Source organism: Rousettus aegyptiacus, unplaced genomic scaffold, assembly GCF_014176215.1.
Source record: "Rousettus aegyptiacus isolate mRouAeg1 unplaced genomic scaffold, mRouAeg1.p scaffold_m13_p_5, whole genome shotgun sequence".
Classification (NCBI taxonomy): domain Eukaryota; kingdom Metazoa; phylum Chordata; class Mammalia; order Chiroptera; family Pteropodidae; genus Rousettus; species Rousettus aegyptiacus.
This window is the reverse complement of record NW_023416308.1, coordinates 52,961,817-53,067,891: the sequence shown is the minus strand read 5'-3', so window position 1 is coordinate 53,067,891 and position 106,075 is coordinate 52,961,817. Positions and strand designations below refer to the sequence as shown.

The 106,075-nt window shown below is 33.9% G+C and overlaps 2 protein-coding genes and 1 pseudogene across 2 annotated transcripts; 1 reads left to right on the top strand and 2 right to left on the bottom strand.

Moving 5' to 3' along the window:
* Positions 1-12,052: 12,052 nt before the first annotated feature.
* Positions 12,053-19,727, bottom strand: LOC107504290 (caspase recruitment domain-containing protein 18-like). Its single transcript, XM_036221563.1, is given in 3 exon segments — positions 12,053-12,193; positions 12,195-12,316; positions 19,718-19,727. Coding segments are annotated over 3 exon segments (273 nt in total).
* Positions 19,728-19,789: 62 nt separating this feature from the next.
* Positions 19,790-65,835, bottom strand: LOC107504289 (caspase-13-like). Its single transcript, XM_036221562.1, has 8 exons — positions 65,682-65,835; positions 35,106-35,372; positions 32,499-32,605; positions 31,641-31,814; positions 27,102-27,336; positions 25,864-26,004; positions 24,110-24,216; positions 19,790-19,888 (listed from the first exon to the last, which is right to left on the bottom strand). The coding sequence occupies exons 1-8, from the start codon at positions 65,833-65,835 to the stop codon at positions 19,790-19,792; spliced, it is 1,284 nt and encodes a 427-aa protein (XP_036077455.1).
* A 16,653-nt stretch (positions 65,836-82,488) lies between these two features.
* On the top strand, positions 82,489-82,607 carry LOC118603729 (annotated as a pseudogene).
* Positions 82,608-106,075: the final 23,468 nt, after the last annotated feature.

Sequence of the window (106,075 nt, the reverse complement as noted above, 5' to 3'; positions counted from 1 at the left end):
AATATGTAACTGGGATGTTCAGAATGTTAGAGTGTGATAAGTGCTAAGAAGAAGAAATTAATTAGGGAAGTAGGTTACAAAATATTGGGAAACATTAAAACTGAAGACAGAGGAACCCAGGAGGGCTAAAGGGCTCACTGCTTTTTATAGGTACATGTTCAATTGCTTGTCCCAGAAATAAATTCAATATAGTCAATTTATTTTATAGATACAGCTAATGGAAGATGGACTAATACAAAAATTCCTATTAGTCCTTCAAGTTATCAGTTTTTTTACTGAAACTATTCTTGGGCTTATTACTTTAGTTTCTTAAGAGAATAAGGACCTTGAGTTACTAAAACATTCTGAGTGTGTGTGTGTATATACATACATGAAATATCTAAATTACATATTGATAGCTGTGCTACTATTGTTTTGAAGCTCTATATAATTAAAAACAAACTTGTATTTTGACATGCAGGCCATTAGTTTGCTCTTTGTGCTCCAGGCTAAATGTTAAATTTATTTTTTAATTAGAATAAAATCATGTGTAGATTTTAATCTAAGAGTTTTCTCAGGGTGCTTTTACCTTTTCTTTGCTACTTACCCAATCCAATTTGCAGCACAATCTTGTGCTCCCTGCCATAGGGAGACTCGTTAAGGGAAGAAAGCAAAAATTGCATGTACATCACTTCCCTTATATGTTTACATTCATTTATTTCTGAAATGCTTTTATGATTTTATGTGAGGGTTTCTCCACCAGCTAGGGCTGCACACCACTGAGTAGAAGCATACTGAAGTGGCATTTTAGCCACAGAAAGGATGGCCAGGCAGTATGCCTGGGGATGTAGAATTATGAGTATGGGTTTTGGAAAGCTAAGCAGAGAGCCACTAAATAGTAAGGGCCTGTTGTCCTTAAATATAAAGATGCTACAAACTGGAAACATTCCAAATGTCCATTATAAACATGTGCATGAGTAAACAAATTGTGCTATATGCATACACTGGGGTACTACTAAGAGCAATTACTGATATATATATGTGTATATATATATATAGATAGATAGATAGATAGATATAGATAGATATAGATATAGATATAGATATAGATATAGATATAGATATAGATAACCTTGATGAAAATATACACTTGTATTATGAGAGAAAGAAGCCATATATAATAGAACACATACCCTATGATTCCAATTGTATGAAGTTCTAGAATAGGAAAAACTAATGTATTGTGATAGAAATCAGATTACTAATTGCTTGAGGAAGAGGTGGAGAGAAAAGGGCATGAAGGGACTTTCTGGGGTGATAGAAGTGTTTTGCATCTTGCTTGTGTTATTCTAAATTGTTCATTTGTCAAGAATAATCTAATTGAATCCTTAAAATGGATCCATTTTATGTTATTAAGTTATATCACAATAGCATCATATTTCAAAAACTAAAATCAGGGGTTGTAATGATAGACTAGAATGGAAAAGATTTTCTTCTTTTATTTTTCTAGACATACTCAAGCCTCAACAACTCAATTGAGAAAGAGCTTCCCATAGTGTTGAAATGGAATTACCTACAGTTGGATGGGGACTTGTAAATAGAATGGAAATAAATTATAGAAATAATCAGTTTATCAACTAAGATATATACCTAGAAAATAGTATTACATTAATAGACTATTACAAAGATAAAATCATCATAAAATAAATTAATAGAGCCATCCAAAGTAGTATTTCAAAGGAGGCATAATGATTTAAAAACCTTCACATCAGAACTAACTGTGATAGCCTGTCTGTGCAATAATATCATTTTAAATAACAGTAGGTAATATGAAAAGCTCTTACATAGAAGGCAGAAGATTCCTATGCTTGTGTTCTGGTTGTGCCATTTTCAACCATGAGAAAGCCATTTACTTTCTCAGTTGATCTATCTCTTATTATTCTTTATAATTTTAGAGCTGTTAGGACATGGTGATTAATACATCTTAATGACAGCAATAACTGACTATAGCATGTTATTTTATTTTTCCTTTGTCTAAAATCTTCTCTTTTGTACAGCTTATCGACATGGACTTTGAGGACCAATAGCCTTGAGATCAAATTCCATTCATTACCTGTAGGTCTTGGACAATTTATTTAACGTGTCTCTGCTTTTTTTTCTCAATCTGTATGTGTGTTTGCAGGGACAGGGGCCACTTATAATCTGTCTTACTTTCTAGAAATGAAGGATATGGGTAAAGACCATGCCACAGTGCTTTCCACCTTGAGCTATATTTCATAAGCAAGGAAATGCCAAAATATGCTTCTTCATAAAGTGCTTCTGAAATTTTCTTATGCTTTATTTTATGGCCTGTCATGACAGGTGTGCAAGTTAAACATGCTAAATAAACATCGATTCCATTTTATGAGTAAGAAGACAAGGTAAACAGTTGGTTCAGAGACTTGGCAAATACATGTTGCATATCTTGGGTGAGAAGCCAGCTTCCACCCTCATTCAGTATAGTCGTGTGCCACGTAATGACGTTTTGGTGAACGATAGATCACATAGATGGCAGTGGTTTCGTAAAATTATAATGGAGCTGAATTTCCTCTAAGAAATGGAAGTCTTTGTGATTCAGGGGAATTTTTTTTTCCTCTGATATTAGCCATATCTGAGGGGCTTGTCAATGGATTCCCTTTTACATACAACACCTGAATTTTGAGTATACAGATTACATCTCAATCAGTTAGTTACTGTTTCAACACAGAGGGACCTGTCCCCTCCAGCACTATATATTCAGAGAGTGTTACGGGGCTCTCAGATCTAACATTGGTTTTCCATGCACAATTGCCATAAATTAATTGTTGACGATCTTAGATCCTGCACACAGACACAGGTCTAAAAGAGCAACCTTAGCAAATATGAAGTGCCACTGCCACTTCAGTAAAATATTTCTGTGTTAGTGTGGAGCCAACCCATCCCTGAACTTTGGAAGTATTTTCAGGTTGTAAAGCAGTGTATGTTTTATTGACCCTATCTGGCACAAAGGACTCTCTCTAGCAGGTCAGTATCAGAGAGAGCCCTTTGTGTCAGATCGGGTCAATAAAAAAAAAAAAAAAAAAAAAACTAATTTATAAAGTCAAAATATTGAGTCCTCAATTTTACACCCTGACCATATTAAACATTCTCTCTCTCTCTCTCTGTTTTATGAAGACCGCAAAGTTTCTTAATCTGACCACTACTCCAACATGGAATAGCCAAAAGCACATTGCCATGAAAATCCCCCATATGTTTATCTCTTCATCTTGACTTCTTATTCCTACTGTTCCTCAAGCCAGCTTTCACTCCCTCCTGACAGTTACTATTATGGTGTTCTATGCCTCACTCAGTGAAGCATGACTATATCTGCTCCACGTGTTGTTCTACTCCCCAGCCTGGTACTGTTTTGGGAAATATGTAGTATAAAAGCAGAGAAGAGGACTATACACTTGTTTTAATAGAGCTGAAGGTAATTTAGGGAGATAAAATATAAACATTGAAGAGAATTATAGTGAGAATAAATGAGGGCATAGATAAAAGTGCTGTGTGATATCAGGAGACAGTCTATTAAATATAACCTGGAGCAATCATGGAAGTTTGTATAGGCTGGCAAGACACACTTCACTTTGTAGCTGCAAGAGAAATCTTTTTGAGGGTGGTACCAAAGGAGAGAAGGTAACTAACTTGTTGAGACAATTTTGTGTTCTAGGTACTGAGATAGGTCCTTTCACCCACTTAACAATCCTGGAAAATTATTACTAGTGGCCCAATTTTAAAGATCAGAAATTGAAGTTCAGAGTGGGTATCTTTCTTAGTAGCAGAGCCCATGAATACACAGTGTAATTAGAAAAAAAAATAACTAAAAAATTTTTTTGCTCATATTAAAGGGTGTTTGGTTGGGATCAGCAGAAAGTAAGTTTTGAATGTTAGATTGGGTTAAGCATGTGATAATTTACAACAGTCAGCCTCAGTAAGGAATTTAAACTGATGAGGCAGGCAACAGGATGCCAGCGTAGCTTCTTGAGTAGGAGAGTCATCTGAATATGCCCTTAAAGTAGCTATTTTGTATCGAGGGTTTAGTGATAACTAGATCCTGGAATAAGTACTTGATCTACATTGGTCCTATAAGTGAAAACTTTTGAAAATATTGATATTCAGGCTTACTCCGGATTATTGAATTAGAATGTCCAAGGGTGAGGCTCAGGGGAATACACACGTACAAATAACTCTAGGTATTTTTGATGTATGTCTTATATTGAACATCACTGTTGAATGTCTTAATCTATTATCAGAGGTAACTAGGAACTCTCTTAAACCTCCATGTACCATAATATTGTCAATTTATTAGGACATGCTCCTTGAAGCGTTGTTGGTCCCATATGAACCAGAACCTAGGCCCTGAGTGGCCAAGGTATTGAGACCAAGAGATAGGATAGGACCACCTAGGAGTTAAGTTTGGCTGAGAAAAGAAGCTGCAGAGGTTGTAAGCTGGAGAGGAGTAGCAAAGAGTTTGTCTAGACTAGCGGGCAGACAGGAGGGGTGTAGTCTTCATGGATCAGATTTATATACCAACAGAATTATGAAAATACTGACCTATGGAATCTTTACAAGGTGGAAAACTTACCATATTGGGAGCAAATCCTTGAGGAGAGATGCAAAGCTCTTGAATCCAGTGTGTCATCTACCAGCAGAAGTAGAAGGAATTCTCCAAGTGTTCTCCGTCTTCTACTCAAAATACGAACTATACCACAGAGGAAGTTTATAAACACACTAAAAACATAAGAATATATCTGCAGAAACAAGAAACTACAAATTGACGTTCTCAAAGATAAGCAAATGTTGGACTAAACAAATACAGAGTATAGAATGGCAGTGTGTGAAGAGTTCGAATAAAGGAAATGAAAGGCAATTATTTTATAATAAGGAATAATCAGAGCAAGTTAATAAAGGGAGTATGTCAGTTGTAATTAATAGTGGCTAGGTTAAAAGGGAGACATGTAAAGTATGTGATAGCATAAATGATCTGGAGAGTATTTTCAAACAATTTATCTAGAACGCAATAAACAGATGACTAGCTGATAAATTTGAAAGAGGGATTCAGAGATATGAAGAATGGAATGAGAAGTTATAAGATATACATGACTAAAATTCCAGAAAGACATAATTGAGAAAATGGAAGATAGAACAATATTACAGAAAAATATGAGTTCACTGAATTAGGAAACAGTGAAACGCAAAGAAGATAAATCCAAAGAATAACTGCTTTATAGCAGCCCTGTGAGTGAGGCATTGTTATGGATTGACTTGTGATCCACACACACACAAAAATACACGTTTAAGTCCTAACCCACAGTAACTCAGTATGTACCCTTATTTAGAAAAAAAAAAAAATCCCTTGCAAATGCTATTAGTTAAGATGAGATTATATTGGAGTAGAGTGATCTCTTTTCCCATTATAACCAATGTTATAAAAATAAAAGAGACTGTGAAACAGAGACAGAGAATAACATATGAAAACATTGGGACCAAATCCTTAAGAGATGAAAGTCTCACAGAAGGAAGGCAGCAATATGATGACGAAAGTGGAGAATGGAGTTACACAACTGTAAAGCCAAGAATGTCATAGATTGCCAGGAGCAGCCAGAAGCTGACAAAAGAGCATGGCTCTGCTGACATCTTGATTTCAAACTTCTAAACTCCAGAACTACAAAAGAATACATTTATGTTTTAAGCCTCCAAGTTTGTGATATTTTATTATAGCAGCCTTGGAAAAGGAATGTAGTAGGTGTCGTTGGTTTCATTTAAAGATTAGAGAACAGTCTCGGAGAAATGAACTACTTGGTTAAGTGAGTGAGGAGCAATCTCAACCTCACAGATTTATAATCTAATAGTAGGACAGAAACTGTACAGGTTAGAGCAGAAGTCAAAAGCTGGTGACCTGCAGTCTCCATCATGAGTAAAGATGTGTTTTCTTTGACCCTCGTTTATAATTTCCTTTTGGCATTGACTATTTATCAGAAGTAAAAATTATGAGATTTCAAATGAAATTATAGGTTATAATCTTCTTTTGCCTGAATTTCCATATAACAGTTATCTGAAACAATCCATAATGCTACATTCATGCATTTATATGCTCTCCCATTTTCCCTGTCCCCATATAACCTGATTAACTTATTTTTCTTGCCAAGTCTATAGAGTGTTTATATTGTCACCTTTGCTAGGAGATTAAAGGCCAGCCTTTGGACTCAACCATTCTTAATAATATCAATGCTTTACATTGGTGTAATTGATGCGATAGGTATCCAACTCAAGGGTCAATTTTCCTACCTTTAAACTACCTGCGTTGGAGAAGTTTTTAGATTTAATTTAATACTTGAAAACCAATATAACCTATTGAAAAGTGGACCTCCAGTAATTACCTTAATATAATTCATTAAGTATCTGTGACACTAGTAGAATATGAGAAGTGCCATGAAAGAAAATTTTTCATAAGAGAAAAGCAGCATATTTTTTCAAGAAGTTTAAAGGTAAAAATTATATCCATTTCAAGAGCAGAGGTAGAGTGGAGTGACATGCAGATTATATTGATTAAAAAATAAATGAAATTTAAGGCATAAATAAGTTTAATAAGCAATATAGTATGTGATGTTAATCTGTACTATGAATCTGAGGAATTGTTATTATCATATGCCATGGTCCTTTAGCCCACCTGATTTAAGTATACTATGGTAGGAGTTTCTTGCATGTGGTCAGTGTCCCACATTAAGCCACTGTCCCTTGGGTTCTTTCTGCTTTACTGCCTAGAGATGTTCACCAAATTATTGAGGGCTGCTCGGCTGTGAGCATGATATCCAGAAATTTGGGTGCAGATAGGGGCCCTCCCCTGGGGGCAAGCTTCAACCAATGGAAGGCAGTATTCAGTTGATAAATACTCTCCCTTCCCCACCAATTTGTTATCTTTTAGTAAGGTAGATTCTACGTGATTCCAGAGGATCTTCCAGGAAGATTGAAATTTGGTCACTAAGAATAGTAATGAATTCATTAATGCAATTTTAGGGTGTGATTTTCTCCCTTTCATCTTCCTTTCCCACTCCTTACTTCGGCTTCCTGGGAACTCCTTCCAAATAAGCTTCCTGCATCAAGTCTCCTAACTATCTCTGTTTTCAGGAGCGTCTAAATTGAGACAATTGGGTTCATCACCACCATCATTGTCAAAATCATCATCATCTTTATTGAGAACTTTCTTTGTGAAAAGCACTAATAATTTCCTACATATATCACCTCCTGTAATGCTTACTATGCTATAAGATAAGTAGTATTAACTCTCTTCACAGATAAAAATCTATAGCTAAGATTAATTACATATATAATTACACATGTAATTATGTAATAACAAGGATAAAGCAAAGGTAGGTCTGAAAACATATCTAGGTTAGTTTAATTTCCAAAGTCCAATTCTAAACAGAATACTAAATTCCTGTATTTTTAATAACATGCATTTTAGTACAACCTTCCTACCTTACTTTTTAAAGCCTAAACCTATGTTCCTAATATGTCTTTTCAGACTTATTCCCTCACTGTTCTTCACAATATTCATTAACTAACTTGAGACAAAACAAGCTGCTAAATAATTTCAAAAGTAGTTGTCTTGTCTGAATAGTCAGAATATAAGTTTTTTGGTTTTTCAAGTTTCATTTTTGTCTGAGGGATCTCTACATATTTCTCTGTGATTCTTATACTACTCCTGGAATCGATCATTAAATGACAGGCAAACTGCCTATGGCAGGGATACGTAGGCTTATTTTCTATGAATAATCAGAATCTAAAATAGCACAGGGAGGAATACATAAAATAATATGCAAAAATCACTGTAGAACCTATGATGCTCATTTCAGCTATTTAAACTTCTTAGAGGTCTGCATATTACATGACCCTTTGCTCCTTTCATTTTGGAATTTATTGAAGTCTTGATATTGGTGATATCAATTCATAAAACCTGTCTAGAAAACTACTTCACTGAGATTAAAGGAAAGAGAGCAACATCGATAACAATTTTCAGCTTGGGCTTTGCTAATTGAATCATCTGGGCCCCATAAAGAAATAATATCAGATATTTTAGTGAGTTCTTCATTCACACATGCTTTTTCACAGAGCAGATTGCTTTTATTGCTGCCTGGCCACTGAAAAGAACAGAGAAAATTATGATGTAATCAACTTCCTATTTTCTTTATTGCTCATCATCTTCTTTCTTCCTCGTTATTATCTTCCTACTGTTTCTACCACTTTCTCTCTCTCTCTCTCTCTCTCTCTCTCTCTCTCTCTCTCTCTCTCAGAATAATCAGCATCTGATAACAGAGCTGTATGATTTTGTCACATGAGCATGTATGAATAAACATTTGCATATTGCCCTTTTCATTACAGAATTACAGAAAATATCCTTGCTTTAGGGTTGTCGTTGTTGTTTTTTTTTTTTTTTTTAACTACTATCAAGAAAATATAAGAGAAAAAGCAGCATTAAATGTGCTCATCACCATATTGGCAGTCCATTAAGATCCAACTTACCATGAATTGCATCTTGTACTATAGTCATTTATGTAAGTTTTCAACAACATTTATTATGATACCATAAAGTCTTTACGATATCTCCAGAAACCAGTTAAGAAGCCATAATACCCCAGGGAAACACAAAACCAAGAATAGCTGCTCTGAAACGGTTAAGGAAGGTCATTGCATTTCATTTGTGATAGTCTTACTCTCAGCTTCCAAAGCTTGTAATGATTGAAAGAAAACACCTAACTTGCATGTTCTCTCTCTAGAGTTTAGAAAGGAGTGTAATGTATCTGTAACATGGCTGGGAGGAAAGGGGAGAGGAGGGGAGGGGAGAAGAGGGAAGGACTACCCGGCACCAGAGAACCTGCAGTACTGCAGACAGACACCAGAGGGAGGAAGATATTATGAACTCTTGAAAAAGAAACCAGTAAATTCCTCTCTTTGGGAAATTACATACATAAACCCAGAGAAAATGCATATCCAGAAAAGTTTAGAGAGACTCCTGGAAAATATAGTGGTGCTGGTTGTTGAAGGCCTTCCCTTATTCAAACCCACTTCATAAAAACTGGTATAGATAGTTGTTTTTATGAATTGCTCAAACCCAGGAAAAGATAATGAGGCATACAAAGAAACAAACATGGCCTAATCAAAGGAACAAAATAAATCTCCAGAAACTAACCTTAAAGAAATGGACATCTTGAGATTACCTGCCAAAGAATTAAAAATATTTATCTTAAAAAAAAAGCTCAGCGAGCTTAAAGAGAATACAGATGCAAAACGAGAAGATAAAATCAAGAAAATGATACATAAATATAAGAGTGACTACCAACACATAGAATTATAAAAAAAGAATGAAGCAGAAATTCTGGAGTTGAAGAACGTAATAACTGAATTGAAAATAAAATTACTGGAGGGGTTTGACATTAGTCTTGATGAAACAAGACAAAATCAGAAAACTCAAAGTTAAGTTTTTTGAAATTATCAAGTCACAGGAGCAAATAGAAAAAAAAATGAAGAAAAATAAAGAAAGCCTAAGAAACTGATGGGAAAACATCAAACATATCAATATGCACATTATGGGAGTCCCAAGAGGAGAAGAGAAAGAAAGGGCAGAGAGTTTATTTGAAGAAATAATGGCTGCTGCTGTCCAATAGGAATCGCAAAGCCCTACAGCCCCTAGTTGGCTCTAAAGTTTTCATGGAAGGAGGGATATTCAAGCTATGGTAATCTCATAAATTACATGACTGGAGAGGTTTTTACCATCTTGATTTGGTTATTTATAAGTTTATATTGTACATGGACTTAAGAAAAATTATTTGTGGTATCTACAATGCGGATTATAATTCTTATTCCCTGTACAATCTATTCTTTACTCAATATCATAATTCTGTGTCTCTGTGAACAAAAATAATAAAATTATTATGTTTACATGCAAAATTTATTATTTGTTCACTCAGTGGGAAGCATTGGTCTTAGTCTTTTCCAAGTTCATTGAGTTCTCTCAGGTTCTCCGTGTGGATGGTACTGTTAATCTCATTTTATAAATAAGGAAACTGAGCTGGAGAAAGGTTAAGGATCTTTCAAAACGACCCTAGAGCTTATGATAGACCTGTCTTGACCTCATACCTGTGCTCTTGATTACTGAGCACACTGCTAGATCATCCTCAAAATGTGATTTTCTAAGAAAATGTGTTTTTTCAAAGAAACTGTTTACATATAGAAATGGAGCCCTGATCCCAATCTCCTGTATCTTATAGATAAATGCAAACTCTGTCAGTGGCGTATACCTCTTCAATGGAGAAAAGCATTGAAAACCATTACCTACTATATTTGCTATCAATCCACAATGATTTTTTCCCAACGACTTATGATTGACAAATTCAATAAGAACAGAACCACATTAAATTTTATTTTAACTTTATGAAAAGCTCATCAAAAATGTCCAAACCTGAAAAATCCAGTAAATATTTTGGTTTTAGTTCCTGGCACCCAATCCCTTGCTACAACCTATGCTAAAAATTTTAGGAATTAGCATGAAATAGCAAATTAGAAAAACTTTCAAGACTTCTCAAAGATAATACTTCATTATTTATTACTATATACACAAGGAAAACACAGCCTAGGCAAAATGAATGGCTATCTCCCCGTTCTGAAGGTTGCAGAGCCGTGATGTACCATCATGTTATGGCTACTTCACAAACCATCATTCCTTAGACAGCAAGCCACATCTCGTCCCACCCTGCCCATTTGAAAGGCTATATTTACTAACAGGACTTTCATGAACATTTTTTGAGGAAGCTTGGTTTCTGGCAATGGAATATCTGACCATGGATTTTCTCTAGCGTTCTCCCAGCAAGGAATGTTTGTTTATTACCTTGGGTAATTATTATAGATCTGGCTCTCAAAAACTAGCAAAAAGAGGAGTGCATTACAAAGAGACAACACTATTTAAGACTCTGACTGAGAGCCTCATTTGTTTCCCAACACAACAGAACACAGGCATTAAAAGCACTAAAGTGGGCTGCTACAAGATTGCGAAGGAACTGATCAAAAAGCAAAGAGAGAGGGAGAGACATTTCTGATTAAATTACATTCATCTATGGCCTTTGATGTTATTGATGGATTATCATTGGTTGGGATGGGGAGGGGGAAATTAAGAAACAAGCATTATAACAACAGAGTGAGAGATTTATTAAAAATAGTTGACCACTGGAGACATTAATTGGCTTTGACAGAAGCAGTCTCTTTTTCTCCTGCAATAATTAACATCATATCTGGTATTCTAATACTGGTAGTCCACCAGAAAGCTATCTTCACTCTGTGGAGGGAGCAAAGGGTTATAAGAAAGGATGAGTTCAGATACTAGAACCTAGAACGTGTCCTTAGGAGGACTGGTGGTTGAGAGGATAGCCTTTAGAGAGCCGTCACAGACAAGCACATTCAAGTGAACAATGTTACACAAGATAAGAAGCAAAAGAGCTGATTATAAAAAAGAATCCAGAATGTGTAATTTGATGCAAATGTAATTATTTCACGCACACTTAATTTTTTACTCAGTTTGCTCTCTGACAATTCCACCATCACTGTATGTCCTGGAAAGAACATTCATAGAAAGATGAAGAAATAGCTAGGAGATGGGTAGAAAAAAAGCTTATGTCTTGTCTTTCAATACATACATGGGTTTCCAGGGCTTCAGGAGGAATGAGTTATACATGTCATCAAAGGATTAAGTTTGAAGACTTCTAGACTGTTTGAATGAACTACAACAAATGAACTGTTATCTACACAGGACTGGAGATGAGCTATAATCAGCAGAGGGAACTGAGAAAAAACACACAGGCATAGAAACAAGAGAACATGCACTAAGGCCTCACATATTAGAATGGGGGCTGAGGCTGAGTGATAGAAAGCTTATTCTAAATTGACTAGACAAATGAAGATAACAGATACTGGGCTCAAGATACGGGGACTACTTGAACTTTAGGTTGAATTATTGGACCTTACCTTAGAGCAACTTCAATTTCCATGCATGTTTGAGGTCTTTTTCATGGAGGTGCATAATAAATTTCTGGCAGGCCTGGCATCCTTTCCTAATAACAAGGTCAATCAAGATTCGAACCTTATCCATGACTGTGTCATTTTAATCAAGTCACTTTGTTCATCTACTGACTAATCACTCTGTTCTCTAATAGGTCATCCAGCAAGCCATTTATTGTACCCTCACTCACTGAATGGATAAACAGCCTTCTCTTCTGAATCAGGACTTTGCCTGTTGGAAGCACAATGATTTCTTAAGTAATGAACATAGTCCAATTTTCCTTTCAGTTCACCAACAAGAAAGCAATCATTTCGATCTTTCTCAACCAAACTTTTCTCTACATGGGGTTAAGTAGTTTGAGGAATGATCTCATACTTTTGAACCTTGAGACATCTACTCCATATAATTCTTTTGATTCTAATATTATCTGCATGTGGTCACTGAGTGAACTTGGAGACTTGATTTCATGATTTTTTTCTGAAAAGCAAAGGTCATTCTGCTCTGACACACTCCAATTTTCTTAAACTCTGAAGAGGTTTGACAAGTTGTTTCCTTTGGGAACAACAATTCTGAATCCAGAATTGTTGAACTAATATTTTAATTGCTGATCTCAGGCAAGGAATTTAACTATGCCTTGGTTTCTCCACCTGTCAAATGGGTTTCATGGTTCTCTTGCATTGTAGTTTTACTCTATCTCTTTAATGAATATTTACCAAGTTATTAAAATAGTATCTGGCATAGAGAAAGCACTCAATAAATATTATTGTGTGTGTCTGTACAACAAACCCTCTTCATCTTAATAATTAATTCAACACAAATATTCAACATAAATATTTACTGAGGACCAATTCTACATACCAAACACAATATAGATGCTAGGGATATAATAATGACCAAAATAGACAAAAATCCCTGCCCTAATAAAATTTACATTAAAATGAAAGAGACACAAATACTCATTAAATGCATACAAAATACTTTGTTTCAAGAGTAATATATGCAAAGAGAAGAAAATAAAAATGGATGACAAAAACTTTGGGGGCACTGAATTATAAGTTTAGGGTTTATAGAAGACTGCAATGAGAAATTTACTGTTCTTTTAACACATATTTGTATATTTCAGAAGTAAACTCCATGTGGTTAGGTTGTTCATCAAAATATTTGTTGAAAACTGGAGTAAAATCTAGACACAAAATGCAGATATTAGTCCTCAATACTTATCAAATGTTTCAGCGATTAAAAGAAAAAAATTCTCAGAAGGTTTGAGGAATCACGTTTTTTTGCTAATAACTTAAACTTTTGACATAATTTGAGTATATTAGAATCTGGGCTAGTTGTTACTGTTTAAGTGACCACGAGCCAAGAAATGTCCCAAATGAGTGAGGCAGGTTGGAGTGGAGAGATGTCTGCCCACCTAATTAAGCTAGTCTTCTTTGAAGGACCAGGGCTCTTCAGACCAAACTGATTTTACCCAAGAAGAAAAATGCAGTTTAGTTTACATTTGTGTGTACTATACATACCTCTCATTAAAATTGTTTATACTGCTGATTTACTATTGTTTTATAACACTGTGCAGATTAAAGAAAACTTACCTGTCATTCACATTTGATCTTCAGGCCACATACTTGTCTTCTGTGTTCTTGGTAAAGCATTGCATTTATTTTCTTGGAATAGGACGCTTAGTCTTTGCAATGTGTAGTACAAAATTATGTATATTTTAAGTTAGGGTTTTCTTAAAATATTTTTTTACTTTCTCTTCCTATTTCCTCAGCTAAGAATGTAGTAGACCCTATTTCCTGTTGCCATAGGAAATAACTTTGGCAAGGCAGAAATTAAAAATGACCAGAAAGACACTGAGATCTGGAGAAAGAGAAAGACAAGGCATAAAAAGAATGGGAATGTTGCCATGGAAAACATAGAGAACACTGTCCTCAAAATAAGGGAGTTTTCTTCTCATGGACTGGGAGAAGAGGTAGAGGTGTTTGAGTTTCCCAGCCAGCCAGAATAACATGCCACTTTGTAGTACCTCCCTGAGGTAGTGTCCTGACCGCAATCAACAGCCAAATCATACCTCATAAGAAACAAAACTCTAGATACCAAGATTCCCAAACTCATCCCTGATCCTAAGTATTCTGGGAGCCCAGTAGAGAGCTACTAAATATGAGCATCCATTGCTGGTTTTATAAATAAAAATATCAGTGATTATAATGTCTGAATGAAAAAGATAGAATATTTTTTTATCATTTTACTAAAGACCACTCAAGAATACATAAATCTGGAAAGACTCCAAAAAGAGGATGAGGCTCCTATAATGACTAAAATTGGATCTATTCACCACTCTATCTGGATAGAGACTTGGATTCAGAATATAATTTTGATTAAGAAATAATGGTTATAAAATGAATGAATGATTGACTGATAAGTAGTGTTTTAAATGGCAAGTAAGATCAAGCCCATGTTCAATTTCTGCAATTTTGTTTGCCACTGACAATTTAGATTTGTGTTGATGGTAATGGTGTGAGTGTAGAGAGTAGATGTAACATAGGAGGTAGAAGATCCCTAGAGGCAAACTTCACCTGTGTCCTTTATAACTCTTTGAGAGATCTAATTTTTCATCTATCATTCATTCCTCTATATATTCTTATATTAGAATAGATCTAATGAATATATCTTAATGAGAACACTAATCGAATATAAGATTTTTTCTTTTTCCAGAAACTTTCCCCTATCTCCATCTTTGGAGTCAAATAGTCCTTGATTCAAGTATACTTTTTCGTTGTATGATGGTGAATGAGTCAGTTAACCTAAACCTCAGTTTCTTATCTGTGCAATTATCTCATCTTTGTTATTTTCATTATCTAGATTTGTTTTGGAAATTTAGTATACTTTTTTGACCAGTCGTAAATGAAAGCAACAGTTATATTAGCAAGAATCTTGAAGGTATCCTCATACCTTACATTTCTTCATAAAGTACTTCTCAATTCTTCAGATCCTATTTTATTCTCTTTTAAAAATACCTCTCTGTGTTAACACAAAATATTGTCCTGTTTTATGAAGAAGATATTAAGTATCAGTGGTTCAGAGACCTGCCCAGAGTAAGGCCACCTAACTCAGTCCTGAGCTCTGTGCGATGTGTTGCTTGCTCCCTATCCTTACACTGTGGTAGGAAATGTGGAGAACAGGAGCAGGTAAGATAGGACTCAGACTAAACTTTTTATTCCATCATCTGATCTGGATTGTGATCATCTTCAATTTATCCTTAAAAAGTAGAGCTGTTCTAGGTTATCAGCGTTGGGAATGTGGTGTGGTTGTTAAATTAGGATTCCCAGTAGATGATTCTTGCTGTGATATCTCTTGAAGACACTATGAGATTAAAATGATAAGAAAGCAACCAATGGAAATTTAAAGTTTGGGGAAGGAAAGGAATGATTTCTATGCTAATATGTCTTAAAAGAACTCGAGAGACACTAACTTTGGACCATATGAAACACTACAGTGGTATTAGTGGAAATACAGTTTATTCAATTCAATTCATTCAGCAACTCCTCCTCTCCTTTATTCTTCAGACTATGCTATCTTGCTTCCTGCGGGAAACTGATTTTCACAATAAGGAACACAATAGGTACCCCATTATTTTTTCTGTTTTTGTTGAAATACAAAATGATTTTAAAAATTGTGTTGAACTGGTGAATTTCCATCAGGAAGCAGATTTACAAGGACTGGATTCCTGTGATTTCCTGTAGAAGAGAGAAATGAGAATGAATAGGTATGGCAGTAGCTGCTCAGGGATAATTCCTGTAGTAATGAGTAGTTTCAACATTATTATGTCTCAGATATGTCTTTATTAGTCCTAAATACATATGTATTAGTCCAAGAAAATAAAGACTGCAAAGAGGTGTTTGTGGTGGTTTCCAACCCCAAGCTTGCACTTACACGGCTCTGAACTCAGAAGGTCTACACATCTTGATAGGAAGAGTAAAGTTTCATGACGCTTGACTGATCAAATTTACATTAAGATAACTAATTGAATAAGTATAAGGGGAAATAATTTGGGTAGGTAATTAATAGAGGTAATAATCGAAACTTCTTTAGACTAAAAGTTTGAAGTGCCCTATTACATTTAAACAAACTAAAATATCTCTATTATTCAATATAACAAAATTACTTATTGATGTAAAAAAGTGAATTTCTCTAGTCTATACTTATGGCACATATTTGAAAGGGTTTTGACTAGAGAAAATTTAGCATATTAAGCTCACATACTTGAAAGAATGACTCATCCAAAATTCTGTGAATGAAATTTAATCGCCTATGAGCCGCATTCTGTGATAAATGCTTGAATGTGAAAACACTATCAACACAAGTAAATATTATATGCTATTGTGTCTCATGTTAGTAGCAGATCGATCCTACTTATTAATATCTTATCTGTATACTCAGTCAACTAAACAACTGGTTTCACTATGGCTAATTCTATCTTCTAAATTAGGGTCATCCCTGTGATGGATACCCTATGCATGTGTTTTCTTGAGTTAGTGTGCATGAATTAATAGTTATTTAAAGTTGGTATGCTTGCCTTTGTTTATTTTAATTGCTGTTATTGTAGTATCATTTGCACAGAATAACATTTACCCATTTTAGGAGTAAAGTTCAGTGTGATTTGTAAAGTCTACTTACAGAAATTTCCATTATCTTACCATGTCAAATTTCAGTCAGTTGCACCAGCTCCAAGCTCAAGAAAACCACTGATCTGATTTCTATCACCATGGATTAATTTGCCAGTTCATATATATATATATATATATATATATATATAGTATGTTTTGTTTATATAGGTGTTCTTTTGATCAGTAAAATCTTTTGAAGAGTTTTCTATTTTGATGTATGTAGAAGTAGTTCATATCTTTTTATTGCTGAAAAGCATTATACTGTACGAATACATAACAATTTATTTGTCCATTCACATGGTGGATATTTGGGTGACATGTAGGTTTTTGCTACCATGGTATTGTATTGCTTTGGCTTCAACTTACATTTTCCTGATGATTAAAGTGGTTGAACATTACTTCATGTACCTCTTGACCATTTGTGTATCTTTTTTCTTATAATGTTAAAATCTTTGTCGATTTTTTATTGAGCAGTTTTTCTTATTGAACTATATTTAAATGTTCAGATATAAGATTTTGTCAGATATATGTATGATGAATATTTTCTTCCAACCTATTGTTTGCTTTTTAATTTTCTGAATAGTATCTTGAGGAGTAAAAATTTTTAATTTTACAAAACCCAATTTATCTTTTTTTCTTTATGTGGTCTGTGATTTTTAGGTTCTTTACTAAAAATGGGTTTGAATTTTGTCTTTCTGTCTTTCGAATTTATCATATCTATACTTTACATCTAAATTACATTCATTTTAGACAGCATAAAATTGTGTTTTACTTTTTTTTATTTGTTCTAACAATCTGTGTCTTTTATTCAGAGTCGATAGATAAATTATAAGTGATTATATTTAAGTTACAAATTTAAGTAATATTTAATAGTACACCTCAGATTAAACCTGACATCTTGCTGGGTTTTTTTCTATGTCTCATCTATTCTTTTTTTCCTGTTTTCTTTTGGCTAGTTGAGTATTACTTTTTAGTATTTATTTTATCTGTTATTAGCTATACCACTATTTTTTAGATGTTGTTATAAATTTTACCATATGCACCTTTACTTTACTACATTCTACCTTCAAATAGTATTCTTACTTACATATACTGTGATTAGCTGTAATAATATACTTCTCCAAATCTTGTTATTGCTGTCATATATTTAAATTCTTAATAAATTATAAGTCTTGCAATACATTATATTTTTACTTTAAACAATTTTTTTCAAATACATTTTAAAATGAAACTAAAGAGCCTTTTAAAAGTATGAGACTTTTCATTGTTCAGATTTAAATCTCCTTCTGGTGCCATTTTTTTTTTTTTTTAACTTGAAGAACCTCCTTTGATTTTATTTTAATTTAATTTAATTATTTACTGTTGTCGTGATTTATTAGCTCTCCTCTTTTGCTTGGCTTTTTTATTTTTAAATGATATCTTAGCTAGAAGTAGTGGTCTAGGCTGTAATTTTGTTTTTCTTTCAGCATTTTAAAAATTTTCATTTCATTGCATTATACATTAATATTTCTGACAATAAGTTTGCAATCATTTTTATTTTTATTTCCCTATATGTAATTTATCCTTTTCCTGTGGCTTAAAAAATTTTCTTGGATATTTGTATTAGAACTCATTGAGTTTCTTGGTTCTGTGAGTTCATAATTTTCATCAATTTTGAAAATATGCTGGTCATTATTTATGAGAATATTTGCTGTGCCCCTTGCTTCTACTTCTAGGGACCCAATTACATGAATATTGAGACTTTCAAATGGGAAGTACGGAGCTGCTTACTGAGACTCTGTGTTTACTTATTTTTTTTCTTTATGCTGTGATTTGAATATTTTCAGTTGGTAAGACTTCAAGTTCAGTTTTTTTCCTATGGTTTTTTAACATGCTATTAACTACATTCAATGAATGTTTCACTTCATATATTATCCTTTTAAGCTCTTCAAATTCAATTTGGGATTTTTCACCATATTTCACTTTCTCTCTTTAAGGTCATGGTTTTCTTAATATTACTAAGCTGATTCTTAATATTCTTTTAAAATCTTTGTCTCCTAATTTCATTATATCTTTGGTCAATTTATATTTAAAAACTGTTTTTCTAGTGTCAAGTAACATTTTGACAATTCTTTAAACTTGAAGTAATTTTTGATATGTTGCCAGGTAGACATTGAAATATGTATTTGTTTCATTTTGAATAATTTTATTTAAAGAGTATTGACACTTGTTTTGGAGAGACCTTAAGTTTATTCATGGATCATTTTTATTATTTCAAAATTTGTTTTTAAAGTGTTGCAAAGGAAGGTGCAGAGTAGCTTTAGTCCAGGATTTTTTCTGGTCCAACTACAAAGCCATAACCCCTCTGAGGTCTCTACTTATGTTCACTTACTCTGCCCATCTGGCATGTTTAGAATTCAAACATCTATCAATGCTTTGTGAACTGTGTCAAGTATTGACGTCCCAAATTGTGGTCCTATTCCTGGGCTCCTAGTCATCCTATAAAAATGGATGTTGATATTCATTCACAGACTCAAGAGGACTACTCTGTAGCTATTTGGAGGTCTTTTTATACCTCTCTTCCTCACTTCTGGAATTTTTCACATTTCAGCTGCCTTGACATGAAATCTGATTGAGGCCTTCTCAGCTCATTGAGACTGTCATTTCACTTGTAATTCCTTCCTTTACTGTATAACTGAAATTTTATCCTAACCCAAAACTGTGCGTGGTATAGGCACAATTTTATGATTTACCTTATTTGTTTCCTTTCTCTTAGCAAAAGCAGTTCTGTACTTCCCATTGTCCAATATCTGAAAACAGCTATTTCAAATATTTTGCCTAGTTTTTAAATTATTTATGGCAGAAAGACAACTCTAATACCAGTTATTGGTCCATGATGAAAGGACAAAATTTTATTTTTTATATATATTAGAATGCAAGAATAAAACGATAATTACAAAATATTGTATAGCTTATTTTGCGTTACCTGTCACCATTCTGTTTCCTACTTTAGTCAGTTTCCTGATTGGTTAACATCAGCTATGGGTACTTACTAATTTTAATTGCCTGGAAAGAGGTAAAAATGTCTGGTCATAGTTTGTCTTTCAAGTGAGGGCATCTGGGCTTTAACACCTGGTTCTTCAAATGATCGTTGAACCTGAAAATTTAAAAAAAAGCAAGTTTTGGGTCCTGCATCTTGTGCAGAAACAGAGAATCCACTGTACCACGGGCCAACATGATGATGGTTAGCATTGAGGATATTTGTAGAGATGTCAGGGAAAAAAATCTATCACAATCCCAAAAAGGAATTAAGCCCTTAATTATGCTGACAATTCCTCTTTGACACCCCTGACTTGATACTCTAAGTCAGAGCTTAAACTTTACTTTTGAATTAATTCCCACTAAATCCAAGTTCCCTGTGTTATGGGGCTGCATTGTATTTCCCCAAAATCCATATGGTTAAGCCTTAATCCCTAGTAACTCAGGATGTGGTGAAGAGAAAACGTAGACACAAGAAAAGACATCAGGAATGTGGGTGCACAGAGAAAAAGTCATGTGAGGATACAGAAAGAAGGAGGCAATCTGCAAGCCAAGGAGAGAGGCTTCAGAAGAAATCAATCCTCTCAACACCTGATCTTGGACTTCCAGCCTCCAGAACTGTGAGAAATATATTTCTGTTGTTTAAGCCACCCAACCTGTGGTAGTTTGTTATGGCAGGCCTAGTAAATTAATATATTCATCAACCTCAATTATCCAATTAACTTTATTGCTGATTACAAGATTTGGAAAAAATAAAAATAAAGAGCATTATTGAAGGAGAATTGATATATAATAAACTGCACATATTAAACTGAACAATTTGTATACTGGTAAATCATCACACAGTTAACATAATAAACATATCTAAAACCTTTCAAAGATTTCTCATGACTTATTTATTTATTTATTTATTTATTTATTTATTTAAATTAGCTTCAAGTATACAGTACTTTGGTTAGACATCTATATAGTTCATAAAACGATCCCCTCAAGTGCACCTTCCCTCCCCTGGGCCTCCACTTATCCAACGTAGTAATGCTAACTGCATTCCTTCTGCTGTGCTCCCCATCCCTGTGACCAACAATCAACTATTAATTTGTACTTCTTTAACCCTTCATCCTATTCTCCCAGTCTCCAAAACCCCTCCCCTTTGTCCGTCACTAAATTTTCCACTATATTTGTGAGTCTGTTTTTGATTAGTTTGTTCTTTTTGTTCCTTAGATTCCACATATAAGAAAAATCTCATGACCTTTTGTAATACCTTCCTCTCCCAACTGCTCCCCCTCCATTTCCCAGCAAGTAATGATGTGCTTTCTGTCCATATAGGTTACCTTGTATTTTTTAGAATTTTACATAAATAAAATAATACAAGAAGCATAGTTTTTTATTTTACTTTTTTTACTCAGCATAATTATTGATGAATATTTATTTTCAGTTTTGAGCTATTGAAAATATAGCTGTTATGAATATTCATGTTCAAGTATTTGTATGACCATATACTTTCATTTCTCTTGGGTCAATATGTAGAACAGAAATGGTTGGGTCATGTGAAAGGTGTATGATTAGCCATTTAAAAGCCTTTTCAAATATTTTCCACAGTGAATGTGCCATTTTACATTGTCACCAGCAGCACATGCAAGTTTCAGCTCCCACACAGACACTGCAACATTCAGTGTATTCAGTCTTTTTAATTTTATCCATTTAAAAGGTATTCATCACTAATCGTTTTAGTTTTAATTTACTTTTTTCTCATGACTTATGAACACCTTTATGCATACTAATTTGCTATGATTTTTTTTTTTGCATGTAAAGAGTCCGTTCAATATTTTAGTTGTAAAAAAAATTTTTTTAGTTGTTTTAGTTTTACTTTTTTTATATTTGAGTATTGAGAGTTCTTTTTATCATATAAGAGCTTTATATGTCATAAAACTTTATATCTTATGGATAAAAGTTCTTTTATATTATGAAAAAATTAGATATTTTCTTCCAATCTATAACTGTCTCTTCGATCTCCTAAATATGTCTATAGAAAAGAACATAACTTTATTATTGTCAAATATATTATTTTAGTGGGTTGTGCTTTTGATGTCATGCCTAATAATTACATAAACAAGGTCACAAAAAATTCTCTCCTTATTTTTTTCTAGAGGATTTATAATTATAGGCTTTACATTTAGGTCTCAAATATATTTGGGGTTGATATTTTATATGGTTCTAGGGCGAATAGTTTACTGTTTTTACGTATGGACATCTTATTGTCCTTGTGCCAATTGTTGAAAATATTCCATTTCCTACTGAATTTCTTTAATAATTTTGCCAAAAATCAGTTTTCCATGTATTTTGAGTTTATTTCTGGACTCAAAATTTTTTTCCAAATTTTTTTCCAAAATTTTAATTTTTTTTTTTGTCAATGATATAGAAAAGTGGGGGAGGAGGGAATATTACTGTGAACAACAGTATGTTCACCTTTAATTGTTTACATTTTTCTATATTTTCTTTATTTCTTTCTCTAAGTTTTTCTGTATGCCTTACCCCCTATTCCCCACCCCCAATAGTTGTATAGCCTTCATTTCTTGAAGATTTTCTATATGATAGGACCTATGCCAGGGGATTTGTGTGGAACATCTCATTAAATCCATACTTAAACCCTCCCAGACAGGTGCTACTATAATTCCCATTTTTACTGAAGAGACAGGCATAGAGCTGTGTCATTCCTGATCTTAAGGGATAAACATTCAGTCTATTGCCATTAAATATGATATTTGTTGCAGAGTTTTCCTAGATATTCTTCATTACTGTAAGAATGTTCTCCTCCTAAGTTGCCAATAATCTTTTATAGAAAAAGGATGTTGGATTTTGTCAAATGATTGTTCTGTGTCTATTGAAATGGTCATTCTATTTTAATTTCTCCTTTGATCTATGTGTTGTTTTGAAGTGAATTGTTTAATTTTAAATATTTGGGGATTTTCTAGAGACCTTCCTAGTATTACAGTTGTTGTACTTTATATCCCCGTGACTAATTTTATAACTAGCAGTTTGTACTTCCTTATCCCCTTCACCTTTTTTGCTCATACTTCACCTCCCTCCCATCTAGCAACCATTTTTTCTTTGTTTGTTCTCTGTATCTATGAGTTTGTTTGTTTTGTTTTGTTTGTTTATTTTGATTTTTAGAATCCACATATAAATGAAATTATATAATATTTGTCTTTCTCTGCCTGACTTATTTCACTTATTTTGCTCAGTATAATACCATCAACACAGGATCATCTGTGTTGTCTCAAATGAAAAGATTTCATTATTTTTTATGGCTGAGTAATATTACATTATATACATGTACCACATCTCTTTATTTATTTTTCAATGGAAACCTAGCATTATTTATGACAGCCAAGATATGTAAGCAATCATCCTAAATTCTTGTCCCTTATGATCTTAACTCAGATTCTTGTTTACTTATATTTCCCTCCCTGCCATCTTTCTTCCATTGACCAGTAAATACTTTTTATGCCAGTCAAAAACACCACAAATTGCCCTATGACTCCAAACTTTCACTTTACAGATAAGATGACTATATCTAAGAGAACCCTGTTTCCCTTTTCCCTAGAAATTTGAAATGATATATTTTGAATAATATGTTATTTTACTATTATATCTCCTATTAAAACAGTGGTCTGCAACCTTTTGGGTACCAAGAATAGATTTACCAATGAGAATCTAATGTCCGATGATCTGAGGTAGAGCTGAGGTGGTGATGCTAGCGCTGCGGAGCAGCTGCAAATACAGCTCATTCACCCTCCACTCACCTCCTGCTGTACGGCCTAGTTTCTAACAGGCCACAAACCTGTACCAGTGTGTGTCCGAGGCTTTGGGTGCTATGAAAACAGAGACCGTGTCTTTGTTTGTTTGTTGGTTGGTTTGTTTGTTTTTATTGTTTTATCATTATCAGTCTGTCCTAGGTCCTATTTATAAAGAAAACCAATAAATATTTATCAAAAGTACATTTTATAGCAAAATTTTTCCATAATCTGAATATTTAAGTAAATATTATTCCATATGCTTTATCTTTATAGGCCATAATTTTCTCTATAATATTTTGTATTTAATATTTTTTCTCTCCCTTCTCTCTCAAATTCTTAATCTTTTGAATACAGAAGTTTATCATGTATTAACTCTCTTTGCCTACTAAATCTTAGTACTTTGGAAATAATCAAAATGCAAGATGTACTACAGTTTGAATGATATCTTATAATTTATGTAAAATATGCAGATGAGTTATCATATACATTGATTTTGGCTTAGATGAATAAATAAATAGTGTAACAGGTAACATGGTACTTACCATCACAAATATTTCTGTCAGGTGAAAACACCAAGAATATTTTTGAACATGACTTATGAGTCGTGTGATGAAGAGAGAACCACTTGCACTTCTCCAAGAAACATTATCTGTGCATAAAGGACATAATAAATTTTAAGTTGCAGTTTTCAGCCTTTAAAGAAAAGTTATAGATTTCAAAATACCTCTAGACAGATTTAAGCATGTAGGAAAAATAAAGACTGATTTCTGTACTTGACTCTATATATCAACATGGCAGACTTATGTTGAACCATGAAAGATAAAGGTTATAGCATCTCAAATGAGGAAATAGAGTTCTAGAACCATTGTTTTAGAGTTCAAAATGTAAGTAACAGGTTTAAATTGATACTGTAGGTCATATTTTCTAGTAAATATTTTCTCACTTAATTTTGAAAAATTTTTCAATGACAAACAACTACAAATCGATGGAGCAGTTATCGAGCCTACATGTGGCTCAGAATATGCTTCAATACTACATCATTGATGCCCTCTTCAGAAAAGAGGCTGGCCATCAGGTAACCCTGGGGCTGTTCCCTCCTAGTTAACAATAGTTGGTCCAATTCCTAGATCAGTCACAAACAGAGACTGCTTTTGCTAAGACCACTGTGTTCTGGTTTTTCAGTAGCCCACTCCTGAGCACAAAAGTGTACATGTTTCTAACTTTGGAATCTTCTGAGGACCTCAATAGTATAACTTCTCTATTACTTTGTTAGTTTAGCTAAAATAGCCAGAACTTCATAGTCAAACTGAGTTGGTTTTATATCTGAATACTACCAGTGTTTAACCAGTTAATTTATATGATTTTTGTAAGCTTTAGTTTCCTTATCTGTGAAATGAGACTATATATTTTTTTCTCATATATATTATATAGTATATGTATATGTTATATGATATATTATATCTAATGCTTATCTGTGGAAAGAGATTATATATTTCATATATATTCATTATATAGTAATATATTATTTAATTTGTTATATATAATAAATTATTATATTATACATAATTACATAATTATATTTTATATTTATATTATAATTATATGTAATAAATATAATTAAAATTGTATATAATATAGTGATTTATTGCATATAACAAATTAAATAACATATATTAATAATATATATTAAGTAAGAATAAACTTTTGCTTGAGCATTTTAGAAATTCTGTCTGCCTCTGTCAAGTGCTGGGAATTCTCTTCTCTACTATACTATCTTCTTCAATTTATATCACCTTAAATATGATAGTTTTTGGAATTGAATCTCTAAAACTCTTTACTTGCTTTAGGTTGTAATCTCACTTTACCAGATGCTACTAGTTATTCAATGATCTTTTAACAATATTTTATACTTAAATTTCTCATTTTAAAAACTGGAAAGTATACTTTCTGCAAGAGAGCTCACATTCTCTTTTTCTTTGAAAAATTTTCTCAGCAGTGGAAACGATGCTATTACACATAATAGACTCACTAAACTGATACTCCTGTGTGCCTCCTGACTAATCTCTTAGAGGATATATAAGACTGGAATCTGGGTGGTCATAGAACCAGAGGGAGAATGGATTATCATAAAGGAAGCTATAAAAGAAGGCTGCAGAAATTTGGACCAGCTCTTCATTTATTTATAAATGCCTGTGAAGACTTTTAGCCTATTTCTTTTCTGGGATATTGGGCCAAATCATGTAGGCAGGCAGGCTTTATCCCCACAAATCCTTGCATGCAAATGAAAGACACATACGTGGGGTTGAGGAGCAGAAAGCAACAAAATCCTTCTCTACGTGGGTCTTGTGAACACCACCATTCTTCAGGTCCTCTGGTCCTTCAGGGCTGTCTGCTGAGTGCACTGGAGAGTCACTGACCCAGGCCTCTCCACTGTTTCCTGAGGGGACACCATCCAGTTTTGTTACTCACTGCTAAATCCATTTTAGTAATCTTTGAATGACTAAATAAATAGGAGGCCCTCAGTTAAGGTGTTCTAATTAATTGCGCGCGCACACACACACACACACTCATACACGTAATATAAGCCTAACACAACATTATCTCTATTCACATCTAACAGGATGTCAATGAATGGTGACCACCATCTAGACCTCAACGTGCCTGTTCAGGGATAGTAATCATGCTAAAAACCAATATTAACTATTCTTAAGTAAAGTAACCAGTTTTTGATCTAATAATAGTAAATAACAGTGAAAAGCCAAGAAAAGGAATATCTGCTTTATTCAACAACAGATATAAGATTCTAAAACAATTTTTTTCTTTCCTTCCCCATTGCTGCTTTTTTCTTCTAAGCCATTCCTCAAGTGATATAATTATATTAAAAAGCTTGAAATAAAATATTTATGATAGAAAGCAATGTCATAATTATTTGGTTGGGTTTATCAAGATATAAATTATAGTAAAATTCACTCTAAGTGTACATTTAACTATTTTTGATAAACATATACAGTCATGTAACTACCATGGCAATTGAGATATAGAATAACCCTTTCAAACTCTGCCTGACAGTCACTGACCTGATATTGTTTTTTTGCCTTTTTCTTATGTCCTATAAATAGAATTATATACTATATAGACTTTAGAGCCTGGCTTCTTTCACTTATTTAGCACTGTATTAAATTTTGATCTCTTATTAGTATCATGTGAAATACTTCTGAGGTCAGGGATTATAAAATTTTGATTAGCAAATGCTGAAATTAAAACCATTTCAAGCCAGATATTAATAATTTTACATAAAGATAATTTAGAGTTAACATCAATATCATCATCACTTGCTATGGTTCACAAAGAGTGGATGGCATTTATATTTATTTGTACACCAATTTCTTTATTGTTGCCACTAAGTAGTCTTACCAAAGAAATATATTTGTTATAATTGCACTAAAGTGAGGCACAGAGTTTTCACTAGATATAAAACATCATGACCCTGCATGACACTCACCTCCCTGACCTCTGGACCCCATCAGAACTCACCACCTCTGCAGGCCTGGATGATGATGACCTTGGGTTTATCCCTAAGATGGCAGCAGTTTCGATTGTTGAAAATCTGGAATATGGTGTCATAAAATAGCACATCTGACTTTCTATCATTATGCATAGTTCCACAGATTCCATCCAGGATGCCATGAGACATGAACACCAAGAATGTGCTATCTGAAGACCTGTGCTCTGGGCGGGCAGCAAATGTCTTTAGCACTAACTCCATGGCCTAAAAGAGAGTAAACTTTTAAACATCAGATCATTAATACTTGCCCTTTCTACTGATGCTTTGAGAAATAAAAAGAATAAATGATAACTGCCTAGCACTTTCCAGGACTGATATATAGAAGGTATTCAGAAGTGGCCATTGTTATGTTATTTTGTTGTTACCGTTAATGTCACAGTTTCTAGAATAATTCTGGCAAATATTTCAAAATATGCATATTATAATATTTATAATTTTAACCATTCATAAGTGTACAATTCAGTGGTATTAAATATATTTACAGTATTCTATAAACATCACCACTATCTATACCCAAAACTCTTTCATCATTTGCAACAATATCTCTGCACTCCTTAAACAATAACTCCCCTTTATACCCATCTCCCAACTGCTGGTAACCTCTCTTCTATTTTCTTTCTCTATGAATTTGGATATTCTAAATATATTGGATAAGTGGAATTATATAATAGTTGTCCTTATGTGTTTGACTTATTTCAGTAAATGTGTTTAAGGCCAATTCGTGTTGTAGAATGTATCAAAATTTCATTCCTTTCTACTGCTGAATAATATTCCACTTTATGTATATGCTATATTTTGTTTATCTATTCATTTGTTAATGGACACTTGGATTGTTTCCACCTTTTATGTATTGTGATTAATGCTGCTGTGAACAATGGTGTACAAACATCTGTTCATTTTTTTATATGTATACCTAGAAGTATACATTAATAGGTTGTATAGTAGTATAACATTTTGAGAAACTGCCAATCTGTTTTCCACAATGGTTGCACCATTTTACATTCCTACTAGCAATGCACAGGGTTCTAATTTCACCATATTCTTGCCAATGACTGTTATTTTTCTTGTGCGTGTGTTTCTAATAGACTACATAGTAGGCGCACAGTATTGTCTCATTTATTGTTGTTTTGACTTGAACTTCCCTGATGATAATGATAGTAAGTATCTTTCATGTCCTTATTGGTGATTTGTATATCTTCTTTGGAGAAATGACTATTCAAGTCCTTTCTTGCTTTTTAATTGAGTTGTTTGTATTTTTATTGTTGTCGAGTTTTAGATCTTTATCTAGTCTGAATATTAATCTCATCATATATAAGGTATACAATTATTTTGTCTCATTCTGCAGATTATCTTTTCACTATTGATCATATTCTTCAAGTCAAAAAAAGTTCATAATTTTGACGAAGTCTAGTTTATCATTTTTTTTTTCTTTTATTACCTGTCCTTTTGGTGACATTCCATGAAGTTGTTTCTAGAAAATCTGATGTCATGAAGATATTTTCCAATGTTTTCTGCTAAGAGTTTTATAAGTTGAGCTCTTGAGTTTAGATTTTTTATCTATTTTGAGTTAATGTTATATATGGTTTAAGGTTAGGGTATAACTTATTCTTTTGCTTGTGTATATCCAGTTTTCCCAGTGCCATTTGTTGAAAGACTGCCCTTTCCCCTTCCAATACTTGTGGCACCTTTGTTAAAAATCAATTTCTGGCTGCTCTATTATATTCCATTGGTCTACACGTCTGTCCTTATATCAGTACTATATTAATTCCTATAGCTCTGTAGTACATTTTAAAGTCGAGAGGTATGAGTCCTCCAAATTTATTCTTTTTCAAGATTTCTTTGCATATTTGGGGTCCCTCACAATTCTATATGAATATGAGAATTGACTTTTCTATTTCTGTGGAAAAAAATGGCCGTTGGAATTCTAATAAGGATTATGGTGCATCTATAGATCACTTTGGGTAGTATTGGCATCTTACGATATTAAGTTATGAAAATGGGTTCTATTTCCACTTATTTAGATCTTCTTTAATTTCTTTTATCAATGTTTTATGGTTTTCAGTGTATAAGTCTTTCACCTCGTTCGTTAGATTTACTCCTAAGTATATAATTATTTTAAGTGCTATTACAAATGATATTGCTTTTCTAATTTTCCTTTCAGATTTTTATTGCTAATGTATAGAAACAACACTAACTTTTGTATGTATGTCGATCTTATATCCTGCAACTTGCTGAATTTATTTATTAGTTCTAATAGATTTCTTGAATACAGAATATGTCATCTGTGAATGAGATAATTTGACCTCTTCACTTACAATTTGAATGTCTTTTACTTATTTGTCTTGCTTAATAACTGGCTAGAACTTCTATTACAATGTTGAATAGCAGCAGTGAAAGCAATTATGCTTACTTTTTTCTGATCTCAATGGGGAAGATTTTAGCCTTTCACCATTGACTATGATGATAGCTGTGGGTTTTTCATAATTACCTTTTGTTATGCTGAATTTTTTTTTAATTCCTAGTTTCCTAAGAATTTTTATGATGAAAAGATTTTAGATTTTATTTTATGCCATTTTAGGTATTGGCTGAGTTTATCATGTATTCCCCCCCCCCTTCATTCTATTAATCTGATGTATTGTACTCATTGATTTTCTTATATTGAAACATTTTACATTCTTGGGGAAAATCTTTCTTGGCCAGGGTGAATATCCTTTTAATATGCTGTTGGGTTCCATTTAATAACATTTTATTGAGGATGTTTACATCTATATTCACAAGGGATATTCCTCTAATTTTTTCCTTGTTATATCTTTATCTATCTTTAGTCTCAGAGTGATTCTGGCCTTTTAAAATATGTTAGAAGCTGTTCCTCTTCAGTTTTTTCAAAGAGTTTGAAAAAAACTGATATTAATTTTTCTTTAAATGTTTGCCAAAACTCACCAATAGAAAGTTCTGGTTCAGAACTTTTTTTGTTGTGAGGTTTTCGATTAGTAATTTAATTTCCTTACTAGTGTAGGTTATTTCTGAATATCTTCATGATTTAGTCTTAAATCATGAATTTCTTTGTGATTTAGTCTTAAATCATGAATTTCTATATCTTCATGATTTAGTGTCTCTGAGAACTTATCTATATCATCTACGTTATCCAATATGTTAGTATTATAATTATTAATAGCACTCTCATAATTATTTTATGTTCCTAAAGATGGAAGTAATGACCCCAGTTTCATTTCTGATTTTATTTGATTCTTTTTTTCTTCTTTTCTTTGTTAGTTTAGCTAATGGTTTGTCAATTTTGTTGATTTTTTTCATTATTATTATTATTATTTTAGTGTATCTTTTTGCCTGAGATTAGTCTGAGGTTAAAGCTTGGTCTTCGCAGGTATCTTTTGAACCTGGGCACAAATGGTAGCTTTCTAAATTTCCCCATACTCGTAGTTGTTTTTTTAATGTAAAAAACAAACAAACAAACAAACAAAAACAAGTGCAGCTCCATTAAATCCCCTGGAAGCTGTTTTAATCTGTGGGGATTGAAACAATACCACCCAGCTTCTGTGTCCACTCTTCAGCAATCGAAAGCAACAATACAGTCAGAATACAGAACCCTGATATGTGAAGTACAAGGTCCTTCTTTATTATGGGCAAGGGTCTATTGAATGGCACCATAAACACATGTTGTTATCCTATAGCTGCCTGCCACAAGACTCTGGTGTTAGGGATGAGTAGTCATCACTGTCCTCACAGCTAAAATTGACCAAAATTAATGGCAATTTATCAGCCAAGATGTTCCCTGGAGCTGCAAGTGTTCAAATACAATCCAGAATTCTAAAATAGTTGCTTCAGATCGTTTGTCAGAACAATTTTTCTCCAGGTGAAGAGATGGATTTCTGGCACATCCTACACCTCTGTCTTTCCTGATGTCACTCTTATATGCTGGTTATTTTTCACTTGAAATCTCTAGATCCATTTCCTGCTCTTATCTTCCCTGTTTTGTGGCTTTCTGGATCATACTGGTTGAGCTCTCTTGTCAACAAGTTTCAATATTTGTTTGACCTTTAGGAGGCACTAGCAAGAGATTTGAGGAAATCGAGAGCAGTAAAAGAGATAGGACATTCTACCCCTCCACATACCTACATATCCCAGTATTACCACGGTTCTATCAGTGGCTGTGACTACAGTGCCTTCCAGGTAATCCCTTTCTCCAGCTGTCACTTTATCATCACATTCCAGAACAAGTGTGTGTGTGTGTGTGTGTGTGTGTGTGTGTGTGTAATTCCTATACAAAGTGAGCAGTGTTTGGTTTAATAATAAATTAACTACAATAATAATGACAACATTGTGGCTGAAATACACACACACACACACACACACATATACACACTACTCAAAGGAGGTATAGATAATTATAGATGCCACCTTAACTTTTTTATTTTAAAGTTTAAGAAAGCAAGTTCCAGAGGTATATTGGCCTGTAGTTTATATGTACTGCACAGTGAAGAGCCTCTTACCCTGGCTGTGAGATTCTCTTCCACTTGCACACAGTAGTCCAGGTCCTCAAGCAGCACCTTCATTTCATTGATGTCATAGTTGGAACCATTACGCTTTGGGAGGTAGCTAAACTCTGTGTTACAGATGATGAGGGCCAGGCGAGTGCGGTCCCCCTTCTCTCTTATTGGGTAAATCTGCAGAACAAATGCACTTTAGATGCATCACATTTTTTCTTACACATCCACAACAGTGTCAGATTTACACTCTCAAGATGTGACAGCTCTTTGTTTGTCTTCAAACTTTTGCCAGAATTTTTTCTTTACTCTCTGTTTCTAGTAGATGGAAGATAAAGTTTCTGATAGAAAGCAGAGGGAATAAACAATGGACTCTAACCCAGGGTATAATTAAAAGAGCGAAACTCCAGAGTGGTGAACAAGAACAAATGTGGGCTTTTTAGTCAATGGTTTTGTGGAGTACACTAGAATATTATCTCCTTTCTTCCCCCTTCTCTTCCATTTAATTTCCATTTAACTAAAACTTATCTAATGTGTAAGATCCATCTCAAAATTTTTTAATATTAAAGACATTCTCCACGTACTTCAGTCTACATTGGTCATAATTAAATGTTTATGCCCCTTATACAGGCATTGTTTTTACAACATCTATGTATAAATATACGTTTTAGCATCTATATGTAATGCACTGCCACATTATTATTTCATTATTGCATATCCAATTTTATTGATAGAAGAAATTACATACCCATATTTATTTATTAATTTTTACAGTGTCTTAAGACATCACTAAAAAGATTATCTGAGGAAATTTTCCACTTCATTTTACCCACCCACCCCCAATTCATTCATTGATTATCTCACCCTTCCAGCCTCCTTTTTGCATAGTTCCAGGAATTTTTCATAAGGACATAGCTTGAGTTTGCTTTTGGGTCCTGGGGATGCTGACTCTGTTTCTCTAACAAGAGTTTCTGTAAGAGTTTTAAAATACATGGTATAATCAGAATTGTGGTATCTGGTATACTGGCTCTCTCGTTGGGCCTCATATCCTATAACACCCTAGAAACCGATATAGAAACTTATTCTCTTAAATGATAGAAGGAAACTTTGTAAGAAGACAGCTTGTAAGAGTTATAGTTTTGTTCAACATATTGTTAATAGAGATGAATGGTGGTCAGGCAAGAGAGACAACTCCTTTGTGGGAGAAGTTATTTGATTACAAGATCTACCCAAGATGCAGAAATGTATGCATGTGACTTTCTGGGGAAGACTAGAAAGACAGACATCTAATAAGATTCTCTAATTGTTTTCCTCTCATGGTTCTGCTTCTTAACAAATGACACTGCTTTTCTCATTTGCCCAAGCAGAAAGCCAAAAGGTCTTCCTTGATTCTACTATTTCTTTTACCCTCTACCCATTTTATCCCCCAGATCCATTTTTTTAGTATGTCCTGTTAACTTTATCACCAAGATATATCCTATGTACTGGTTCTCACTGATACCCTCTCATTCTCAGCACCAATATTCTCCCATACGGATAACTAAAACAGCCTGAACATTACATCTTATCTCTCTACATCTACTCTTATCCTACTACATTTCATTGCCCTAATAGTGACTATGATGTTTTTTATTTTTTAAAGTACATAAGACTTTCTCTTTCTTTAGTCCTGAAGTTCATTCAATATACTTCATGCCCTTAGTTCAACATCTTTCAAGAGCAAAAATTCTGCAAAAAGACCAGTGTAAATATTCTCAAGAATAAGACTTAAATCATAATCACAGATATCCATCAGACAAATTTTGCAAACTTTCCTCTGAGGAAACGCTTGAGCTGCCAGAGTTCTCTGTCCTTACAATTAATTTTGTTTTCTGGGAAATTACACTGGCATTGAATGAAACATTCCGATGGCTTCTCATCTCAGTTAAAATAATATCCATGTGGCTTTAATATGCCATTTCAGGACCTGCATGATCAAATCCCTGCCTAAACTTTACTTCTGTTTTATTCTTGCTCAGCAACACATGCAATTTTTCTGTTTCTTGAATCCTCTTTGCCTATTGCTACCTTGAGACCTTTGCACTTATTGTCCTCTCTGTTTGTGGTTTTCTTTCCCTAGACCTAGCAAGACTGGCTTTTGTCATTCATATCATTAGCATTATTAAACGACCACCAAATCCAGTTAATGTTCTAATTACTTTCTGTCCTAACCAATCCCATTGTCGTCTTTTATTTTTCTTTATAACTCTTATCGATATCTGCAAACATGTTTATTTTTTTACTTCTAATTGCTACCTCCTCCCCACTGGAGTGTTAAATCCATGTGAGTTCTATTTTAAAGTTATATGTGCCCAAGGTGAAATAGAATGATTGGCAGTAGTCAAAGTTTTTGTTGAGAAATAGGAATGAAGGATGAATGAATGAATAAACTAGTGAGTTAAAGAAATTCAGGTTAAAGTTTACCTAAATTGTTTTACAAACTGAGGCTCCCACCATTGAGATAATTTGTAGGCCATCTGAGTCCTAGAATAAATTTAGTATAAGACTTTTAAAATGAGAGTGATTGTGTTCTATTTTGAGAAGTCCAATGTAACATGAAGAGCTGTGCAAAGTGCTATAGAAGCTGGACTGGAGAGGCAGAACATGTGCCAGGTTAAGAATTGTGGTCTTTGGCCTCAGTAAAATGTGGTGTCAAAGTTTTTCAAGTTATGGAAAGACATTTTATTGAGTACTCCATTTTGCATTCTGTTACCCTGACTTTATAATGTTATCAAAGTATCTTGAGACACTTGAGATGTCAGAAATTTCTTTAGTTTCTTTCCTGAGGAAAAACATTTGGATTTGGCACAGTGAAGACTACGAGGAACATTTCTAATATTTCTAATTGTGAAAAAAAAAATAGTTGGGGAAACAATGACACTTTCCTTATGCAAAGGAGATGGCATGCTGTTTCTCTCATTATTGAAAAACTTGAGTTTTGTATATTAGGTGGCAAAGGGGAGCATATGTCCAGAGAAATGGCTTAACATGTCCAAGTCAGGTAGAGAGAAGGTGAGGGAAAAAGGGCTTTTAATTTATATTCGAGAGCCTTTATGAACCACAGGGCCTACTGTCAATGACCAAAGTAAAGGTTTTTGTCTTTTATTTACTTGAGAGATTAGAATAAAGTTTTCCAAATTATTTCTGTAGGACTGAGTATTATCCTGATAGAAAGATACTTCAAAGAGTAAGATAGGGTCTAAACATGAAGCAGAGAACTGGGAGAATTTTGTAGAGATAAAGCAAAGGATAACAGAGAAAGCAGGTAAGGCTCATCTGTGGCACAAGAATGGGAGCTTAAGGGTGAGGAGTTATGAGATTAAGAGCTGACAAATCATCTATTATCTGGCAAGTGAATAAGAAAGTAAATATTGCATGCCAAAATGCAAGGACAAATTGAGATATTCCTTAAACAGAATTGAGGAATCTCACCTGAAGAAAATCCCAATTTGCAAGCAAGCGTGGAATTTCTCTTGCAGACATAGTCAATAAATAACTGGCTGGCATGGGACCCTTTGCAAATCACAAAGTCAATCAAGTCACGGGCCATGGCTTTAGTTGTAACATTTCCCTTTTTTACTTTTTCAATCTCCTCTTGATTGAGCACCTTTTCACTTAAGACATCATCCAGCAAGTTATTAAGTGTGTCTTCAGATACTGAGTTAACGAATATTTTCCTTTTGTCCCTTAGTCTCCTATCTGTTGGAAACACAGAAATGTTGAGACTTACAAGCAAGAAATATCACTCTGTCATCTCAATAAGTAGAATATTCTTTTTTTTCTATATTCTCTCTTTATTGGTTAAGTATCCTAAGGAATGAATTATTTATTATATCCAAGGTCTCTTTCATTCTTTCTAAACCCATGGATTTTCACTCCCAGAATTCTAACCCAGCTAAGTCAAAATAAGGTTGTACTTTTCCAGACTGTTCTCCTTGTTCTGCTTTGGTGGGTTACAGGCAGGGCGCAACAAGCATCACTTGTCCTATTGCTTTGTCGAATATGTCTGTGGAAATCAGAATCAATAATGGTCATATTAATGTTATTTTTTATTTAGGGACAATAGTCTATGGTGATCCTGTAATGCAGATTCTGTTTGGACATTTCCGCATTCAGGGAAGATCTATATAAAAACCTTGGAAAATGAGGTCACACACTTTACTGGCATTTACTTTTCCCTCTGAAACACCAGGAAAACCCAGATGACTACCAGCCTTGTGGATCCCCATACCTCAAAACCCGAAAGAATGTAAATCAAGAATGAAGGTTCCTTCCTTTCTTGTCTATCTAAATATTGCTCACACGAGCTATACAAAATACAAGGGAAAAATTTTGAGTCATTTTTATCTTCCAAATCTATCTTCTAAAGATATAACCTGATAAAACAGAACAAAACAAAATCTTACCAGCCGTAGGCTCCATGGCTTTCTTCTTATGAGGCAGGAAAAAAATCAAAGCAAAAAAAAAAAAATACTCAGAGCAATCAGGATCTTCCTGTTGGGGAAGGCATGTTCGTTCACATCTTGGAACATAACTATTGTATTGCACAAGTGGATGGCTTATATATGCATGCTTTTTTTTTCTTTTAAATTAGACTGTTTTCATCTCTCAGGATTTCTTTTTATGAAAAAAATGAAGCAGCATTATACAGGTTGCCTTTTTATTTTTGTGTTTTTTTTTTTTTCCTTTGTAGTCACATAAAACTATTTTTGCCTTTGTTCCTTGTGCTTTTGGTATTGTTGGGTCCCAGGGCAGGCTACTCCAAGACATCCACAATGTCATATTTATAATTTCGAATTAAGATCACTTGAGAAGCAGCACCGTGAGTGGGAGGAGCTCTCTAACTCACCTGTGTCTCTCTAAGTGCCGGAAATGACTATCTATGTGATAGGTGCATGCCCTGCTTCTGAGGGCTGAGAGACAATCTTACCATAAGAGTTATAAAATTCAGAGTTGAAAAGGCCTGTATAAGCAAACCTTCTAATGCCTTTACTAATTTACTACCTAAACTCAATCCTTGCTGAGATTTTTTTCTCATGAGCACTAACTTTCTTTGTCCTGTCATTTCTCACAAATTTTTTTTGTCTAAAAAGAATAAAAAGATACCAAGTTTGAGCATTTCTTTGAATCTCATTTTATGATCTGAAATCATATTGTGATTTCCTCATACACGCATATTAAATCTTTTTGCCTCCTGTTAATCTAGTCTTCTATCATTTTTATTAGTCTAGACAAAGAACTAAAGATGATAGAAGAAAGAATTCTCCTCCTCCCTCACTATGTCATAGCCAAAAAGTCATTGCCAAAATTAATGTCAAGGAGATAGTTCCCTATGCTTTCTTCTAGGAGTTTTATGGTTTCATATCTACATGTAAGTTTAATCCATTTCGAGCTAATTTTTGTGAGTGGTGTAAGCTAGGAATCCATATTTTATTCTTTTGTATGTGAATATCTAGTTTTTCCAACCCCATTTATTAAAGAGACTATCATATCCCATTGCATATTCCTCACTTGCTTTTCAAATATTAATTGACTGTACATATGTGGTTTTATTTCTGGACTCTTGTTTCTATTCCATCCATCTATGTCTATTTTTATGCCAGTGCCATATAGTTTTGATTACTCTAGCTTTCAAACACAATTTCAAATCACTAAATGTGATCTCCTCTACATTTGTTCTTATTTCTCAAGACTGCTTTGTTTCCTTGAGGTCTTATGTGGTTCCATATGAATTAAAGGGATTAATATCCAAAATACATAAGAAACTCATAAAACTCAACAGCAAAAATACAAAGAACATGATTTATAAATGGGAAAAGAATCTAAATAGACAGTTTTTCCAAAGATGACATATAAAGGGCCAATAGATACATGAAAAGGTGCTCAACAACACTAATTATCAGGGAGATGCAAATCAAAAACAATGAGATATAATCTCACATCTTCTAGAAAAGCTGTCATCAAAATGACAAGAGATAAAACGTGTTGGCCAGCATATGGAGTAAAGAAAATATTTGTACACTGTTAAGGGGAACATAATTTGGTATAGTAACTATGGAAAACAGTATGAAAGTTCCTTGAAAATTAAAAATAGAAATAGAACTACCGTGTGATTCAGAAATCACATTTCTGGGTGTATATCTGAAGGAAATGAAATCACTATCTCAAAAAGATGTCTACGCCCCTACATTTATTGCAGCATTATTCACAATAGCCAAGACATAGAAAAAACCTAAGTGTCCATCAATGATTAAATGGATAAAGAAAATGTGATATGTGTTATATATAACAAATATTATATATGTCATATATATCATATAACAATATCTGATATGCATCATATATATAATAGAATATTATTCAGCCAAGAAAAAAAGAAATTCTGCTATTTGTGACAACATGGATGAACTTTGAGGGCATTGTTCCAAGTAAAATAAATCAGACAGAAAAACAAATACTGTATGATTTTCACTTACATGTGGAATCTAAAAATGCTGAACTCATAGAAGCAGAGAGTAAGTTGTCAGTTACTAGGGCTTAAGGATTAGGGGAAATGAGATGTTGGTCAAAGGATACAAACTTCCAGTTATAAGATGAGTGAGATCTGGGGATTTAATGTACAGTATGGTGACTATAGTTAACAATACTGTATTGGATACTTGAAAGCTTCTAAGAGAATAGAAAACATTATTACTAAAAAAATTAAAAAGAAAAAAAGAAAGATAACTGTGTGAGGTGATAGATATGTTAACTAACCTTATTGCGGTAATCATTTTATAATATATACATTTATCAAGTCATTATCTTAAACTCGTACAATGTTATATGTCAATTATATCTCAATAAAGCTGGGGGAAAAAAAGATGAAGTAATAGAATTAAGCATTGACTTGGAATATCACTAAATTGAAAATGAAGTCAATCAAATTTATTGCAAGCTTCTAAGCCCATGGGCACCCTCTCTCAGCTTTGGTTGGCATGTATTTAAAAAGGTTGTATGGTGGCTCATGAAACAGTTTCTGTTACTCATTTCTTCCACATACAAACATGTTCTATTTAGTATAGGAAATAAATTCTATGGTGTTCTTTAACCCCATTTGCAATTTTAATGAAAAGGGGTATAAAATAATGCTTGTCATCATCCTCAGTCTTTATTTTAGCAGTAAAACACTTATGAAAACAACTATAAGTTCTTTAGATAGGCCTGGTACCCAGCACAACTGAGAATGTCTGCTGTAGTTTCCTCTATAGACACAAGTTGGTTTGATGGCTCCAAAGGCCACTTGTAACATGAGGTCAAGTTTAATAATTATCTGTCTGTTATTAATTCTCTTTAATCATAACCCATGTCATTATGCCAGATTTCTGAATCAATACATTAAGGGCTAGAAAGGTGTAATAAAAAGTCATTGGTCAATGAATTATGATATTCCTGTATCTTAACCTTAGTCTTTCCACTTTCCAGTTCTATGACAATGAACAAGTTAACCTTTCTGAATCTCATTTCATTCGCTACAAATAGGGGTATCTCATACACCACAAATTCATGGAGTTTTTGTGAAGAGCTGATGAGATACTTCATAGCTAGCAAGATTAAGCAAATAAATAGACATGACTCCCAGTTAAATTGTCCTAAATATTTCATGGGGCATAGTTATCTAACTATTTGGAATTATGTATACTGAAAGGACATGTTATTTAAGTGAAATTTAAATTTAACTGCTGTCTAGTGTTTTACCTGGCAACATTATTGACACTTTGTGCCAGATAATACTTACTTTGTAATAGAGGGCTGTCTCCTATGTGGTAAGATGTTCAGCAGCATTGCTCCCTTAGACACACCAGGGGCCAGTAGCGCTCTCCCAACTATCACATCCAAAAATGTCTCCAGACATTGCCAAATGCCAACCCCATCCTCATTCTACAATGAACCTCTCTGGATTTTGAGTTAGATATAGTGGGTAAAGTTCCTTCTTTCTCACAAGTGTGTCACCTTGGGCTTAGCCTCAGTTGCTCTAACTATACAATGAGGATAATAAATTGTTGTGTGGATTAAAAGATGTTTATTTAATATGCATTTATATAGCGCCATGTGCATGCACATCTCAATTATTTATTAATTTAATATACGGGATGATCAAATGAGATGGGTGACTTTATGTCTTTTTGATAGATGAGAAAACTGAGGTGCAGGGAGGTTAAACACTTTACCCTAGATTAAAATTAATTTCACCACATTATCAGATATTTTTCTAAATTATTTTTGATTCACAAATTTGCTATGTTTGACATTTACTTTTTTTACCCTAAAATATTTGTCTCTTGCAATATATACTGATGTGGCAGAGCCAGAATCAAACCCAAGTGGTCTGACAACAGAATCTCGTTCTTCATTGCACCAGGCTACCTCTCAGAAATAAGGATGTAGATTGCATGGTAGGTGTCTGGCACATTAAGAGTTTAATAGATTGTATTGATTGTCCAAGTTAGATTAGTGTTATTATTTTATACAGTCCTGAAAGCAGGTTCTATGCCATATGTTTCCTTTTGTACATTTTTTACACTGTGTCCTTACAACCTCCTTGTGAGCTAGACAGGTCAGACAAGTGACAGCAACTTCATCTCATGAATAATAATGAGCCTGCATACTTGCCAGAGAGATGAGATGAGCCTGAGTGAGAATCCAGTTTTTCTCATCCCTGGGCTAACTCTAATCAAAGCCAATTCCATCTTGAGCATTGTGCCAAGTCCCAGAAGAAGACAAGAAAAATGATCACTAACTGATATTTTCTGTTGTTTTTTAAATTTATTCTCTCTCTCTACTACAAAAAGTGAATTCAGAAAGGAATGACCTTGCTCATCTCTGTTTCTATGTCCACATCACCTAAAACAATGGAAGTTGTGTAGAGGGTAATTAGTACATATTATAAGAGACAAATATTTTAGGGTGAAAAAAGAGTAAATGTCAAACATAGCAAATGTGAATTGAAAATAGTTTAGAAAAATATCTGATAATGTGGGGAAATTAATTTAAAATTCAAACTTAAACCATGAAGATAAACATGAATTAGATAAATATGAATTGAATTTAATCAAAATACACCACTCATTTAATTTCATTCATTAAATACATATTTATAAAGTGTCTAACAAATGACAGGCACTGCATTAAGATCTAGAGATTCAAAACAAAATAAGGTATTGTCCTTGTCCTTAAATATTTAATGACTACCAGGTAAAACAGACGTGTGAGTCATCCAGTGGTGTTACAGAATTAAAATCTGGACAAGGTGGGAAGGGAATTCAAGCAATCAATTGCTCTTCTGCTAGACGAACAGGTTTGACAATAGCTTTCGTGTAGAAAAAAAGTCCTGGGCTATTTTGTTCTCATAAGTTCACTGGGCACTAGGACAACTCAATACAATCTTAGGTTGTATTAATCTTAATTCACAAAAAATATTTATTATGACACTTTATTCAGTGACTATAGTATAAGTTATAGCCTATTGGTTTCATAAAGCTTACATTTTAGTAGGAAAGAGAGAGTTAAGGAGTCTACAAACCAATACATATAAAAATCGCATGTTATGGTTCATACTACAAAGAAAACACATGTGTACATGTGAGGTGGGGTGAATTGATTTCCTGTGACTTCTGTAACAAATTCCCACAAATATAGTGGCTTAACAGCAAAAGTTTAATATTTTACACTTTTGAAGGTCAGAAGTCTGAAATGGGTTTGACTGTGCTGAAATCAGGGTGTTAGGAGGGCTGTGTTCCTTGTGGAGGTGCTAGGGAGAATTCTTTCTTTTGCCTTTTCCAACTTCTTTTGTCTGTCCACATCTTTTGGCTCATGGACCCTTGTCACTCTGACCACTGTTTCTGTTATCACATTTACTTCTGTGACTCTGACTTTCCTGACTTCCTCTTTCCCTCTTAAAGACCCTCACGATTACATTGGCCCCACCTAGATAATGCAGGGTATTCTCCCTGGCTCAAGATCCTTAATTACATCTGCAAAGTCCTTTTTGCCAAGGTAACATATTGAAAGGTGCCAGTAATTATGACATGGACCTGTTCGGGTGCCCATTATTCTGCCTACCACAGGGGAGATGTTGGAAAATATGGCAATAGAGGTAGCAGAATTTCAACAGGACGGTCAAGAAATTCTCACTGAGTAGATGAAGCTGTGTATTTAATTAAACAGTTTCAATTCAAGGGGAACGACTGTTCCATTAATTCCTGATCTAAATCACATACAGAATATTTTATTTATTTCTGAATATTAATTTTAAAGAACTTTTTGCAAACTAAAGAATATACAATATTTTATTTTGTAAGATGAGGGCATAAGGAAACTGCAAAGAGTGATACGGTGTGGTTATTTTAAGCCCATGTTACAGTAGATTGTAAGTAAAAGAAAATATGTGATTATGTTATGATTGTTGCCACCATATTTTCAGTGCAAAAGGTTACAAATATAAAATTAAATTTATCAAATAAAAATTTTGGAATCTTAAATATATGATTTTTAAGCATCACTGTGAGTTCATGATATCTTCATTTTTAACAAAATATATATTTTCTAGCTCTTTGCAAAAGGCCTAGAAACCATGACAGTCTAGTATAAATGATCACCTCTAGTGTCCAGAAATAATTTCTAAATACTGTTTGCCACTAAAAGAAGTAAGGTCTCCTTGGAGAAATAGCTATTCCCAGGTAAGTAGCATGAAATGTACAAAATGAATGTGGAATGTCTTCTTGAAACAGAAAGCAAGTAAACTCTCATGGGATCATGCTAAAGAGACATAAAGAGCCAACTTGAGGAGCTCCCACTGGCTAATTATGGGGCAACTTTTGCCTCAAAAATGTTTCCAAATGATTAAAATATGTAGATATATTTTATAAACCAGTGTGCATCAATTTTTTAAGGAGTAGGAAAGCAAAACGAAACTCATAACCAGTTGAAGTTGCTAGAGTACTCATTAATTACTCTGAAATTTGTTAACTAAAGAGAAATAAATTAACCCTTTATCTTTTTTTCCATAAAAATCATATTTAAGGGTAACAAAATTAGATCTTGTACATGTTGGGAAAGTCTTATATTATGAATAAGCTGATTAATGAAATAAGAATGATGGAAAACCAACATTGCATAACTGGTAATGAAAAGTACGTCATGGCAATGGCAATCAATGAGTGACAAAATCATTTGTAAAAGATTGACAGTCATCTCTATAAAGAAAGAATCGAACTGTCATCACCTAAGCCCACAGGTCAGTTTTAGCATTATTAAATCTGAGACATCCAAGACTGTATGCATGTTCTGATATAATGCAATATGAAGTACTCCATGAAAACCAAGAAGAATTCTTACAAAATAAAATTAACCTGAATCAAAGCGAGATTCTAGTCTACAGGGAATCTGGGGCACAGATGAACTTGTTAAAAACCACCATAGACAAGCAGTCAAATCCAGAATATGTGATATTCCATGGAATAAGTTACCTAATTTTTAAAAAAGTTCATTTCACTTTGAAAGGAAAGGGGTTATTTTTGATCAAAGAATATTTATAAGAGATTTAGATATAACCAAATATGAAGAGTATACCTGATTTGGATTCTAAGTTAGATAAACCGAGTATAACAATAAATTTTTTAAATATAAATAATGATCTGTATTATAATCCAAACAATAAAATAAATATCTAAGAGCTAATAATGGTATAAATGAATGATTGGATAAATAAATGAGAAGGAAAGGACAAATCTTCCTCAAAGAAAACATCAAATAATGTATGTAGATACTCTTTCTTCAAGGAGGTGGAACATGTGAAAAATAGGAACTTCACAGTGGAGGAATCTAGCATGTGCCACTATACATACACAAATACACACATATACATATATATATACATATACATGTACATGCATGTTTATATGAATGTGTGTATATACACACATGTATACATCCATGTACATGCATATAATACACACACACAATATACACCCTAATCAAGTAATCAGGTTAATATTACCCATAGTAAGTCATGTTGATATCAAATGATCCTTGATATGATGCAATGAGAATTGCACTTAACCTTTGTCGTCTTTCTCCAAAGACATCTACTATTCTAGTCTAATCATGAAAAGATATTAGACAGACCTCAAAGAACGACATTCTGCAAAATAGCTCTTTTAACGTGCTAAATTTATAAAGCATCTATTTAATTTTTTGTTGTTTAATTTTTTGTTGTTATTCTCTATGTCTAATCCTCTCTTACAGGTTTATGCTAAAATATGTAACCTGTTCAGATAAAGGACTCAGTTATTAAATCATAATCTACCATAGTGTCTAGGTATCTTTTTTTCCCCATAATTAGATGGTTTAGGGGAGGTACTATAACCATTTATATTTACAATTTTAGATTAGTGTCTATCATGAGAAATTTAGGATTGGATTGATCTCAACTTTGAAGATAATGAAAAAGCTACAAAACATAGTGGGAAATGGCCCAGAATGAAGCTGGTTATAAAAAACATTGACTCTAGTCTGTTGCCTTAGAAAGACATAAGCTTAGTGTTAAGGGCCTTGGCTCTGGCTAAATAGAGTCTGAAAATGGGAAAATTTATGTTATGTATATTAATTTCCTAATAGTGAGGTGATAGTAATATGCTAATTTAATCCAGGGAAATATAGTAACTGATTGTTAATAATTTTCAAATTTCAGGCATTTTACTGTGGTAAGCACTATACCTTTTACATATGGTGCTATGCTTTTTATACATGGTGGGTACTATACCTTTTCTGTGAGCCTTTACGATAAAACAGTGGGAAATATGCATAGATCGACAGGGAAAATAGAGAAGGTGACTATGCACCTAGGAAGTACTTCACATTGACTTAATTAAACATTGACCTTATAAAATTCTGGGAACTTTTGAAAGCGACATTTCAATAGACATTTGAGATATCTAAATGGACATACAGAAAGACAGAATAGACCAGTAGAGTAACTTCACAGAAATGATAAACAACCTCTGAGCTCTGCTGATCTCTTTTTTCCAGGATACTTCCCTCTAACTACTAAGCCCAAGATCAACTGGAAGAAAAAAAAAAGGAGAACTGTGAGACTGTGAGGATGAGAGTGAGTGAGTGTGTGTGTGTGTGTGTGTGTTTACAAGTAATAGTGAGAGGGCAGAGGTTCTGTTTATTCCCAGCCCTGATAAATCTTCCCTAGTCACGACCTCTTTCTCCTTCCCCTTCCTCCTCCTCCTCATTCTCCTTCTCTCTCTTTCTCTCTTCTCTCTCTCTCTCTCTCTCTCTCTCTCTCTCACACACACACACACACACACACACACAGTTGCTCTCTCTCTCTCTTAGTTTTTCTTTTCTTTTTTTCCCCCCTTTTCTATTACTTCTCACAAATGAGAAGAATTACTAATCTGACATACGCTTCCTGGACATTGATTTGGCCACATGTACTAATGATTTTAGAAAGTGATTCCATCATGATGTCAGAGCTCCCTTCTGCATTGTTCTTCTGTGAGCCTAGAGGAATAAGGAAGGGGCCGAGGTTAGGAGGCATAGCTGACTTATTTTCCTGGGCATAAATGTTCCTCTTTGTCTCATTCCCTGTCTTTGCAGTTGTGAGTGAACCAAGTGTCCACCACCTCTTGGAAGGCGGTTTGACTAACTCATTGATGCTCTTATTTGGACACATTCTAATGCTTTTAGTCTCTGTAGACTGGTAGAAAGAGAGAAATATCCCTCTGTTAAGTCTTAATATTATATTTTAGCTCACTGTGTGAAAACACTGACTTGCAGATGGACTAATATATAAATGAAAACACAAAACACCCACACAAACTTACACCTCCATTCATTATAAGTTTCTAATTTATCTGGCCAAGGATACAGAATTTTATGTATATTGGTAACTATTCAACTAGGTGCATTTGTGAGCATCTATGGAGATTCTACCTTGGCCCTCAAAGTAGGGTCCTACCAAGTCAAAAGAAGCCAGTTTCTTTCTAGACACTGTTTTAAAATATGGATTTGGATGAACATTGGAAGAATTTACACTAAACATCTATGCACTGCCATTTAAAGATGCGTGTTTTACAAATGTTAGGATTTTCTATTTCATAAATCAGACTTAGATTCTGAACATAATATACCAGAGGAAGACCTTTGTCTCAGATTCCACCCCCTGATTCTATTTTCATCTTTCTTTTTATTTATTTATTTTTTTCGGTAGGGAAGAAACTCTTATTGAATGTTGGGAGCAATGAAGATTTATATTACCACCAACTGGCTTGCTTCAACTATCTCCTCTCTCTGAGCATCTTTGATTTTATACCCTTTTACCTGAGAGATTTCATCCTGAGTTCGATTTGAGAACTACAGTTTACCACTGATATTTCCCCTTTTTACCCACCCCCTAATGGTGAGTGCAGAAATAGTGATCAAGTTACAAACATTAGCAGATAGAAATGTTTTTCAGCATTTTTACATCTTTCTGCTTTGAAAACCTTTTTCGGACTTTCAGACATTTGTATACCTTTAGGATTTAAATTCGAATAATTGTAATCATTGTTTTTGAGTATTTATGTCTGCATGCATGTGTGAGTGCTAGTGTGTTTTAATAACACTTTCTGGTAATTAGCAACCTAACTGTTTTTTCTTTTCTTTTTATTTTTAAGTTTCCAGAAATATCTCTGAAAAATCGATTTTAGATTCAGGGACAATTTTTTTTTAAATTTCTGTGTTATATTGATTTCTCCTGCCCCCACAAAAGAGGTAGTCACATTGCTAGGAGACTTTGGAGCAACAGATGTGTTGTTGAGATGCCTGCACAGACACATTTTTAATGTTTTGCATGAGTATTCATGTGAAGCAGGATGTGTTAGCCATTTTCAAGATGGAATTTCCTTTTTCTTCAAAGGGCCAGAAAGAGCAGTTCTAACAAAACTTCTAATTTATGTTTTCAATTTAATTCTATTTCTTTTGGTCTTGTTTTAATATGAGAACTAATTTCTCTCTGTCTCTCTCTCTCTCTCTCTCTCTCTCTCTCTCTCTCTCTCTCTTTTCGGTCTCTGATATATCAAGTTACAAATTGTCATATGAAGCCACATGTTTGTTCTGGTGCCGCTCCTCAACTTAGGAATATTTACTATTTATTTATTAATTTATTTCCTTTTTTTGTTGTTGTTTTACATCTGACTCAAGCATCTCAGTAAATGTCCCAAATTGTACTGGTCCAGGTGATCTTTTCCCTTTATGATTACTTAAATACTAAAAGCTTAAAAATAAATATAAATCTAGGGAAATAAAATAAATAATTAAAAATAAAAATAAATCTTATTGCCCTTCGAGCTTAAAAAAAAAATCATCCCACAAACAGAAACCACTTAAAATATCACTGCAATACCACACGGTTAGGCAAAAACAGTGAATACGATGAAGCAATCAAATACGTGCCTTTGATATTTTATTGAAAACAGTCCTTTGAATATTTTCACTCTTTGACTTTCTAGCTAATCAGACTGAATACCTCACTCCACTATAGTCAATTGAGTAAATGTAGATACTGCTGTATGGTAAGAGCTCAGCATTTTTAAATCTAATTAAGAGTGGCATAATGTATAATCATAATAATAAGAATAAAAAGAAAAATCATCCAAGTCTTTTCAAACTTTACTAAAAAATATTAAGTAGGGCTATTTTGTGGTCTCAATATTCTACAAGTTCCAGCTCATAGTACTGCACATGGATTATGACATATTTTTATAAAGAAGCCTGTGCGCCTTGCTCTCTGCCTGAGTCTAAGACGACGATCAGCTCCCCTCCTCAAATAGGGACACGGCATTTGGAAATACCTCTCATCTGGTCCTACATTTTGTCAACTCTTCTGAGACTCAGGTTTCTCGTTCTTTCTAGAGCTCTGTTTCTATGGGTTGTGACTGATACGTTATCCACATCCCAGATGCCTTCCTTTAGCTTGATTGTGTCTGGCTGTCTCTGTGCAGAATTTGGCCTAAGAGCTTAAACACCTTGACTCTACTACCTGTTCTCTTTTTTTCCTATGTCAAAAGCCTTTGTATTACATTATATAATTTTGATGCGTTAGAAATATGGAGAGATGATATAGATAAGATAGATAGATAATTGATATTGATATAGACATATAGATATAGATAGATATCCATTGCCTCATTTAAGAAATTTAAGCCTTGGCCAAACCTTAGGCCTTCCCTTTTAAAGTCTCTTTAGAGGTCATCAGATTCCCCATTCATTACTGGGCTAATAAAATTAGAAGCCAAGGAATCATGCTTGGAATCCCTTCTCTTGGCTTGACCTTCTTTATTTATCAAGTGGGAGAGACAGATGAGCAGTGGTCACATTTTGCAAATAGACTTAAATTCCTTCAGAAACAGCTCTCAGGTTCTCAGATTCCCTTCTGAACAGCTCACTCTTTCACTGACTTCTAACACCTCTTCTAAAATGAAGCTGTGCTAGTGGGAGTGTCTTCCTTTTTAATCTATTGCTGAGGAAATCTGCAACATCATAGACTGAAAGAGCAGATTAATAGAGAGACACCGAACATGGACACTAGATTTGAGGTCCATGAACTGGATTAGAACTTACTGGCGGTGAAGCAGCATCACAGAGCAGCAGGTCTGATACAGTATATCTGTGTGAAGCTTTGTGGCCTTTTGTATTTTATGTCTCCTCCAGGTGTCCTGTCAAGAGGTGAAAGGGCAGCTTAATGCTTGTTACCACTGCCTTTTTCTACTCAAGCTTACATTACTGTGTGGGAAGACTTTAAACTGACAAATAGATGCTTTGGTTGAGGGAATAATACAAGCCTGTGTAGGGAGACAGGCTTTACTGGAGAGCTGGAAACAGAGCTATTGTTAGGGGCCACCTGGCCTTGGTTCTGCTTTTTCCTCTTGAAGCAAGTTTGATTTGAGAACCAGCCAAGTGCTTTTCTTGCCTTTGCCATTGATTCCTCCATGTATATCTCCTTTGACAACCTCATAAGAGGGAGGCATATCTTTGACTCCATTCAGGAGCTTCTGTTTCTTGTCTATTCATTATTGGCTTAAAATTGCAAGGAATAGTCCAATACATACTGAAAGCTAGGTATTCACTATAAGCCCATTTAAATAAATTTTCTAAGTCTTTTTATTGTTAATCTTTTTATTATTTTATTTTTTCATTTTAATTAGTTTCAAGTGTATAGTACATTGGTTAGACATCTATATATTTCATAAAACAATCTCCCCAATTGCTCCCTCCCCTGACCCTCCACCTAGCTCACATATTAATGCTAACTGCATTCCCTATGTCATGCTCCCCATCCCCATGACCATTCTTCAGCCACTAATCTGTACTTCTTTAACCCTTTGCCCCATTTTCCCAGCCCCCCTATTGCCTCCTCCCCTCTGTTCGTCACCAAATTGTCCACTATAATCATGAGTCTGTTTTTGATTAGTTTGTTCTTTTTATTCCTTAGGTTCTGCATATAAGTGAAATCATATAGTGCTTATCTTTCTGTGTTTGACTTAAAAACCTTCTGGGTCCATCAAAGCAATATCTTTTTCCATCCCCTTCCTTTTAGTCTGTGTGTGTATTTTAATCTGAAGTGAGTCTCTTGTATGCGACATATGTAAGGGTTTTGTTTTCTTATTCTTTAGCTACTCTATCTTTTGGTTGGAGCACTTAATTCTTTTCCATTTAAGGTACTTATTGATAGGAATGTAGTTGTTACCATTCTTTATTCCTGTTTTTGATACATGTTTTTTCTTCTTAAAGAAGTCCCTCCAACATTTCCTATAGTACTGGCTTGGTGGTGATAAATTCCTTTAGCTTATTTTTGTCTGGGAAGCTCTTTATCTGTCCTTTGCTGGATAAAGTATTCTTGATTGTAGATCCTAAGTGTTCATTATGTCAAATATTTTTTGCCAAGCCCTTCTATTTTGTATAGTTTCTTTTGAGAAATCAGCTGCCCGTCTTATAGGTACTCCCTTAAAGATAATTATCTGCTTTTCTCTTGCTGCTTTTAAGATTGTCTTTTTGTATTTAATCTTTGGCATTTTAATTATGATGTGTCTTGGTGCGGGCCACTTTGGATCCCTGGTTTTGGGAATTCTCTGAGCTTCCTGGGGTTTTATGTCCATTTCATTCACCAGGTTAGGGAAGTTTTTCATCATTATTTCTTTAAAGAGCTGTTCGACATCTTGATTTTCTTCAGGTATGCTGATCAGACAGATATTTGGACCTTTAATAGTGTCCCATATGCTCCTTAAATTATTTTTATAGTCTTGGCATCTTATCTCTTGCTATTCTGATTGCAAATACTTGACTTTCCCATCCTCTAGATTGGGCATTTGATCATTTTGTTTATTCCATTTAATATACTTCTCATCTCAGATAATGTGTTCTTCATTTCAGACTGGTTCCCTTTTGTAATTGCCATTTCCATTTTTATGTTTTTTTTTAATCTTTTTGTTGAAGCTCTCACTGAATGTACCTACACTTCCCAAAAGTTGATTGAGCATCTTTATAACCAGTGTTTTGAACTCTGCATCTGTTAGATTGCCTGACTTCATTATATCTGGATCTCTGTTCTCTTCTCTCATATGGTTTCTGCTTCTTTGTCTTCTCATTTGGGTTGCCTTTCTGTGTCTGCTTCTATGTACTAAACAAAGCTCTAAGTCTCCCAGTCTTATTAGTGTGGATTTGTAGATGTCCAGTGGCACATCCTAGAGAGGTTCAGCTGCAGGCCAAATTCAGCCCCAGCCTCTACTCCTATAGGGCCTGTTAAGATTCATCAAGCAATTCACAGATGCTGTGCTTACCGTTGCCTCAAAAGACCATACTAGAAACTGAGGCCAGCTGCCTCCAGTGGGAGTCTAGGCGCTGCTCAGCAAGGAGCACCTGACTCACTGAGGATGTATCTGGATGTGGCTTGGGTGGGGCCCGAGTTCGGGGAGGCAGAGTTTTAGGGAATCCTCTGAGTGGAGCAACCTCTGTTATCCAGTTTGATGATGTCACAGCTATGGTGGTACTGTGTCCACACACTGGGAGCAGGGAGGGCTCAACAGAAAAAGATGGATACTGCTGGTACTTCTACACAGAGCAAGTCTTGCCTTGGCCCTCACTCCAACCATGTCTCCCTGTAAATCCCTGGTGGCTCCTGCACACAGCTGAATGGGCACTTATGCTCAGAGCAAGTAGGTCCATCACCGCAAAAATCCACTTGCCGCTGCAGCAGCCTCTGTCTCACTCAGCTGCTCGAGACTGAGCAGCCCCACTTCCTCGCCCCATCCTTCTGCCATTGCAGAGTGATTTCTTGGATTTCTCCCTAGTCGTATGGCTCATTTATCTAGATCCCAGGTGCTTTTTCCTTGCTGCTCCTCCTTGTTTTCATCATAACTTTAATTTGATCACCAGAGGGATGAACAAAGCATCTATCATCTATGCCATTTTTTCCCATTCTCTTATTAATCTTTTTAGATAAGTACACTCTGAGATGAATATCAGGGTGGTCCTGGCATAGCCCTTTCTTCTGGACACTTCTTAAGTCAAGAAACTTAAAACTTCTGAAGTAGAACAATTTATTGCTAAACAAGTTTAATTGTAATAAAAGTGCTTTACTGTACATATAGTTGACCTGCTTTCCAACTCACCCAATAGTGTGTATGTGTTATCTTAAGAGTACTTCAGATATTTCCGGTAACTAGCTTCTCAAGTATTCTCTGTGTTAAGCAATCCCACATGTGCAGAGTTACATGGTGAGTAAGATGTCAAGGTGAAAGTAGGAACAATGGTTATCTGACTTCTGTTCCAAGTTTTGTTTTTGTTTCTGTTTTTTTTTCGTGATCCCATGGCTTTTCTGCATTAACTCCCAGCATCCTGACTCTATTTTACCTTCTAGATTCTTTGTCTAGCCTAATCATTAAATTGTCATTAAACAGATTAACAAGAGAAAAACACAAAATCTTAATGTGTATACGTGGAAGAGACCCAGGAAAACTGAGTTACTCCCCAAAAAGGCTGAAGCCACCACCATAAATACCATCTCCTCCTAAAGACAAAAGATTTTGGGAGTGGAGATCCAGTTAGGGCATGTTACTAGGAAAAGCTCAGGAAACAAGAATAAGATTGTTATGCAGATTTAAGTTAATGCCTTCTGTATTGATAAGAGTTTCTAGAGATAAGGCCAACCTTCTCTTCCTGGTACATCTAGGGAAACACTCATTGGAAAGGAGATTGCCCTTATACATGTAGGAGTCTCTAACAAAAGGATAACTTTTACTCAGTTTTAAAGCTTTTCTATGCCTGCAATTTCATATAAATAATCAGCCTAAAATAATTCTTATGCTAAAGAGACTATTTGAGGGGTGGCAAATTCTGTTTTCTGACACTAGCCATTTATAAGAGGTAAACCTGGGGCATAATTTTCAATTCTACCAGAGGTGCATGACCTTCCTAATATGAAACTTTCTTTACAGGGACAGAAATTAACAGAAGTCCCTGCACGTGGCAGTAGGCCTCATACTATGCCATAATTAATTTTTTTCTCGGGTTATAAATATTGCTGAATTTTAAGGCAAGGCTTGATTAATTGTGCATTGTGCCCCTTGTTTTAAGTCATATAGCTAGTGTGATTTATTTTTTTCTGTCATTCACACTAAATGTTGAACTAGTGAATTGTCAACCATTTTATGTGATATTATTTTAGTTATACCTGAACCAAGAGATTCTAAATACCATTTACTGTTGACAGTTTGTTTTTGAATCTTGCCATTAGTGCAGTATCACCAAATGCATTCTGTTAACGTTACCATTACTGGAAGGCTCTTTTCGTATACTCTTGAGTGTTGTAGTGGTTCTGAGCAGGCCTCACCAAAATGTGCCACTTTGGCCTGTGAATTATTTTTAAGCTAAAGGCAATTGATACCCTGCAGGCTCTCCCTTAAAGAATTTAAATTAGGGACCTTGCTCATAATAAAAATTATCACCAGAAATAACTTTATGACCTATGCACAGAGAAGGACAAACTACTAACTATTAAACCTATGTTCTTATTGTCCTGTAATGAACTTCCTCCTCTCTGAAGCCCAAAGACACTTACCCCATCCTTAGCTAAGAATGCCATGTCCCTTTCTGACTCTGAACCTCTCATGTATATGGAGTCTCTGACTTTCATGTATGTGGGGTTCCCATGTATACATATATAATTAAATTTGGTAATATTCTCTTGTTAATGTGTCTCATATAGATTTAATTGTTAGACCAGCTGAAAGAACTTTGAAGGGAAGAGGGATGTTTCTTCTTCTCCCACAGTGTCAACATTTTTTTTTTTTAAAAAGCAAGGTATATAACTTGAAAATTAAAAAAGCCAATCAGTCTTCCTCTCACTCGCCTCTAGCTATGAAGTGACCCAGAAGAAGTTGTCATTTTTTTTCTTTCACCCCAGGGCTATTGAAGATCAAAGATTAAGCCTTTGAAAAAGGGAGATGTGGCAGACAGAAAATAGATGTTGCACTGTAAATCGGAGAAAGGGCTTGTAGAGCATGTCGCAGGGGCAAGAAGGATATGGGACAGTTTTCCCCAGGGTCTAAGATGCAGGAATTAGGGTCTGGCAATAAGGGATACTGGGTTAAACTGGGCTACTGAATGGCCTGTGAGTTAACAAATAGAATATGGAAACCAGATATTGAGCTTCATGATACAGTGGCTACTGCATCCTACCTTTAGAAGAATATATTGAAACTTACTTGGAGAGAATTTTACATTGCTGGAATGATGTGAGTCTTTGGCACATTGGCCTGGTGCTCTTTCTGAATGATAATGTCAATCCAGATCCATTGCTGTATCATTTTCATTTCTCTCTTTTTTCATCTCTTCTTGATCTAGCACTTTGTCCTCTAACAAGCCACTATGTCCTTGCTAATTGAGGCAGTAAAAAACAAACACAAACAAACAAACACCTCATCAGCTAAAAGCAATAAATTGCCAAAAGTTGTAAGTATGATAAGAGATGTCATTTATTCCCTTCCCTCTGTGGTTTGGGAGTCCCATAGGAATGACCTGTTAGCAGTTGAATTTCCCTCTTTTCATTTATTTTCTTCTAAAGGACTCCTATCCCTTGTGCTCGAATGCTGTCAGAACTGTGCAGCTGTGTTTATACATGTGTGTGGAATCCTCTCCTTGGTCTCCCTCAGTGAGTCATTTGATTAGTCCTTAAAAATGCAGCACCCAATTTTCACGTCTGCGAGCCCTCAGTTCCAAAAAACAGTCCTGATTCTCCTCTAGGGGCTGAGTAAATTCCCCAAGACCTTTCTGATGAGGCCAATAGTCCATGATGCTTTCTCCATGCAAATGAGGTGATCTCAGTCAAATTTGGCCCATCCAGGAAATCAGAAAAGAATTACAAAAGAAGCACAATGCATTAATAAAGACCCAGCCAGATCCTTCCGGATTTTGTCATCCTCCTCCAAAAGCCCAGAAGGATACTTGGCTCATCATCCTAACCTTTTTCACTAGCCAAACAAAAAAAGAGCCTCTGGCTCAAGAAACAGAGCTAGTCAGGCAATATTCTGCTGATGAGGCTACTTTCCTTCTTCCCTATCTTTGTTCCTCTCCATTTCCCTTCTTTCCAGCTTTAAACAACTTGACAAGAATAAAGAAGATTTGATACTATTTTTCTCAAGGATGTCCTCAAATATCAGCCTTTTTATATGACAAAGACTCATTGTTCACAGCTCTGTCCATAAACTTTTGGAAAAATAAAAGAGAAAATAAAGAAAAGCATACTGTCCCTTTCTTTTTCATCAGGGCATATACTTTTACTAGTTTACCCTAGACTTCCTGTGGAATAGAAAATTAAACAAATTCATACCAACTTCCTACTTACATTCAGCATATTCCTTGTCTTTTCCCAGGCACAATCTTATGTAGGTTAAAATTGTTGTTAGAAAAAGACAAATCACACTTGCATATCAAAAATTTCCTTAGATGTACAGTTTTTCAGAGTCATATTCCCTGATATTTGTATAAGAAATGTAGAGAAGACCACTTTCTGGATTCCAGTGATTGAGAAGAGGGAACGAGGAATACATAGACTTCAAGAGACTATCATTTTAAGCTAATTAATAAACCTGATGCATGAGAGATAATTGAGTTGGGAAGTTGCAGAGGTGGAAAAATAATACTGTCTTTGTTTTTCATGCATACAAGAAAGATTTGATAAAAGAAGACATGTCAGTACATCTTAGCAGACATTTGGGCCAAATTCAGTTCAGGAGGACAAAGCTAGAAGGAGAATCTAAGTGATAAATCTGAAAAATCATTTTCATTATCATGTGAGTAACATGAAGGATTAAGGAGAAAAGTCTAGGAAATTAGACATCGGAATTTCCTCTTTGCTTTGGTGTGTGAGATATGTTAACCCTGAAGATTAATGAGAAAATGAAGACGTTAATGTTGCCCATGATTTTTAATGACCACAACTATCTCGCAGATACCTAAAAGTGAAACTCAGAGTCCTTATGACTTTGATTAAATTGAGTCAAGTCCTAGCTCTAGAAATCATATCTGTCTCTCTCTATATGCCCCTCAGAGACCTTGCCTTTCTCCAATAATCTGCAACCCCTGAGGCAGGAGAAGACAGTAGTACGGACCTGACCAATAGTCACAGGGTCTGGACCTCTAGAAGGCTAAAGATCACACCTTGACATAAGTTATGTTTCAGTTCCTGAGCCCTAAGGTGGAATGACCCACTGGCTACTTTTCCATGAGACCAGATTGAAGAACTCAGGAAAAGACCTCAGAACTGTCCTTAAAACCTGAAGAAATGATTGATTGCCCTTACCGCACCTCCGACCAACCAGCTCCCAGCACAACCTTGAACCTCCTAACCCACAGTGTCTTGTGAATTTGTCCCATATAATCTGTAACCATTGTTGAGTTTGAGCTTTTGAGTGTTAGCTTCCTGTACTGTTGGATGGAGCCATTCATCAATAAAATCGCCAATATTTCTGCACTGCAATTCTCAGTGTTCAGTGCTTGGCTATGCTAGCGCCAGGTGGACAAACTCTTTTTGTTCTATAACAAGTACACCTTTAATCAATTGAGAAGATAGGTATCCATGCTGTGGATGTGGGAGCAGAATCAGTCCGAAAGGCTATTAATACTTCCTTGAGGAAAAATTAGTTAACCTGTTTGATGGAAACTCTGCTGCAACTCCTTTGCATTACAAATGTGATTTTTTTTTTCCATCTTAGTTTGACATAAATTGAAATGTTGATAGGTTTTTCAAAAAAATAAATAAATGAGTCATGATAAACCTTTTTCTGTATGAGGATGAATGTGGCATACATAATCATTACTTGAACAGGATGTTCCTTTAAAAAGCAACTGAGATTGCACATCTCAAGGAGATTTGGATGGTAACTTAGCAGCATGTCTGGCAACAGGATTTTATTCCTCTCTGTCTCTAGAAACACTTTCAGAAGTCAGGAGTTAAATCCTTTGGGTGACAAATAACTGTCCTTACTTTCTCTACTTAGATGTTATGACCACTCTTAATCTTTCACTCCCGCCTTAGTTAGCTGGTAGAAAACCTTTTATTGTGTGATTTGATAAAATTAAAAAATGACATCCTAAAGAATAATACAGAGAGATTAGGATAAAAACAAACAAACAAACAAACAAACCACACAAAAAAAAACCTACACTAAAACTTAGAATAAATATAGAATACTTTTAAATTTCTTTATGATAATGTATGTGTGTGTTTATTCATAGTCATAGTGATTAAAGTGTATTAGCTCTAGTGAAAATTATAAATGAAGAAAAGATAGTATGATTAAGTGATTTTTGTTACCTTAAAACAACAAAATTTCATGATAAAAAATTAGGAAATTATGGATTCCTAAGGGACAATATGCTTTTCTTTCATTTTAAATAAAAGAGAAATACCATCCGCATTGCCATTACAAGCACTTATTGTAGTTTCTGTGTTTTTACCTGCTCTTCAAAAAGCACATCATAATAAAATTGTATTTATTTATTTTGTTATATAAAGACATTGTACAGTCTATGCATTAGTCCGAAGTGGATTTTGACAGCAGTTCCAAAATTAGAAACTTTACCAGAACAGTAGAAACTTACCAAAACATGCTCACACCATTGTTCTACACATAATGATTAGATGTGCTATGACTCTAACTTTATGAAAATTTTTATAAAGAAATACAAAAAGGTTAGAATCACATTTGTTATTTTTTTAGTGGTTCTTTAAGTGGTTCATATTGAACTTTTAACTTTTCTATGTTTTCTTTCCTCACAAGTTAAATTAGCATCTGTCACAAAAGGTGAAGTTGGGTATAGTTCAAAGCTCATGAAAATGATAGCACCAAGTTCATCCTCCAATGACTTCTTGTATTATAATAATATCTGTGTATAGTTATGCAAGCAGCAGAAAAAGAACTGAATTGTACAAAAAATACATTAGTGAGAGTGGAGATAACATTAGAAATTAAAAATATGGATCTTGTTTACAAAAATCAGCATTTTAAGCCAATTCGGCTACTTAGGGCTGCTTTTGAGACACCATGATTTTTGCAAGAATTTATGTAAGAATCACTTAAAAATTGTAAAGTTTTTTTGAGCTGCTAAAAAGCATTAAAAAGCATTGTAATGCTTCTAAGCCATGTTAATTTAATTTTTTAATTAAATTTATTGTGTGATGTTTGTTAATAAAATTATATAGGCTTCAAATGTGCAATTCAATAAGACGTTATCTATATATGTCATGTGTGTTTACCACTCAAAGTCGAATCTCCTTCTGTTGCTATGTATTTGACCTTTTTAACCCTTATCTACCTTCCCCCTGCCCACTTTCTCTGTAGTAAACACTACATTTTTATCTGTGTCTATGAGTTTTTGTTTGTTTGTCTTATTCATTTGTTGCTTTCAATTTTATATCCCACATATGAGTAAAATCATATGGTCTCAAGTTTTTTGGTCTTTTTTCATTTAGCATGATTATCTCAAGATCCATCCATGTTATCCCAAATGGCGGCATTTCATCTTTCTTATGGCTGAATAATATAGCTCTTCCTTGTTAGTGTAGTGGTAAGCATCCCTACCTGTATGAACTAAAATTAGTGACCTAAATTTTCTTTTCTTACTTATGTTGCTTCTAATCCATTTAGGGCATTGTATTTATTTTACAAAAATACTATGATGCATTTAAATTTTTCTAGTTGTGGGAAATAATAAATGAAACAAGCAGAAGGAACTCTGATAAGTTTAATAAATACTTGGCAAAACTACCAAGAAGGGAAAAAGTTGATGGTTCTATAATCAAGACCCAGTAGGATATAGCTGTCAATATATCACTTTGTCATTTCCAGCTGTATCTCTATAACACATAAGAAAAACTTATTGGCTTAAATCATATAACTATAATGTCATAATAACACTTTGCATATGTATAGATTCTAGATTTGCAATGTGTCCATGCGAAAAATCTAAAAGATGTCCCGTAGATCAAAAAGGAAATATTAACAAAACTGGAAAAGATTTCAAGTAAATATGTGAACACCATATGCCACTAGGCAGAGAAATCAATAGGTGTATTGTAAAACTAATTCTAAGAAGGGTAAAGAAAAATGTATAACAGAAACTCAATGTTGGAGCAGGAAAAATATATCAAACACTAACAGGATAGACATGAGTTAGAAATAGCCATGTTTTAAGAAGTTAGAATGGAAAAAATAAAAATAACATTTTCAACACCTTTGCTTCTTCTCAATTCTTATTATTACATAAGTAAGTGATGGCATCTGATAGAACAAAACAATGACTTTGATGTCCTTATGCATTTTCCATTGTATATTCAACCAAAAATTGTATAAACAACTCACAGTATAATTCTAATGTAAATGAAAAAATATGTAGTCTAAATTAAGTAGTAATGGAAAACGCTAAGATGTCCTTTAAACTAATAATGGGTGCTTATCTCAGAAGGTTAAGAAATATGTGTAGAAAAAAGATTGGGATTAGATTTAGAATTGACATCTCACCTTTCCTTTTGAGAACCAAGATGTCAGCGTAATTCTAGCATCCTGAAAATCATCACAAATAAGATGAAAAGAAAGCTGTGAGGTAAGACCAAGGCCTTTGTTTGTTAAATAGCACTGTGTCCCTTTCAGAAATTTTCTCTGCATGGAAATGAAAATTATGCTGTCTCAAAAGCAGCCTTAAGTAGCTAAATTGGTTAAAAATGCTTTTTTAAAACAAGATATGTATTTTCAATTCCTAATATTATCTTCACTCTTTCCTAACATTTTTTGCTTTTTGTACAACTCAGTTCTTTTTCTACCAAGTGCATACTATGCACAAATAATATAATACAAGAAGTCAGTGGAGAATGACCTTGATGGTGCTCTAGTTTTCATGAACTTTGAACTCACACCCAGCTTCAAATTTTATTAGACCTTACATTCTCTGAGTCTTTTTTAAATTTCATATACAAACGTAATGAGAAGTTTTTTCATAGTTGCTGTGTTGAGTACGTTAGATCATATAATTGAACATACTTAACATACTGGACCACAGTAGGTATAAAAATCAGTTCCATCTTCTCCCTCTTTATTCCAATAGAGGCTTTCAATATTCTGATAACTTTCCCCCAAAATCTCAGTCTAACAGAGTTTTATGTGTTTAAGAGTCACATACTATAAGAATTCCTGATCTCCATTTATTTCTATTAACTATATTTGAAGTTGCTAGAATTCTAATCTTCAGGTAAGTGAAATGTTACTATACATACAGGTTATCTAGGTACATGTATTTTCCTTCCTTTACATCATGTTCTACCCTGTCGTACATTCTTTTTGGGGGTTAGAATATACAACACAGTCCTGTCTAATACTCACTGGATTACACTCTTGAGAGGAAGTTTGATGCTAGCACATAATTGGCACCCATATGTGTTTGTTGAATGGATGGCTACAAGAACCAATGAGCAGCATTGATTAATTACTTGGTTACTTGGTTAAAGAGGGAGAATAAATTCTCTATTGCTTTTCCAGCTCACTTTAAACAAATCCATTTTTTGTTCCTATGCGTAAATGTAAAATTTTCAAAGCTACCTTTCTCAGTACTGAAAAGTATCTGGATTTCTGTAGTAGACAATTACTCCTTTAGAGCTATTAATTTTAATAAATAGATCATGCTCATGAAAATATTAAAAACACAAATGATAGTTCTCACTTTGAAAGCCCTAAGTAGTACTTTAATTTTTGTCTTTATCTTTACCCACTGGGCCACTCCAAGAAGCAGTGTCACAGATTATAAGATGGATGAAATAAGTAGCCTTACTTTGCCAAAAAAAAAACAGTCTGGAATCTAGGCAGTTTTTAGCAGATCTTAATGCTTTTCCCATGTTAGTTCTATTTTATAAGAAAAAAAAACAGACAAGAAAGTAGGAGCTTCAGGAATGACTGAAAACTATTACTGAAAGCACATCTTTCATTGACAAAAAGGTGGCCAGATGATCAGCAACCTTCATTGCTTGAGCTCATCATGTGCCTGAAATCATCAGACACAAAGATTCACTACAAAACTACAACATGAAGTGTGGCAAAGATATAAAATTTAAAGAATTCTTTATAGTTATTTAAATACAGTTAGAAAAATTTTTTCTCTTCTTTTAAAAAAATAAATTATCACAAAAACCTACTTGACATATTTAAAGATAAATGTGATTTAAAATTTATTTCAATTTTAGTAAGGTAAATATTTGACATATTTATGATTGTAATATATCTTATAGTGTTGAAATATCTTTTCTTTTCATTTTTCTTCTTTATATAAAAGGTGTTCCAAGGATGAATTACATAAGTTAGGGATCCCATAGTTGTAATGAATATCAAAGTGAATTTACTTTTGTAATGAAAGAGCAGAAATGTTATTTTCTTTCTGACATCTCTATTTTTATGACATATTGAGAGAGAGAGAGAGAGAGAGAGAGAGAGAGAGAGAAATGGGGATGGATGGGAGAAGAAATAAAGTTATATATGGAGAGAGAATAAACATTTTCAGAAGTGGAGATCTTACTACTTGACCTTATAAACATGAATCCTTCACCCTGATAATTTATTTAATCTTTTTTTTAAATTACGTTTTTTGTGACAGGTGCTGAACTATCTTTTTCTCATTTTTGGCTTCCTTTGCTTTGTCTCTTTTTTTTATTTCTCTTCTACAGGAAGGTACTCAAATATATTATGATTTAGTTGACCAAATGTCCTTATTTGCTCCAAAAGGTTTTTTACTCCAGTTGCTCCAGTGTAATTATTAAAAACTTTATTTCATTTGCAAAAGCGTCCCTATTTGGGCAATATCTTATATGTCACTGCAGTGATGGAGGCTATAATGTTATACTAGGCTATACTAGGATCATATTCCCAGTTTCTTTAACCATTCCTCTAATGCAATAAAGATTAAAAAAAAAAAAAAAACAGAGGCCAATCTGTAGCCTATTTTTGCTCATAGATAGTGGAGCTGTCACTATCACACAGAGTCTCTCTGGAAAATGAAGATAATGCAGAGTTCGATGAGGAGAGCTAGGCCTTAGAGTGGCTCTTACTCATCCCAAGGGCTGGGCACCATTGTGTCAGCAACCTGCACACATAGTCCTACTACAAACTATGTATTAATCAGAAAGTGATTAATTGCCATAAATTACCATTATTCTAATTTTCAAGGTTTTTAACATCATGTCTTATCATGGGGTTACTGAGCAATTACCAGACTAAATAAGGAATTGTAAGCAGATAAGAAAGGAGGATGAGTTGTTTTCTATATAGAAAATTATAGTAGGGAGAGCTATGTAAGGAAGTAACTTATTCAACAATCTTAACGAAAACTAGGAGATGAAGAATCTAAGGAAATACGAATGCCTTATAAGTGAAAATTATTTAGTGGTCATTTGCTAAGGGATAAATGGCAAATTAAAAGTAAATAGTTGAAACCTCTGAATAATTTGTTGAACGAGTATTTTAAATAATCTCAGAATATGTTGATTTAAAACATAATCTCTATAGATTTCAAAATAAATGGAGCAACTTTTAATACAGTTTTAATAGAAGGTTATTTATTACATTAGTGAAAAATATTTATTTTGAAGTGGGATTCATTAGACAGTTAATTGGGAAAAACTAGAGACATTGAAAACGACAAAGAGTCTTTACTATAATTCTGAAATACAATGAGTCATATAATAGCAGTAAGGAGTATACGTATTGGAAAGAGAACATTGCATTCTGCTATTTTAGAAAACTCAAGAGAATCAAAGAAATACACTTAGATTTTATCATAATAAAGTCAAAAATGAATATTTTTAAAATAACATGTTGTAGAATATTTTTAAAATAACATGCTATAACCAGCTAAATAATGGTAGGAGAAATGATCCCATTCGCAATAGCGACAGCCTATATGCAATATCTAGAGAGAGTTTCTTCATGAATAGCATCTACAGCAGATTAGAACACTGCAAAAAACAGTAAAGACCTTAATAAAAATGGGTGAGAACTTGCCACATTACTTACTGGAAATTATAAATACCATGCGTCTGTAGTAGAAAATAAAAGAAAGAACCTACATGTCCAACAAGAGTTGAATGAATAAATAAATTATAGTTTCTTTAGATAATTGATAAAATTAATGAATTATAGCTTTATAGGTCAACATAGATAAATCGTGTGAATATAATATTAAGAAAACAAAAAGAAAATTCTAAACGTATATGTAATATAACATTTTTATAAAGTTTCAAAGAGGCAATAATACTTAGTACTATGTATAAGACATAAAAGGAAACAATAAATACCAAATTAAGAAAGCAATTATCTCTGCAGAGGTAATATGACTATGCAGAGATACATTAGGCCATCCTGTGGATATTTTAACAGCTTCATTGAGATATAATTCACATACCATACAATTTATTCATTTATAGTGTATATGTCATTCTTTTTATTATATTCATGAAATTGAGCAGCCATCATCATATCAATTGTAGAATATTTTCATTACATGAAAGAGAAATATTGAAGCTATTTGCAATCACTCTTCATTCCCCCTGCAACACTCAGAGGCTTGAACAATCAGTAAATTACTTTATTTCTCAAAAGATTTTCCTTTTCTGGACATTTAATATGAATATAATCATACAATATGTGGTCTTCGTGCATTGTTTACTCAGCATAACATTTTCAAGTTTCAAACTTGTTATAGCAGGATGTATCCATACTTAATTCATTTTTTTTAGCCAAATAATATACTACATCATAGGACTATATCACATTATACTTTTCCATTCATCAGTTGATGGATAGACATTTGAGTTCTTATTTTTTGGCTATGAAGAATAAAACAGCTATGAACAGGTTTGTATAAGTTTTTGTGTGGATGTATATTTCCATTCCTCTTGGGTTCCTGTGGACTTTCAAGCTGATATGTGGACATAAGTTTTATAGATATATTTTTAAATCGTATAGGTTTTTCATAATGGTTCAGAAATTAAGTACAATACAAATGTACTACCAAATTAATGTGTAAAATTGCTGTAAATCCAATATCCCAGGTGAATTGTAAGGTAATCAAATAAAGTAATTCTATAGTACACCCAGAAGAAAAGAAAATAATTAAAAAGAAAAAAATATATGAGAGAATTTAATTTAAACTATCAGAAGTATTAGGAAACTGAAATAATAAAATATTTTTATACTACTATAACAGTCAATGGTATTGAAACTTTAAAACAGACATATAACCATACTACTTGCCATAAGTAGAAATTTAGTGGCAAAAAAACCTAAATAAATGGCACTGACACTATCAGTTTAGTATTTCCAAAATTTAAAGTCCAGTTACCAAAACACATAAGAAGTAAAATTGAATTGAATATATGTTTGCGTGTCTGTGTGTGTGTGTGTTTGTGTGTGGGTATAGAGTCACATGACACTTAATAATAAGAATATGTTTTGAGAAATGTATCATTAGGCAGTATCATTGTGTGACACATTATACAGTGAATTGATGTTACCAAACCAGTTTAGTGGGCTGGTTGCCTATCACATGCAGGAAGTCAAAGTCAGAGGCAGCAGGTTTTCACAGAGAAAAGGTTTTATTTTTCAGGTAGCTGGACAAGGAAATCAGAGACAAAGCTCAGATCAGTCTCCTAGAACAAAGTCCCAAGATAAGTTTTAAAAGATAAGGTTACGAGGAGATTATATGTATTTATAAGGGCTAACTTGAATTGTATGACTTTGGAACTTAGCCACTTAGGATAAGATATGGGAAAGAATAAGAGTAAGTGTAAAGGAATTTAAATTTGGCAAGGCCTGACTGGTTGAACTCATGTATTCTTTGTGGTATTTGATTTTCTTTCCAAATGATCAATAGTTTCAGTCACCCTTTGCTTCCAAAATAAGTTTGCAGAAACTAGGTGTTTAAAGGTTAGTTTTGTGGCAACATGAACTTTGGTTCCATTGAGCTTTGGAGGTCACATCAAGGTCACCAAGTTGCTAACTGCACAGACTTGAGTTATCTAGACCAGTTTCAGCTGATGTTTGTAGGTTATGGAAGGGCTGTGGAAGAGCTGACGAATGGCCTCCTGTTGTTTTCTGCAAGATGCTCAAAAAAACTTGTCACCAAGGAAAAGAAACATGATTAATGTTTGGTTAGTGCTGGGTTTCACGTACACAAACCTAGGTAGTATAACCTGTTATACATCTAGGCTCTATGATATAGCCTTTTGCTCCTCGGTGACGAAAATGTATATACAGCATGTTACTGTACTGAATACTGTAGGCAGTTATAACACAATGGTAAGTATTTGTGTATCTAAACACAGAAAATGAACAGTAAAAATATAGTAAAAAAATTTAAAATGCTACATCTGTACGAGGCACTCACCATGAATGGAGCTTGAAGGACTGGAAGTTGTGCTGGTTGCATCACTGAGTGGGTGGTGAGTGAATGTGAAGGCCCAGGACATCACTGTATACTGCTGTAGGCTTTATAAACACTGTAGACCTCATTAGGCTACACTAAACCTATAAACAAATATTTTCTTTCTTCAATAATAAATAACCTTAGCTTACTATAACTTTTTTATTTTATAAACTTTTTAATGGTTTTAAACTTTTTGACTCTTGTAATAACACATAGCTTAAAACACAAACACATTGTACAGCTGTACAAAAATATTTTTTTATCTCTTTATTCCATAAAGAAAGAGAATGAGCTAGAGACGGAAAAAAAAAAAAAAAAAAAAAAAAACACTGTTTTTTTAAATGGTGCTTTTCATAGGAAACCCAGGTATGAAAAATGCTACATTGTGACATTTACACATTGTTCTGCAAGTATTTATAGACCTCGCAACTTAGGAAGACCTATCTTTTAAACACCAATCTCCTAAATTTATTTAAAAACCGAAAATATTTATTAAAATGCAGCAATGCTCCAGAAAGTGAGAACCAAGCCACAACTTGGCAGAAAATAATAAAAAAATATATTTTTGATAAAGGACTATTATTCAAACATACGAAAAACTCTTAAAACCCAACAATATGAAAATAAACAACCCAATTAAAAAACGAGCCAAAGACTTAACAGATATATCACTCAATAAAATATACAGATAGGGATCTGGGGAAAATATGGCATAGATGATAGAGGTTTTGTTCATCCTTCTGGCGACCAAATCAGAGTTGTGATGGAAACAAGGAGCAGTAGCAAGGAAAACTTGCCTGGGATCTAGAGGAACAAGCCATATAACTAGAGAGAAGTCCAAGAAAATACCCTGCAACGGCAGAGGGTAGGACGGGGCAAGGACACGGGGCTGCCCGACCCAAGTGGCTGAGTAAGACGGAGGCTGCGCAACGCAGCAGTAGCCTCTTAAAGGGGCCGCACCCATGAGTGGATTTTCGTGGTGACAGACCTGCTCATTCTGAGCACCAGTACCGATTCGACTGCACGCAGTGGGCACCAGGGACTTAAGGGAAACATTGTTGAAGTGAGGGCCTAGGCGAGACTCGTTCTGTACGGAAGTGCTGGCAGCAACCATTGTTCCCTGTTGAGCCCTCCCCTCTCTCAGTGCACAGACACGGCACCTCCATAGCCGTGACATCATCAAACTGGATAACAGAGGTCCAGAAGATTTCCTGAAAGCCTGCCTGCTCCAACTTGTGGCTCCACCCAAGCCACATCCAGGTGTATCCTCTGCGAGTCACGTGCTTCTTGCTGAGACTCACACTGAAGGCAGCCTCGGTTTCTGGTGTGGCCTTTTGAGGCAATTATAAGCACAGCATCTGTGGATTTCTTGCTGAATCTTAACAAGCCCTGTAGGGATAGAAGCTTGGGCTAAGTTTGGCCTGCAGCTGAACTCCTCTCAGACTGTGCCACTGGACACCTACCTCACAAATGTGCACTAATAAGACTGGGAGACTTAGAGCTTTGTTTAGTACATAGAAGCAGACACAGAAAGGCAGCCTAAATGAGAAGACAAAGAAGTGGAAACCATATGAGAGAAGAGAACAGAGATCCAGATATAATAGAGTCAAGCAATCTAACAGATGCGGAGTTCAAAACACTGGTTATAAAGATGCTCAATGAACTTATGGGAAATGCAGATACATTCAGTGAGAACTTCAACAAAGAGATTTAAAAAAACATAAAAATGGAAATGGCAATTATAAAAGGGAACCAGTCTGAAATGAAGAACACATTATCTGAGATGAGAAGTATATTAAATGAAATAAACTAGGGAATAAACAAAATAAATAAAGAAGAGGGTCCAATGTCCTATCTAAAGGACAGGAAAGCCAATTAAGATACTCAATCAGAGGATCTTTGGAAACATGGTGAAGTGAGAGACGACCCCAGATCTCTCCCCTTGAAACAACAATAAGCCAAACATCTAAAACTCAACAAAAAAACACCCAAACTGCATACCAGCACATCTGAGCGTAAGATCTTCACATAAGAGCTACAACCACAGGTCAGAACCCTGGGTGTCGGGTGGTGGAGTGGGAATAATAAAGAAGCTACCTCTAGCAGCCACTGGAGCTCCCTGCAGGTGGAGGGGAAAGGGAGAAGGAGCAGTGAGTTTGTGCAGTAAGTTCCCTGAACATTCCTGCATGGGATAGCTGTGAGCTCCCCGTGACCAGCTGGCTTAAGGGCCCAGTTATCAAGGCAGAAAGCAAAGAACCCAGACGGGACCTCAGAGGAACAACAGCTGATTTTTACTGGCCATGTTTGCAAAACCAAGGCTGAGCCACATCCCCCAACCCCCAACCCAGAGGATCCCTCCCCTATACCCTCCGAGACCCATCACTGCAGAGCTCCAGGGGAATCTGAGCAAATGCTGCCAAGACTGTTACTGACACTGACAGGGACCAAAACTGAGGGTAGTGAGTGTGATTAAATATCTACAAGAAAATTTTAAAAGGCGTTAGTAAGACTTTATGTAAAGCAGAAATCCAAGAGACTTAGACGCCACCTACTGGAAACCAAAAGAAAAGCACCTTCTTTGCAACAGACTAAAGGGAGACCTTTATATAATAAATTTTCTTCCTGGAAAAACAGCAGAATACATTTCTGTTAATGCTCAGGCAGAGAAATAGTCCATTAAACACCATGAACAACTAAGGTTACAAGGCATCTCAGAAAGAAAGATAAAAATTCCCAGAAAATGAGCTTACAACATGGAAATATGCGACTTAAATGACAGAGAATTCAGGATGGTACTTCTGAAAAAACTCAATGAGATCTAAAACAACTCAAATCAACAATTTAAGGAATTGGAAAATTGCAGAACAAGGAGATTGAAACCCTCAAAAAGAATCAAATAGAACTTCTAGAGATGAGAACACACTGCGAGAGTTGAAAAATAAAATAACAAGTTTGGGAAATAGAGTAGACCAAATAGAGGAAAGGATCTGTGATATCGAAGACAGAAATCTAGAAATAAATCAGAAGGAAGAAAAGAGAAACCGAAGATGAAACATAATAAAAGAAAAATACAAGAACTAGCTGATACCATCAGGAGAGGAAACATAAGAATAATGGACATTATCGAAGGCGAGCGAAAGGGATAGGGATTAGAAAGCATTTTCAAACAAAAACTTGACAGGAATTTCCCAGAGCAAAGGAATGAGCTGGAGCTTGGAATTCAAGAAGTCAACAGAATACCCAATTATCTCAACCCAAAAAGGCCTTCATCAAGACACATTGTATTAAAATTATCAAAAATCCATGACAAAGTCAGAATTCTCAAGGCAGCCAGGGAGAAAAAAAACGGTAACTTATAAAGGTAAACCAATTAGATTATTCTCAGACTTCTCAGCACAAACCTTATAAGCAAGGAAGGAATGGTATCAAATTTAAACTATTAAGTAAAAGAAACTACCAGCCAAGAGTAATGTATCTAGCTAAGCTCTCCTTTAGATATGGGGAGAAATTAAGACTTTTCCAGGCATACAAACATTGAAGGAATTCTTCCTTACGAGGCCTGCACTACAGGAAACACTGAAAGGGGTCAGTTCACCTAAAGCAAAATGACAAAAAAAAAAATTCATAATTAGAAGTGAAGTGACTATCAGGCAAGGAGAAGCAGAGGAGTACAATCCTTACTAAGAACAGGCCATTATAAGCTTAAATAATAATAAGAGAATTATTATAACAAGATAGTAATGAATGTTCAATATACATAGGAACAAACTTTGATAACAATGACTGAAAAGGGGGGTAGATTCAAAGATCACAAAGGGGAATGGAGATAAGGCACATGCAGAAGAAAATGGATAATGGTAACCACACGGCAAAGATTCAGAACCAAAGTTTATAACATAAAACAAGACAAACCAGAGGGAAAACTCACAAAAGCCAACCAAAATAAAGAAAACAGAAGCACAAGGACAAGGAAGCAGTGGAAACACCGAGCTACCAAAAAGCAAAAGTTAGTATGGCTATAAGAAGACCTCATATTTCAATAATCACCCTAAATGTAAATGGACTGAACTGACCAATAAAAAAGGAGAGTTGCAAAATGGATCAAAAAACAAAACCCAGCCTTCAGGGGACACATCTCAGCTCCGAAGACAAATATAGACTCAAAGTGAAAAAGTAGAAAATGATATTTCCAGCAAATGGCATTCAGAGAAAAGCGGGAATAGAGGTACTAATATCAGCCAAAATTGACTTCAAAATAAAAAAGGTAAAGAAAAATACTGAGGGACACTTCATAATGATAAAGGGAATCATGTACCAAGAAGGCAGAACACTTATTATTATCTATACTTTCAATCAGGGAGTGCTGAAATATGTAAAGCAATTACTAATAGAACTAAAGGGAGAAATAGACCAAAACACTATCATAGTAGGGGACCTAAACACCCACTGTTGGATATGAACAGATCATCCAAACAGAAATTCAATAAGGATATAATATCCTTAAATGACACTTTAGTCCAGCTGGACATAATTGACATTTATAGAGCCTTCCATACCCAAACAGCTGCTTATACATTCTTCTCTAATGTACATGGAACATTCTTAAGAATAAACCACATACTGGGACACAGAGATAGCCCCAACAAATATAAGAGGGTTGAAATCACACTAACCATATTCTCTGATTATAATGCTTTGAAACTAGAGATCAACTGCAGAAAGAAATCAGGAAGAACCACAAATACATGAATATTAAACAACATGCTACTGAAGAATAACAGGGTCAGGGAAGAAATAAAAAAGAGACATCAAGAGATACATAGGAACAAATGATAATGATAGTTCAACATATCAAAACTTTTGGGACACTGTAAAAGCGATCATAAGAGGAAAGTCATATCATTACAGGCCTATCTCCAAAAACAAGAATGAGTCCAAATAAACAACCTAATGCTTCATCTTAAAAAACTAGAAAAGTAAGAACAAATAAAGTCTAAAGTAGGGGGAAGGAAAGAAATAATCAAAATTAGAGCAGAAATAAATGAAATTGAAAACAATAACAACAAAAATGATAGAAAAAAATAAATGCAAGAAAGAGCTGGTTCTTTGAGATGGTTAATAAAATTGACAAACCCCTGGCTAGACTCACTAAAGAAAAAAGAAAAAGGATGCAAATACACAATATTAGGGATGAAAGAGGGGAAATTACGACTGACATTGCAGAAATACAAAGGATCATACAAGAATGCTATGAAAAAGTATATAACACCAAATTTAATAACCTAGGAGAAATGGACCAGTACTTTGAAAAAATACAAGCCTCCTAGACTGAATCAAAAAGAACTGGAAAATACAAATAGACTGATCAGCAGTATGGAAATCGAAATAATCATCAAAAACTTCCAAAAAGTTAAAGTCCAGGACCAGATGGTTTCACCAGAGAATTCTACCAAATATTCAAAGATTTAATACCTATTCTCCACAAACTCTTCCAAATAATCGAAGAGGAGGCAATACTTCCCAACTCATTTTATGAGGCCAATATTACTCTGATACCAAAACCTAGTAAAGATAACACGAAAAAAAGAAAACTAGAGACCAATATCTCTCAAGAACACAGATGCAAAAATCCTAAATAAGATACTAGTGAACCAAATACAACAAAATATTAAAAAGATTATACACCACAATCAAGCTGGCTTCATCCTAGGGGCCCAAGGATGGTTCAACATATGCAAATCCATTAATGTGATACATCATATAACCAAATTAAAAAACAAAAATAGTAGGATCATATCAATAGATGCAGAAAAAGCCTTAGACAAGATACAGCATCCATTTATGATCAAAACACTTAACAAAATTGGTATAGAAGGAAAATACCTTAACATAATAAAGGCTACATATGACAAACCCTCAGCTAACATTATACTTAATCGTGAAAAACTAAAAACCTTCCCTCTAAGATCGGGAACAAGGCAAGGCTGTCCACTATCACCACTGTTATTCGATATAACATTGGAGGTCCTAGCAAGTACAATTAGACAAAAGAAAGATATAAAAGGCATTTAAATAGGAGATGAAGAAGTCAAACTGTCACTATTTTTAGATGACATGATTCTCTATGTAGAACACCCTAAAGACTCCACAAGAACACTACTAAAAACAATAAGCAAATACAGTAAAGTCTCTGGATCCAAAATCAATGTTCAAAAATGCATAGCATTCCTATATACTAATACTAAAGTGTCAGAAAAAGGAGTGGAAAAAATAATTCCTTTTACAATTGCAACAAAAAGAATAAAATACCTAGGAATAAATTTAATGAAACAAGTGAAGGACCTATATAATAAAAACTACAAGACTCTATTAAAATAAATCGAAGAAGATACAAAGAAATGGAAAGATATTCCATGGTCTTGAATTGGAAGAATCAACATAGTTAAAATGACCATATTACCTAAAGCATTATACAGTTTTAATGCAACCCACATTAAAATCTCATCGGCATTTTTTTTTTTTTAAATAGGACAAAAAATCATCAGATTTATATGGAAGCATGAAAGACCCCAAATTTCCAAAGCCATCCTGAGGAAAAAGAATGAGGCTGGAGGCATCTTTCTACCCGACTTCAAATTATACTACAAAGCAACAGTAATCACAGCGGCATAGTATTGGCAGCAAAACAGACACTCGAACCAGTGGAACAGAATCAAGAGTCCAGAAGTAAACCTATATTTATATGGGCAAGTACTTATCGGCAAAAAAGCCAAAAACATTCAGTGGAGAAAGGAAGGCCTCTTCAATAAATGGTGCTGGGTAAACTGGGAAGCCAACTGCAAAAGCATGAAAGTAGACTGTTGTCTATCACCACACACCAAAATTAACTCAAAATGGATTCAGGACCTGAATATAATACCTGAAATAATAAAATGCATAGAAGAAAACATAGAAACTAAACTCAAGGACCTTGGACTTCAAGAGGATTTTATGAGTTTGACCTTAAAGACAAGGGAAGTAAAAGCAAAAATAAATGAATGAGCCTACATCAAACTAAAAACTTCTGCAAAGCAAAAGAAACTATCAACAAGGTAAAGAGACAACCATCTGAATGGGAAAATATATTTGCAAGCAACATCTCCGATAAGGGCCTAATATCCAAAATACACAAAGAACTCATAGGACTCAATAACAACAAAAAGGAAAATATCCAATCAAAAAATGGGCAGAGGACTTGAGAGACACTTCTCCATAAAGGACATACAAATGGGTAACAGATATTTGAAAAGATGCTCAACATTGCTAACTATTAGTGAAATGCAAATCAAAACCACAATGAGATATCATCTCACACCTGTTAGAATGCCTATAATCAACAGGTCAAGTAATAACAGATATTGAGAAAAAGGCATCTTTATACACATACACTGCTGGTGGGACTGCAAACTGGTATAGCCACTATGGAAAACAGTATAGATGTTCTTCAATAAACTAAGAATTGATCTACTATATGATGCAGCAATCCCTCTACTAGGTATTTACACCAAAGACTTGAAAACTCATATCCAAAAAGATATTTGCACACCAATGTTCATAGCAGCATTATTCATAGTGGCCAGGACATGGAAACAACCAAAGTGGCCTACGATAGATGATTGGCTAAGGAAGCTGTGGTACATATATCCAATGGAATATTACTCAACTATAAGAAGAGATGAAATACTGCCATTTGCAACAACACGGATGGATCTCGAGATAATCATGCTAAGCGAAATAAGCCAGACAGAAAAAATTGAAAATCACATGATAGCACTTATATGTGAGATATAAACCTAAAAGCAACAAATGAGCAGGACAAACAAACAGAGACTCACGGACATGGGCTATAGACTAGTGGTAACTAGTGGGGGTGGGGAGGAGAGGCAAGGTAGATGGGATAAAAAGAATCAAATATAGAGTTTAGGGGGAGAATGAAGTGGGTAAAGGGGATCAAATATATGGTAGCTGAAGGAAACTGGACTTTGAATGGTAAACACACAATAGAATATACAGATGTCAATTGATAATATACACCTGAAAATTATATAAGTGTATTAACCAATGTTACTCCAGTAAACAGTTAAAAATTAAAAAAGAAAAAGATGCTCAATCAGAATGGCAAGAAAAAAGATGCCAAGACTATAAAAATAATTTAAGGAGGATATGGGACACTGTTAAGACTCCACATATCTGTCTGATTGACATGACTGAAGAAAATCAAGATATTGAACAGCTCTTTGAAGAAATAATGATGAAAAACTTCCCTAACCTGCTGAAGGAAATGGACATAAAACCCCAGGAAGCTCAGAGAACCCCCAAAATCATTGATCCAAAGAGGTCCACATCAAGACACATCATAATTAAAATGCCAAAGGTTAAATATAAAGAAAGAATATTAAAAGTAGCAAGGAAAAACAAATAATTACTTACAAGGGAACACCTGTAAGAAGGGAAGCTGATTTCTCAAAAGAAACTAAGCAGGACAGAGGGCTTGGCAAAAAATATTTGACAATATAAAGACCCAGGATCTACAACCAAAAATAATATACCCAACAAAGCTATCATTTAGAGTTGAAGGATAGATAAAGAACTTCCCAGACAACAACACAATAATAATCTAAAGGAATTTATCACTACCAAGCCAGTATTATAGGAAACGTTGGAGGGACTTTTTAAGAAGAAAAAACATGTACCAAAAACAGGAATAAGAATGGTAACCCCTACATTCCTATCAGTAAGTATCTTAAATGGAAAAGAATTAAGTGTTCCCACCAAAAGATAGAATGGCTGAAAAGATAAGAAAACAAGACCTGTACATATGAAAAGGAAGAGGATGAAAAAGATATTGGTTTGATGGACCTAGAAGCTGTTTAAGTCAGGCAGAGAAAGATAAATGCCATATGATTTCACTTATATGCGAAATGTAAGGAATAAAAAGAACAAACTAATTAAAAACAGACTCACAAATATAGTGGAAAATTTAGTGTCAGACAGAGGAGAAGAGAGTTTGGTGGGGGGCTGTGAGAATGGGGTGAAGGCTAAAGAAGTACAAATTAGTAGCTGATGGACAAGGTCCTATGTAACTACACAGGTTACTCAGCCATGAAGCCAGAGCTTGTCTCTTACTCACTTTTCATGACTTTGTTCAAATATTAAAACCCTAAGAACTCTCAGAATTACTCTTTTTTTCCCCCTTTATTTCCATATTATACATACATACTACTACAAGGCATTAGCATCTTGCATACTGGCTAGTATTTGAATTATTTGCTGTTTCATCCTTGAACTGGATTGTTAGCTATTTTGTCTTTGCATTTTAGTGTGGCATTATAGAAATTATTTAGCATATTGTAGATACTTAAGAATATTGAGTGAATAGGTAACTATAGGAAGTTTTAAAGTAAATAAACCATGACCTTACTTAGAGTATATTATTTCTAATTGTAAAATAAAAGTTTTTAAGGTGACTTTAAGTCTTATGTAGGTGATATCAAATGCATTTATGTACTATGGAGTGCTTTTAATATGCAAAATATGAAAGTGGTGTTTTGTTAAATCATCAGAACATCTTTACAAGGTACTATAAGAGCTATCATTTACCAGTTGTGCACTAGGAACTGGTTGTGTGCTATGAAACCATGTTTTTTTCTAAGTACTTGAAAGCATTATCTTGATAAATTTCTATAGTAATCGCTTAAAATATGTGTAATGAACCCATTTTCCAGATGAAGCTAAGGGTGATCCATAGGAAAAGGACTTGTCCAAAATCACGCAAATTCTAAGAGATAATATTTGGACTAAAACTAATTCCAGAACTAATAGGCATTTCACAAACTCCAGTGGTTTCGCAATGTCTCATTATTATCTGAAAAAAAAAAAAAAAACCATTTAATATAAACTTATAGAATGTGCTCTACTTTTTCTTTTTTCCTTTTTCCCTCTTCTAGTTCTTTCTTAAATAATTAGAGATGTGAACCCTTTTGTTACATAACGTACTACTGAATTTTGACCCAACTGAACAAAGGCAGTCCAGGAGTTGCCCTAGCCTGGTCTTGAATGCCTTCTCTCCACATTTTCCTTAAATATTACTCCTTCTTTACAGCTCATCTCAAGTTCTCCTCTCCATAAGGATTCTCATAAGAATTACCCTAATGATCCATTTTTTTAACCCTCTGTTTCATGTTGTAGTTTAGCCTGAAATTCAGCAGGCACATGGTCCTTGATTAATTTATTAATTCCTATATATACTTTTTGTGTACCTATGAAATGTTTGATACTGTTCCTTGTGCTTGGAAGACATCAGGGAACAAATAGGTAAAAAATCTTTACCTTTATGGAGCTTATATTTCAGAGAACCTAAAGAGTTTTTCCTTTTATCTTTTTCTTATTCTCTAATTGCTTTGTGTGGTGTTTGACACAAAGAGGTTTACTTCTCTAGATTTCAAGTTTCTTTGAAGAACTAAAACTGCTTTTTAATAATGTTTTGAATTTTAACACAGTGCTAACCATTTAATAAATATTTCATTGAATAACTGGACTTTCGTTAACAGAAAGTTACCCAGATCTTAATAGGGAAGACTGATTTTAGATATTGCATTTATTCACATAATAATCATTAGTAGTAACTATTTTTTTAGTCAAATTAAGATTTTGAGACTCACACTGGATATGTTTTATGTAATTCTTACAACAGTACAATGAAATGAATTTTATTTCCCAATTTACAGATTAGTCTTTTGGCAGCTACTTTAGTTGTCTCAGGTTACACGTTTTTTAAATGGCAGAACTAGAATTAAACCTAAATCCAGGAGGAATGCTGTTTACTAAAATACTAGAAAGTAATCAATTTGACACGCAGGAGCTGAAGTCAATTATATACATTTCAAACATTTATGCATTAGATAGCTGGATACCACACAATGGCATGTGGAAGATACAAAGGCTTTAACAGCCCTCACTCTGGATGCTAGATAAATACTAAATCAATGAGAGAAATAGATACTCATGCATATAACCATAAAGACATTCAGTAAAAAGGCTCTTCATATAAGCTATTGCATGTCTATTTAAAATGCAGTCAACAGCCTAAACCTCCAGGCTCCCAGTGGGATGCAGTATAAATGAAGGGTTGCAATACAGAAAGAGTATAGTGTTCGACAATAATCGCAGTAATCCATTCCTGTGCATTGTCACTTTTGTGATGTTTCTGCATGTTGAAAATTTAAAGGGTTAGTCTTCAGCTGTAAGGAAACTTGACACTGAGTAGAGAGAGAGGCATTGGGTTTTTGGAAATATGTGTTAGGAGCCAGTCAGATGTACCTAGGTACAAATCTAATCTTACCTACTTTTAGTTATAAGACTTTGGCTGAGTGGCATGCTTTCTCTGAAATTCATAATAATGGTCAATAAAATGGAAATAATAATCATGATCATAATAAAATAAAAACCCATTTGTGAAAAGTGCTTGGTATGTAATAGGTATTTAACAAAACCAGCCACTATTTTATGTCCCAACGCACTCATTCTGTCTGGAAACTCACCCGCTTTTCTGAATGGTAACATGTTTTCATTTTTTACAACACAATGGCAATATCTTCTCCTCTTTGAATTCCCAATCTAGTCACTCAGAGAAAATTAGATGCTTGTTCTGCCTCTCTTTGCTAGTATCACTTTTCACCTGCCTTGTAATAGCATGTATCATGCCGTTATTTATGTGTGCCTACCTTTCCCAGCATCCTCACTAGACTGTCAGCTTTTGAAGACAAAAACTGTCTGATTCATATTTCTATCTACAACTCAGGAGGCCCTAATAAGATTTCTCTGGTATGTATGAATAAATGAGAAACCCAATACTTAAAGGCAGAGAATAAGTTTAGGAGTTACTCAGAGGTGGCAGTAGAAAATTCTCTTGGCTTTTAATCTTCCGCTATATTCACTATCAGGAAACATCACCTCTGGTAAATATCTAAAGAACAAATTATATTTAGGAAAGAAAATTCAAATAAATAAAATTGTGTGTGTGTGATGTTTTTGTGTTTGTGTGATTACTCATGAATTTTAGTTACATATTTTTGGAAGATAATATTTTTAAGCAGTTGGTGGCCAAATATCAGGTTATTGCTCCATGGCTGTCTCTAGTAGTCTTGAGTTCCCATTTTGTCACTTAATGCCATGTGCCATATACTATTGCCACACTATGACAGTGATGTTTTGTCCTAAATCAGAAAATAGCCTAAACCATGGAAACTGATGACTCTAGCTTATGTGGCAAAGGGGTTACTCTAAGTTGATTCCTGAGTTTTAACTGGAATAATAATAGGTTATTTTAATGAAATTCTGGGAAAAAGCTCTGGAAAGTCATAGGATCATGGAGCTAGAAGCAATTGTAAGATCATTTAGACAAATATTGTCATTTTATATCTGAGGACATTGAGATGAACAATGACTGAGATGTTCAATAACTTACTTAAGGGCAAATAATGTTAGATACTGTGTTAAATCTAGCTTCCACTGAGAGACATTTACTGTGCCAATTGTTCTCAATCATTATGCACTTCATTAGTTAAAACCATTATTTTCCCTAAAGCTAATTCTTATTACCCATAGAATTTGACTTGACCTTTATAATGACCCTTAAGTGTGGGATAGCATTTAGATTAAAAGATAGATAAAGAAAAGAATGCTAAGAGAGCCTGCATTTTAAACTCTGTATTAGAGAAAGTTACTGGTAGAGGACGTGCATTAAGCCCATGCTCAATTTTTTGAACAGTATTCTTTCTCTATATCTCACTTCCTTACTCAAGCTAACCAAAGCTAATAGGTTTTTCTCCTTCTTCTTCTTCTTCTTCTTCTTCTTCTTCTTCTTCTTCTTCTTCTTCTTCTTCTTCTTCTTCTTCTTCTTCTTCTTCTTCTTCTTCTTCTTCTTCTTCTTCTTCTTCTTCTTCTTCTTCTTCTTCTTCTTCTTCTTCTTCTTCTTCTTCTTCTTCTTCTTCTTCTTGTTTAGTTTCTTTATTAATAAACTTTGTTATTTTGGGAAAATTTTAGGTTCACAGAAAAATTAACTAGAGATTTTTATACAACCCCAGTCTGTGCACACATACAACCTCTCCCATATCAACATCCTGCACCAGCGTCATACATTTGTTATAATTGATGAGCCTGCTCATTATAACCACCCAAGTCCATAGTTTACATTAGGGTTCATTCTTATGTTTTATGTTCTGTGGGTTTTGACAAATATATAGTGACACATATCCACCACCACAGACAGTATTGTACAGAGTAGTTTCATTGCCAGTGTTGTACCTATTCATCCTTCCCTCCTCCTGAAACTCTGGCCATCCTTCATTGTTTTGTTGTCTCCATAGATTTGCCTTTGCCAGAATCTCATATAGTTGAAATTGTACAGGGTATAGCCTTTTCAGAGTGTCATCTTTCATTTATTAATATGCATTTAAGTTTCCTCCGTGTCTTTTTAATGACTTGAGAGTTCATTTCTTCGTAGTGCTAGGTAATATTCCATTGTCTAACTGTACCGCAGTTAATCTATTTTCTGACTGAAGAACATAATGGTGGTTTCCATGTTTTGGCAGCTATAAATAATGCTGCTCTAAACATCCATGTGCAGGTTTCTATGTAAACATCGTTTTCAGTTCATTTGGGTAAATACCTAAGAATGCTATTACTGGGTCGTATGGTAAAAGTATGCAGTTTTGTAAGAAACTGTCAAACTGTCTTACAATGTGGCTTCACCATTTTGCATTTCCACCAACAATGCATGAGAGTTCTTGTTACTCCATCATCATCACCAGCATTTGGTGTTGTCCATATTTTTGATTGGCCATTCTAACAGGTGTGTAGTTGTATGACATTTTAATTTGCAATTCCCTAATGACATATAATGTTGAACACCTTTCATATGCATACTTTCTATCTGTACATCTTCTTTGGTGAGATGTCTATTCAGGTCTTGGACCTGTATTTTAATTACCTTGTTTGTTTTCTTATTGTTGAATTTTAAGAGTTCTGTTTATATTTTAGATAGCAAGCTTTTATCAGATTTTTTAAATAAATACTTTCTCTCAGTTTATGACATTGTCTTTCACAAACCGGAAGTTTTTATTTTACTGAAATCCAGTTTATCGTATGTATCTTTCATGGAGCAAGTTCTTGATGTTATATTTAAAAAGTCATTGCTTTGGCCAAGGTCCTCTAGGTTTTCTCCTATGTTATTTCTAGGAGTTTTATAATTTTGCATTTTACATTTATGCCTTTTGATCTACTTCGAGTTAATTTTTATGAAAACTATAAAATCTGTGTCTAGATTCATTTTTTGTTTTTGAATCTGGATATCTTATTATTCTAAGACCATTTATTGTATAGATTATCTCTGCTCCATTGTAACACCTTGTTTTATTGCGCTTTGCCTTATTGAGCTTCACAGATCTTTTTTTTTTCTTTTTTACAAGGTGTAGGTAAGACCCTCCACCAGCATAACATTACGACTTGCCTTCTTGCAATATTTGCGTTATTGCAGTGGTCTGGAACTGAACCTACAATATCTCTGAGGTATGCCTGTATTGCCTTTGTTTCTTTGTCAAAGATCAGCTGGCTATATTTATGAGGTCTATTTCTTGGTTCTCTAGTCTGTTTCTTTGATCTATTTGTCTATTGTTTCACCAATACTGACTCTCTTGATTACTGTAGATTTATAGTTAGGTAGTCTTTCAATTTTGTTCTTCAATATCATATTGGCTATTTTGGGTCTTTTGGCCTCTCCATATAAACTTTAGAATCATTTTATTCATACTTACAAAATAACTTACTTCAGTTTTTGTTGGGATGTCATTGAATCTATAGATCAAGTTAGAATAATAAGGTTTTAAAAAGAAATTTCCATTGAAAAACTATCATTTTTTAAATGAGATACACTGATACAAGAACACCTTTAGCAATTAAATAAGAGAGATAAAATGCTCTTAAAAATGGGGTTCTCAAAAATGGGGTTCTCTTCAGTAAAAAATATTTGAGAATAAAATTGCATACTAGAAAGCTTCAAATTATAAATTGATTCTAGTTTAACAGGCTTGGGAAAAATTAAGGCTACAGGCATTCCATGTAAAAGAAATAAACTTATGAGGTTTTGTGCTGTTAATAATTGCCTGCTCGCCTGTGGCTTGATGGCTTCTGATAAGTCTCATTCGTAACACTAACTCACACTGCCTAGAGTTTGTGAAGACTAGATTAAAGATTAAAAAAAAAAAAGATGCTTTGGGTGAGAATTAGTAATGATGCTCATTTGGCTTAAAGACAAGTGCATTTGCTAGAAATTTAATTTCAAACTCTGGTGTCTATTTTACATTTATGTTGTTTTAGTTCAATTAAAGATGTTCACAAGATAAGTGATGAAATACTCTAAGAGATTCTGACACCAGTTTTCCAGGATCCTTTATACTATAAAGGCAAAAGGGAAATGTGGCTTTTTTATAGAGCATATCTTTAAAAAGTATGTTTTTTCTGCTCCTACCAGGTTCCTGGATGAACATACATCTGATAGTAGTAATTAGGCAAGATTCACGTTTCTAGTCTAGATCACAATTTTAGAAGTGCGTTCAATATGCATATATTTATAAATTGTATACACATGCCCTATCATATTATAATTTTATGTAAATTTTTACATGCACAAGCATAGAATTTAAAACGGTGAGCTACAAAGCAAATACAAACAGAAATATGGAATTGAACGCTGAGAAAATTAGCTAAAAATATAGAATAACTAAAAATATAGAATTCTTGCTTTGGGCAGCAGATTCTGATTATGGAAAGGAGGTGAGGATTACTGATATTTTCATTAAAAGTCTTTTGAACTATTTGACTTTTTAAATAATACATGATATTGTTTGAATAAAAAACATACCAAAACTTTTAATATATTTTTATGCACCATATTAGTATATCTTGACTGCTTCCTGATATACAAGCAACTGACTTTAGACATCACTGGTCTACTTTACTAATTCTCCTTTTACTGGAGGAATATTAAGTTACATTCTATGTCAGAAGTAAGCTTTGCAATATAAAAGCAAAATAAAACATAATTAAACAATTGACTATGGAATCTGAGATTTATTTTATTCATGTTTTATTCAGTAACACAATAAATACTTTATTGAACACCTATTTGCCAGACATTGAGCAAGTTGCTGGAGACTCAGAAATCACTCATCAGTGGGGCTAAAAGTGGAAAGGTCTGATACCTTATCTTGACGGTGCTGTTAAAATATTTTGTAACATTAGATAAATAGCTTAATCTCAAGCTTCTATTTCCAGATACATATAAAGAAAAGGCATGACTGAGCTGCCATATTCACAGAACTGCTTTGAAGATTATACAAGGTAATGTTTTGGTTAGGGGGGCACCTTTGGGGTTGTTACAGGATTTCCTTGACACAGAGGATGATTATAGATGAACAGATGAATAGAAAATACACATAAGAAACAGTGAGTTCTGTGAGAGTGGTAACATAGGCTAAAATTAGAATATTCCTTAAAAAGAAAAGTAGGGATGTGAAAATGAAACATAAAACTGAAGACAAGTGGTATAGGAGCCCTTGACTAAATGTTCTGGTGTAACACATTATGTCCAAGGCAAATAATTTTGGGCTAGTATGATTCAGGGATAGGAACAATGATCGTATTTTCACCAAAATGCCTCATACCTTATACTTATTTGATGATTTTACATGTTATTAGTTTTCAGCATCCAGTTAGCAGGTAATACTATCAGAGTTGATATTATAGATATTCATCTTTGTCTCTAGTCATAAGGAAGAATCCTGATTATATTGTTGCTATGGCTCGAGAGTTTTATACTTGTTTTGGGACTTGGTTTTCACAGAAGATAACCAAATACGTCAATAACCCCTCTACATATGCAACATCCTAAAGAAATACCTCTGTTTCGTGGAAAGTAGGTTGGAATGAGGCTGGAGAAGGACAGTTCAGAATAAGAAGAGCATGTGCTTAAAATTTCAAGATTCTGAAAATTTCTGAATATTCTTTGAAAAAATTGTTTTAAACCAATATAAATTAAATGTACTATTAGTATTTGACTCAAATAGTAATATTTTCATGATAGAATTGGGGTAGATAACCTCCTCTATTCTGAATCTTTCTTGCTGAGTCCTAAACATTCCATATTCCTGTGTTTATCCAATTGTACAACCAACCAATCGATAACACATGAAACTTTCCTCTGCTTTAATATTTCTTATATCAACCTTTATTGAACTTTGATAAAACGTCAAAATAAACAAATTTTGGACTTGTTTTATGTGGATATGAGATTCTAAGAAAGAATTGAAAGTTAACTAAAAACCTGTGAAGAGAAGAAAAATATAGCTCAGAATTGTTAATACAAGTCAGTTCAACAGATAATTTTGAGTACTTACTCTGTACTTGACATTGTCATTGTTACTTGAAGGAATGAAAATGCAGGGTCATTCAATTCAATGTAATTCCGCAAATATTTACTTAATAAGTACCTACTTTGTACCAGATACTCTTAGAAATGTGAGATGCAGAGATGAGTAAGAAATAATCCTTGTGTTCAAAAAACGTATAGTTTATTTGCAATGAATGCATGTATGTGGTGGCTATTATGATATAGTTTAAAATGCCTTTAACCAGATTAAATATGTTAAGTGTCATTAGAAAAGGAAAACCAGTTTATAGCCATGCTACCCTGAACAAGCCCGATCCCGTCTGATCTTGGAACCTAAGCAGGGTCGGGCCTGGTTAGTACTTGGATGGGAAACAACCTAGGGAGACCAGGTGCTGTGGGTGTAAAAAAATAAAAAAATAAGGGATTGTAAGATGATAAGATCCTTACAATCTATGAGGTCAACCAAGAGTTACCTCACCTAAAAAAAAAAAAAGTAAAAAAGAAAAGGAAAACCACATATTCATCATTTTTGAAGAAGGGCAATTAAATAGGCTATGAATATAGAGATTGGGGTGGGTGGAGTATAGAAATCTCACTTACAATGCATAGCGTAGAGGAAGAAACAGGAGAGAAATTAGAGGAAGGCAGGAGGAAGATTTTGCCTTCTCAAGCAGAGGCTATTGTGACCTGCCAATATCTCTCTGGCAATTACCTCTTTAAACCTAGACTGCATACTGACTATACTTGTGATTCTTCTATACCCGAGGAATTTTATACTGAATAACAGTGATGCTATGCCTACAGGCAAGATTAGCCAGAAATACCAGAGAATTATGGTCCCGGAAGCAAGTCTCAGACAGTTGTGGACAGCAAGAAGTCTTCAGCGGCAGAGCTTTGAGCAGTGAACCCAGTCATCGACATGATGAAGAGGGGCAAATAACCTGGATCAAGATATTGAAAACTCCTATCCACTGGCTTCACTCAGGGTTCCAGGAGGACCAAGATTAGAAGACTGAAGACAAAGAGGCTGGGGAAGGAAGCATGTGATCAAACTTACAGGAGTGGTCACAGAGCTAGGAAATCTTTATTTCTCATATAATGCCCATTCAAAATCATCTGGTACCGAGAAGGCATTGAACTACTTGAACAGGATGACTGGTCTGGTAGAGTTTGGCCAGTCTCTGCCTTTGGCCACTTCAGTACTTTCACTATGGGGCTCGTGAATATGGTAACCATGGTGATACAGATGGAAGCAAGGCATGGTTCAATATCATGGGCTCCCTCCACCCAAGGCTGAAGTAGCTAGTGATAACACTGAATGTCCAAACTATAAGTAACATATAAACTGACACCAAGCTCTTGATGTTGTACTATTCTATAGGAGATCCACCAGAGGCAAGTCGATTATTTTTACCATTTCTGCTTTGGAAGGTGCAATTCTTTCCAATGATTTTTGCCTCTTTGGAAAGAAAATCTAATAGGAGTGCATACATAGAGTCTGCCAGTGGTGCCTTAGCCTGAGTTCTTGCAGAACATCTGACTTACTGTTGTAGGATTTTACATAACATGTTTCAGACCCACTTTACAGCAAAGGAGGTGTGAAAATATTTAATAATCATGAAATCCCCTACTTACGCTATTACCACACTACCCAGAAGTTTCCAGCCTGATAAAATGTTGAAATGACTTTATAGGCATAATAAGAGTGACATCTTGGTGATTATGCCCTATGAAATTGGGACAAATGATGGTGATTTCTACCTTATAGTTGGAATACATGAGTGAAGGAACCCAGGGGAAAAACTGGGAGGGCTATCTTTCATTATCATTCTCAGTGACCCACTTGGAAATTTGGGCTTCTCATCCCCACAATTTTAGGCTCCTCCAAACTAGAATTTCTGGTTCCAATATGAGAGGCAGACACCAGTAAGATTCCATTAAACCTAAACTATGACTACTACATTGATAATTTGAAATTAGTTTTATGTGGAAAATAATAATGTATATATCCTAATTTATTTTCATTTTGTTTCTGTCAGTTATAATGGGAAAAAGTCATGGTTAATACAAAAAGTGAGACATTGTAGGTTAATGACTCAGAGTGGACAACCTTCAGGAGGAGTCTATACTTTAATTGTTTTTAATTGAGGAAAGGAAAAATATAAAAGTTTCAAGTGACTTAAAGTTTTGTTTTTTTATTTCTTCTCTCAAATTTTCTTATCTTTTATTGTTATGTAGGTGCTCAGAGTTGCATTCATCATACACTGTCATCATTCTTTCCAATTTTTCTTTATTTTATTCTGATTCATTTGTCCTTCATCTCTAATTGCTCTCCCCATAGACACTCATTTTAATGTATTGATATATTTTCTTATACAAACAGAAAAAGAATAATTTATTCTGAAATTCATGTGAAAATACAATTTATCTACATACGCATAGTTTACTTAATGTGGTATTTTGTGTTATAAATCTCACTTTGTTTTCTTTTCTAACCCACCCAATGTTTTAAAGATACCCCTGTATTGCCATATGAAAATCTAGTTCAATATTCTCAATATTGAAACATATTCCATTGTCCATTCTCTTATTGATGTTTCCAACAACTTACCACCAGAACAAATACCAGAAAACACAACCTTGCACATGTAGTCTTATGAACCTGAGAGTGTTTCTCATGTATAACCTGAAACATAATTGCTGAATTATAAATTATACGCATGTTTATTTCTCTTAAGTTCTATATAATTGACTTACAAAATGGCTCAACTACTTTCCATTCCTATCAGTAGTACTTAAAGGTTCCTGTGACTATATTCTGGTCAGCATTTGATATTACCTAATTTTCTAAATTTTATATTCTAGAGGATATTTGGACTTTTTTTGTTACAATTTGTATTTCTCCAATAGCTAGTAAAATTAAAAATTTTCGCATCTACTACTTAGTCATTTCTGAACCTCTTGTGAATTTCTTGAACATTGAATTTGATTATTTTTCTGTTAAGATTTTTTGTCTAACTCTAACTGAAGAGGTAGAGTTCTTTATATATTCTAGATCTTAAAGGTTTAGGCAAGTTTAAGTATTGCAAATACTTTCACTGACTATACCTGTGATGTCCTTTGTTGAAAAGAATTACTTAATTCTAACTTTAAAAATTTATCAATTTTATTCTTATTATTTGCACTTTTTAGGTCTTATTTAAGATGTTATTTCCTACCAAGGACACAAGAATGTCCTAGATTTTCTTCATTAACTTCATAGATTTATCTCGTACAATTAGGGCTTTACTCCATCTAGAGTTTAGTATTGGATATAGTGTAACTTGGTTCCTGCTTAAAGTTTGCCCAGCATCATCCAATAAATAAATATTCTTTTTCTCAGTGATCTGTGAAGCAAATACTATCATTAAAATTGGTCCAAGTATAAAATTTTGTTCTCATTTAAATTTCAGAATGATGTCTTAAAATTTCCCCCATAAAAGCCCACTGGAATTTTGTTGGCTATTACATTCATTTATGTCATTTACTTTGCAAAAATTGAAGGGGAGGAAACAAAACATTGTTTAAGAAGTACCTACTATAAGTTGGGGGTTATAATTTAACTGAAATGAGATAGAAATGGGTGATTAAAATTAAAAAATAATGTCCAAACTTACTAGAAATAAATGACATACAGTTTAAAGTGACAAATCATTTTCACTTTTTAAATTAAAAATTATAATAATGCTAATAATTAGTATGTGAGAAAGTGTGGCTAAACAATTTCATATACTGGCAGAAGTGTCATTTTTACAGGCTTCTTAGAGAAATCTGTCAATATATATTAAAATCTTAAATGTGGATAAACTTTGAGATATCTACTTCCAGAAATACATGTGTATTAGTTGTTCCTTGGTGACTTGTTTATAATTGTAAAAACAAAGTAAATGTTATTAACATCCAGGTGTAAGACATTTTAAAGTAAATTATGCTTTCTTCTTATAATGGATTATATTCATTCACTAAAAGTTATGTTATAGATTATCACGTAAGTGTCTGACATTAAGCTTTTAGTTTCTGAGACATCTATTTCAAATACATCCATCTGGAATAAGCATATTGCCAGCTATACAACATAGCTACTAGCAAAATAACTAGATAAGAAAACATTCCACTCCCACCCATGAAGACCCCTTTAAGAAAGTCCTGGTAACCTAGATAATTTATCGTGTGTATGAGTGTCCCTCCTCTTCTCTTCCTGCACCTAATTCCTGCTCTTATGCTTTAAATTAGCCAATTAAGAGTGAACTTGTAAATCTCTAAACACCCAACTGTGGACCCTAATAAAGGCAGAGCCCCAGGCTCCCTCCCTCTCTCTTTGTTAGCAGCCTGACCGTGTGGCCTTTGTGGTTGTTGCATGTTGTATATTTTGCTTTCCCGTTTAAATTATAAACACCAGGGAAAACCCTAATTCTTGAATATCATTCATGTTATTAGAAAGGAATACTAGAACTGTCCACTAGATCTTCTCAACATAACTGTAAATGAACAAATAAATATTCTGATTTATATATCAGCCTCTTGTGAAGTTGGTGCCAATGAGCATCCAAGGTCTGATGACCCTATTTATAAACTCATTTTCATGGACTGGCACACAGAGGACAAAGTCCCGTGTGCTACCAAGGTAATGCCATCTTTTGAGGCTCAATCTGATTATTATCATGTTTTATAACATTTTTCAGTTTGATGCTTAATAAATCATAATTTTAAAACCTGAATCTCTTTCTCATTATTGAACTGGGGCTGTGGAGGCAGCATATTCTAACAGTAATCAGTATATACACAGGCCATGCACAGAAGTAGAAAATATCCTGTGAACATTAGAGAAAATGATTATGATTTACCTGTATATTTTTTAATATTATAGTAGAATTGAAAACGGAAATAGATTCAAAGCAAAAATCACCTTCGTGATTATTGCTATGCAGGCTTATGTTCTTTATAGAGAAACTTATCTCACATAAACAGCAAACCAGAAAAAAAAATATAAATGGTTTAGGGAATAAGATTTTTCTTTTTTAAAGAAAAAAAACCCATTTTTTAATTAAAAATGTATTAGTTTGTATCATATTTTTATTGCTAAAATATTCTAATCAATTAAACTAAATCTAGAAGGATTTTTTCCAGTTACTAAGCAAGAAACCCAAATGAAATGACATCAAACCTTTATAAGCACTATATAGATTTTTTAATCATTTAATCATTTTTGTTTTATAAATACATCATTTGTATTGTTTATTGTATTAATTGAATGGCATTCCAAAATGAATAAGAGTAGTAGACTACTACACTAATGAAAAAGAATAGGTCTCTTTGACATATTTTTATATTTGAAATGCTTTAAAAATAGTCATAAACCTATCTTTGTAAAATTGTCTGAATGCTTCTGCATACTTTAAATCTTCAGTGTTATTATTTTCAATTTCTCATCTAAACAGATCTAAACAGGTACTCCAGAGAGAAAGTCGAGAACATTTTTGATTTATGTTCCTATTTTCCCAAGATGGTGTTAATGTAATCATCATAAACACAATATACCCAACACTATACAATAGATAAATCTCAGATATGGGTTTTATTAAAAACATATTTTTATCTATCACAAGTTTTGCACAAAGTGATTCTCTCTGGTGGTAAAATTTACCAGCTCTGCTTCTTGACTTGAAAAATAACATTAAATAAGTGACCTAACATTGAATTCAAAACTATTAAATATATTTTTCAGACTTAATGGTAATGTACTGTCAATAATCATCTGAGAGGTTGATCAATTTGATTATAAACTCCTAAGACAGAATACACAATAAATAGCATATCAAATATATTTAAAACTATGATATAAAGGAGATAAACTATTTGTCATTAAAATCAGGAATATAAATTATAACATCTTATTCAGCACTTGCACTTGCACACTTATTAATTAATCATAATATTACCAATCTTCACCATTCTCTTCTTAGAAATTCATAATGACACTTTCCCATTTAAGGGAGAAAAATTACAAACAACCTGAAGGCATATCAGAAATTGTTGGCAGATATTGATTTTGTATGTTTTAGAATGTAAGGCTAAAAAAAAAAAATGCTACTATCTAGGGATTTCTGATTTTCACTTAGCTATTCTCAATCATCACTTTATTATATAATCAAGATTTATCATGCTGTTCTATATTCAGTTCTCCTCTCCTACCAGGTATAAAAGAGTTACAGTTCCTAGTCCCCTTGCTGCTAGACAGACATATGCTGAACTGGCCCCATGGGTTGTGAGTGGAAGTGGAACGCGGCTGAAGCATTTAAAGGGTGGTACACAACCCTCCAACTATCTCTTCTGTTATAACAATGATAAATGGGATGTTACAATGATGATAGCAGGAGATCAAAGCCTCATGATTGTTGAGCTACTGAGCAGGGGACAGACCCCTTAGTCTCTCACAACCATGGCGTCTACAGCTTGAGCAATAAAAAAACTTTCACTGGGATAAGCAATAAAAAATTTACTTGTGCTTGTTCCGGCAACTTAGCCTCATAATTGCAGCTTATGAAATAATCTTGTCTTTTTTAACATTGAGAATGACTTGAGAACTTAGAGAATTATTCAATAAGAGAAAAGAGATCTCAAAGACACTGATGCTAAACACAAAAAGAAAAAGAGAGACAAGAAACTGGACACGAAGTTTGCATAGTTGAAAAAAAACAAGTACAGTTCTTTGGAAGGAAAAAAAATTCAAATTTGTTCTGTATTGACACATAAATTGCCTTTATCATTCTGGAATCATTCATAAAAGGTATAATCAGAGATTCTTTTTAAAAGTGGTTGGTGTTACTTATGACAACTAAAAATTTAAGGAATTTCTGTGAGATAAAGCATTATAACCCTGCTGGGAATTGTAACCTGTGTCTATGTTGGAGCAAATGCAGAATTGGATTTCCTTCATACATGAGATATACCTTTTATGAAATATTGGAATAGTTTCAGGATGTGTGTATAATGGAAGGCAGATATTGGTTTAGTACAGAACATGGGTTGAAGTGTTCTTTTTATCATCGTTGGGACTTGTATTGATTTTATTCGGAATAAAGTAGGTTGAAAGATTGGGAAAAGTTCAGAATGATATAGAGTAACATAAACATAACTCCTCTTTGTGTCAAACTCAGGCAAGGCAAGTAATGCAGATCAAAGAACTGCTTTAATGATTCATTAAAGCTAAAGTTCAAATAAAAGCACAGTAGCAGCCAAACACCTGAAAATACAATAGTTGCTAGTGAGGCATATGCCTTTCTAAGAAAAGATTTTAGGAAGAATGGAAATCTAAGAGAGAAAGATTATCCAATAGCACATGTCAGCAAACAGTGATTCTGAAAGAGACCAAAGCAAGGTCAGGGTTTAAGCAAATGCTTTGGTCTTACACAACCACAGTAGACCTTTGTTCCAAGTCAAATCTCTACTGTGATCTTGGGTTAAATCTTGATTTGGGGGAGACATTAGTCCTCTCAGCTATAGAATGGAGAATTGGTCTTCAAGGTCTCTTCCATAGAAAATATTTCATGCCACTGCATAAATGTAGCAGTCTCTAGTACCAACTTCAGCTATGGACTCTGTTTGGCTTAACATAATTCATCTATTCCCAAATGTGCTGAAAAAGTGTAGGTCTGACACTGAGCTGGGTAAGAGAGTCCCTACTCTCAAGCAGATCACATGTTCAAAACTGTGCAGAGCTCAGCACTCATCATCATACTGAGGAACCTATGTTCGATACTCTGTGGACTGAAATACTTGTTTCCTGGAAAAGTGTTGGAGCACTCTCTTAGGGTGAAAGATCTCTTCTAGTTACTCAAAACTTAAAGAGCAAATGGACTCTTAGTGAATTTAATGCACACGTAAACATTGAATCACAGATGAAAAATTACAACTATTTAAGCACATAACCCTTACAAAGCTCTTGCACTGCTGAGTTTTCTTAGTGAAAAGAGCAGAAAGAATCTAAACAGTGTAATAAAGTAATTGGAGGCAGAAGTCCTCATTTCTAAACTCTAGTTAATATTGATGATTTAATTTAATGACTAGCTATGTGACCTTGGACAACTCAAGTTTTTGGGACCTAAGGTCTCTCCTCAAGTGTAAAACAAAGAGATGTGGTGTTTGGAAGACATGATCAGGAAGTCCTACTAGTTTAAAGATGTCATAGTTTCCAACATAGCATTATACAGTAAACAAGAAATGACATGGCAGCTTATTAAAACTGAGAAAAATTTAAGTAAAGGATCTGTATTTTAACAAGAATTGTCTACCTGGATGTTTTAGGTAAAATCTTTCAAGAACATTAAATGCAAAATGGCAATAAAATTCAAGTTTTTCTTAAATGAAGTGTGAAGAGCAAAGAAATGAGGAAAAGAGTGGCACATACCCATAGGAACATACACTTATAATAAAGATAAAATTGTGTTTAATGCCAATAATGATGAAGGTCAGTGTAACTTTGATATCAACATAACCTTTCTATTTCCCTTTTAGTTGACATGTATTTAGCACTGCATATGTCCTAGGAAAATCACAGTAAATTATATTCTTTTTAAAAAAGTTTTTACTCAGGCATTAAATAAATTTGAAGAAACATTTTCTTCTTTGGGGGCAAGAATTACTGAATACAATTAATTTCTCTCTTTTTACAAAGGAGGAACAAAAAACCTGAAGTACAAACCTTTCTTGTTAGGTATGAATCAAAAGGCAGAGATGTACAGAGAGGCCTTCCCTAATAGATGGATTCCTTAATTGCCTGATTCACTTACAGACATGAAACAATTTAATGTTTTTCTTAGGAATAGAATAACTAAGGAAAATTAGGTTAATATAAAACATCAAAATATAGTATGGGTATACTTTGTTTTTTAAATACATCTCACACCATATAGAATGATGTAGAAGATGCAAGTCATCTTTTCTGCCCTACACTGTAACTACCATAAATTTGGTGTTATAGCTAAAAATTTGAAAATAAAAATTACTTACCTTTCAATAAAATACTTAAATCATCTAGAGATGACATAAAATTCTTTCTATTTAAGCTTGGGGTAGTACCATGGTTTCTCAAAAAGATCTGGCTTTATTGACAAGCATCTTGTGTATTACCTAATTGTATCTCTGTAATCAGGAAGAACTGGCTTGCAAATGACTATACAGCCCAATAGGACCATGACTGGCTTCTGGATACTCTCTTACATTTATGTTTGCTGAACTGCACACCATTTCTGGGAACTACTCCACCTCCCATTTATGGTTATAATGAACTTCATCTCCAAATATAATAATTTTTCAGGGAACAATGATTGGCCTTATTTTGTAGGTTTTACTGTTTAGACACCATTTGGGGGTTAGAGATTATGAGAATTTCTGTGGCCAAATTGATAAATATTTTTAAGACCCTTTGAAACAAAGTAGACTAAAAAAATTAGAAGTCCTCTATCTTCACTCTAGGGGGAGTTAGAAGAAGACACCACTTACCTTTTCCCTGAGAAGAAAATTGGCATCCTCCAGGACACTTTGAACAGGTGAATGTATTGTAGATTTTAGTCCTCTAGCTACTGTCAGCATGTTGTCACATCAGAGCTTTCAATGAGGCTTTACCCAAAGACTTAGAAAAGAGGAAATAACTACCTTTGAAAGACAAAAAGAAGAGCTTAGTAGCGCAAAACAGATATATGCAAAATAACTTGAAGAAGGCAGAATGAGTTCAAGAACTGCAAATTAACTATTCATTATTAAATTTATTTTTGCAATGATAACAAGTGCTTTTTATTGAAAACTGTATTCTACTATATACTAAACCTGAACACATATAACGTGAATGTGTGCATATAAATCTATATATATATTACTTTCTCTCTTTTGCTATACAGGAATTTGGGGTTCAAAGAGCTAAGGTGCCTTATACAAGACTCCACAGTTACTAAGTGACAGAACTAGGTCCCAAACTCAATTCAAATTCTATTAGCTGTGCTGCTTATCTAAATAAAGGATATGCCATTAAGGAGAAAAAATTGTTGATCATTGAAGCATAAATGTCACAAGTTTTGAAAACAGATCAAATCTTGGCCCAGTCATATAGTGGCTACATTATGTTATGGGGAGAAATAATGTGCAAAATAGTGCATTGTCTGGCACTCAAGAATGGAGAGTAAAATAAGGTTAATCAAGCCCCTTCAAATGCTCTCATAAGGAAAAAACCACATCAGCCTATGGAATGTAATTTTTACCCTTCTTGGTGAGACTATCTCATTATAAAATTAATGGATCAATTCTATTATTAATTCTATTATTATCCTAACTCTCCATCCCCAAGATGTGAATCAAGTCAAAATCTTTTGACTGATTTCTGCTATCACCAAACAAGTTTCTAAACTTGACTGTACAGTTGCCAAAAAAGGATAAGCATAGATTTACCTGTAGAAAGAGTTTATTTTTGTTTGTATTTATATAAGCATACAGGCCCACATAAAAGGTATTTTTTAATTATAAACTAGTAGTGTGGTAAACAGCCATGCTCTGCCTCAGCTCTGGCCCTCACAGGCGTTATACCTACTTATATGACCTTCCATTCATTCTTTTTTTTTTTTTTTAAGTGAGGCAATCCTTGGTTGACCTCACAGCTTGTAAGGAACTTGTCAGCTTACAATTCCTTATTTTTCATTTTTTTACACCTACAGCACCTGGTCTTCCTAGGTACTAATCAGACCTGACCCATCCGAGATCAGATGGGATCAGACTTGTTCAGGGCGGCATGGCCATAGACTCCATCCATTCTTAAATTCAATATTTCTCATTCAGCTTTTGAATACATCAATGTCTTCGACCTCTTATCTGGATTAAAGCTTCCTCCTCTGTGTTTTTAGTCAGTTTTTGCACAGTGTTATCACTGTTGCTACCAGTTGCCATTTTAAGTGCCCATCAGCACTTTTAGCTCCTTGAACACAGTTCTTACTCATATCTGCATCCCAGAACTGCACTTCATCATCTAGTGGGTAACCAAAAAATTTTTACAGAAAATACTAAAATTTGGGAACCCCTAGATCTTGGCATTAAATTAGAAATAGTATTTGGCTCAGAGCAGAATTCTTAGGGCCTAGCAATGTATTTAATTCTTAATAAATATTTATTAAGTAAATAATCAGAGATAACATTTATGATTGTATCAAAAGAAGACATTAAAGGACTTTTTTTTTTATCTATAAGCCTTTAGTCAGTGTGGTTAGCATTCTTAGTTTCCAGTTATTATAGGAACAAAATGTTGTTTAAATGTGCTACTTCTTATAGTCCTTCCTTATAGAAAAATGATGAAACATATGCACGTTTGTTTCAGTTATAACAAAATCATATCATTGAATTATAAAAACAGAGAATTGGAACTGAATTCAGGAAAAGAAGATTGAATAAAAAATATGGCACAATGCCCAGACAAATCTCAATTTACAGCAGCAGAAATGGACTGACAATTAAATTCATCTTTCAGTCGATGTTTTTCTTTCTCATGTGTATCTCAGTGGTGTGTAAGAGAAGGTGTGAATAGGTTGGTTTGCACTCTCTGGAGTGAGACTGTTCAATTATTTAGGAGGTCAGTCATAGAGTAATTGTTTATAAATGCAGACAATACAAATGGGTGCCTTGTAAGCATATGTAAATGCAAATGTAGATAAAAGGCACTGCTAATATCTACAGAAGGAAAAATAATTAACGAATGCATAAGGATCACTCATGATTCTAATGTTAAGACTAAGCCTTTGTTCATTTTAAGACGACATTCCTCTAATGGGCTTACCATGCATTTTCAATGGTAATAATGATGTGCTTGAATTTATATAGCAAGAAAGAAAAGAAGTGAACATTTTTAATTGTTGAGAGGCTATCCAAAGCAGTATTTGGTGGTTGCCTTTGCTGTTGGTACACAGCTGAAAGGTGCCTTGATACTCATTGTCTCACAGCATGGTTCTACAGGTCTTTTCCCAAAACTTTATTCAAATCTTACAGAGGCCAATGGTATGAGAGTATCACAGTAGGCTGATTCAGCTTGATCTTTTCAGAATCCCCTACTAACATCCTCCAGGCTTCAGCTGGGCTATTCTCATGTGACTCTGTCTCTGCTCCATGTTCCCCAGCCACATCCTTGTCAGGAAAGCATCTGCCTCCAAAAGATAGTCTTAAAATTTCATTTTCATTGCACCTCCCTTACTATATTTGTTGGCCTTTAAGACGCTTTTTGTTCCCTTATAATTAATACTTGAGAGGTTGATAGAATTTGTAGGAACATGCCGCATAGGTTTCTGGGCTTTTGTGAGGCTAAGGCAAGTCAGATTTTAAAGTTTATGGTCCTTAGCTATATACTTTTAAAATTATTAACCCTTGCTGCCAATTTTTGTAGTCCAGAGAACTAAGTGTCTGTGTAAATGTCTGCCACATATACTACTACTAATATTAATGACACTAATGACTAGTTACTCATCATATTCCAGCCATTTACATGAATTAGTTCTTATAATCCAGATAACCAGGCTTGGGGTGCTTACTGTGGTCATCCACATTTCACACATCTAAAAATAAGCCTATTTGAAAATAACCTCTGCAGAGGTTAGACAATATAGCTCAGAGTTAATTGGTATTTTTGAGATTTGAACCCTTCATGACGCTTTTTGTTGTATAATTTGCACAATTGGAACCAGGCTGAATTATTACGTAATTGACCCATGTATAATGTTGCGGATTTTTTTAAAAAAAGGTCTTATATATAAAAATGAAAATGTGACTTTTTTCTCTTTATTTCTTGCTGTGATTATGGGCCACCTTACACAAATATATGTACACACACATACACTATGGTTTTTTGGAGGAAAAACTAGTTTTAAATTATCATTGATTTATGCTACATCTTTATAATTACATATAGTTTGTAAGGGTTAAAAAAAGTTCATAGGTATAAAGGAACAGTCTATTTTATTAATGAATCATGCAGCTTTGTTAACTCTTTTTTTCATATTGAAAAATAAGTCCATCTCCAGGAGACTAAAAATAGCATAAGGAAGGTATAACACTGGAGGATATGACTACTTTTAATCATATTGAATTGAACCAAGTATTAAAAATACTAATGTTTGGGGAATATGTATCAGTTAGAATGAGGTTTATTTATCAGTGGCAAAAAAATATATATACAACATTGGCTTAAATAATACAGAAGTTTATCTTTCTCCCACATAATAGCAGTCCAAAGGTAGATAGTTCAGCTGATATGCCACTCAATGGCACCATGTACCAAATTTGTTTTAACTTGTCTTGGCATTTGGTTTCTCCAAAATAGATCAAGATGGCTGCTTGAGCTCTACCCATCATACCTATATTTAGTACACAGAAGGCCAAAGCCCTTGCTTTTATAAATATATCCCAATACTTCTAAGTTCTATAAGGCCTGTATTAGTCACAGTATTAGTCATAGTTCTACGGAGAAACTGAATCAATAGGACACACACACACACACGCACACACATGGGCGTGTGTGTGTGTGAGAGAGAAATTGAAATAGGAGAATTGAGAGAGAGACTGAGAAAGAGAGAGAAACCTAATATTATAAGGAATTGGCTTATGCAATTTACAGGGGCTGAGGAGTTTTAAGATCTGCAATCTGAAGGCCTTAGCTGGTAGTGTATTCTCCCAGTTGAGACTGAACACAGGAGAAGACCAATGGAGACTGATGCTCCAGCTGGAAGACCATCAGGCAGAGAGTTTAGCCTTTTGTTCAATTCAGGCTTCAGTGGATTGGATAAGGCCCACCCACACTGGGAAGGGCAGTCTCTCAGTAGTCTACCAATTCAAATGTTGATCTCACCAAGAAACGCCCTCACTGACACAAAATAATTCTTAACCAAATATTGGGTAACCTGTAACTCAGTCATGTTGACACATAAAATGAACCACCACAAAATTCTTCTGTTTACACTCTATTGGTCAGAATGCAGTGACAAACGAAAAACAAAAACAAACAAACAAACAAAAAACCCCAACCATGGTAAACTCGTTCTATATCTGGAAAGTTGCATACCTAGATAAAAATAAGAGATTCTATTGTTACAGAAAAGTTAGAGAACTGATACTAGGAAACATTTAGTAGACTCTGCCTGAGGAGGATCAACACTAGAAGGTAAAAAAGAAAGGAATTTCCTATATTAAATAAAATGGATTTAGCTCTCTGAGCTATGGAAAATCATGTCTATATTATTTAAAAGAAGAATTGTTTTTGTATCTATTGATATTCTGATTTTGTGAAAATTACAGAATCAAAGTTCATCATTCTAGTGTTAAGTTTCAGGAATATTATTTCTGAATATTCCAATATAATTTCCCATAAAATGCACATAAGCTTATAAACCATATTGACTCCATATTTTAAATATTAAGTTTTTACTACTATTTTGTGATTTTTTTCTCCAAATTTTGACATTATCTGTTGGTCTCTTATCACAAATGTTTTTTTTTACCTCCTTGCATTACTACTACTACTGCTTCTACTACACACACACACACACACACACACACACACACACACATAGACACACACACACACCATGAGGAACTGAAGAATTACTTGATGTATTTGACTCCAGGAAAGCAATGTGTGTGCACTGGGGTGTGTGTGTGTGTGTGTGTGCGTGTGTGTGTTTGAAATATCCCACCTGAATTGAAATCTTCACTTCTAATCCAACCAACCTGAAGTGAATTTTCATTAGTTTTCCCTTTACATATCTTCTGTGTTCAATTCCAATTCTTGGAACCTTAATGTTTTCATTTTTATCAAATTTAAACTTTAATCATTTTTTACATAGTTATTCTATAGCACCTAAAAAAGAGTATGTAAAGATAAATTGAGTCCTTGCATGTTTGAAAAAAAAAATCCTTGCATTAATTTGTAATGGCTGAGATTCATAGATGTCCAGGTTGAAAAATACTTTTGTTCACCATTGAATATAATTGTTTTGATCTCCTTTAGCTAGCTTATAGTGTTGCTGTTTAGAAATAAGATGTTATTTTTATCGCCTTATATGTGATCCTTTGGATCCTTTATATGTGACCTTTTTTTTTTTTTCTCACTCTCTAGATGTTCTTAGGACTTTCCTTAGTGTTTTGAAATTTTATCAGAATAAACATTTATTTGGATGTTTTATGAAGCTGAGTTATAGTGTAGATACTCAGTGAGCCTTTCAATCTGGAAAATTCTATTTTTCTATTCTGGAAAATTTTCTTAAATAATGTTTTCATAATGTCTTCCCCATCATTGTCTCTCTCGATTTGGAAATCTTATTATTTGGCTTTTTAGGTTGAGCCTTTTAAAAACCTTTTTTTTTCTATTTAAAAAATAATCTTTTTAATTTTGTTCTTTCTGAGAAGTTTCTCTCAACATTGTTTTCTAGCATTTAAATTGTTTATTTTTTTCATAAGTTTTAACTTTCTAAGAATTTTTCCTTTTTCCCTGAATGCTCTTATTTCACAAATGTAATAAGATAGTCTCTTTTAGCTTTGATGATGAGAATTCTAATTTCATGTGAGCGTTGTTATTTTTTAAATTTTTTTTATATGTTCTCTGTTGTTTTTACATTTGTTTTCCTATCTGGTGTTTTCATATGTATCTTTTGTTTTAAAGACATTTAAAAAATATCTGCCGATTTTTGTCCAATCAAATTAAGAAGTAGGCTTTAAAATTTTGAAGGGAAGATATTTATGTATCCCTATCAATCGTCTATCTATGTCTATCATCTATCATCTATCAAATAGCTTTTGAATCATGAGCCTGACACTAGTTTATGAGTTGAGATACAAGTTCTTTTGAATATTATTAGTGGTTTTCTATTCAGGGAAGTTTCTCCCCAAAATAATCCTTCAATCATCTGCCCTCAGAGTAAGAGCATGGAGGCCAGAGTTGTAGAAGTCAGGCAGCATTAAGGCAGGAACATCATCATGCAGTATGCTATCAACCTTATACCATGTGTTGAGCAGGGTGTCTCACCTTTGACCTCAGTTGTTCAAAGTGTCTCCAATCCAGAGTTCTGTGGTTACATGTTTCCAGAGAATAAACAATTTTTCTTCTGCAGAACTCAAAGAAGGGCAATCACCTATTTGCTTGGACTGAAAAAGAACATCTGGGAAGCTACTTATTACTAAAAACAAAGTTCAAACAAATCTTTTGTTTTTAGATCCACTTCACACCCAGAGTTATTTCACACTCAGAGTTTAGTTGCACCTCCAATTCTTGAAAGTTTCTATGGTTCTGCTAAACAAATGATCATGCTTTTTATTGGCTTCAATTAGGCTGAATTTTTCACATATAGAGTCAGTTGTTGTTCATGTATTTGCATATTCCAAAATTAATATTTTAATGTACTTTCATATTTTTTCTTTTGTCTTTCTGGTCTTATATCTTTAAAAAATACTTAATGTCATTCTACTTAAGTTTCCAGCAGGAATGGAAATGCATGGTGTTGATTCACACTTAAGGATTCACACCAAATGAAAATTCACACTTATTTTCCAATGATATGTTTTATATTTGCTTTGCTCCATTGAAAGTGTTCTTGAGAAATCGATAATAATTCTTTTGCCAGATCCAATGAATTCTTTCCAGTGACAATTTCTTGATTACCACACACACCACTTTCAAAAAATTTTACACTCTCTTTAAGCACTTCCATTCTCAAATTCTTTCTTACTCTCATTTTTTTTTCTCTATCTCCTTCTTGTACTCTAGTTTCTTTGCCTTTCTGCTAGTCTTTAGTGTTCACTGAAATTCTAACTTCAGTCAATCCTAATCTCATTCTACATTTTGAGTAATTCCATTTTTCTAATTATTTAAATCTGAATCTCCATCCGTAACTGAATTCCTAAGTTTCAGAAGCGTTTACCTTCTATTGTGATATGCATTTCAATTTTGCTCAACATCTTAATTTAGATGTCCCATGACCACCTCAAATAGAATGTCTAATAATGAACCTACCTTCTCTTATACTATGCATGAGCTTTCTCATGGGTACTGCAGTTTAGCTGATAGCACTATTCATTCTTTCAAGTTAAAAAGAAAAAGGAATTAATCAAGATTTTTTCCTTCCTTTCTTGCTATAATGTACAGTAGATTATTTTTACAATTTAATCTCTGACATATTTCTGACTTCCCCCTTGCTTTAAGCCTATTCTGTCTGATCTTGTTTTAGGTTTATCTAATACTGTCTTTTTCCTTTTGTACTTACCTCACTTATAGCTTTTAGAATGAGCTATCTAAAATTTAAAACTGATAATTTGCTACCATAGTCTAAATACTCAGCGCTACCCATTACCTATTCTCTAAAGACAATATTTCCTAGAATAGTAAGAATCATAATTACTAGCCACTATCCCCATTATCTCTATAGCCTAATCTCCCACAATTCCTTCCTGATTTAATGCCACTGTGTGTGGGGGGGGGGGGGAGTGAGGGGGGAGGACTTGTAGTTTTCTGTAAACTTGATACTGTTTTATATTTCAATGGATTCATTTTTTATATATTGCTTTTTTTCCAAGAATTTTCTCCAATTTTTCTTTGATTACCTAAGTTCTTCTATTGATCTAGACTCAGTATAGCTTCCAACTCTAGATTGCCTTCCTTAATCCTCATAGGATGGAAAAACTGGTCTTTTATGCTTTTCTCATAGCATCTTTTATCTCTGTCTGTTGACAAAATAGTTTGCTGACCAGTGTATACCACGATGTTTTACGTTTCTTAAAAGAAAAAAGTTTCATATTCATTGGAAGAATCTACCAATCTAATGTGGTACCACGAAAATAGTGTGTAAAAAATAAAGCTATTGTTGAATTACCAAGAAATCTTTCCAAAAGTTTGTATTGTTTTGCTCATTTATCTTTTACTCTTCTTTTAAATATTTTGCTCTCATATATATTTGCAAGTAGAAAATTTATTTTTGTAAATACATGTTTTAACAGCCATGGAAAATACTAATATACTCTAACTCATGATGAAGTTATTGTCTAATGCTAATTTTGATAAGGTCGATTGTATTTTGAACTTGAGTTTGAGATATTAATTCAATGTCCCAGCTCTCTAGTTTCTCTATTTGTTAAATGAAGAAATTTTAGGTGAGTATGAAAGCCCTTTCTAGAAGTTCTAAGGATATGTTACCTGCTATTTGGAAAAAAAAAAAAAAAGTCTTCTGGAAGCTTATAAGTAATTTTGCTCTCCTGGATAGCACCAGCACATAAGGACTTTTCTTTTTCCTGAAGAGCTAAAAGGCATCTAGGATCCACAGACAGGAGCAAAGAGGCTGAACATTTGACCCAGTTCCTATTATCTATAAATATATCTTCAATTATGATTCCATGATAAATAGGTATAAGTGAGACCATTTGCTTCCTTTATATATTTGGTCAGTTTTGAATTATAACCAAAGTGATGTCTTAATATATTTTTTTATTGAAAGAAATGGTATCAAGAGCCTCACTATAGTAAAAGCAATGATATTTGGTTACTTGGAAAAATCATAAGGTAAAATTTAGGACTAATGAGGTCTATTTCCCAAATGAAAGAAGTTTCAGTAATTTACATGAGTCATCATGACAAGTCTTCTCTAGAGACCAATTCACAATTTAACTCTGTTGCAATCTATTAGAGATAAAAAAAATTTCCTAGGGTTCTAATTGTTCCTGCATATTCTTAATTGCTTCCAGATGTAACCAAGCTGATTCTGGAGGAACTATACATTTTATTAAAGGGGAAAATAAAAACTCCAGTTCTATTTAATTTAAAAATGTAATCCGATGCCATAATATATTTTTTCAGGCTCATACCAAACTTAGCAGCAACCCTCTCAGTTGTCTTGAAAGTAGTTATGAACCAAAGAGAATATAGGAATGTATTCTTATTTGTACCTTTATAATTTCACATATTATTTATCATCCTTTCATTTTTTATAGCATTGATGATGTTCTCGTTCTTTTACAAGCAAAAATGTATAAAGTAACTTAATTTAGTATACAGAGAACCCATTAAATAAAACAAAAAGTCATCAGATTTGTATGGAATCACTAATAGCCAAATAGCCAAAGCAATCCTGAGAAAAAAGCTGAAAGCATCACACTGCCTAACTTTAAATTATACTACAAACTGTCAATAATCAAAATAGTATGGTATTGGCAGAGAAACAGACACAAAGACCAATGTAACAGAATAAAGAGTCCAGAAATAAACCACATATATATGACCAAATAATTTCCAACAAAGGAGCCAAAAAACATATAATGAAAAGTAAGGCTCTTCAATAAACGGTGTTGGGAAAATTGGAAAGCCACATGTAAAAAAATGAAATTGGACAGCTATCTGTCACCATACACCAAAATTAACTCAGAATGGATTAAAGACCTGAAGAGAAGACCTGAAACAATAAATTTCATAGAAGAAAACATAGGAGCTAAGCTCATGGACATTGTACTTAAAGAGGATTTTCTGAATTTGACCTCAAAGGCAAGGGAAGTGAAAGCAAAATTAAATGAATGGAACTGTATCAAACTAAAAAGCTTCTGCATAGCAAACAAACAAACAAATAAACAAATAACCTCATTAATAAAACAAAGAGGCAACCAACCAAATGGGAGAAGATATTTGCAAACAACACTTCTGATAAGAGCCGATATCAAATATATATATGAAGAACTCATACAACTCAACAACAAAAAACCAAACAATCTAATTTAAAAATGGGCATAGGGCTTCTTTCCCAAGAAGACATATGAATGGCCAAAAGATATATAAAAAATCTTCAACCTCACTAGCTATTAGAGAAATGCAATGCAAAACCACAATGAAAAACCAACTCACACCTGTCAGAATGGCTATTATCAATAAGACAATTAATAACAAGCATTGGAGAGGTTGTGGAGAAAAAGAAACACTCATTTACTGCTGGTGGAAATGTAAATTGGTACAGCTACTATAGAAAATATTATGGAGATTCTTCAGAAAATTAAGAACAAAATTACCATATGACCCAGCAATCCCTCTTCTGGATATCTACCCTTCAAATTTGAAAATATTTATTTATAAAGATATATGCACCCTGATGTTCATTGTAACATTATTCACCTTGGCCAAGACATGAAAACAACTGAAGTGTCCTTCGATATATAAATAAAGAAGATGTGGTACATACATACAATGGATTATTATTCAGCCATAAGAAAAGATGAAATATTGCCATTTGTGATAGTATAGATAGATCTTGAGAATATCAAGGTAAGCAAATAAGTCAGACAGAAAAAGTTTAAAACCATATAATTTTACTTATAGGTAGCATATAAAGCTGAAAGCAACAAATGAACAAGACAAATAAAGAAAAACTCATAGACACAGACTACAGTTTAATGGTTACCAGAGGGAAAAGAGGGAGAAGAAAGGTAGATAAAGGTAAAGAGGGTCAAATATATGATGACAGAAGGAGATTTGACTTTGGGTGGTGAACACACAATGCAATATACAGGTGATGTATTATTGAATTGTACACTTGAATCTTATATAATTTTATTAACCAATGTCACTCCACTAAATTTAATAAGAACTAGAAGAAAAAAAAATTCGAAAACATAAATGAGCTTTTACATTTAACAGAATACAAGCTATCTTTAATAAGATCATTTTAAATTGGTACATATCAAATGTACCAAGATGATGCAGTGATGTGCACACCTTAGATTATAGATGCTTTCTCAATCCTATTCTTTTCCATTGTTATGGGCCTTCATTTACACACATGCATACATGCATGTGTGTGCGTGTGAGTGTGTTGGAGATTCAAACCTCTAAAATAGGAAGTCCTGATAGGAATGTGGACAGTAAGAAAAAATTAAGCTACTAGTGTCAGCATATGGCAGTTTCCACATACTTTTGCTTTTTGCTTTATAACTCATCACTAGAGATGCAATATTGATAATGTATTTGTTTTCTGGGACTGTTGTAAAACATAACCACAAACTTGATAACTTAAAACAAGAGGAATTTATTTTCTCACAGTCCTGTACATCACAAGTACAAAAGAAAAGTGTTGGTAAGGTCCTGCTCTTTCTGAAGGCTCAACGTTACAATCCTTTCTTGCCTCTTCCAGCTTTTTGTGTTCCAGGTATCCCAGTCTCATAGCTGAATAACTACAATCTCTATTCCCACCTTCACATGGCCTTTTTCTTTTATGTTCCATATATTTTATTTTTACTATCTTTTATAAGGACATTTGTCACTGGATTTAAGGCCCACCAGCATAATCAAGGATGATTCACCTCAAAATCATTAATTTAGTTACATCTGCAAAGATCCTATTTTCCAAAGAAGGCCACATTTATGGTTTCCAAAACTTAGGGTGTGAATTACTTTTTTTTTGAGGGAAGACTGTCATTTAATCCACTACTAATCAGGCTGAGTACCCAAGTAGATAACTGGAGGAAAGTATCATCTACTTCTATGGATCTGACAACCAAGTTCTCTGTGAATGTCCTTGCATAAGAGAGAATGTAAAAAACATGCCAGCATAAAATTTTAAACTGAGATTTATAAATGTCAAGTTGTACTAAATGGGAAGTTTACGTGAATGGTTCTGGGTGTTTAAAAATTACTTAAATGACAAAGCTATGTCTAGTCTCAGTTCAGAACAACTTTTTTTTTCAAAGTGCACTTTCAATAATAATTGGACAACAGTGATAATGCTGTCAGGGATCAATAAATAGAACTTAATGTTAGAATATTATTGTGTTCTTGTACTGCAGTATGCAAAAAGAAAAAAATGATATTATTAATAATATACACTTTTTCTTGACATGGTTGTCAGGTAGACAATTTTCAGAATATAGAGTCACTGTGATAATATAAAGTATTTATAAACAGTTCTTATTCACATTCTAAATTTTCATTAGAGTGATAGCTAGCTTTAACATAACCCTTAAGTTTTTACATTTTAGCTCAGGTGATATGCACATAAAAGTTGATATTTTCCAGAGAACAGGAAAATTTCAGAACAAGAGTTCACATATCCATTGTTGCTTTTCTCTGTTCCTTGAACTCTTGTTCTGGTCTATAGTCATGGCAATCTCCCACTTCAATGATATGTCAGCAAAAGAACACAGGGATTTTTCAGCAAAGGCTTTAGCTGTCTTAAATTCTCCTTTCAACACTGAGCACTTTCTGTGCATTTAATTAATTTTTACAGCAATTAATTCTCCTTATCTCTATAATAACTATAAATCTTCTGACTTCTAAATCATAGTTTTCTTTAAACGTACTTGCTATTATTTTTTCATTTTCTGTGCACTAACATCAGCTTAGGTCTTCATCAAAGCCAAGTTTTGTTTCAAAACTAATTTCAAAGTCAACTAGCATCATAACAACAAAATTTGTCTTGCCCCTTCCTTTTTTTGTTCGGAAAAGTCAGAAAACCATAACTAGTAATATTTCTTACTTGTGTTTAGAGTCAAATGATCTTCAGGAAATACACTGAATAAATTCACATAATGCCAGGATCCTGACAAGAGTCTCTTGTTGGTTTGCCTCAGTGTCTCTTGCTCAGGAGTTGCAGAGTGTATGTATGTTTCTGTAACACGTACTTACCCAGTGACTCTGTTGGGCAGTCTTCATATTATTTCCCTGCATCATGGGAGACTATGTGGCTTTCCTGCTGAAATTTCCTTTTCTTTTTTTACATGAAAAATTAATCGGATATATCGACTTTAGGGAAAGCTTTAGACAGATCACTGAATAATGATAAGTGAATAAGCAGAAACATAATTTATATTTTTGGAAACATGTTTATATCTTAAAATATGCTAAAAATATTGCATACTTTTATTTCCATATGGCTTATTAGAATCTCAATATCGTCCATTGTCTGCTGGAGAATGTACTCCAGTTCTTTGTAAGTTTCGAAGCTATTTCTGGATCTCAGTTATAAGGCACAGGTCGAATCATTCACATTCTGAGATATGTGTTGGTTCAAGGCCAAGGCATTCAGAGGAATTTCCATGAATCTTATTTTAATCCTATCTTTGTAAAATGCCATGAATTATCTTAGAAGAATATCTGTTTATCCATAGCTAGGTAACATTTTAACTTTTATTTTAATAATCCATTTGAAAGAAAATACAAATGTAAAAAAGCCATCTTTTCAATAGTTAAGATCATTGTCTCTGGACTCAGACAGTCCTGAGTCCAAATTCTAGCTCTGCCAACTGGTAGTTATGTGGCTTTAATAAACTTACAACACCTTGCTCACAGCTTAACTTCCTCATCTCTAATATTAAGATATAAAAGCTGAAAACCTCACAGAATTATTCTGACAAGTAAACAAGATAATATTTATGGATCTCTTAAGTAAACTGCTTAGCACTGTGTACACATAAATATTAATTATTATTAAAATCTAGCTCCTACAAGAATAATATTTGAAAAAACTTCTTTATTTCTTGACATCCAGGCTACTTTACACTTATAGGAAATCAATAAAAACTGATGAAAAATTAAGAAATACAAGTCCAATTGCCAAAAAAGGATAAGCATAGAACATTTGTTTGGTTAGAAGGATCCTGCCAGCAACTAAAACAGAAGCTTCTTTAAAAGAACACTTTAGCTCAGCTATTATCTTATAATCTTATGAAAAATATTATTTGACTTTTAAAATAAGCACACTTTCCAGACATCTTAGAAGAGAACAAACTATTAGATCTGGGTTAGATGAAAATTACTTTAATAACTAATTGTTGGAAAACCTGCAAGGAAATA

Excerpts from the sequence above, each read along its gene's own strand:
- LOC107504289 (XM_036221562.1), bottom strand. The coding sequence starts at position 65,835 with ATGGTTGCTGCCAGCACTTCCGTACAGAACGAGTCTCGCCTAGGCCCT. Across the intron at positions 32,606-35,105 it reads CAAATTGGGATTTTCTTCAG|AAACTCTTGTTAGAGAAACA; the intron begins GTGAGATTCCTC and ends AAACTCTTACAG. Across the intron at positions 26,005-27,101 it reads CATCCAGGCCTGCAGAGGTG|GAAACAGTGGAGAGGCCTGG; the intron begins GTGAGTTCTGAT and ends GTGTCCCCTCAG.